Source organism: Pezoporus flaviventris, unplaced genomic scaffold (genome assembly GCF_033815535.1).
Source record: "Pezoporus flaviventris isolate CSIRO_AGI_PZ_B2104156 unplaced genomic scaffold, CSIRO_AGI_Pfla_v1 ptg000096l, whole genome shotgun sequence".
Classification (NCBI taxonomy): domain Eukaryota; kingdom Metazoa; phylum Chordata; class Aves; order Psittaciformes; family Psittacidae; genus Pezoporus; species Pezoporus flaviventris.
The window spans coordinates 3,956,666-4,080,816 of record NW_026892644.1 but is presented as its reverse complement, the minus strand read 5'-3'; the positions used below and the strand labels follow the sequence as shown (position 1 = coordinate 4,080,816).

Sequence of the window (124,151 nt, the reverse complement as noted above, 5' to 3'; positions counted from 1 at the left end):
ATATTCATTGAATAAGGCAAAATGCCTGAAGGCAGATGCTGCACTGGGAGATAGGTTTATTAAAAATCTTCAGTTTGCATGGTTGAGACGGAAGTCTTTAAAAAACCTAAATCAGCGATTTGTAAATTTTTCAATTAAAAAATAAGTGCCCAGAATGAAGACAAGCAAGCAGAAGGGATGTTTGTACATGCACGTATATGGAGCTAAGGAACAAATACTTGTATCTGAGAAGTACCCCATATCTGAAGCCAATTTACCACCCCGTGTCCCTGTAGTAATCAGGTCTCCTCAGAAATTCCCTCCTGTATTATCTTTAAGATAAAAGATTCCACTACAACTATACACTCATTTTTACTGCCCATGGTTTCCCCTCTTGAACTTTATTAAAACAATATTTCATGGTTGCAAAACCATGTCCAATGAACTAAACCCATGGGAAACTGTCAAAATAACTCTCTTTGCTTCTCTAGATTTTCCCTATAATGGGGTGGCAGAGGGGACAATATAAAGAGAGCAGTAGTCCTGGGCTTAGAGTGAATTAGCAAAGCAGCTATAAGAAAAAAGAACAGGCAAACCAGAGAAACAGTTTCACAAGGATTAGCCAGAAGAGGAAAGAGAAAAAGAAATTAAAAAGGGGGAGGGAGGGAAGAGTTTGTCCTGACAAGAACAGCTCCTGTCAGAGTTCCATAGATTAATCCATTATGATTAGTTTAGCCAAATTTGTTTAGTCAAAGGGACCCTGTTTCTTTGAGATTTCTCTTTTCCTGGTCTTAGCCATGAACCAGAACAGACCTGTTCTATGATTCTATTGCACTGAAAATGATAGACTGTGAATTATTTATTTTATTCTAGGAAAGGAAAAGTGCCAGGCAAGAGGTGAAAACAGAAAATGAATGTAGTTATTCCACAGGCAGCTGAACTGAAGCAGCCTCAGCACCTGTATATAGCATTCCTGTATCTTCTCCCGGGTATCCATTACTGTGAAGCCAGAGCTCTGCTTCCAGACTGCCCACATGCCACCCCACGACCATGAAAGAGAGGCAGGTATCATGATAAATTTGGAGAAACATGTGCTGGTCACCTGGCCACAGCAAACTTACTGGATAGCTTGAGGTTTTGCTTCAGCCTTTCTAACCACAGGGAGCATATTTTTGATCTTTTTCCTTTATATATGCTCTGAATTTCACAAAGTTTGTGAGGACTTAGATTTTTGAGCCTTTTAGCCCTTGATCAGATTAGGTTGGAATTGGTTCAGGAATTCAAAAGTTACTGAATAATTTTGGCAGACAGAGTGTGATTTCCTAAGCCTTGTTTCCTTAAGAAACAAGACTTTTTTTTTGTTTTTAAAAAAAAGAGAGAAATAAACTAATCAGTTGGGTTTTGTGGTTTTGTTTTTTTTTTTGTTTTTTTTTTTTTAAAAAAAGCCTTTTCCAGGCACTATAAGCTGTCATATTTCTTTTGGCATTCCGATGCAGCCAGATTGAACACACTTCTTTTTTTTCAATCTCTGTTGGAGGAAAAAAATCCTTTCAAACCACTGCAGATTTAATATTTTAAATTTCCAGATAATTCACTCTTCTCCTTGCCAGTTGGCCAATGATGTTTTTCCTTCACATGGCAACATGAAGGAAAATCACCACCTTGAAAAGAGTGGATGGCATGGGGTAAAGTCATTGGGCAGGTGAACTTCACAGGAAAAATACCACATTTAGCTCCAGCTGCACAGCATTTATTATACTGTTTCTTTGTTGGCAGTGTAATATTTTAATGCAAAATAGTTGTGACAGTACAGCTCCTAGTATGGATTAAGTAAGAGAGGTGTCTAGATACACCATGCCATACATTCTGCACATATTTATATTGGCATAACTGCATCCATCCATGCTTTGATGAGTAGGCAAGTCCATGAATAGTAATTCTTTGCTTATTCTAAGTTTATTTGCTGTCCTTTAATTTAGGATCTTACTGTTTACCTGGGATTGCTGTTTGATTTGGTAGACTATTTTTGCCAAGTCACTACAGGGAAAGAATACCTCATTTCCTCCTTCTAACAGCTCTCAGCGAGTTCTCCAGTACAGCTGGGTTCAAGTGAGGGACACTATCTTCTTTCATCCTTAATTACTAGACAGAATTCTCAGAAGTATCAAAGGTAAGCTGACATTAAATACCTGGGATGGATATTAGTTCCTCTGGATTCCAGGGAAAGGAGGTCCCAGATTGCCTATGGGGTAGTGAATTCTGCTTGTGCATTGAGAGACCTTCATTTAAGAGATGTTATTTTATACATGCGGAAATAACTACTAGTAGTAATTAAAATGAGCTGCACAATGGGAACCTGCTCTTTAATTGCAACTTGTAGGTGGTTTGTGATGTACAATGTTACATCTATATAATAGTAAATTCAGTCACTGTGGTACATAGCCAGATCACACATCAAGATATGAAGATAATGATGATATAATTAATTTTTATTTACATTTTGTTATGATCAGAAGAATAATTATTAGCAAAAAAGAAGTATTATTTAAATGGCCGAGAGGCCATGCTTAATTTCCTACCTTTGATCTTGAGTGTCATTGTGATCACATCCTGCATAATGGAGTAAAATGAAAATTAAAAGGCTTTTCTGCATCACAGCTGAAAAAGATGCCTTCTAGAAGTGCATTTACATAAATAGACCACTATTAACATTATGAAATATGCCTCTTTTCCAAAAAAGTCTAAAGCATTTTTGGTTACTTGTTAAAACATAAAACTTCCTTGAGCTCTTATTTTGACTGACACTAGGTTTGTACATTTCAACTTGCTGGACTGTAAAAATGGGTAGAACATTTCGCTGTAGGCCTGGAATGCCGATTGACTGGATCTTTAGCCTGGCCCCATCTGAACAGAGAAAAAGACTGTGTTTTTGGGTTACATTAAATTGGCAGAATAAAAATTCCTGGATTCTCTTACTATACTGGCTAATTTTCCTGAAAACTTCTTAGCTAGTTATGATCCTGTCTTTGTTGAAAAAAAATGTGTTTTATACATTGAGATAGTTAGCTTGGCATCAAATCTTAGAAGAAAGTCTAAAATCTTTCCCTGCAGCAATTCCCAACAAAATAACTTTGTAATTTGTCTTCCATCCTAGATATTTCTACTGTCACCATGGTATCTAAGCTCAGCAGAGAAACTGCATGAGGTAAGTGGTTAATCTAGTCCAAGGCAACAAAGAGCTAATGTTCTCAAAGTTATACGAATACCTTCCTCAGGGTCTGGGGGCAGGAGAAGAGGACCTGAACATGGGCGAGTGTTGCCTTTCCTGTATAGGTGAGGACAATCATTGATTGTAAGCATCTCACCAGAAATGAATACCCTGATAAAGCATTATCAATACTTTTCCTGCTTGACAACTGAGCCTTTAGGATTCCTGTTCAGGCTTCAGAAGTAAAATGAAAAAAGTGTTCTTGGCCATGTGATGTGTTGTGAATTAATTTTTTTCTAATTCCTGCTTTGTGACCCTTTTTGCTATCTGTCTTGTTATTCTTTTTTCCTCTATCCTAGAATTAAAATCAGCTTTTCTTTTTTTTTGGTAATAATTTCTCCATTCCACTTCTGAAGGGGATGAGGCCATGACTAGCAAGGGAGATAATCTGATTATTGTACTGATGTAGCTGCTGGTAATTGACAACAAGGTGGGGAGAAACAACAGGGGAAATGATGGGAAGAAAAAACAGGAGTAAAGTGGAGATACTTGATACAGTAAGTAGAAGTGTTAGCACATAAACTGCCTTATTGATACTCATTCTGTTCAGTGATTTCCATATCAGATTTATGGATGGTTGATGTTTTTGCTATTTGCCAGTCCCACAAATTCAGGCTTTGTCCTGAAATTCATGCTGAGCTATTTCTCAAGCATGTCATACATATTCTGAAGGCTGAATTATACACTTACTGCATCCTTTTGGGTTCCCATCAGAGAACAGGTGTGTTTGAATAAGTGTAAAGCTACAGAAATGTAATGAGGTCATTTGGGCAACCCTGAAGGTGTATAAAGTTGCATACAGTAAAAATCTGTGTGCTAATCAAGTAAAGCACAGGCTTTCTGTAAGTGGGTATAACACAGGAAATAGGAGAGGAAGTATCTTGACGGTCAATCAGAGCCAAATCGGAAGAAATCATTACTTTATTTTTACAAATTGAGTGAATTTGATATGGGAACCTGTGACATGCAGGGAAAAAGGGCATGTCACAATGCCATCTCTACTGCAATGTAAAATTGTTTCACAAATTATACTACCATTCTGTTAATTATCTTCCCAGCACTGCCCACTTCTTTGGAGTTCTCTGTGTTCAAGATAAAAAGCTCCTGTACACCAGAGAGGCGTGCAGAATTTCCCTAGCCTTATGCTCTGAGGTATCTTATTTGAAGGAAAGCCCTGTTTGAATAGGTAGCATAAGAAAGGATTTGCTTTCTGCTCCAGTCCGTTTTTGTTTTGTTGACGCTTCCTGAGGGTTGGGGAGAATTATCTTCAAGAGCAAGAATCTGAAGACTATGGACTGAACAAATCCAGTTTCTGGAATAGACAACTGTATTAATTGGCTCTGCTGTCACAATATTTCACTGGAAGTCACATGTCTATTAAATTCTCCTCCTGCCTTATTTGGTTATGACTGTGCTGCAGAAGGATAATGGGAAGCAATATTAGCTGTTCACAATTAATGGTGCAATTGTTAAGAGCACAGGTTCAGTAACTCCTGCCAAGGTGACACCTTAGGCATTGGAGCACTGAACTACATTATGTGCTTGAGTGATCAAGGCTGGAGTTTATTGCTTGTGCTCATTCAGTTGCTTAAGTGCTTAAGAATAGAGCAATATAAAACCTTTATCTTATATACAGGTTTCTGAGGTGCTTATACCTTTCTTCTAGATGGTGTCAGATGGTCAAAATTAACTTTCCTCATCACTCAAAAGCATTGTTATCCTAAATCAGACAAACCTAAACCTCTGCCTTTGAAATACAGTGCTCAGAAACACCTGGTCAGCTAATCTGAACTCTCTTTACGATGAGACCTAACCAATGGAGAAGAAATGGAGAGTTAATTGTGTGTGTCTGTAGATGTCCAGCATGGTGGAATGGTAATCCTTTAGGTCCTTCTACAAGCCAAAGCTACTATTATTGTATATTAACTTTAGCAGAATTATAATGAAGCTACTTTGGAGAATAGTTCACTCCAAAGTTAACAACCTATTGAAAGCATGCATACAAGAAATACTGATTTGAAGAACAGAAATTCGAAAGTCAGGACCTACATTCATACCAGTTCTCTTAAGCAGACAGCATAGAATCATGATTAGGATCTCAGGATAGCTTTACATCTTGTGCTATCTCTTTATAAACTACAATCAATGTTTGCTTGGAAAGAACACTCAGAATGTGTCAGCTGCATTCCTAGGCACCTACCTATTAACAATATAATTTTGTTTTTCTTATGCATCACTCTCAGTCTTGTTTAAGTACAGTCTCTGTGCAGAAACAAGTAGTTGTAGTAAGGTCCAGCCCAGGAGAAGCTTGAGGTACTGACTCATTCTGAGACACCGAGGGAAAGGTTTGCTTGCAGGTATATTTAGACTATAACTACACAAGGATACTGAGCTATGAGAAACCCCTAAACATTAGGTGGCCTTATTTTTAATGAAGATTTTATTGTGCCTTTTGGGTGGTTTGGTTTCACATTGGTTTATACTGGCAGATAAGCATGTTGCAGAGTGTGATATACCAGAATTTCTAGTATCAATTTTGAGGAGAGATCCAGACAGCACTATAGGAAAGATTAATGCCTCCTTTTCACTGGAGGAGTTCAGATCACTTCTCCAGGTTGTGAGAGGCTTGCTAAGTTCTGCCCTCCCCAGCCTAATATACATCTACTTCACATCAAGGTGGGAGGGGACTTCGGCATTGTGTGCTCTCAATGTCTCATTAGTGCCACTTCATTTGCAAAAGTAATTAAACTTTCGCAAGATATGGAACTAGAATCTGTCAGGGAATGGGGTATTGATAATCCTACCATCCAGAAAATTAACCTGACCACAAGATAGAGAATATTTCTCCTCCAGTTTCTCCTGATGATTAAGTCTTTTGGGCAAAAGAATCACCGTCAACCAAAAGACTTGAGAAGCACGACCCAAGGCCCTCAGCTGCCTAGAGCTCTTGCTCAAGTAATGTGAGACTCAAATACTGAATTACTTTCTGCCTAAATCACAACAAAATGCAACTTAAAGTGTCAACTACATTGGAATGGTCTTGAAAGCCTGATCTGTATGTAAAAGTGACACCACTTCCACCAGCTCTGTCAACCTGACCAGCTGTAGCCTTTTTTTTTTCTTTACAGGTATTCCAAACTGAGGCAATCTGTAGTCTAAGGGCAGATTTTTAGGTTTTTTTCTCTGATCCCTGCAAGAACCAAAACATATTTTTATTTTTATTGTTCAGAGCCATTCTTTTAATAATTCCTAGTTTGTTTGTCTACTCAGATAGATCAGTGAGTCATATAGCCCGAGCGCTCTCAATAAACTGGATTTCTTGTCTGAAAGCTCTGTGCCTCTTCTCTTTAATCATGGTTCCATAAGTCAAGTCTCAAAATAAGACTCAAGTCTTACCTCACACCGACTTTCCTGCATAACACCAGAAAAAGGACTTTTTGAGGAGTTTGTCTCCCTCTAGAATTAACAGCCTTTTGCATTGCTAAGGCCTCCTGCTCATAAACAACTTACCTCCTCTAAGTTTGTGCAGACACAAACTTAGCAAAAGTTAAGGGGATAATAATAATAATAATAATTGATGGTATTTAAAGTTAAGGGGAAAAAATAGGAGGACAATAAGTACACACACAGCTAGTATCACCTAAGATAGCATATGTTCTCATTCACATTATGCTCCTCTGCCCACATCCTTCTCTCATCCAAATCATGGCTGCTGTCAGCCAATCATAGTAAGTTCTTCAATGGAAGCCTAGCTGCCATTGCTAAAGCCAGTTGACACAAGCACTGCTGTGGTAGGACAAGAGTAATTTACTTTCTAGCAACCTTTTGTCACATGCTGTGACATGAACAAACTTCCCAAGCTCAGCCTTTTCCCAGTGGGGCACACCTCACAGGTAATTGTGCTGTCAGTCTGCTCCACAGCAGACTAAGCTGCCAGAGCTCACTTTTAAAACTTTTATTTAAAACAACTGCCTGAATTTTGCAGGTGGAAAAGCTTACACACTTCCTAGAAAGAGGGCTTAAAACCACCATCTTTTTGAACATTCATATGCTGAAACTTTTGGAGACTTCTTTCATTAAGTGGTTGCTTCATGACGTGCAGGGCTGTTCTATCCATGTGTAAGGCAGATGTGACATGGTACTATGCTTTAAAGGTCTGTACAAGCTGTAGATGAGCCATGAAAACCTAAGGTGGCTCTGTTTATCCTCTTAATTCCTCAGTTATCTGAGATGAAAGGTACCAATTAAAGGTGAATACTGTATCATATCTAAATTTTCTTAAGGGAGCACACTGCTCAAAATATTAGCCAAGCACCTTTTACAGTTTTGATTGTTCAGTCACATCACCAATTAGAAAGCAATGCCTAATAAAACTCAATTAGGCCATCATGTTCTGCTTTGCATAGAAGTACAACAGAACTATTGTTATTCTTTCAGCAGTTTTACTTCACAATTTGAGACCTGTGCTCTTTGTTTCTGCTCTTTTACTCTTCATTAAAATAGTCATACCTCAATAAATAGATATTGTGCCTACTTAACTATTTTTAAATAAAATCCACAGAGGTATTTTCACTTACATTACGAAATTGAGGTAAGCTTGAATTTTAACTAGATCTCGAAGATGAAAAAATAACTCCCTTGTTTTTAATTGAGATCTCAGCTGAGGCAACTTACTGCTTACCTGTCTCACCTGAGGTGAGAACATAAGACTTCATTCTAGTGAGAAAAGGTCTAAGTGTTTCCTCTGATTCCTGTGCCTTTGAAGTAGGCCTGCAATGAGTCAAGGTATATACTGCTCAGAAGAATGAGGAAAGGTATATATTACTCAGAGGGAAGAAAGTCCAGTGTCTAGATTCCTATCTGCAAAGAGGAGGAGCAAACACACAAGCAACCAGCAACTTGCTTCCCTCTCATCCCTGATTTTGGCAAAGGCTTTTTACCCAAGTGGGAAGTAGCTTGCTGTCCACCTAGTCTTTATGCTCCTACTCTGCTGCTTCTGTGCTTGCAAGTGAAGAAAATGATGGCCCATCACGTTGGCTGAATGAATGACTTGCCTTTGAAGGACAGTGAAGCTGTCCACATGCTTATGGTTGAACCTGCTGTTAGGCATCACCCTGTGCATCTTACTCCATGGTACATTCCTTACTCTCTTCTCTCAGGAGATTCTTTACTACCTGCTATTCTCCTTAGTCACAGCTTTACCCTGAAGTCTTTTCCAAATTTATTCTGACATAATACACCCAAGAGATGAAATGTGGAAGATTCTGGATACAGCCAGTAGAATATGCTGGGTCCCCACTTTTTTCATAGACTCATAGAATAGTTAGGGTTGGAAAGGACCTTAAGATCACCTAGTTCCAAATCCCCTGCCATGGGCAGGGACACCTCACACTAAACCAAGTCACCCAAAGCTCTGTCCAACCTGGCCTTGAACACTGCCAGGGATAGAGCATTCACAACTTCCCTGGGCAACCCATTTTTGTTTTGGTTTTGGTTTGTTTTTTTTGTATCATAAGACTATACCCAGTGTTTTCAAGAGTGAAGGTCTAATATTTAACATGGAAATCCTGTGTGGAAAACTTGCAGAATGGAACTGTCTTACAAAGAAGATGAGTTTTCATTGACCTCAGGAGAAGTTGCAAATGCTCACCTGTTTTGGAAATCAGGCTTCTTTAATAGGATCTCATGTAAATATAAACACCTAAAAATATAAACACCTAAAAGTTTTGAAAGTTGGGGCTTTTAGACATCGCACTGTTTTATTTACTAGCTAGGAGAAATACTGCTAGGCATGGAATAAAACCATGAAAAAACTCAGCATGTCCTTCCTTCTCCCCATGTCAATCCAACAACTGTGCAGTACATTTTAAGGTCCAGCATACAGTGATTTTGCATAAAACAAATTATAAGCACTTCAGGCAAGCATGACACAATACACTATCAGCGGAAGTGCTGACGGCACATCTGTTCTGAAGTTTTCCATGTAAAAATTCATTTTGGTTTCCAATGTATGATACCAATACAAAGAGAGTAAGGAGAAGAAAACCAAGTGAAAGTAAGTTAAACACAGCCCATGGTTTACATTGTTTAGCAAAATATGGCTGCTATCAGAGGAAGAGTTTAAAATAACCTGTTTTAGAATCAGAGGCAATTTATAACTCCTTAAAGAAAGAAAGTGCTAGATTACTGGAGGTAAAATAAACTAGGTCTGCCCAGGGATTTAATTCTACTCCTGCCCTGCCAGCTGGAAATTCTGCTATTCATGCAGTAATGTGTCAATGATTTCAAAATGTTGCAGGGGAAAACACAGCAAAATTTTAAAATGCAGATGAAAGAATAAAAAAATATATATTAAAATATCTACCATCCTTTAGGTGTCTTGGTTAACCTATAGAATATGGTTGGGATACCAGCCAGGTCTCTCTTCCCCCTGGATATGATCTCTGCTCTCGGTGGCTCTGAGCCCAGCCCTGTCATGGTGGAGGGTACTGGAGGGAAGATGGAGCAGAAGGGGGAAGAACAACACAAGGCACACAGCAGAACCTTCACACTGTAAGCGTGTCAAGCACAGGCTTTTAAGAAGAGGAAATGTTCTCTATCAGAATATAAGGGCCCAATTTCTCTGTACAACAGCACATCTATGTCATATAGAGTCTCAGTTATGGTGCTGCCTGTATGCGAGACTGATCTTATTATTCTGCAATCTCTCATTTGTCATCATTACAGTTGGGTTCCTGCAGCTTCTTGAGGAACATACTCATATTTCTGATTAACAAATGCTTTGACTTTCCTAGTTAACCTATTATTTTGCCTATCTAACCTATAATTTCAAGTTTGTTTCTCTATCAGCATTATTTACAGAGCATAAAATTAGCTGTGGTAGCTCACATTCCTTTGCAAAAGGAAGTACATCTGCCTGGAAATCTGCAAGATTGCAGCTGGAGCTTGTCTGGTGCAATATATCTACAAACATCAAAGTTCACCCCAGCACTTAAATGCAGTGTCATACTTTCTTGACAGGTGAGCTCATGTCACACCTGGCCTATGCAGAACACAAGCTCCAATGCCAATAGTCAGTGGAAATTCTTGTAACAGTTCCTGTTTATACGGCAGCCATGGAATCAATACGCAGGATGAAGTATTGCATTTTCTCAAGCCGTGCACTTTTTATTTTGTCTCAGCAAATCCCATATGGCTGAGGCGTTTTTATAAGAATGCGAGCAATTTTGAGCTCTGCGGAAAATGCTGAGTGCTGTCAGATGCAGGCAGAGAAGGGCAGAAGAGGAAAAATACATTCCTTTGAACACACTAATATAGACGGCAATTAAGGGACACAACAACAATGAGCAATCATTCTCTCACATAATGTAGGTTGTGCTTTAAAGAGCAGGTGAGGACTCTGAAAACAATAACAAGTAACCTAATGAAGTCCTGTCTACACAGGGATTGTTAGTTCAAATATTTTAGGTAAGTTGACTTGAGTGTGTTCACAAAGATTGTTTTAAAGTGGCTGGGCTTTCTTTTTGCATGAATGAAACTCAGGTTTAGCAGCCCACAGCTGTAAGCTACATCAAGCTCATGAGAGGATTCTCTCAATTTTTCAGTGATTTTCCCTCACTGTATAATGTGATAAGGTTTATTTGCTGTCTGGCCCCTGAGTGCCCTCTTCTGTTACAAGATCATCCAGATTAGATATGTTATCACTCTCATTGAATGCTGATGGCTTCCTTTGCAATTCCAGTGTGTGTGTGTTTCCAGATTCATACATCTCTTTTCCTCCCCTGATATTGTCTCATGGGTTCTGTGTAACACGTCAAGCCCCAACTCTATGACACTGCCTCAAATATTAGGATTTGTGAGTGTTGGCCAAACTGAATTCAACAGAGAGACATTCCTGAGAAATGAACCACTGCCACCATAAAGCAAAATAACGTTGGCTGGTCTACAAGAGGACAAGGGACATGAATAGGCTCTCCAACATTTCTAAATGTCCAGAATAGGATGTGCTGTGAAAGATTTATCCATGAGAAGTCACTGCTGAACACCATTGTTGTAATGTAGCCAGGTGATTTACCACAGCTGTCAAATGATGTCACTTCAAATAGGGAATTGTAGAGCTGTTTTTTTATAAACCACTAAACTGAAATGCAAACACTAAGGTTACAAAAATGCTGTTTGAAATCCAGAGAGACAGTCAGCTTGAAAATGCTGCAAGGGGAAATATTCCTGTATAATATATGTACTGTAGCTCTGCATCTCTAAACCAGGTAGTATCTGGTTGCCATCTCTGGTGGTGGACACAAGCTATATGAACCATAAGCCTCTTTCCATCTGTTTGGCACTGCCTTCCCTAGTGTGGTCATTGTGGTGCTCCACAAACAAGAACTCAAATCTTTTGTCCCCACCTCGCCCTACTTGACTATGTATCTGGGCTCACTGCTACTCTTCCTGCCACTGAAATAATGTGGCAGCACTGCATGCGTTAAAAGAGAATACAGACTGCAGGGCAGGCATATTTATTGCAAAAGCAGATGCAGAAAAAAAGCAATAGCAAATGTACTTTGGCTCATAGTTTGTTCAGCACTCTTTAGCTCCTTTCACATTTTATGAGATGTATTACCAAAATTAAACATTTCAAAATGCTGAGATTATATGACACTTATAATAAAATCTTCAGCAGTACAAAATTCTTGGATTCAGGCCAATTGCTTTAAAGTCCTGGTGCACGTGATGCTGACCTGTGTGTGTTACAGGAGATCTTAAGGCTAGGACTGTGCTCTATTTTACTATGCAGAGAGCAAAGCAACGCAGCCTTCTTGGTTGCTTATCTGCATGGTGCCTCTTTCACTTCTGCAACTGAATATATTTCAATACCCTTCTAAGCAATGCTGCGTATCATTCTGATTTATCCATTGCCTTTCTTTGGTAAGACTTTTTCGCATCTTGTGGAAACATACTTCAAGGTTAACATTACTATAGAGGCACACATAGACGTGCAAACTTGAATCCTGTTACTGTTCACCTTTCATAAGCCCAGGATCTTCTTCCCTCCTTTCCATTCCAGTACCAGCACAGGATTTCTATGGAGAGGAGATGTAGAATAGGACGCATCTTATTTTGTTACACACTACTGGGTTCCCTGGGAATATCCATTGCTTAGGGGAGCCCAGACTAGAAAAACATATGGGAATGACATTTTGAAATTGAGGAAAAAAAAACCCAACCTATTATCATTGGTGCTGAATTCAGTGTAGAAATGACAAGTACTTGCAAGTTGTCTCTGGCAACCGAGGCACCATTATGATGAGGAGCATGAGTCTTGCAAACTTCTTGATGCATAAAAGATGTTTCAAAAAAAAAAAAAAGAAAAGGAGGATAAGAAGCCCAAGGATTCTATGAATGGATTTCAGCACAGGAGCCAGAAGGCAAAAAAAGAGCTGAAAGAATGCTTGTGACAACTTGTGTTAACTTTCACTCGAGTGTCTAGATTCAGAGGAGTTTGGAACAAGGAAAACAATGTACGGGAAAATTTGCTGTAAATTGCGCATAAGGAAACAGACCTCTGAAGAACATTAGAAGTAGTGGTGGCTTCCTGGAGGTCCCCACTGCACCCTTCCCAGAAAACAGGACTGATCTTCTGTCTTCATTTGCAAAGATAGGTGCATTTAGCAGATAAGTTGCGCTGTGACAGAGTTATGCTGAATAAGTAAAAATTGGCAGAGGCATCCCACTAAAGTTTTTGTTTTCCCTTAATAATAGAAACGCATTAACAAAGATGCAGCTCTTTCATATCTTTGACTATAATACATGAATTTCTCAGCACTGTATTCTCTCATTTAAGAAAGAGCAGGACAAATCCCTCCTCCTGTTTTTCTGAGCAGTATAGACACCTTCTCCTTATAATGGATTTTGAACAAGACATGATGAACATCTGCCACTTGCAGCAAATATTGATCAGAGTGTTTGTAAGGCTCCTCCACCTGCCGTTCAATTTCCTAACAAAGCCTTTCATTATTATTCTACATTTACTCAGAACAGTCATGTAGTTCCTTTCTCCAACACATTTGCCCAGCAAAAGGCATCATTAGCAAAAAGATGTCTGGATCTCCCAGAGTGACAAAAGGAATGGATGCATCATTAACATCCATTGCAGTCTGGGGAGCAATTCTTGTTTTTGTTGCAGTAAATAAGGCTGAATTTCTAAAAAACATGTCATCAACTATTATATATCATTCTGCATTAATATCTGTGAACTTTCCATAGTAATCAATGAGGCTTTGCAGAAGCTTGAAAAAATACCTTATTTTCCTATTTATGAAACCTGACTTTGAGACTGAAATATAGGCACATGTGTCCAGCCACTGCTTCCAGCACAAATCAGGGTCAAGAAGTTTCCAAATCTTTAAGTATTTTCAAAGTGCTGCTGTACTGGTTGTTTGTTGCTGAATATTCAAACTGCAGTCTGTACAGATGCTTTGCAAAAGTTACCATGCTAAAAGTCTCAGCATAATTAATCTTCATCCCAACCAGCCATGGGAATTACTCAATCTCCACCTCCTCCTTTTCTGCCAGTATTGGTACACCACCACTGTGTCTCTTTCTAATCCCTTCTCAGGACACTCCACTGTTGATCTCTGTTGTGTTTCCTCCATACAGCTTGGCAGTTGTTTGAGATAGTGGTAGCTTAACACCAGTGGAGTCCTGAAAATAGCTACAGAATAATAGCAGAATCACAGTAGGTTCCTATATCCTGCACCTTGGTTGGGGCAATCCCAAACGCAGGAGAATGGATTCAAAGCAGCCCTGAGGAGAAGGACTTGGGGGTGTTGGCTGGTGAAAAGCTCAACATGAGTGGGCAGTATGTGCTTGCAGCCCAGAAAGCAAACTATATACTGGGCTGCATCAATAGAAGCATGGCCAGCAGATTGAGGGAGTTGATTCTCCCCCTCTACTCTGTTCTCATAAGACCCCACCTGGAGTACTGTGTGCAGTTCTGGTATCTTCAACACAAGAGGGATGTGGACTTCTTAGAGTGAGTCCAGAGGAAGGTCACAAAGATGGCCACAGGGTTGGACGACCTCTCTCATGAAGACAGGCTAAGAGCGTTGGGATTGTTCAGCCTGGAGAAGAGAAGGCTGTGCGGAACCTTTAAGCAGCCTTCCAGTACCTAAAGGGGGTCAATAAGAAAACTGGAGAGGGACATTTACAAGGGAATGTAGTGACAGGACAAGGGGAAATGGATTTAAACTGAAAGAGGGTAAAATTAGATTACATATTTGGAAGAAGGGTGGTGAGACACTGGCACAGGAGCAACCTGGTCTAGTGGAAGTTGTCGCTGCCTATGGCAGGGGGGTTGGAACTAGATGATCTTTGTGGACCCTTCCAACTCAAGCCATTCTGTGATTTGTTCCACGAGACAGTGGCCATGGAGCACTGCCAGGAAGAACACCTTCCCAGCACATGGTGGTAATGCACAACAGTGAGTATGCCACAGGTCACAGGGAAACAACAATGAATAGATTGTACAGATACACATTTTTAGTCTAGCTAGCACACATTGGTTATTCCCAAGAAAACGTATTCTAAAAGCTTTTCCTTGTAGATATGGAAACAATTTCTTAGAAACAGTCCTTAGTTATCAGACTTGTTCAAAACAAATAAAAAGCACACATTTCCAGAAGCAAATAAGGTGACAAAATGTGGCTATGTAAGACTAATTTAATGAAAACAATTACAATTACTTAAAGGCAAGAAAATAATTAATTTAAAGACATCTTGAATCTTACGATGTCCAAATGATGGCCTAGTGAATTATTCCTACCAGATTAAAGCAAAGGTGGTAGCAGGGCTATGAGTAACCTTCAGTAACATCATCCGAAGAAATCTTCAGCCATGTAGATTTTTTTCTACATTATTATTGGATGCTGCTGAGATTTGTGTTCATGCAGGACTCAGCAAAGGGATATGGACAGACTCTTACTAAGGGAAAGACTCCTCAGTACTGGATTAAAAGAAATCACAGAATTCACTTAACATACAGATTCAACTCTGTCTAAGAAATGCACCTTTTAGATTTATTAATTTTAATCTTTCATTCCAAGTCAGACTACTTGCTTTTATTCAACAGGAAACATTCCTAGGTATTAGGTGTGCCAGCAATTACATTACATATATAAGTTACTAACATAATGGGTACTGCTGAAACCTAATGCTTCATACACAGGTTGATGTGAAAATGTGAAAGGTATTAACTTTTGGAGAAATACATTATTTTATATGTATATATAGTCACCTGAATTTGATTAATATGTAGCTATATATATGAAGTATATGTTACAGTCGAATATATAGGGAATTTCTCACATTTATAGGTGTTTATATTCCCTTGTACGTTTTGTTTTCAAAAGAACATTGCATTTGTGTTCGTATGTCAAGACTATTGCTGAAAACAGAACTTATGTTTATGCAGACCTGGGTCTTGCCTACAGTCAGAAGTGGTAAAGTTAATTCACAGAGCTTTCCTGTTGTGGATATATGTATATCAATATAAAATTTAATCTGCATAAGGCAGTGTTAACTTGTTTTAGGAAGAAGAATGAACTATGCCAAGACAAGGCACTTTACTGTTAGTAGGATGAGCGTATTGCACTTGGCTGTACTAGTATTACACTTCAATCTAAGACGCATAAGTGAAGAAAAAAAACATCATGCCACTAAACAAAGTAATTATGCCAGTGCATTCTGTGATGAAAACCTCTCTTTCCTATCCATTGCTGAAATAAGTAAAATTCTCAGGTGGTTAATTTCATGGCAAAAGTAGGAATAGCTTGTGCACTGGAGATAAGTGATAATGAAACACCAAGGCTGCCTGTTTGGAGAGCTGAGGATGCCAGTGCAAGGAGAGATATTGGATAGCAGTAAAGGCAGTGAGTAAAAGTGCTCTTTTTGTCTGTTAGCTGAGATGATGAGGTCTTTTGTGTGGCACTGGGATTAAAGGAAAAAGGAAGGGAAAGTTATGGGTTCAGTTTTAACAGGCCCCTGTCCCAGGCTGTCTGCGGTAGAAACAGAAGACAGAAACAATGTGGTTTCGGCAAGTTTCTGACAACACAAAGACAAAAGAAGAACAAAAGAATAAAAAAAAAATGTTTTTTGGGCAGGTGAAAGATCTCTACTTCTCTACTTGACAAGGACATCAAGAAGTTGCTTCTGTCAAAATTACTTACAACCCCTATGCATGAAAACAGAATTTTCCTGGATTTTGCAAATGAAGAGAGAAAAAACAGGGAAACACCTCTTTCTGTACCGTTGGGCTCTGTTCCAAATGGGTCACAGACTTGGAAAATCTCAATAATAGTAACAACAACTTCCTCATCGAAGGAGAAGCACCTCCATGGGAAAGCCATACCTGGGCGCAAGGAAGTGCTGGCCAGGTCAGGGGACGTTTTGGCCACCCGAAGCTAGGTCTGGCAGGACAGCAGCACAGTGTCCCAGGAACCAGGGGGACACGGAAGTGGTTTCCAAACTTTGCACCTTCAGAAACAGATGTCCTCATTAGAGAAGCGATCCTGTCACTTCGAGTTCTCCTGTTTGCAGCCTGTGAGGGTGGAAAAAAATAGAGGGGGAAAAAAGGGAAGGATAAGTGGGGAGATAGCGCGGGGGTGCCTTCTCGGGGAGCGAGGCTGGCAAAGTTGGGGCCCTGCTAGGAGCGTGACAGCAGACGGCGACCGGGGCAGGGCAGGGCGCAGTCCCGCTCTCCCGGCGCGTGAGGGGAAGGAGGCGCTGTGAGAAACGGCTGCCTGTGTTGAGTTTTGTGGGAGCCGAATCCAGCCCTGAGCTAAACGCCGAGGCAGCTGTCCCGGCTGACTGACAGCCGCTTTGCAGGAGGACATTCCCTCCCCGGACGTTATAGCTCACAGCCAAAACGGGCTGAGGGTGGCGTGGGGGAAGGCAGACGGGATCGCTTCGAGCTGGCGGGGGAAAAGAACCCAAAGGAGCATCAATGAGAGTGGAACATAATAACAAAAAAATCAGCCCAGTACTTCTGACCTGCGGAGGTTTAATAGCCAGCAACAGGTGGCTGGAAGTGCGGCAGCTTTACGGCGCGCTGGGCAGTGGGGCGGCTCTGCCTGGAGAGAGGGCCTGGAGTCAGTGGCCGCATCCGGGCGACGGCGGCGGGTGGAGATCGGACCCCGGCTCGGGACCGCACACAGCAGACACCGCCTCCCCCAGCGCAAGCCGTGCCGGCGCCTACAAGTTCCGTCATGCCGAGCGCCGTCGCGGTCGTTACTGTCGCGGCTCGCGCTCTCTCCGGCTGTTGCTGCCCGCCCACTGTCGGCGGCGCAAGCGCAAGGGGAGGCGGCGTCCGGGGCAAGTCTCCCTAATGTAAGATGGTGGCCGGGCTGGCAGCAGAGCGCCCCGAGCTCGGAGATTACTCGTCTCTCGCGTAAAGGTCGTTGGAGCAGCCACCCAAGCGCCCGGCCGGTCGCCGCCGCAGGTCCCGCCCCGAGAGCGTCGCTTCGGTTCTCTTCCCCCCCGCTTCTCTCTTTTCTCGCCGCGTCTCTCCTTCCCTCCCCACCCTTCTCCTTTCCCCTCGCCTCCTTTCCCGCACGCTCACCCACCCACCCACCCGCCCGCCCCCGCCGTGCCGGGCAGCGTGAGGGAGAGCCGCGCACACGCACCGCGGGCCCGGCAGGGAGGAGGAAGGCGGGTGAGTGCGAGCTGAAGGCTGGGCTGGGGAAGGAAGGAGGGAGGGAAGGAGAGGCGAGGGGGGGGAGCCGGGCCGCTGTGACTACGAGAGCGCCGAGGCTTCCCTGGGACGGCGAAGGCCTCAGCCCACTCCCCGGTGCCAGCTCCGGCTGCGGGGGAGACGCGCCGGTCCGCTGCCGTGCGCGGAGGACACCGGGCCGTGTGGGGAGGGCGAGCAGGCGGGTCCTCCCCGGGGGCCGCCGGGGCCGGGAGCTCTCTCCATGCAGCTTCCTGGGGGAGGCTGTGTTTATTTCCTCCCTGTGAGGCGCGGGGAGCCGCTGGGCCTGGCCAGGCCGGGGGCGCGGGGGGTCGGTGTCCCCGAAGCCTCTCGCTTGTGCCGGGAGAGGCCGGAGCGACTGAGAGCGGGGATCGCGGCGTGATTCACTTAGGATTTGCGTGGAAATTTCCTCTCTCCACTTCTTCCTTCTCCCCGGAGCCAGGCTCCATTTGTTCTTGTGATTTGCACTTTTTTTTTCTTTTACTGAGAGAGGCAAACAGATGGTAAATGGCAGCTTCTTATATTTGGTGTTATTTTGGACAGTCCATGTAACCTCCCGAGATTTGTGTGTCAGTAAAATAACCGGTACGTAACTTTCCATCTCCTACTTGCAAAATCCTAGAAGCTCTTTACATTTTGTGCGTTAGCAGAAGCAAATGATAAGGCTGCATTCAGGCTCTCATCCTATTTCCAGCGACGGTCGTACAGCTCTACCTGCCAGTCTGAAAGTGAGCTGCTGATGCCTTCATCTGTACAGTAAAAGGGGAGGGTAAATATACTAGATAGTGATCTTAAAATGCTTCATTGCTGTACCTGAAAGGCTTTAATTGTCCATGGCTTATGTATTTGTGTCAGTATGCTGATACCAAGTATGTAGTTCATAGGAGAAGCAATTCTCTTTAGAGCATATGTTAATGCAAGCAATGCCCATCAGCTAGTTAAAGCTGTGGAAACTCAAGGCCTGCAGATGTTAGCTTACTTCTGCCCAAAAGTTCTAGAAGTTAATGTTGGCCAATCACATGTTTACTGAGCCTGTACAGATTTTTAACTTGCTGTGTTTTATTTGTGTGTATTTTGTTTTGGCTTTAAAATGCCTTGACTCCAGCATCCTTTTATTTTGACTCCATGTTCTTGTAAACATGGTGACTGGCACTAACAGAAGAGAAGCTCACACCAAAATACAAATATGTAGAAGAATAAAATTCCTTCTAGGCCTTTTTGCTCCTTAAAAAAAAAAAAGGAAAAAGAAGAAAATAAAGTACATATTTATGAAGAGCAGAGAATAAAATAGCAGTTTGTCTTGAGAGTGTGAATTAGTTTCAGATGGCCCACAAATACTCAAATATACTTCTAGTTTCTTAGCATCTAATAATGTGGCAACCTAGTGCATGATCTAAGATCTGTTACACCTTAGGCTTTTGGGATTCTGTGATAGAGTTTCCATTTCATAAGCAAGACGAACACATGCAAGCATTTAGAAATGCTTAGCAGTTGAACTTGCCTGAATTGAAACAAAGTTCATTCTAGGGCAAGGGATTGTTTTGGAAAGGGGGAGTGCAATGATAAAATCATCTCGGCTTTTAACTTGCATGTGTCTTCAGTTGCCTCTTAATTAGCTTTTCAAATGGATGAGTCTTGGAGGATCCTAGCAGTTTGTCCCTTTATAGAGAAAAGGTGGTTAGTGCCTATCAGGAACAGTGCTCTATTAATTTCTTGGTACCTTTTCTTCAGAAAGTTTAAGCACAGCTATACGGTTCTCACTAAAAAAAAATGCTTGGGTTAGTGAAGCTGATGAGAGAATATACACGTGTGGCTTTTTTGTTTAGTCAAAAATATTCATTATAAACAGGTACATGACATCCTTCATGGCTGTTGTTCAGGAAAGTTAGGATATTCTTTGTGAATGAAATGTTTTGAAATCACTGACCATGATCTTAAGTGTGGGCCCTGAAGGCTTAACTCTGACAACTATTTCTCAAAATTTTGCTTAACTCTGAAATGAATGAGATTGTTTCAAACAGTGTTTTGTAAGCACAGGTAACTGCTAAGTGAATGATTGTAGATCGCATCTTAGGCATTGGATGAGTAAATTTGTTGTTCTGTTGAGGCTGATCTATAGGCCTTACCACATGTTGGAAGGAAATTAATTGCTCAGCAAGACTGCTAGGATCAAGAGTTCTTCAACTTCCACATGGTGAATGGTGTCTCAGGTTGTACAAACCGCCTTTTGTCCTTGCTTGCAGCTATGTAGTATTGCTGAGAACTTGAGTAAGTGCATGTGAAAGACTGCATAACTTACCTTTCTTTAATGTCCTGAGTGTTTCAGCTCTTTAAAGATGTTGATGCTTTCTTTTCTTTCCATTGTCTTAACTTTCTTCCTTCCTTGTCCTATTTCTGTTGGATAGAAACAGGGTGAGGAGTCAGAGATCTGTGAATCTGTCTGTGCCCCCCTCTTCTGGTTCTTGGAGAATAGTCCAGGAATTTCTTCATTTCAGGAGACTGGTTAACATTTGTTAACATTTCAGCAACTGTAAACACTTGACAGGCTTGGAAAATGCAGTATAGCGGCAAACAGTGTGGCATGGCATGAGATGCCCATGGCAGGGGGATTGGAGCTGGATGATCTTGAGGTCCTTTCCAACCCTAACTATTCTATGATTCTATTCTATGATTTTATGCTGCTCAGACCTTGTGGGTCTTCCTGTAAGCAAATCGGGAGGGCAGTATAAGTGTCTATCAGGAAATATTAATATAATGTCTGTAAGTAAAAACATGTATGTATTTTTGCATAAACTATTTAGGTCAGTTAGGTGCATGTTTGTATCAAAATGGGTTTTGTTATGTCATGCCATAAACTTTGTGCTTGGTTTTGTCAGGTGCTGTTTTTCTTGTGCGAGTCTGAAAAGGGAATCCTTATAGTTTTCTTAAGAATTGTATCAAAGATTCTACTAATTTAGTGAACATTCAGAATACATATTTTTGACTGACTTACTAGACTGGCTACACCAGCTTAATGGAAATAATTATTTTTTAAACTAGTGATTTTCACATAATATTAAGATCAAGTAGCTTTGGTGGTGGTGTGTGTGGTTTTGGTTTGGTTCTTTTTTTTCCTTCCCCTTCACTCTTCTGTGAACATGACAACTCCAAGGTATTTCTTGTAGGAATCTATCATTTTAATGGGGCTTACAAGTGTTTCCTAAACACATATGTACAAAATAACACATTCATAAGCTCTCATGCAAGTGCTTTGACAAATTGAGAAAGCCTGCGTCCAAAGCCATCAGGAGAATGCAGGCAGAGAGAGTGTCTCTCCTCATCATCACTTTTTGTGTATCCTGAAAGCTATGTACTGTGGTTTTATTCTGGAGCCGAACATGTTAGTGTTAATTTCATAATGATTAATCAATTGGTTTTGTATTTTATTAGGAATTTCAACTGTTGCTGGTTTTCAAACTGGAGAAAGGCGTGTTGGGGTCAGCATAAGGGTTTGTTCTGTTTTTTTTTTTTTTTTTAGTCACCAAGTTAAAAATCAAGGTGGATGTAGAGATCAAGCAAATGTGCTACTGAACTTGGTGGAAATGGAGCTTGGGTCTTGGCTGAGGCTTGTGCCCTGAGCAGTGCCGTCTGCTTTTGATCAGGTTCTAGTTTTTTTTTTCTGTTTTTTTGTTTGTTTGTTTTGCAAGGGAAGAAGGAAAAACTTCAGCTGTCTGTGAGTGGTCTTACAACATGCTATGGTCCCAGCATCAGTTTATTCTGTCTTGCAGCTATCTCAAGAACAGATGCATAATAGGAAATGGGCTCCATTTGACTGCAATACCTGATACAAAGTAACTGTACTTCTAGTGTCTTGATTATGGGACTGAGGGTCCTCTACTTCAGCACGGTTCCTTGAACTGTCCCTTCTGGGCTATGGGTGTTTTGCTTGTCACAGATTAGCAGTCCTTGATTGCTGGAAGGTAGCATTGCAATATCTTCTATTTGGTTGTGAGCATTTATTATTAGCACTAGGAGTTTGGGGTGGTGATTTTGTTTTTTTTTTTTCAGAAGAGATGAAGTGGATAGAGAGAAACTGAAAATGACAGCACGCTTCCCTTTCTTGACATTAAATTTCTTCTAATGAATTTTTAAAATTTTGAACAGAATCTCAGGAGCTTTGTAGGAATGACTTAAAAATGTGGTGGGAGTGAGTGTTCTCTGTGGTCTTCAAGCAGTGTTTCATCCCTGGTTTTACTTTGGCACATTTTTAGGCCTTGTTTGTGGTGGACTGCAACTTAATCTTCTGTTTTGGACTACTGAGCTCTAATCTGTTCCTTGCTTCACAGAAGGTGCATTTAGTTTTCCCAATGTGTGTTCTTAAATGGTTTCTTCCATGCAAGATTTGATACAGAGAAGTAATGACTTAAAGGGTAGCAATCTCTCTCATTGTAGGACAAAATACACTACATAGGAAGACTCGCTACCAGTTTCCCAATTTAATGCAGTGGAGAAGTGAGAAGCTGGGCAATTTGTTTCAGCAATACTGAATTCAACAGATGATCTTTATTTGAAAGGAGGCTACCTGTTGTGTTTTGGTTTCAAGTTTCTATGACCAATGTAGATTTGATGTGAATCCTGTTTGAACCATGTATGTTAATTTTAAATTGCAAGATCCTCAAGATCTTTCTAATTTTTAATCACAAGATAGGTGTGTGTTAATTTTAAACTGCAAGTGTGAAATATTGCACTTGAAGGTGGAGTAATATTGTTACTTCTAAGCCCATCTCCTATTACATGTTACAATGATACCATCTTTTTAAAAAAATGAACAAAATTTGTGTGCAAGAGCGGGAGTAAGTAATAGTTATGTGTGCTTCGGAGCTGCCTACGTGAGGGAGTTATAGAAGTTTTGATGAAGGTGATGTCACAGAGAGGGAAGCATGTGATAGCTCTGTTGTTCAGAGTTTCCATTTTGCAATACAGCCTAGAAATTTAGAAAAATAGTATGAGGAAAGAAGTACACAAATCATTAGATGTGTGAAGAAAGTGTTCACCTATCTTTTTCTTCTTTCTCTCCAAATATAATGAGTGATGATAGGTATATGTAGCTACAGCTGTGCCTGTCAAAGACCTAAAACTTCTACACGATCTGTAGAAGTTACCTTGGACTGTTGGATGTTGCAAAAATAGAAGCTACTGTCTTTGAATAGCTACTGCTCCATTACGTATGACTTCTTCCTTTTTCTTTTTTTTATTATTATTATTGAATGAAATCTATAATTAGTCTTCAGTATCTCATTCATAAAAAAATAGTGTCCTCTGAGATCTCCTAAATGAGCATACAGTGAAAAGCCTGAGCTTGGTAGGTCAAAATTAGTGTTTATAGGTCAACTTGAGTGACAGTTAATTTGAATGCATTTCTCCCAATCAGTGTGCACTGTAGGGGCCCCTAAACTGTTGGAGTTATGTTAAAAGCACTGGTCTGAATGAGAGAGGCCCAGCAGCATTAATCCAATTTGTCTTAGTGACTTAATCTTACTGCCATTTATCATGTAACTGCTGCTTGTCTGAAGGAGTTGCTTGCATGCACTTCTGTTGGTTGTTTAGTAAGTTGAATCCCTTTGCCTAAGAAGGTAAGCTTTCGTTTTACGAAACTTCATCCTAGGTTAAGGGTCAAGGAAGTTGTAAGTGAGGAACCACATTTGATAAATTAATTATAGCTTCTTCCCATCTTTGAAAGTTTCTTTGCGAATACTTTCATTTAATAAAACATGTGTTTAACATTAATATTGTGGTTTTAGAGTTAGTGACAGACTGGTTCTGGAACATCAGGGGATAAGTCTGAAACAAGGATGATCACTGGTTTTCTTAACTGTTAGTGTATGTTGAAAATATGGAGGAACAGCTGGAGAGTTTAAGGAAATACCAGCTTTTATACTCATCAGGCTGTCTTCTGCACAAGGGTAGTGTCACCTTCTGGCTGGATTGCAATTTCATTTTTGTCTTGAATAGTAGTTATACGTGTAAGCATGCTTCAAGGTAGGTCTGTTCTCATGTTGTCACTAGTGTAGTGGCTTTCTACCCTAATTGAGCCCTTTCAGAGCCATTAATTTCTCAATTATTTTGCTCATGGTCTCATTCTGATTTAACCTTGAGGCTCGTGATTCCCTGGGGGTGGAGCAGTGTCATACCTTGTATGAGAACTATTGCTTTGGTTACTACTATATAAATACATAGCACAGTGAAACTTGGTAAGAACCAGCTGCGTTGTGTGACCATATGACTTTCTGACAGTGTTAAGAGAATACCATACCTTAGGCAGAAACTGCTTAGAATTGGTTCTGTAGACAAGAGTATCTTTTTTTTGGAAACCAGTTAACTGCTTTTGAGTTTGGGGATCAAAAAGAGAACTCCATGCAGCCATCTTTCTAAGGAGGCTTTTATTTTTTTGAGCTTAGTTATACGGAGTATAATTAAAGAAAAAAATCAGGAAAAATCAGAAAACAGGCTCTTAGAAGTAAAAAGCTTATTCTGTCTCTAGTTATCATTAATACCACTTACCATGAGTCTTTTAAAATTCTTTGCACATATGTATATTCAACTAATGAGTAGAGTCAAAGCAAAATCTGTTTTCAAACAAATGTAATTTGGTAGGATAAGGTGAGACAGGCAGGTTCCATTTGGCACTTGCACTGCTGTAGTCATCCATGCTTAATAAATAAGCCACTTGCTGGTTGAGAGGAGCAACCAGCTGCTGTTTCTGCTGTGTCCAGTGTGTGCCAACTCTGAAAGTGTGGTGAAGGTAACTTCCATAGAGGCACTGTGCAGCATCTTTTGACAGTACCATTTTTTTTCTGAGACTTACAGGATCAGGAAAGACCCTAGTGTATGAAAGTACAAGAAAGGAGAAGGATTTGGTGTCACTGGTTTGGTGGTGGTGTTTATATTTGGTTGTTGGGGTTCTTTACTAGCTATAAAGCCAGATATTAGAGCATCCCCTCAAACAGAGCTGACATCAGGTAGAGCAACTTTAAATCTAATAGCCAGTTCTTCATTGTCTTAAGGCAGTTATTTGAATTTCATGTGAGTTCTGGTTAGTTTGCCTCTCATGTGGGCTTATGCTCCTGTAAAGGACCTGTATTCAGCTGCTCTTGATCAACAGAAACTTGGAACTGTCCCTGTTAGTATTGAAAAGTCACAGCATTTAAAGAATATTCTGGGCAAGTGCATTTGTCGTCAACTTGAATTTCTGTGCTTTTTATAGCATATATTTGTCATAGTGTGACATTATTTGTTTGGGATTTAATTCAGCGCTCTGCACATATCAAATGTCTTCATAACATCACCTGCCTGAGTTAATGCAGCTCCATATAGTTGAGGTAGCAGTAGAAGGAATTTGTATAAAGCCAGTACTACACATCCTACTTAAATTTAAAAACTGATGCTCTGCTTTTGAGTATTTTACTAGATCGTTTCTTTTAGAATACTAAATTAGTTTTCCATTTCTGCCCAGCCTTTTTAGAAAATGACCTGGAAAGCTGTTTCCCCAGGATAATGTTCTCCCTTTCCTTTTCTTGGCTTTTATCTTGTAAGGCAATTGTTTTGTATGTGACTGTCTCTAGAACTTGTTTATGACAGCATATATGTTATCTTCAAGTAGTCATACATTCTATTCCCCACTGGAATACAGGTGTGTCCCTGAACGTGGGTCCTGATCTTTCTCAGCTTTTGTTGTTTTGTAACAGATATATATTTTCCTGAAAAATAGAAGCAGAAGATTGTAGCCTGCGTACAAGATATGTTGGAATGGGAACTTATAGTGTGAGTGAATATTGCATACAACAGCTACTTTTCTGGATTTCTAGCAGGTGTGTGGAGGGAATGATAGATCAATTCTCACATCCTCTGAAGTGTTTCTAGGTTAAATGTTTGAACTCTGGTTTACTTTTCAAATAAAACTCCATTTTTGTAAATACAAAATGGATATCTGCTGTAATACTGCAACATGTTTTGACCAGTTTTAGACTGGACTATGTGTAAGTGGTTATATCTTCTTGTTTAATCTGTGAGTTCTTAAATTTCATGTGTTTTATCCCATTGCGGGACACAACCTTCATTTGAAAGCAGTGATGCAATATTCTTATCTGGAGTCCTTACGCTTCTGTTTTTAGTTACAATAAACATAAACTTTTGAATAATCTAAGGTCATCTCTCATTTCTGCCCCAAGGCAATAGACTTCAGTTCCTTCTAATGTAACTTTTACCCTTGGGACAGTCTTGTGATTGTAGTTTCCACATTCATCTTCATTTGTGCAGATTTCAGAATTTCTTATCTTTTTTTGTCTAATAAAAGTGAACCGTAATCAATACTTTCTGAAAGTTGTTGCGTAAAATATTTAGGCTTGTAATTCTTAGCTCTGCTTTGTACTGATTTTTTTAATGATTATGATCTTAATGGCTAAACAATGCAGAATTAAGTGTAATCTTCTGCCTTATCAGAGGTATATTTTATAGAAAACTACACTGTATGCTGAAGTAGTAGAAAGGTTGGGAATGGAGTGACTACTTCAGAATTGAATTTCACCCCGTGATTCCTAATATTTCTCCTTTTTTTCCCAGCAGTGTCTTCAGGAAAAAAAGTACGCATGCGAGAGAGATTGTGTTCTGCTATTTTGTTTTCCAGTTCTACATTTATGGGGTGGTGTTTCTCTCTGGTTGGTGGTGTCCCCCCCCACTCCAAAGTAAAAATCTTAAGTATTCTCTTTAGAAGCCAACAGTGATCCCATAGTGTGATTGAATGTGGCTGTGACATGATAGACATTTGTACTATTTTCTGGTGATACAGATGTCTGTGAATCTTCTTGAAGCAGCATCCTGTTCTTCTCTGTCACAAGCAGATGATGTCCTAAGCACAGTATTCTTATTTTCTGTACTTGCACTGAACTTTTAAGTCAGTGTTTTTCTTCAGCCGATAGAAGTGGTAGATTGTAGGATTTATCTGGTAGTGCATTTTAATTAGATATACTTTGTGGTTTATCCAGCAGTTTTCTGTTAAAAATATAAATTGCTAAAAGAGATACTTTTATTGTCTTGAATTATGTTACAAAATTCCAGATTTTAGAGAAGGTTCAGCATTTGCCTTTTTCAGCATAAAACAAGAAATAAACCAGAAGCCCAACTTCCATCTAATTCCTGATAGTGCCACAAATCTGAACGCAGGATGTGTGCGGTATTTGCAATCAACTTTACCTTCCAGGTTTACATCAAGAAAAATGAAATGCTTCAGCCGTGCATTTTTTTTTTTTTTTCCTGTCAGGCTTTGCAGTTACTAGCTACAGGGATAATGCTTTAGTTGCTTGTGCACTCTTGAAAAATTCTAAGTGTAAGTACCTCATGTAGGTCTTATGTCCCTTTAAAGTAGAAATGTATTAGATTTCTATTGTAACTTTACAGTTCCACTATACCGTGTGGATTTACACACAATACAGCACACTTGTATTGTGCAATGGCAGTCTTTAAATTTTAATAAAACTTAATCTTTTTGCACCTAATATTTCAAATGTAGGTTTTTTTCTGAGGGGAAAAAAGGCTGGCACACATCTTGATTACTGCTACAAGGTCTAAATTAAATCTTTGGATACATCTCTTCTTCAGTCCTTCCCCTCTTGTCTCTGGGATTCATTGACTGACAAGTCATGGCATGGATTTTCCAGTAGTTAGTGATTCCTAATGTTACTTGATTCATCAAAGTGTGCGTGTCTCTATCTGAAGAGCTGATGCTGTCCTGAAGTGTCTTGCCATTAGGCTGATAAATAACTTTGCAGGACTGGATGGAGGATTGGGAAAACTGATGTAGGAACTTTTGCTGTAATTATCAGTAAGGCACTATACCTTACCTGAAATGTACTTCAGATGCTGGAGTTCTTGTGGCTTCTTTGTTAATGTCTTTCACTTTTTAATGGCAACTTAATGATTTAGGCAGCAGCCTTAGTAATGTACTGTTATTCTCCTTCCAGATATATTTCTGATCTAAGTATATGCCCTTCCGTTCTGGGCATCTTTCTCCTATGTATCCGAGTGTATGTGTGTTTATATAAGCCTGTAAAACTTCCGCTCTTTTGCACAGGAGATGCTGTCTCTTCAGGGCTGAGGAACTGTAGTGAGCCTAGAAAGGTGATGTAGAACTCATTCAGCCTGTACTAGAACAGGCTTTAGTATGAGATCTTAGCTCCTGCAGTTGAATCTGCGGAAGTGCAGGGATGCAGATCAAAAGACACTCTGAATCAAAACTTAACAGTATAATAGAAGACCTAAGTCTAGCATATGTGTATGATAAGTGTTTGCTAAAATTGTACTGGTTGTTAGGAAAATGAGTTTTCATCCTCCAGAAGAGAAGGCTTTGGGAAGCAGAGGGAACTAATAATAACCTTGCGGCACCTATGGACAGGCTATTGAGAGTACTGAGCCAGGATCTTTATAGCAGTGTGTGTGGAAGGCAGGCAAGAGACAGCAGGAATACATTAAAATAACTGCATTTAAGGTGAGTATGTTTCACCTTGGAGTGGAACAGTCACTGGGACAAGTGAAAAGTTTGTCAGTCTCCATCCTTGGATGTTTTGATGCCCCGCTGGATACAGCCTTGAGTAATTTAGACTGATCTTGCTAACCTTGCTTTGAGTAGAAGGTTGACTAGAGAATCCTGGAGATCTTTTCCAACTGGAATTATTCTGTGATTCTGTAGCACACACAAAAAAAATCTTTATAAAGTTTTCCGTGTTGGGGCTTGAAAGTAAGCATCAGTAATGAGTCTGTATTAAAAGCCTTAATGTAGATAATATGCCTTTAGTGCAAATGCAAGAAAGCTTTTGAACTTAAAGGTGTGCCAATGACACCAAGCTGTGTGTTGATATCAGTTGATATGCTGGATGGAGGGAATGCCATCCAGAGGGACCGTGACGCACTTGTGAGGTGGGCTGATGCCAGCCTCATGAAGTTTAACCATGCCAAGTGCAAGGTCCTACACCTGGGTTGGAGCAATCCCAGGCACAGCTACAGGTTGGGCAGAGATTCAGAGCAGCCCTGTGGAGAAGGAATTGAGGGTGTTGGTCGATGAGAAAATTAACATGAGCTGGCAGTGTGCGCTTGCAGCCCAGAAAGCCAACTGTATCCTGGCCTGCATCAAAAGGAGCATGACCAGCAGGTCAAAGAAGGTGATCCTGACCCTTTACTCTGCTCTTGTGAGAACTCACCTGGAGTATTGTGTGCAGTTCTGGTGTCCTCAACATAAAAAGGACATGAAACTGTTGGAACAAGTCCAGAGAAGGGCCACGAGGATGATCAGGGGACTGGAGCACCTCCTGTATGAAGATAGGCTGAGAAAGCTGGGGCTGTTCAGCCTGGAGAAGAGAAGGCTTCTTGGAGACCTCATAGCAGCCTTCCAGTATCTGCAGGGGGCCAATAGGGATGCTGGGGAGGGACTCTGCATTAGGGAGTGTAGTGATAGGACAAGGGGTAACAGGTTAAAACTTAAACAGGGGAAGTTTAGATTGGATCTGAGGAGGAAGTTCTTTCCTGTTAGGGTGGTGAGGCACTGGAATGGTTTGCCCAGGGAGGTTGTGAATGCCCCATCCCTGGCGGTGTTCACGACTATGTTGGATGAAGCCTTGTGTGAGATGGTTTAGTGTGAGGTGTCCCTGCCTATGGCAGGGGGGTTGGAACTTGATGATCTTAAGGTCCTTTCCAACCCTAACTGTTCTATGATTCTATATAAACGCTAAAGCTTATGGGTGCAATACAGAAGATCACGGAATCTCTTGCACTGTCAGAGGATGTTTGTTGTATTCCTGCAGCAGCAGGAATAAAGTTGGGTAAAATTTTCAAAGTGGCAACTTTCCTGTACACTGTCCATGGTACTGCAGGTGCAGGCATTGCCCTTCTGCAGTGGTACTCAGTCTGAGAATATGCTGGAATGAAAGCAGTTCAGTATTGATGTTGGGGTCGGTTGTGCGTGTAGTGGGGTTTTATGGGTGTTTTTCTTCCTTGCTTTCCTGTAAGGTTTTACTTTTTGTTTCTACTTTGGGCAAGATACTTCTATTCAAAGGCTCAGGAATGGGGACAGCAGTGTATGTGACTAAATGCTTGTTCCTGTAGTTGTGTGTCTGCAAAAAGTAGGGAAACAGACTTTACATTTGTTGGCTAAAAAGCACAATTTTACAGGAGGTAATCCAAAATAATTTCTGCAACTTGTAACTGCAACTGTGCTATAATTTGTCTTATGGCAGAACTTGGTCTCAATTGTCTGCTTAAGCTAAGACTTTTAGGTAGCTTCCTAGTGGCAGGATTATGAATAGTCACAAATGAAAGATAAATTTAGATGTTGAACACTGTTACAGTGGTTCACAGCTTCTGCAATCTCCCCTGGGAGAATGCAGGCAGTGGAAGAAATCCAGTCCTAGCATCCTAAACTTATTTTCTTCATCTCTGCACTGTACCTATGGATAGTGTCTTTTGTGCTAGTTATTCTAGATTTTGCACATATTCTTTCTCAAGATTGTGATTTTTGTTTTGGTAACTAGAAAAGTGTGTTTAAACCCTTTATGTTGATATTGCTGTTAGAGGAAAGCTGAAGTACGCTAAGTTTTCAGTACCTTTAAAAGCAAGGTACTGATCAGTAATTCTTATTCTTTTGACTCTTTTATACTGGCTTGTGATGGTTTAATGGCACTTTCAAATTAAAATTAATTGGGGATTCATGACCTAGTATAGGTGTTTGTAATCTATCCGATAACTTTATAGAATGCTCTAAAGAAAGTGAGTGTGTTTGAGAGAGCTTTTGGTGTGTCCAGTAGTAGTCTTCAGCTCTTAGTCAGTCAAACAAGTTCAGCGGGCGTAATATAAATAATGAAAGTGTACCTTAAATTTGGCATGTAGGAATATGAAGGTAGCTCATTCTTCAGGACTTTTTTTGGCTTTTCCCCACAGCTGGTAAGTTAGTGTGGTACAGTGAGGTACTGTGGGTACTGGAGACCTGGACTCTGGCACTGAACTAGATCTAAGTGTCAGCCAAAAGGTCAGAGTTCTAAAATATTCAGTGACTACTGGAGAAGGAGTGTTCTGCAAACAACATAATTTTGGCATTGTTTTTGAAGAAGAACAGAGATGATGGACAGGCTCTTCACCTAAATGTGTCAGGTTTTTTCTTTTGTTCTTCAAAATGTTTAAGAAAACAATATCTTTTTTTTTGTTGTGAGTTGTTGCAGTTTACTTTCTATATCATTTATCAATGAATTGCATTTGGTACTTTGGCTGTTGCTAGATCAATTGAAAATAAAATTTAAATAATAATGCCTTTCTCCACCTAGAAAAGCAAGTGTAAAGTTTATCTGGAGTAAGGTTTTAGAGGAGGAAATCTACTTACACCATAAACAGTTCTGCATCATAGTCCTTTTATAGACAATTAGTATGAGAGCCATTCTGGAAGCTAAAATACCTTTTAAAGGTTGAAAAATGTGCAGAAACAGACCCTGTCTGTTTTGTGGAGAGTAGTAAATTCCCAAGCATTCTTCAGTTCAAGCATGTCAGATTTTTTTTTATTTTTTTATTTTTTTTCTGTGGAAAGTGTGGTATGATAACAAATTCTAGCAATACATGACTGTAGCTTCACCTAAATATTCGGCATTATTTACATACCTGTGTAATGGATTTTGCCACCTACAACCCAAATTTGTGCTGAACTGTGAGAAAAGACTAAATGCAAGACTTGTAAACGCCTTTAAATAGGAAGCAAATCCTAAAGTTGGAATGTTCAGCAACCATAATGCTGCCTGTTATGGATACCATGTGATGACTTATAATAGATAGTTTGGGGATTTTTTTTTGATCCCTTTCAAACTGATGCAAGATTCTTATTTTACTGCTCAGATACAGTATGCTAAATGCTTTCTTTTTCTCCTACTTGTCTGAAAAGACTCGGATAGTAGGTAACTTATGATGTGTTTTGTTCTAAGAGTACCTTAAAGACCTCTTCTACCCCTCCTGCCCCCCAGGTGTAGCTATTGGTTTCCTCTGTTATGCCATAGTTATCTTAATTTACTTTCAAAATGACTACACTTATTCTCTTGCTGGTCACTGAGAAAGCAAGGGAAATGACCATTAATTTTAATACTTATGCATACCATGAGGACAATTTTTATATTAATTTCACAAACTTCTCTAATTCTGGTGAAAGTTTGGAACACCAGAATGTGGGATTGATTGCTGAGTATACTGAAGAGCTTATTTATAACTTACATCAATCAATAATTACTGAATTTTGGAAGTGTCAGATTTTATCATCCTGTCCCCCCTGTGGGGGGATGCAGAGGTAGTATCTTCTTGGCTGCAGAGATAGCATCTTGTGTTAAACCAGTATGCCAGTTTGTTATATGTGTTGGTCTAATAAAAGATACAATCTCAGCCTACAAACCTTGTGGCTGCTTTGGAGTGGGATGAATGCAGGAGTGTATGTGAGGCACAAGGATGTGTGTGGCTTTTTCATCACTGGCAGCCTCAGGACTCCGCAGAGGTGTCCAGTGCTAGCAGGAAGACGAGTTTGCTTTCCCTTCATGTTCACTCTAATCTTCTTTTGTGGTTGTTCTTGATCTATGTCCTGCTGTGTAAGAAAAGCTGCTGTGGGCACATGCTTTGTCTTTGATATCAACACCTCTGTGTTCAGGTATAACAAAGGACTTGTGACTTCATGTCACAAACCTTAATTCTGCTTAAATATCACTTAAATAGTGATATTTTACGCTGTTTTGTATGCTGTCTTTGAATGCTAGTCTGGGGAGAATATTCTATGTGCTCTAGCATTCTTAGTCTTATGCGTAGCTGTGTGTGTCGGGGAATTAAAAGCCCCTGTGGCTATAAATGTCCCTTTAAAAGTATTTAGAACAGTTTTCATGGAAACTGTTTCATATGAAAGTTATAAAACCAACATGAATTGAAAGGTGCAGGGGAGGAGAAACAATGTGGATTTTGCATGTGGTCAGTTTGGAGCTCTTGCCTTGCAGAGAAGGCAGCTAACCTGGCAGCTGCTGTACTCTCTAACCCTATGGAACGGGGCAGCGGAAAACACGTCAGGCTTTCTTCCTCCTGGGAGAGGATGTTTCTTTTCTGTTATTCTGACTTTGGATTTCTTCTCTGCAGTACTTACTCCACCCAATGAGCATTTCCTTCCAGAGGGTCTGGGAATTGAGTTGCTGACGTTCCAGCAGCAGCAGGAATACTTCATCCTTTTCCAAAGTTTTGTTGTTTGTATGAGAGCAGGGAATTTATCCGACTGATGTTGTAGCGTAAATTTGGGAACAGTGACAGTGCATAGGTAACGAAGTTTTAGTAAGCAGAATGGAAGAAAAACAAGGGTGTGTGTGTGTGCGGGTAGTGACCCACAAAACCAAATGTGCCATTTGTTCACCCTAACTATTAATTTTTAGCTATTTCTGTTAATGCCTTATGGGCAATCTGAACTACCTGTGCTTTCCTACGTCCGTTATGTTATGAACTAAAACTCTTGATAACGATTTGCCTATCTGATGCACATTACTGATCGCAAGCCTTCTCTATTACAGAAGCTAACAAAAAACACTAACCTGCTTTATGAAGACAAATGTCCCTTCTTACAAAGCAGATAAAATCTTCTCTTTTGTCTGTTGAGTCAGAATAGCAAAGGTATTTACTGTATGTTCTGTCTGTACGCTGCTGTGTGGCTCTGACCCTTGTGCAGATGGGGATTGAAAGAGCTTGGAATGTGTAGCCCATTCCCTGTGAGGTGGGTACAGTGCTTGTTGGGAAGCAGATAACCTGGGTGCCATGTCCCTGAATAATATGATACGCTACTCCCTCTCCAAGTCTCCAGGAAAGATGCTTCTCTAATTATGCTGTTTACCAGATAAATCTTGAGATTTTTTTTTTTTTTAGACCCAGGGAGTAAGTGTGGTGACTTAGCATTATTTTGAAAGTGGACATTTCTATTAGAGGCAGCAAAACCACTCCACTCTTATGTAGGAACACTAACAGGGGTTTTCTGGTTGCTCTTTAAAACACTTAATTACTATTCAACACCTTGCATATGAAGACTAAACCACACTGTAAAGTTTCTATTATAGGTTTGTAATCATGCACAAGCCCACGCAAAAGTAGCAGTGCAATATGACCCATTGTTTTATTTCTGTACACACATTTCAGATGGAACTGCTGTGGTTTTAAGGCTAATTTTGGAAGATTCTTTTTCTCATCAAAGTAAGCTTTGTCCTCAACTGTTCTCCCAAATATATGACATTGGATTCCAGCTAGTGCTGGTCTGTCCTGTAGTTAATACACACAGTAGCATAAATGTAGAGAGCACTCATTTGTATTTCACTCTGATTCATTACATGACCTCCTGATGCCAAGACCCTAGAATTATTATTATTGTTGAATGCAGCTGCTGAACTGATTCAGCTTTACTTGCATATTAATATTACAGTTACCTTTATTAGTGGGGGTATGTGGCTATTTAGAATAGCCATGTATTTAGCCATTTTCGTGTGTACAGTTGGATTTGAGTGATTTCTCTCTAAACTAGAGGTGTCAGGTTTTTTGAGAATCAGTTTTAGAATACGTGTGAGTAACACTATAGTTATGTCCACGACTCAAATATCACAAAGTATATGAAGTGGAAAGTCCTAATAAAAAAAGAATGATGCTGTCAGAAGATAGTCATAAATGGTTGCACTTTGAAAACCGAAGGGCAAGAGTCAATAACAACACATCTTAAATACTTGATCATTGCAGGGGGAAATTATGTTCTGATGCTTGCTGGATTCTGGTATCAGGTGTCTCGTATGCAAGTCTGGATATGTTGAACAGCTCTGTCCAAGGAGCTGCTGTACTTGGCTCGGGCCACTAAAAGAATAAGGAGAAGTAGGGGTGCAGTTGCCTCTTGGTTCTCTCACCTGAATTTGGTTACAGTTCATATGTGTGCGATAGATATGCCTCTTTTAATGTGAGGCTTGTTTGGAATATTTTGCTTATTCAGTTTGCTGTTAGGTGCTAATGACTTCCAGAATAAAATACATGATACTTTTTTAATAATAAATCCCTGCACCTTGTAATTTTACTTCTTGATGGCCTGCTTTGATACATTTCTGTATGGGTTCAGCTTCTCTGGAAGGAATGCTAGGAGAGCCTCCCTGAGCCAGTGTTTTGAAAGGGAAAGGACTGTTCTACTCAAAGGCCTATGCTGGATTGCCATATTAAGAAACTAAGATGTTCTTTCTGCATTTAGTCTTTTAGACCTACTACTTTGAGACTTCTTTTGAATCTCTGTTCCTGACTTTTTATCAAGAGAGGGCCATGATGCTTCTGGCACTGTTTTGTACTTAGGACCTTGGTGATTATCACTGTGCTGGCCGTGAAGGGTCTGGCACTGGAACACATCACAATAAACAAAGCACTTTAGTTGTCTCTGAGAGTGGAGAAACTTGAAGAGAATGTAAGGGTGCAGTAAAAAAATTGTTTCCTAATTTGTGACATTAACATCTCTGGCCCCAAATAAAAAACCCTTGCGCTGTGACTAGTAGAAGACAGCTTATGCTTCTTCCCAGAGAGTGAGAAAGGGAGGTGATAATCAAGGCAGAGAGAGAGCTCTCTTCAGAGAGAGCTATAGCTTTTCAGAGAAGTCAGGATGGTATACTAGGTTTTTTGTTTGTGTGTTTTGTTTTTATTTTGTTTTGTTTGTTTTTTGTTTGTTTGTTTGTTTTGTTTTTGTTTTCCCTACTTGGTGTTTTGATGCTTCCACAATCTTTAATCATCCTAGCTTGAATGGTATGAAACCTTAATGCAGTAAGCTACCTTTGCAAATGCAGGGACCTTAACTTTTAGGGAAGGCCGCAAGACTTAACTCATTCAGCTTAATTTATAGAAAGGTAAGAAATATTTTACAAGTGCACTCAGATTTTACTGAGATTTAAACATTCATCCTCTTAAGTCTGTTTGTGTCACTCTAATACAATTAAGGGATGAGTTACAAAATTTCGAGGAATGGAACATTCTTGCTAGTGTACTCTGAGAGTTGACTTTGGATATAAGGGCTGTGGCACCTGACATTGGTCTGAGATTTCTAATGTAGTTTCAAACATTAGTAGCTTCAACAGCAGCCTAGTCATTCAGTGACCACAGACAATATGTTCTCATTACAGGCACATATTTTTCCTCCTTTTCTCTTGAAACCTTAGTTCTATCTTGGGGAGAACCCATGGTGTTTTCATGTGAGATTGGGTGTTAACTAGTCATTGCAGTCTTGTTAACACCAGCCCTCTGAATTCCCCTTCTGCAAGACAGGCTGTGTAGACATAGTGTATGATGCCTGCTTTATGTCTAATGCAGTGGTTGAGCACAATGAACCTTGTTTAGAAGCAAGTGATTCTTCTGTAAAACAAACTGTACGAACAGCCTACAGTTGAGGATTGCCTGACTTGCAAGGTTTAATGTTGCTATTTCACAGTATGTGTGCATTGTGGGAAGGCAAGGAAAAGACCTCACCTTGATGCAAGATGCCATTTAGCTGGTGGGGCTAACTGCAGCTTCTTAAATATTAAACCAAAATTCTTGTGTAGTGACTTCCCGTGTTGGAGAAATTCTGTGATAGTTTTCTGCAAGATTTTCTTGTAAATGAAAAGTTTTGAAACACATTAAATTAGTTCTTAGTCATGGTTCTGGTCTGTGATTGGTGGTTTTTCTTCCTAAGGAACTGATTTAGGCTTTTCTCAAATTCCTGTGATTTGACTAGGTTTGTAAAAATGATCAGATGCTTGTGTGCTGGCTGCATTGATGTCATTCTGGAGACTTACTTCTAGCTCCTGGTTGTTACTGTTATGCGTGTGATCATTACCAGAAGAAATGAAGAATTTCTTCATGTGTCTTTATTGTGATACCGATCTCTCTGGGTGCTTGCGCTTGCTGAGGAAAAAAGGGTTTTCCCTGGACCTGCTCAGTCTGAACATAATGACTTTTTATGCCTACTGATGGAGGTTGGAGGATGTACTGTGGCTTTTTGGTCCATTGTGGAGTCTTCCCTGTGCCTTGGTTCCTAAAGGTCTGGGTAGTGTAATTTAATCCGTGGCAGCCTGGTTCTTCTCTTCTACCCACCTATGAGGACAGAATACAGTGAAGACAAGCTTATTCTAGCAGTTAACCATAGGCATCACTGAGATACTTGGCTGTGATTCACTTCAGTTTAAGTATAGCATTACTGTGAAGTCCAGCCCTAAATTATTGGCAGAAGTGGGTTTGAACTTTTAATCTGGGCAGATACAGGATTAACTGATTTCCTTCCCAGAAACCTTATCCAAGGCAAAGTGAAAATGTGTGGATTTGAACTCATTATATTGTCCAGCTAAGAGGATACAAGCAGAAAATGTTTGAGGATGATCTTTCTCCACCTAGTGGGAGTCTTGATGTGTTAAGGCTTGCTATGAGGTAATAAACAGGGACCCTTGTGGAGGCTGCTCAGACTGGGTTTATGTAGCCTCCCTTGGTTGTCCCTTTTCATTTCCCACATAGATGCACAGAGTTACAGGTACTGCTATGAGCTCTTGTGTATTTTGATGCTACTGTTTTTCAGGATTTACTTCAGTCTTTCTTTAGATCAAAACTGTACTCTCGGCTATTGAAAGCCATTTGCTAATGAGAAGGAACAGGATCAGTGTGAAAAACTGTGGAATAGAGTCCTTCTAACCAGACAATATAAGGCCATGAAATTTACTGACCCTACATGTTTCGCTGTTTTTTTCTTCAGATGGTTAAGATTTCAGTTGTTGCTGCAGATTGCTGTATGCAGATTACATATTAAGTTGTAGTACTTTAGGAGGTCTGAGCTGCTGGATGTGGTTATTTGAGAGATTGCTGTGTCAAGAAACAGCTTTGTTTATAATATCAAGTAAGCAAAAAAAAAAAATAGTATGGTTGCAAACAGCTTGCTCCAAGTAATATTAGCAGTAGGTAAGTTAGTCTCTTGTGTGAATGCTGAAGCTTTGGAGCTGGGTTATAGTTTTTGTGTAGTACTGTTCAAATAATGCTACAGAAGCAGCTTTGTACTCCCAGTTTTCTTCCTCTAATTTTTATCACTTGTGAGAGTCTAGAAAAGCCTTATGGACAGTATCTCAGTGCTATGATTAAATATTTCTCCATCATAATATCTGTTATGGTGGACACAGAAATGATTTTCACCATAGATTTGCTCATTGCGCTTTTTAAAGGCTTGTAATTGACAGTGTCACTACACAGCAGTGAGTTCTGGGAACTTTGGGTAGTACCAATGGTGTGAAAATCAGAGTGGTGCAGCTGTGATTCTTCTCATGCAGTCTATGCAGATGCAGATTTGTAACATTAAATTAGCTGCTGACAGCTTTTGTTGATCAAAAGTGGGAATATTTTTCAACAGTTCAACATAACTTCTTGATATACTTCTGCAAAGAGCTGTGACATTTCTTGGTGTAGGTATCTGTTGCCTGGCTAACTGCTGATAACCAGCTTGAGGGCTTCTAATGAAGCCACTTCCTTGGCAGTGTATTTTCTGCTTAGTGGTGTTTGAGCTACTCACTTTACACTGTGTCTTCCACCCTGGTCAACTTGGCTGATAATTTTTAAGGTGTTTAAATTCTGTCCTCTGCAACTTTAGATAGCAAGGAGTTGCACAGTTTGACCTAGCACAGTATTTATTTTTGTATGTGTGTGTATATATATATATAAATAAATAATGTAACATATATAAAAGAGTGATTATGTTCATATTCTTTGTTTCTTCCATTCTTGTGTACCCACAGTACCTTTTTCCCAGTGGGTTAGTTTTGTTCCTTATGATACATTTGGTAAGTCTTGTTATTCCTTCTGTACTTGCTAGTTCTTTCTCCATGTGGGAGAGGGAAACAGAGCTGTTCTGGGTACAGGATGCACATGCATTGTAGGCTTCTGCAGTGATGGGTTTTGGTGCTTTTCCTCCTAATGTAGTTTGCGTTTAGTTTGGCTAATTACTGAACTGATGTATCAGGAGATACAATGGCTCGGATGTTTAAGATTGCTAGATATATTGGGGCATCACTGTGCTCACTTAGAAGTCATTTTTTCCTGGCTTGCATCATTTGGTGTTTAGAAACAATATATTTCGTACTATTTTATTTCTCTTTAGTCTCATGAGATTTAGATTTTTGTGCCAGTCTTAAATGGCAAGTCCTTTGGTGTAGTAATTTTTATCCACTTCATCCTCACTTTCTTTTTGGGAGCACGAATAAGTAGAATGGCTTATGTCTGTGATACTAGAGAATTGCGTGGAGCTACCATAGTTGACTTCCCTTTTTTCTTGGTTTCCAAATTTTTAAAATCGATTCTTAACATCTCAACATAGAAGCATAGAATGGTTTGGGCTGGAAGGAACCTTAAAGATGATAAAGTCGCAACCCTCTGCTATGGGTAGGAACACCTTCTGCTGGACCAGGTTGCTCAAAGCTCTCTCCAACCTGGCCTTGAACACTGCCAGGATTGGGGCACTCACAGCTTCTTTGTGCAGCCTGTTCCAATGTCTTACCACCCTCGTAGAGAAGAATTTCTTCCTAATATCTTACCTAAATCTACCTGCTATGTTTCTATGATCTGTGAGAGGATAGATGCTTCTTGATGACACCTTAGTTTTTAGAGCTCAGCAGAGCCCTATTGAAAGTCTTTTTGAAATTTAAGGAGAAAACAAGATGGTTCTAGTCCTCATGATCTGAGAGTTTCCTCAAAAATTATTTGGGGAATGGGGGAAAGGGATATAACTGTCTCTCCATGGACATGCTTTCACTGCATGCTAACTCTGGCTCTAACTAGTGTGGTCATTGTATATCATTATGGGCTAAATCTTTAAAGTTACAGGCTTTGCAATATTTGTTCACACCTGGAGAATCTGATGTGTTTGTATTTATGAATGGATCCTCCTTTGGATGGTTAATATCTGGCTGGAAGCCGTTACTTTTGGTATGGCACATTATATCAATGTACCTCTGATTCTGTAACCCCAGTGGGAGGTGAGGCAAAGAAATTCAATCTACTTATTTTCAGTGAAATATCCTAATGCTTTTCTTAGCAAAACATTTCCTTCCAGTAAAGGACAAGTATGCTAAGTCCCTTTAAAAATATTTTTGTTATCAATTCCCATTCTTAAAAATCTGGTACTGCAGCTACCTGTTATAGAGCAACTCTGTAAACTCGTGAGCAGAAGTTTTGAAGTACGGGCTCAGTAGGCAGGAACTGTGCTCCTCCCCAGCTGCTTGATCAATGTGTATGACTGACCAGACTCTCTAAAAGTAAACCTGCAGATAACTTCTAAACTAATCTTGTAGACATAAGCCCAGTCAACTTCTTAGACAAAATAGCTTTAAAAAGAAATATGCTTTGGAATGTATAGCTCTTTTGTATAAAATGTTGAAGAGATCCTGTATCCCACTGAAACTTGGTTAAAAATTGTCTGATCGAGCATTAATGACACTTTATTTTTATAAATCTGAACTTCTCATTTGTAGCAAGTAAAGCTTGTATTGACGGAAGTTGTCATATAACAAATGTGCAGGTATTGAGGGGAAAACTCTTTTTGCCAGTTTTTAAGGCTGTGTATTTTAACACATTGGGGCTTTTACAATTCTTATAAATGGAGGCAGGAAATCCTAGTTCTAGACTAGTGCTTAATATATTCAAGATTTTTGTAATATTTGACTGGGAATGGCAATTCATGTGTCAGCATTCCGTGACTGCTGGTTGTCGCTGTCTTTCCTAAACTGTGTTTTTTTCTTGAAAATGTAACTTCATAAACTTTGGCTTGATGCTCCTAAAGAAAACTCTGGCTGTGTTCTTCCTGTGTTGAGTCAGGAACACTTAAAACCAGGGGATTTGTTTGATTCCCACCAGCTCCTCTGCTCCAAGCTCCATTTCAAGAAATGACAAAATGTAGTGGCTTATTTTCACATCAGACCTGCACCTGGAAATTCATGTTGTCATGTATTGCAGTTGTCTGCATTGCGTCTGCTCTCTGTACAAGTGACCTCTAGACCACAGCATATTCAAAAAATGTGATGTACATGAAGAAAAACTACTGCTGAGATACCTTATTTAAAAAAAAAAAAGAAAAAAGGCTCTTCATCTTGATTTGACCATATGCAACCAGAGACATTAAAAGGCAAAGTACTTGATTCAGATGTGGGAGTATTTTAAATGGTATAGTGCAAGAAAAGCTGATAAACCACAAACTCTGTTGCAAGCTGTTACTGCTCCAGCAGTTTTCCCTGCAATCTCTGCTGTAGAGGTATGGCAGCGGCTGTGCTACTGCTCCTACAATGCATCCCTGGGTCCAGAAATACAAAGTGATTTATAAGTTTTAAATTTTAACTTTTACTGTCTCTGTTCCATCCTGACCTTTACAAGAATGTCTTGTGTGGTGATCAGCAGTTGGGTTTTGATCATGTAATCATTTCTTTCTTACTCTGTTGCTGTTGTCTTTAGTTAAAGTGAAGTCTAGTTTAGTAGCCACTGCTGGGGGCCCTGCTTATAGGGCCGACCTTGGTGTGGAAACTTCTGTTTCAAGAAGGGAGAGGTAAAGTGTGGTTTCTGCTAGCTTTCCGAGGAAGCAGTTTCAGCTCTGGAGAAGAGGTACCTCTGGAATTCTCTCTATCATTTTCTGACTCTCTTAAATACACAGTGGGCTGCTTTTCCCTTACTAGGTGGGGGTTTTTTGTTTTTTATTTTGTTTGTTTTGTTTGTTTGTCTTTTGAGAACTATATAAACTTTCAGGAGGTAGGCATGCTTCCTGCTGATACTGAATCTGTACCATTCAGACTATTTCAGTTATCACAGTTCAATTTAAATAAGTCCTGTGAAGGCTTCATTGCTTCATGGCATCTGGTAGGACACTTAGAATTGTTGGGAATAAAGCTACAACCAGGAAAATCAGACGATGATGTGAGACTTTTATAAAGCATCCACATAATTCCAGAGTGAAATGAAGATCAGGAATTACTGTGTCGTTTTTGTTTTTTTTTTTTTTTCCCCCATAAGGTTAGACTTAAAGTACAAGCTACTACTAGAACCAAGGGGAGGCATTAACATAGGTGCTTCACAGTTTCTGAGCAGGGAAGGGATAAAGTAGTAGCTTGTGTTTTACTTGAACAACAATAAGCAGGCATGTTCAGTCTAGTGCTGTATGTGGCTGTTGATTTGTAAATCAGTGTGTCATGCTGCATGCTTCATGCCAGTCCTCTAATCTCTGGCATCAGCTGGCAGTGAGATTCAAGATAGAGTTGTGAGCACTGAGGAGCGTGTGGACTTTGACAAAGCATTTCTGTTCTTCTGAACTCAATGCTTTGCATTATCACTCGATTAGCAGAAGCACTCGGGCTGGAATTGCTGCTCATCCAGAACCTATAGATGAGCTGTATAAGGCGTTCTCTGTGCAGATATCTCAGGCTTATTTTGGTGCTTCTCTCCCCTCCAGTCCAACTCAAAAGTCTTTATTCTTTTATGGATTGTGGAAGAACCTAGAAGACCTAATACCATTGTTGCTAAGAAAACAATAATTAGGCTGGTATTATGTTCATGTTTGTTTTTAAAATTACTTGAAAAGTGTATAATAGGCCTGTCGCTCCGTAATACTTGAAGGTCAAGTTATTCTTTTGGGTTTTTTTGGAAATGTTGAACAACTGCAGGAGTTGAAGACTAGAATAAATACACCTTAATTGAGAAGGTGGGGAGAAAACAAATCACTATTTAATTTATCATCCATTTTTATGAAGGCTGTTTTAAACATAAACACCTATGTAAAGAGCTTTGAGAATTACGTAAAATGTGTTCTCTCTCAGATATTCTGGTGTCTTAGTTTTATGCTTTCCTAATTTCAAGGATGGAAGTGAAGGGTTGTTGCTAACATTTAGCTGGATCTCCCATTCCCTAGCTCTGAAGTATATTCAGCTGTGTTATTAAGCTTCAGAATGAATCATTCTTGATTTTATTCATGTGCTGGTAACACAGAAAAAGGGTTACCTCATACTCACTTATACTCTTTCTGTTAAAGAAAAGCATCTGAAGCAGTTTGTGGAATTAAGAACTGTTTGGGGGGGGGCGCCTCTTGGCCTGAGACAAGGCAGATACAGTGTTCAATCCCCCCTACTTATAGAATCATAGAACAGTTAAGGTTGGAAAGGACCTTAAGATCATCAAGTTCCAGCCTCCCTGCCATGGGCAGGGACACCTCACACTAAACCATATCAGCCAAGGCTCTGTCCAACCCAGCCTTGAACACTGCCAGGGATGGAGCATTTACAACTTCCCTGGGCAACCCATTCCAGTGCCTCACCACCCTCACAGTAAAGAACTTCCTCCTTATATCCAATCTAAACTTCCCCTGTTTTAAGTTTTAACCCGTTACCCCTTGTCTTATCACTACAGTCCCTAATGAAGAGTCCCTCCCCAGCATCCTTATAGCCCCCCTTCAGACACTGGAAGGCTGCTATGAGGTCTCCATGCAGCCTTTTCTTCTTCAAGCTGAAGAGTCCCAACTTTCTCAGCCTGTCTTCATACAGGAGGTGCTCCAGTCCCGATACTCCTTGTGGCCCTCCTCTGCACTTGTTCCAACAGTTCCATGTCTTTTTTTATGTTGAGGACACCAGAACTGTACACAAGACTCCAAGTGAGGTCTCACTCTCACAAGTGAGGTCTCCATTTATACATAAATGGAAAATGTACTACTTGCCATGTGTGTGGTTTTGATACTAATACGTGGGTAAGATGCTTTTCTGGTTTATCACTGCTGTGACAACTCAGCAATTCATAAGGAAGAGTTAAGGAATTTGAAATGTTCCTGAGATACTTTGCAGGTAGAGACAAGAAGCCCTGACCTGTGATCATCCAGTTTTCCATTTTATACCTAGTTTTCTACAAATCACTTTGAGAACTGTTATGGGCTAAAGAAATACGTTCCCTTAAAAACAAAAGCTAATGATGAATTTTTAACAATCAGAGATCCTTGAATTAAAAAATCTGAAGAGAAAAATTTCATCTGGAATGTGCCTTAGCTCCACTGGCATTTTCCTTAGTTATGGTTTCTGTGGAAGATACAGTTTCTTTAACTACTTCTTTAGGGGCAGATAACCGATCATCCTTTTGCTCTAGAGGAAGTTGTTTATCTAGTGGATAATAATTAAATCTCTAGAGATCTGTTTGCAGAAGGTTTAACTGATGATTCTTTTTCCTTCATTTTGGTAACAGAAATATCTAGCAATTAATAGGAAAACTGGTTACAGGGTTTATGCACTGGATAGTGCAGCCTGTGATTACTGAGTACAGCTGGACAGGTAGGCTAGGACTTCTAAAGATGCTGCAGTGGTTTTGTTTGTGCTGTGTCATGAAAATGCAATTGAGAGGTCTTTTTAATGCAAAAGCTGAGCTGTCTTTTAATGCAAGTTTAAAAAAAAAAGTATATTCCTCTTTCTGAGCATACTGCATTGATGATGCTCTGTGCTAGACTGTTTCATTGGTGTTAAGACTCCTGTTCTTCAAGCATCTTTTCAGATCAGATCAGTTGTAATATTAAGTGTTTGTGAGCTAATGCAGCTGGAGCAGCAGGTCAAAAATAAGTCCTTCTGGCCAGTTATCCAAGAGGCCATGGCTGCCAGCAGTATGTTGCAAACTGGGTTATATTCACATATTCAAACACAGTCTTTCAACCTCAGTGAGGTGGCTTTCATGTGTGAGAATTTCTGAGTTGTCTATGGAGCTCTTCAGAGTTGAGCTTTTCTTCCTAATTGGATCTGGAAATACTGGCCATTATTAATAAGTATGTAGTCTAACACAAGTTAGAACAAGAATTTTTCGTTATAGAATGGCATGTTCTTACCTTTCTTTAGTGAAGAAACGGCCTGATAAAAATTCCAGTAGCCAGAATGGGTAATGCTGGAGTAAATGCCGGTTTTCACCTCTTTTGGATGAAGGCATCCTAGGAAAATGTAAATAGTTTGAATGGTACTGGGGAGACTGATGAAAAGTGGGAGATGGTGAGAGGGCTGCCTAGGAAAGAGGCAGACAGCTGAGCTGTGTCGTGGGAGAGGGAGGACAGCACCCCAACTGCTGTGCAAAGGGAAAGGGTACCACTGGTGTGGTGATGAGCAGCATGTTGTGGGTTTTGGGTTGTGGTTTGGTTGAGGATTTTTAAATTTGTTTGTAGATCATGTCTCTTAAAATAAGTTTTTGTTCAACTCCCACATCAAAGTCAGTAACAAGTGTTACAATGTTATTCTTCTACTTAGTAATCTTTGTCACTTAAATTAGCATTTCCTCTAGTAGTTGTCATATTCAAGCTATGAATAAATGATACTACGTACGACTTCTAGCATTCATTATACTAGTAGAGCTCACTACCTAAAAAACTGAAATCTGTTTACTTGCTGAACCAACTTTTAAAGGCACAGTCAGGTCATGTCACTTTAATTTGCTAAATGATGTCTTCACTTTCACTAGAGGAACCAATTCTTTTAAGGCGAAAAAGCTTTTTTCTCTTTTTACCCTTGGGAAAGGAAAACGAGAATGTGCCATACTAGTTCTGAAATCTCGAAGGATTTGGAAATACAACCTACCATTGACATTGCTACTTTTAGATAATTGGTTTCAAGTTTTGTGAATGTACTGTCTTATGTTACAAGCACATCAAAGAGTTTGTATGACTTCTGTATGTTATGCGGGTTTAAAATTCCCTGTAGATTTTTTTAAAAAGATGTTATTAAATACACCATTGATACTAGATTAAGAAACCTACCCTCAGAAATTGGAGGAACATACTACATACTGAAACACCAACGGCTCAAGTGTGGGTAATACAGACTTTCTGCTGGGTTACTTGGTTTTGGCTTTTTTAAAGCTTTGTTTAGTTGTAAATGAACATATTTAGTAGTTACTGATAGGAAAAAATGGTAGTTGAAAAGTTAAAATCAGTTGAGGGGAGGGTTAACTTGCAGTTTGTTTTAGAATTGGTGATTTTAAGTCACTGTGAGTAAAAGGCAGCAGAAGATAAATGCATAGATAAGATGCTCCAGTGACACAAAGTCATTGTTCAGGGGGTTGCAACATGGGATAAGCTGAAGCCTAGAGGTGTTCTAACCAGTGTCTCCACACTTATTCAGGATAGCACCAATGGAACACCTGTGTCTAGGATTTTTAATCTGCAGAGGTAAAAACAGTAGGTGTTAGAAACATCTGTGAAATACACAAAGGACAGGTGGGTGAGGTCAAGATGCTATTACTCACTCAGCCTCTGTGGCTTGTTATAGGGAGCTTGAGTAGCTGAACAGTGTTAGTCTGTTATGTTATCATTAAAAAAACTGCTGGGGGACTCTGCACTGGTCCTGAATTGTTTTATTATGTTAGTGACTGCCTTTACGATTAAATATTGTCATATCAAAAAATACTGCAAGTATATGGATTAACAAAGCTTTTAATCTCTTAAATCATGTGTCTTTTACAAAACACTGTTTTTCCAAAGTACTGTTCCAGCTGTCTGATAGTGCTGCTGTGCTAGAATGTGAGTCTTCTACAATGAAATCAATACGCTAGTCTTCAAATGCAGAGATAACTGGTGTGCCAGGATGTGGAAAGGAGTTTTTCAGTGCTAGTAGTGATTTACAGATTCACCAGGAAGACAAGTGTGTGTTTTGAGTATGTATCACCTTACTAAGGACTAAACAGAACACAGCATTATGGAAAAATTGAACTCTAGTATGCTAATGTGTAGGTAGCCTAACTGCAGAATCAGTGTTTTGTACTGGTTTGCTGCGTGAACTGAATAAAGACTCTCCATTCCCCAAATAGGCTATTTAAAAGATGCCGGTTGTTGCTGCATGATTGGCAAGCTGATCTATCTAGATCATCTTTCTGACAGTGACTGGTAACAGATGCTTTCAAGAAAAAGTACAAGGAATGGAATAGTACCCTTTTTCCTAGGAGAGAGAGATTTAGGGAATTCAGGATAGTTCAGATGGAATGTATTTCATGTTAAACAGGAGCTGTTCTGTTCTCTGCAATATTCTTTGACAACAATTAGTGATATAATTTGCTGTATGCAGGTCTGTATAGGTGTGGCTATTTTGTTTCACCTGTTGCTTGAGCATCTCATGTTTGTGTCCTGAGGAGTGGGAATTAATCATGCTGGAATATGTGTATCAGTACTAGACAGTCACTGTCTGTGACTTAGGCTTTTAAAATATTTAAGCTAATAATTGTATAGCCTACTTCTAATTCATTATCCACATGCCTTTGGCATATCATGTCTATATATAGTGGTGCTATATGCACAAAAATGAAATGAGGGCATGCAGGAAGAAAATAAGGAATACTAGCATTCAAGTTCTAACATTAATTAATGTGGGAAATTAATTTGGACAGTTACAGAGCAGTATTATGCTTTTAATGTCATTGAATGACTTGACCTAGATGCTAGGTTAGTGTCATTGTCTTGGATAATTGCATCCACAGTTTTATGTGCTTGAGGATGAATCTTACTCGGCCTATTTTGTTTGTAAATAAACTTTACCACCTTGATCCTGTTCATGATTTGTAAGAAAGTAATTTGAGTAAATAATCTCTTACTTGGCATTTATGTGTCACTGATAGTATGTAGCCCTTTATGCATAAAAGCCGAGTGCTGTAACAATAAGCCTACAGTGACCAATTCCTCATTCAGTTTAAATGAGAAAAAAGCATCTTTTTGTGGTACATAACTTTTTTTCTGCCACGTAACTGTCTTGAAATAGTTTGTGTTCACAGTGAGTTTATAAAGAATTAGTAGCTCCCTTTTCAGTTAGCTGGTGGCATCTCACTTTTCTGTTTTTGTTACTAAGGTACCTTCAGGGCATTAGGCTGAAACTTAGTAAATCCTTTAGATGATTTTTGCACTGTTGCTGAATCTGCTGCCTGAGCAGACACTACTACTAGGTGCTCATTTCTATATCTTTACCATGCTGGTGCAAGCTTCTGCTTGGCTGTGTGATGAACTGGATAGAGGATTGATTTAAGCTAAATATGACCCAGTAAAAATAGTTATGTTTTGGTCTTGTTGGTTCAAGTGTTAGTACAGCTGCTTATGCTGGCAGAATTCAAAGTCTGCTACCATGGGAGCAAGCCTAAGTACCTGCAGGGAGGCTTAAAACAGAGGAATCTCTAGAGACTTCAGTTTTGATGTCTTTCAGCTAAATAACTTGGGGATAATCCTAGTTAGTGTAACACTATTTTTAGGAATATTGAGATGGCTAATTGATTCTTCCTCCTATTTCTAAACATTCAGGACTTTGTCTACCTCTTTTGCATTGTTTGTACTGTGATCAAAATGTAGCTGCAGAACACAGAGTAATAAACATTATTTCAGAGAGAAGACATGAGAGAAAACAGACTGTGCAGTTACTGGGCATGATTTTTCAATGAGTGCAGTTTGCTTTAAATGTTTAGCACAGTCAGGAAAAAGAAGTACGAAGTGACCTTTCCCTCTGTCTCAAATGAAAATCAACTTGGATGAATTCAAGAGCCTGCTTGCTTGCCACTGAAGTGTCTTTGTTCTCAGTAATAGCACCATAAAACTTAAAAAAGCATAGCCTGTTTTCAGTACTCCTGCTGTCTCCTGTGTCAGTGTTGCTAGGTGGTTGTAAAATAGCACTGTATTTTGATGTGAGTGAAGGGCTGGTGGGAGAAAGGGATGACCTTCCTTGGTAGTGGTCTGAAAAATGACGGGCAAGTAGACAGGCAAGCAAACAGGTGGCCTGGGGATGTTCCCTGGGTTTCTAATTTGTGTGGATGACTTAATTAAGACACATCATGCTTTAATGACTAGAACATCCATGATGAGACCTGCGTATCTGAATGCCCTTCTGTATGGGTTGTCTGTGGGGCCTTGAATGGCAAATATGCTGGATCCCCCTCACTTCTGCATGCTTAAAGTAAAAATGAGCTTTCCTCTTGTCCTGGGTTCAGCAGTAGCAGTCATTTTTCTCCTTCTTGGCAGCTGGTGCAGTGCAGTGTTTTGACTTTCAGCTCGGGAACAGAACTGATAACACTGATGTTTTGGTTTGGTCAAGGACTTTGGTGAGCCTCATGCTCTGCCAGGGAGGAGGGGAAGCTGGGAGGAATCAGAGACAGGACACCTGACCCAAGCTAGCCAAAGAAATATTCCATACCACAGCACGTCATGCCCAGGATGTAACTGGGAGTTAGCCAGAAGGGCTGGGAGACTGCAGGGTTGGAGGAGGTATTGGTCAGAGCTTGGTTGAGCTGGGGGGGGGGGGGGGGGGGCGGGGGGGGGCAAGTTATCGGTCAGCTGTGGTGAGATGTTGTATTCTCTTCCCTTGTTATTTCCTTTATCATTGTTACTATTGGTGGTAGCAGTAGTGATTTATGTTATACCTTAGTTACTAAACTGTTCTTATCTCAACCCATGGGAGTTGCATTCTTTTGATTCTCCTCTCCATCCCTCCAGGAGTAGGAGGAGGGAAAGAAAGGGGGGGGAGGGAGTGAGTGAAGGAGCTGCCTGACCGGGTTTAAACTACGACACCTCTGCAGCCTACCTGAGAAGGGTTTTGATATAAACCTTCCAGTGGTCACTACAGTGCAGTGAAGTGAATCAATCCCCTTTCTAACAAACAGAGGCTGAAGGGGATCAAGGTTGCTTTCCTTTCAGCAGCCACTAGCAGGAGGTAATGCAGCTGTAAGCCTCGGGCTGCTGTGCCTGCCTGGAGGATAGTGCTGTGCTGACGCACCTGCTGCTTGCTCCCCTGATTCAAGGAAGTGATAACCTGTTATAGCTGCTGCTTATAGTCTGCTTGTCTTTCTGCTTCCAGCTTGTATGTGGTATCACCACAGTGGTGAAGTAGGGAAAGAGAAGTGATCCTTCTGCAGGGTGGGAGCAGATGTTTCAGGCATGGGAGGAGGTGTGGTGTAGCTGCCTCCCCTGTGGCATTAGGGGCAGCATCCTCAGTGTGCTTTTGAGACTTTTTAGGGCTGATGAGTTTCAAAGATACAAGGCCACAAAAAAAAAGTAGGAGTTTCTGTTTGTATAAGTTTAATGAGCCTTTGCTAAAGGTCTGGTGCATAGACTCTGACCTGTTTCACTTCAAGTGTCAGGTATGCTTGAACTCTAAGGGAAACGTTAGCTAATGTATGTCTGCATTTTTTTCCTCCAAGGGGCCATAAATATCCAAATATTTTCTGGGATGAAAGTCCTTTAATTTTCATGGCTAGATTTTTCACAACTTTTGGGGGAGAACTTAAAGGGACGTGTTTACTGAAATGAACTGCTACCAAGTGGAGATGTTCCGGTGTCTGCTCTGGGGAGATGAAGTGGAGTGTGTGTTGAATCTCAAATTGGTGCACTTGAAAATGAATGGATAGCAAGCTTGTGTTTCCCCTGACCCAACCCCCCCCCCCCCCCCCCCTATTTTTATGGCATCTTTTAAAATTAAATGGGGAAGATAAATTACTGGAAGCTAAACTTGCTCACCTTAATGAAAAAGGGAAAGACAACGTCTCCATCTTCAGTGGACTGAAATCACTAGCTATATTAAAAGTAAAATTGTGTTTAGTAGAAAAAGAGAGATCGTACTATTTGAGTACCCTTAAATAGTAGGCTCTCTTTCCCAACTGCAAAATTTGGAGGATTTCATCAAGAGAAACAATTGTACAGTGAAGCTGATTAGACACAGCTGTGAAATCCACCAAGTAAGCACTTTTAAAAGTTAATGAAAAATTATCTTTTCATTCTGTGTATGTGTTTGGAAATGAACTTCTTAGTTGGTATGGTAGAAAGGATAAGACACAAAACTTTATTTCTGTATTTTAGTTATTACGTATTACAAATACACCACATCTAAAAGATGCTGCTGGACTTTGTCCACCTCTGCTCCATCCCTTTGTGCATGAATGTTTTGGCAGAGTCTCCTGTAAACAGGATGTGGAGTTGTCAGGGCCCTGTTTGACTGCAGTTGTCAGTGTCTTGGAAAGTATATGGACACAGCCTGGCTGCTTGTATTGTGTATGTACATGTGCACAACCTTCTTCCTGTTCCTCTTCTGAGATGCTATTAATTTCATCTCTTTGAACTTGATCCCAAAGACTAAATGCTCTGGATTAAACACAGCATGTAATGCCTTTTGTTTTTTGCCATTGCTGTGTTACTTTTCTGATGTTACTATTGAATTGTTTGGAATAGCTTTAGAGCTAAGTAATTACTCTGTGTTTCTTGGTAGTGCTGTATAGGCAGTGCATTAATGATGCCTTACTATGTATGTTATTCTGGGTTTGTAAAAAAAAAAAAAAAAAGTGTTGTTCTGATGCAGAGTTGAGACACGAACCCTGGTGTATAAACCCTCCTGAAATGGAGACACACTTCAGTGAAGAATCTCTAAATGGGATGCTTGAATGGTCTTTTCCCAAGTAAATAAATACTGCCTCTTACTTAGTTTCAAGAAACATGGCACACAGCTGCTCTTTTCTCCTTGTTATAAAATAACGGGCCATTTGCTGACTGAAGCAAGCTATTGGCATTATTTGTAGCAGCTGCTGTACTCCTAGCGTTAACTTATACAACTCATAAATGTTAATCATGCTGCAGTTTGTCTGCACATCCCAGAGGCGCTAGCTAATATGTCGCACTATTTAAGAAATTCCAAATAGTGACTTCATAATTCAGTAGTTTTACTGTGGTGGCTGAAGTTTCTTCAAAACCATGCTTTTAATTACAGCTTCACTAGTAGTAGTGTGGCTTTATTTATATGTGTTTCAGTAGGCCTAGCTGCTGAGCATACAGTGGAGTACACAGTCAAAGGGGATATGCTGTCTGCTAACTGATCCATTTGGAGATGTGTGACAAAGTCAAATCCAAATCTAAATGGAACGAAATCTATTCAGTTTATCCTTGCTTCAGCTTAAAGTCACTTTCGTGTTGTAGCGGTTTTGCTACTATACAAGTGTGTAAAGTTTACAGGAAATATAAGGGTTGCTGTAGAAATGTGTTCTCTGCATAATAAGTCATTAAACAATGTGCTGTGGCCTTTTAACAGTCCCTCCCACTCTTCAGCCAGTGGGAATGTGTTCTTTAAAACAAGTCAAAGCTCCCAAACGAATCCTTTCCTTCCTTCAGGTCATATTCTGCTAGTTTTCTCTGAAAAAACACTGTTAAGGTCCCAGGACCAGGTTTTGAGCCTGTCAAAATGATTGTAAATACGGCACTGTAAAGAAAGCACAGATAATGGAGTAAAAGCTGCTGTGTTACTGTAGATACTTTTTTTTATTATTGCAGTAATTGTGAAGGTCAGGAGGAGGGCAGTGTCATTGCTACTGCATACCATACAGAGAAATTATGCTTACTGCATCTAAAATCCATTCTCTCATCCTTTTATAAGAACATCAAGTGGAACGTTTTTTCCTCTAGAGCAGTGGTGGTACATGTTTACCAGAACTGTACTTCCTGCTTAGAGGCTACACTCCCTACCAAACTAGTGAAAATTGCAGTTGGTCCAGGCTTCTGGTATCAGCCTGTGAACACAGGTTAACCTACCTACAATGTGACCATTTCTGGACAAAGCTATATACTTGGCTTGTGTGGGTGCATGCTCTTCCTCTTCAGAGTTCTCTCCTGGCTGCTGTACCTGAAGAGATGTGCAGGTGAGGGATAAGTATTGCAGGCTGATGCTAAACAGATCTTATCCTTGTAAAGTAGGAGCTCCCAACTTGAGCTGGAATCCCTTAGGCTTTACAAGATAGACTTCATGTAAGTAAGTATGGTTTAGAGTGTGAAAGACTGTGAACAGGTTTGTGGTTTGTTTGTGGTTGCTAAAGTATCAAACCAGAGCTATGTAAGGCTAACCCTACAATATACAGAAACCTCTGAGTAAGGATTTAATCTCAAAACGTTGTCAACTTCAAGTGCAAGAGTAAATGTCACTCTTCTTCAAGTGGGTGGATGTGAGAATTTGTTTCTGGACTTGCTCCTGAAAGCCTGGAGAAAGATTGGATAGTATACGATCTAGTAGTTTTTGGTTAGAATGGAAAACTCACTGGGAAAGTAGCGGGGATGCCAGATTGTGTGTGTAGTTAAATTGTGATTGTGTCACTGATGTTGTGGGGAAGGCATAATTGTAAAACGAATTTTGGATTTTTAAAAAAAAAACTTACTGTAAAGAAGTGTTGTAGTTCATTACAGATAATGACCCTCCAACTGTCCGTTCTAGTCCCACCTTTCTCAGTGGGTTTCTTTCTCCTCCTCTCCCCATTTCCCCCCCCCCCCCTCCAAGGTCCACCACTGTTGCCCTTGAGTTCTGTCCCATCTATATACATGTTCTCACAAAAAAAAAGAAAACCCCTTAAGTGATTGAATAGCTTGGTGACAGCCATATGTCCCTTACTTTGAGTGTGAATGTAACTTTCTTGTGCTGCATTCTTAAACTGACAGAATAGAAGCATACTCAAATGACTGAGTTTGAGAAATAAGTGAAGAAAATGGTGACCTGAATTTTGGTTCTCTTCAAAATTCTGATCCAGAAATACCTTGTTGTGGCTACACCCTCAAGTTAAAACCAAAGGATTTTGGGGGTTTTGTTTTTTTGTTTGGTTTGTTTTTTTTTTGAGCCACATGCATGTATTTGGGCTTTGGTGTGAATTGGATGCTGATGAAAAGCATGAATGTGATGAAAGCTTTCTGACACACAGAAAGCTGTGTACCTGACAAATCTAGGCTAATGCTATAGTCCTAAGGCTGATCTTTTAAATCAGTTTCTGAACCAAATAATAAGATGGACAAAGAAACGAATCCTGAGTAAGAAGCCTTCCTTGTTTTTGTTTGGCAGTTCAGTAATCCTACTGAAAAGTCTGAATGTATGACTGAAATGTTAGTCCAGATCTCGCATTGTTCCAAGTCTCTGCTCAAAGGAATAAATTGATCTTAATCATCAAGTCCTGCATTCAAGGATTTGACTTTGGATTTGTAGAAGATTTCAAGAAAGCAATAGTTAAAGGACTTGGCAGAACTTAGAAGCAATGCATGGTGTACACTGTTCAGCATTTCTCTGCAACTATACAGTTTGTGATCTAAATAGGCTAGTGATCTGCTGAAGTGCTTGCCTATCCAGGCAGGGTGATACATCATCAGTACCATCTTTCATGTTACTTGTGTGACTCATAAGTAGGAAGATGCGCATGAATTTCTTGGGGAGTAACTTGCGTGTTAGTAGATAATTTGCATAGGTAGAAGGAAAGCAATGAAGAACTGAAATATATGAAAGGTACAAGAGAAAGATTGTCAGAAGCACTAATCATTCTTTTCTCTTTTTTTTTTCTCTTCTCCCCTCTTGCAGACCTTCAAGTGCTGACCTTCACGGTCTATTAAGTTATTATAAACTTTTGCTGCTCTGCGAACATATAAAGATGTCTCGCAGCCCTGATGCTAAGGAAGACCCTGTGGAATGCCCCCTTTGCATGGAGCCTCTGGAAATTGATGACATCAACTTCTTCCCTTGTACCTGTGGCTACCAAATCTGTCGTTTCTGTTGGCATCGTATCCGCACTGATGAGAATGGACTTTGTCCTGCTTGCAGAAAGGTAAATATCCTGGAACAGTGGCTTGTCTTGCACATACCACAAGGCTCTTGCTTTGTGTTGGTACCACAGACATCCTTTTCCTTCAGGAAAACATTCATCTAGTGATGGCCTAGATCAAGGGTGAGGTGTTGGATCTTTCAGATTCTGTCTGCATATGTGTTGGAGCTGTTGCACAACGGCTAGTTTTGGTTTGTTAAATTCAGAACTGGATTAATAGGGGAAGATGTGGATCAGAACCAAGGCATGCTGATACTGGGAGAACTGCAAAAAAAACCCAAAACCTGCGAGTTGAAATGCTCATGCATTGACAGTCTCTTTTCAGGAAGGACAGTGGGGATTCCAGCACTTGGGTTTGCTGGAGACCAAGATTCAGCTAAATTATCAGAGCTGTCTGAGGCAAGCTTATAAAGCACCTGCTTGTTTTGTTTGTGGCACTGGAGCTTTTAGTCCGTATTTTTCTGGACACTAAACATGTAAAACCTTTAGAAAATATATCCAGTGGTGTTAAACTTTTAGCCTAGATTTTTAAATGCTTTAGTCTGTATAGTATTCTGATGTTGTTGCCAAATGCTTAAAGGTAGTACTTTGAGTCACACTTAATTCCTCCCTCTCTCTTAATTCATGTCTGGCTGGTACTTTGGTTGGCCACAACTGTGAAGTTCAGCTTCACTAAGTTGCCTCCTTTTTTTCGTTTGAATTATTTTCCTCCTCATTTTAGTGTTTTGCTTAAACTAATTTTCTCCTTGTCTTCAGTGTTTAATAAAATTCTTTTTCAATATCTTCTTCTCTTTAGCTCTTATGACTTTCCTTGATTATAACTTTCTTGCCTGGCCTTCCTCGTTTCGTAATCGCAGCTACTTATGTCCCCTCTTTCTTCCGTTACTTAATTGTGATCCTATCCTTAGTTGATGCCTTTGTTGGCTTCCTGTCTCATATTACAGCTCCCTTTTCAGACTCCAGAGTGATCTTACTTGGTCTCACTATATTTATTCAGTGCCATAGTATTCTATAAGCACTTCCAGTCATATTTCTCACTGCTCTTTTGGGCTTTGGCTACCAGAAAGCTGATCTGTGTTTGGAATCCTCTGCAAGCCTAAAGGCATTCCCATAGCAACATATGTTTGTTAACAAATTGTGCAAATTTGCTGCAGTATTTGAGCTGTATGTCTTGCAAAGAAGATCCACCTATCATCAGCCAGATTAGTCTTCACATGGGATACCTGCTGCAGATGACACATGCTATATAGCACTTTTCCTAGTACAAGCAAACTTTTCTGATGCAACGTGAGATTTCTGGAGTTTCCTTGACTAAGTCATTTCATTTACCTGGATTTATTGCACTAGTTTTTTTGCTAACAACTATTTGATTCATCTCTGCCTGTTCTTACTGGAAGTTTGTGGAATATATCTAGAAAATCACAGAATCAGCATACCGTTCTCTGCCTTTGGGTATTTGAACTCTGAAATATGGATACTGCCACAGCTGGACTTTTTAATGTGGAATAATCTGGAGTATGATTGGATATGCAGATACTTTGCTGAATTGGATACAGTTTGCTCAGAAAAATGGTTTTGGGAGGGAAGTTAAAATGAGTGCTACAGTTGGATCAGAGGAGACCTCTTTCACAATGGACAAAGATATTTCATCTGTGGACTACAAGATGCTCTTGGGTAGAGTTGAAGCTGAATTGTAGGAGATTTGCATGGAGGAGATGGAGGAGTACACTCCTCTTGTGGCATAGACGAAGACATTGTGGCGCAGAGACCCTTTCAGGATCTTGGGAATAAATCATTTTGAGCTGCACAGTTGATGGCAGCATCAAATAAGTCTGAAGAAGCCACCTTTTGAAGTGTGCGAGACCTGAACCAGGTATGTGCTTTTATGTGCAGTGTGTCTAAATAGTTCCTAGCTCTGTGTAGTGAGGCTTCTGGGGAAAAGATCTAAGTAGTTTTCTAATTCATATCTACTATGGTGTATATTGGTTCTGACCACTTAAAGTACTGAAGTGCAGAAAATAGCAAAGCACCAAAATTTTTGCAGGAGAGTTTATAGTAGGTACTATGGATTCAACATACATCATGGTATATAACAGGTACATCATGTTTATAATGTGTATATTAGTGCAGGATAATTACTGCAAAATGGACTGTGAATAAATATATGTTAAAGCAAAGCTGAGTGTTATACACCATTGCATAATAGAAAACTGCTATTTGTGCCAGTGGGATTGAATCCAGTGCGAGTTTTCTAGTGGTTTGATCACTTGTCTGTGGAAAGGAGCAATGAAGTTCCCTATCCAGGGATTTTGGTTGAAAGGTTTGGAGGAGATTTTAGAAGAGTCTGATAAAATTGTTTGGCTATAAATTATAGTGGTGCTGGTGCCATTAGTTTGATAGATCTTAAATGTGCATCATATATATACCACTAGTTTCCTATGCTTCTCTAGTTTACTTGTAACTGTAATTTTTCTGTAACTTTACAGTTATTCTGTAAACTTTATATCTATAAATAAAATAAATTTGAAGTAAACTGTATCTATAAACCTAAAACAGTTATTCTGTAACTTTACAGTATTTTTTCTGTAACTTTACAATTTAACTCTGTAATTGTAACAAGTTACAATTAACTGTAACTTGTAGTTTGTCTACCAAGGAGAAAATACTTGCGTGTGCTTAAACTGTTACGTAGCTTAACATTCACATGTGCAGAATATGTTCAGGGGATGGCAGTCAATTGAGTTAGTGTGTTTAAGTTTCTTCCTGTTAGTAACAGTAGTACACAAACATTTGTTTTGTTTCAATTTTTGAAAGTAAGATGCTAGTATAATTTAAATTGAGTGCTGATTGGAAGCTAGCTTTTAACACATTAAAACACATTAAAAGCTTCCTAAACTTTGTCCGAATTTTCTGAAATAGACTTGGAAATTGTTTCTGTTTAATTCATTAACTACAGAAAGTACTTCCTAAAAACCAGAACTGACCTGCTTTGAGTTCCTGATGCCCTTCAGAACTGTAGGTGTAGTCAATTGTAAGATGCTAAGCAAGCCTTCCTGTTTTTTCCAGTCAATTGATTTCTTAACTGTGAGTGAAATAGCTGCTAACTAGTCAAATTAAGATGAAAGTAATGCTGTTCTCAGTAGAGACTTATGTAGCCAAAAGCTGGTTTACAGGTCACCAGACTGATTTAAAACCAGTGACTTTAATCGTTGCTGTATTATTTTTTTTTCCTTTAAAATTCAGCAGGCTAGGTACTGTTTGTCACTCTCAGTTGCTTGTGTTGCTTTAATATAGCATAGCTCTCTGATCTTGGTGTCAGTTTTTGCAATTTTTAAATCCAACAATAAAAAAACCCTAGCTTTTTCACATTTCTTTATTGCTTTGCCCAATTGCTTTGCCCAAATAATACAACTTGATATACGGCTGTTCCTGTGGTAGGGCTTTGCCTTGTTCTCCAGTTGCTTTATTTATTGAGCTTTATACCTCCTAGCACCTTGTGTTAGACATGGAGAGAAATAAACTGCTATATTTGTGATCAAGAAATGAACATGCTATAAGCATGTTCTTGTCTATGTTTCTCCTACTCCTGCTTCTGGTCTTAATGCACAGTCTCCAAATATCAGTTGTTTCTTCTAGTTGTTACACAACTGAGTATTTTGGTGATACAATTGATACTTAGGAGTATGTAGGAAATCACTGTTATTCTTGATATAAGTAGTGTGGTGTATACTGTGCATAAACCTTATTGACTTTCTGTGTATTTTTCATTTCAGAACCTATTCGGTAGCAAGGCAACAACTGGGAAATGTTGGTACATCCATTGTGTGGAAGGAATGTGACCCATCTAGGAATGACAAAAGCAAAATGCTTGATAAATCCCAGCTCAGCTTTCAACAATTGGGAAAATGTGGGGGAAAAAGTCTGAAAGAAAACAAAACTTAAATGCCAAGACAAACTTAGTCAGGAAGACTGAGAAATCATCTCTGATTAAAGAAACAAGACTATGGAAGAGACATTCAGACTTTTGATGAAGTTCTTGTAGGACTACCAGCAACTTGCAGTTAGTGTAAACAAAATCTGGTCATGTTCCACGTAGGCACACCTTGTTCAGGTGACTTCCGTGGTTTATGCTGAAGAGGATTTGTGTAACTTGAGTGGAGGGTGTCAGCTAAACTTAGTCATTGAATCTCTGATGTTGACATCTCTTAATGTCTTGCATCTGACATAATGCTGATAACACTTGATGTAGCAATTTCAGCTGTTGCAAGACCTAAGAGCTTCTGGCGCCTGTGGTGGTCTATCCATATTTTGCAGGGTTGCACAGAGACTAAACAACAGATGAAATGGTACTGTGAGATAAAATATCAGTCAATTCACCTTGCTTGGCTTTCAGAGCCAGGTTCTGCCAGCCTTCTCTGCATGCTTTCTGTCTATAGTTGAATGATCATCTGAGTTCATGAGCTTCAGCACCGTGGGAATCAATGACTGAAGATGGAAATCATTTATTGTCCTGTTTGTAGGCTGACTGTATGTCCTTATTTGAAAAGAACAGGATTTCTAATACAGTCTTTTCGAATTAGCTTCTGGTGGTGCTGTGCTTACTTGCCTTCCTCCTTCAAATGCGCAGCATCTCTTTATTTGTCATCATGCCACACATTAGAGATACATATATGAAAATCTGTCAGTTCATAGGATTGGGTTTCTGATTTATTCTTGGAAATCAAGAGGTGCATGTAGATTCATTTGCAGGTCCTGCAATTTAGGATATCCAGTCACAAGAGTGATAAACATATATTCGAAACATTTCATATATAATACAACTCTACAGTATTTAGCAAGAACTTCTTGTTATTCTGTTGCTCAAGCAAGTGCTGTTATCCCTGATGGCAAATTAACTGCTCCTATTTCTTAATTGATTGAAATCCTTATTGAGGCAGTCTTGTACTTTCTGCTGAGATGAGGATGTTTCTGTTCCTTGATTCTGAAGTTGCTGTGTAGTCATGTGCTTCTCATCAGTCCTTGTGCTCTCCTGTACAAGTACAAACCACTAGTTTTACTGTGAGCAAATAAACATTATGCTTGAGCTACATGGGATGTTTCCTGACTGATCTTCAGGACCTGCAGTAGCAAATAGCTGGACAGAGAAGGAGCATACTATCTGACTTGCTTCTCATTTGAGAATATGCTTTGAATGTGGCTATACTTGGCAAGAAAGAAGCTATTTGGCAATGTCTGCTGTAGTTTTCTTGGACCTTCAGGAGCCTTGCTGTGAACCTGCTGAAAACCATGAATTCATTTCTTGTGCTGTACCAGAGAGCAGCACACTTGCAAACCTTGGCTTGTGTAGTACGGGATGTGAGGAAGGAATTAATCTGTGAAAGGCTGTGCATATACCACATCCCTTGATGTAGGGTGAGCCATTTTGGTTTTGGAATTATATCCACCTTATACTGGTGCACTTGTTTTCTTCCCATTCCTACCTGAACTCAGCTTGACTGTGATAACTGAATTAGGCCTTTGCCAAGCAGTCCGTCTTCCCTAAAAAATAAGTCTATTCTTTATTGTACATGATTTACTAACAGATTTTGAGAAACTCTTTAAGTGAAATGACTTGCAGAAGTATTCTGCATCTCTGAAGTCCTCATGTCTACGTGTTTTAAAACTCAAGGTAATCATTTGCTATAGCCAATCTCAAATGACTCCACTAACAGGTCATTGCTGTTCATCAAGTACATTGTGAAATCTGTATGAGGTACTCGGTGTTACTTGTGAACAACATAACTTTTTAAGAATGGTGTGGTTTTAACTGTCCTTCAAGGGTAACATGAGTCTTTGCTGTGTTTTCATGTTAGGGGCTTAACGTACCTCTGGTTACTGCCAAAGTATTTTAAAACTTAAATTCCTTTGTGATACCATGTTTCAGAGTAGTTGGTGTTTAACGATGAGATGCCATCTACTGAAGTCAGCTGCAGCATATTTTCAGAAAATGTCTCAAGTATAGCATAATGATGCTGAACTTTAAACTCTTTGAACTGTAAAATGGGTCTTCTTTTGTTTGGGGGATGTACTCAGAAGACTGTTGGGTCTGAGCACTTAGTGGATCTTTCAGTAGCATTGTGGCAAGCATGAGGAATATATGCTTTTAACTTTCAATATACCGGTGAGCTTTAACTTTTTTATCTTAAGTCTTCATCTTAATGCGCATCTCCTGTACTCTTATTTTTTACTTCCTGTCGGTGTTTAGAAACACTGCTTTTTATTTTATATGTATTTTTGCATACTTGCTTCTGTGCTTTAGCATTACTTTGTATATAAAGTGTGAAATCCAATTTTTCAGTCTGAGAAAGCATGTACAGGTAAGGAATAGGGAATTGCTCTGAGGAGTAATCTGAGGCAGAGGACAGTGCATTGTAGGCTACAAGACCAGGCTAAAATAGTGCCTTTGTAGCAGTGCTCTGTATGAGTAGAGCAATCTTTTGAGGTAACTCTGAGGACATTTATACTTCTGGTAGATATTTTTGAGATTCAAATCTACAGTGTTTGTCTGCATTTGAGGAGTTATCTGTAGATGATAATCATGAGGTTAAAAATTCACCCTTGTCAAGGGAAGAAAAAGCCCAGATTTCAAACTGGTACACAAGCATGGCAAGAATACTATTAAATCAATATGTAGTAAGTGTATTGAGATGTGTCTCTTCACTAGAAGGTAACCATGTAAAGACTGAGCTGTGTAATGGTGTTACTGTCTTGAACTTGGGTCGCTGAAATTGCATTTATATTTTGCTTTCTTTTCCTGTAGTCTAATACACTTAATTATCCAAATCTGTATCGGACAACTAAATATAAAATGAATATGCAGGATATGTCTTCACCCTGCTTACTATGCTATGTTAGTGAAATCTTAACAAGATGTGTTGGCTGTCATGTTGCAGCTGCTTGTAGTGCTAGCAAAGTGACAGGCAGCTGGGTTAGAATGTGGCTATTGCCCAAATCATTTATCAATAGGAGTATTCCATAAAAATGTGCAAGATGTTCACCTTTTCCAAAGGGCTGAAAATGCTACTTCTGTAATGTGTCCGGCCATAACAATCAGAACAGTATAATGGAAGGAAAAAATCAGCATGTTAAAAGATTGGGATTAATGATTTTGAAATGTGTTGTTTTGTATGTGGTTTGTTTTTAACGGTGTTTGTTATATTTAGCCATATCCAGAAGATCCAGCAGTGTACAAACCACTCTCCCAGGAAGAGCTGCAAAGGATAAAAAATGAAAAGAAACAGAAACAAAATGAGAGGAAACAGAAGATATCAGAGAATCGCAAACATTTGGCCAGCGTACGGGTTGTACAAAAGAACCTTGTCTTCGTGGTAGGGCTATCTCAGCGTTTAGCAGATCCAGAGGTGAGTGGTTCGCACTGGCAGATCTTCCTCCTAACTTACTGTCAAAGAGCCATTGCAATACCGTTGTGCCTGCTCTTGTCTGTGTTCTGATGGGTATAAAATGAAGCAACACTGGAAAGGTTCACTGCTTCTGAGGCTCCCTCTCATAAGGGAACTTACTCAGCTTCCTATTCCAAAATAGACTTAGTAAGTGTTTGTGTTTGCTTTTGAGAGTACAGATGCTCTATTTTATTTTTTTTTTTTAAGGAAATTGTTCTTTGTTTAAAAATGGCTTCTTGTTAACCTAAAAATAAGTTTAAGAACTTTTCAGGTACTCCTTTTCCTAGGCAGAATCTGCTGGCAGAATACAGCTGTGTTATGTGCCACATATTCTAAAATGGGAGCTTGGTTGAATTATAAAGTGTAGCACAGACCTGTAGGGACATAAGAAAAAAGCCAGCGCCTGAAATGTAGCTAGGAAAGAGCATAAGGGTGGTGTCAATTGAAGGAAGAGTGTTAGTAAGAGGAAGATCCAGGATAGAGTTGGCTTGCTACTCTGCATCATCAAAAAGAAACTTTTGGTTTGGAAGACTGTTTAAAATGTTTTATTTACTTCCATCATCAGTCATCTGCATGTGGCTAATGGAATTAGGGCTAATGAGTAAAAGTACTTTGAATTAGAAGTTAAATTCACTTTGAGATTGGACTAAATTGTCTGGAGAAATCTCAGCTAGAAGTAGCAGTTTCTGAGGACTTGCAGCATATGGTCTGCGTTTCGGTAGACTGGGAAGGAACAAAAGTAAAAAGCTGCTTTCAGTTGAAGGGGGGGGGGGGGAAGGGATATGAAGGGAAGAGAAAAATAGAAGTTAAACTCATCTGGTGTATAACATTTCAGTTTCTACAAGAATACAGCAAAAAGTATTTGCAAGCAATTGTCAACACTGGCTTGTTGCTGTTACTGAAAACTATGTTCTGTTTTTTGTCCAAATAGAGGATTTCTGAGAGAAATAATAATATATATAGTTAATTTTTTATTTAGCTGCAGGTAATTCCTCACTGGATACATGAAGCTATTAGAAGTGGGTTTGCTGGTGTAGTAAGGTGTGGCAGTCTGGAGTTGTACTAGGTTTGTTGGTAGCAGTATTCTCACTGACATAACCAGAAGATAATGTATCCTTATTGAATATTGCCTATTGCAGCAAGTTGACTTGATTTCCAAGAAACCTAGCTTGAAAGAGAGAGATGGGCTAAGAAAAAAAAAAAGTATTCAATATGTTCAGTTTATGTTTTCCACTTAAGCAGGCAAAAAAATTCTCCACAAATAAAAATGACCTGGGAGATATGCTGCTCTTTGCTCATTCTGAATCATTGTGATCTGTGGATCGTAATGGAGTACACGTAGATCCGCTTCTGCTGGCATGCTTTTGTAAAAACTGTGAAGGCCACACTGCCATCTCTTAAGATGGCAAGATACTTGAAGAAACTCTATGTTACTCAGCATTATCGGTCTCATCTGCAATGATGCATGAGGGTGGGTGTAGGATCTGTCAAGAAGGATTTAGGTCAGGTGAAGCCAGAAGAAATCAGTGGGTGACTGGTTGTAGTTCTACAGGATGTTCCAAATGTGATTAATTTTGTTAAATCTTGAGGATGTTGATGCTCCCTTGAGAAGGGAGACGAGCTGGTTCAGTAAAGAAGTTCTTGGTTCAGTACAGTTTAACTGTACTCTCCAGTGTTAATATGGAAGACAGAGCTGGGGAAACCAGTCTTCCTTTCTAACCTTTCAGGTTATTGTCTACAGCTAGAAACACCCATAGTTTCTCTAGCTTCATTTTAGTTCAGTACTTCTGCACCTCCTTACCTCATGGGGGTAGCAAAAGTCTTTTGGTAGAGAATGTGTCAGATATATTGCCAATTCCATTGACCCACAGGTAATCATTATTCAGCAGAGTTGCATAACATGCTGGAGATGTTCCTGTTTTGCGCAGGATCCCTAGATGGTGTGTTAGTAATAACTGATGCAGTGAAGGGCAAGACAGGAGTATTTTTTTTCTTCAGGGATGTGATATTCACTCATTTATTTCAGCATGATGTTGATTCTGAAATGTTTTTTTCTTGCCCCTGGGAAGTGTCATATATTGTCTTCCTGTACTGAGTCTGGTCATCTGAAAAATTGAGGCTATCTTGAGCTGTTTGGTATATTTCTCTACAGAGTGGGGCAAGTGAGCCAAGATTTAGCATCTTTTTCCTAGCTGTTAATATATCTGAATTAAAGTTCAGGGTGGTTATTTATTTTAAAACTGGAATTAATATGATTCTTATTTTTTCCCTGAAATTATAAAATACATGTATTTCTTGCTGATTGGATTTATTATGCGAGGGCAGGGTTTGGGTAATCTAAATACCCAAAGAAATTTAAAAAATACAACATAAAATGTTGAATATTATTTCAGTTCTTTACTGCAGTTGCAGGTTATTCTGTATTGCAAGTAACTGTTTCACATTAGAAGACAAAACTACATGCTCTCCTCTTTGTAGAAGAGACCTGTTTTTATTAGTTAAAGGCTTTAGTTGAACATTTAGAGAAGAATAAGTACAGCCCTGTATGAATTAATTTCCCAACATACCACTTTGATTTTCTTTCCTTGTAGGTTTTGAAACGACCAGAATATTTTGGGAAGTTTGGTAAAATACATAAAGTTGTCATTAATAACAGCACATCATATGCAGGCTCACAGGTAAGCCAGAGGCCCTTGTGATTTTATTTATTCCTTTAGAGAAAATACATGTGTGCAGAGTGAATCGGGGGATCCCTATTTCTGATTAAGCAATAGGTTAAAGAAGTAAAAACAAAACAAAAAAACAGTATTGCAAAAATCAAATTATTGTGAAGTTACTGAGGCACTGTCCAACCAAATTCTCAAAGTTGGATATAAGATGCAGTGTAAAAAGATGGAAAAACTGGGAGACAGGATGAGAACCTTCAAAGAGGCAGCAATGTGGCATTTATGTACTAATCTGCTTTCCAGAGATAAAATACCTTTATTTTTAGAACTTTCAGGCAGTGTGTTGTTGCGATTTATTTTTTTTTCTTTTCCCCATTCTTTATGCATCAGATCTAAATTTTTATGAATTCTACCATTTTTGTCAGTTTTTCTGTAAAAACATTTAGCCTTGAGTATACTAGTTTAAGTGAGCTGCTAAAAGGTAACTTTATTTTCATAACTTTTGGGGGGAAGGAATAAAATAAATATAATATGGTTTGTTTTCTTTCTAGGGTCCAAGTGCCAGTGCATATGTAACCTACATCCGGTCAGAAGATGCTCTCAGAGCCATACAGTGCGTCAATAATGTGGTGGTAGATGGCAGAACACTTAAGGTGGGAATATTTTACATTATTACGTGTATGTGCTAGGCCACTAATATCAGTGCATAGTATAAAATTTTATGTGTATGGATACGCTTGTGTTGATGAACAGAAATGTCCAGTTTATTGGGATTGTGTTTTGACCTATTTTCTTAGCATTAATCACAATATAGAAGCTTAGTGAGCTTCCAGCAGGCAGTGTTTTAGGGGGTTAGCAGGTAACATCTTAAAACAAAAGTTTGAAACAAAGGAGAAAAAGCACCACCATCTCCTTTCCACAGTGACTTTTTTGCTTTATAGCTTAATAGCACAGTATGAAAACCTATTTGCTTTTACAGAGCTTTTCTGTAGTGCAAACATTGCACCTCTCAAGCTCCATAGGAAATGCGAGTTTTTTCCTTTTGGTATCACACAGTATGCTAGAGATTGGAAGGGACCTCAAAAGATCATCTAGTCCAATCCCCCTGCCGGAGCAGGAACACCTAGATAAGGTTACACAGGAATGTGTTCAGGCGGGTTTTGAATGTCTCCAGAGAAGGAGACTCCATGACCTCCCTGGGCACCCTCTTCCAGTGTTCTGTCACCCTCACTGAGAAGTTTCTTCTCAAGTTTAAGTGGAACCTCTTGTGTTCCAGTCTGTACCCATTACAAGCTATCATTGTTTGCCACTGAGTAGAGCCTGGCTCCACCCTCGTGACACTCCTGCTTTATATATCTATATACACTAATAAGGTCACCCCTCAGTCTCCTCCAAACTATAGAAACCCAGCTCCCTCAGTCTTTCCTCATAAGGGAGATGCTCCACTCCCTTAATCATCTTAGTTGCCCTGCGCTGGACTCTCTCCAGCAGCTCCCTGTCCTTCTTGAACTGAGGGGCCCAGAACTGGACACAATATTCCAGATGCGGTCTCACCAGGGCAGAGTAGAGGGGAAGGAGGACCTCTCTCAACCTACTAATCACCCCCCTTCTAATACACCCCAGGATGCCATTGGCCTTCTTGGCCACAAGGGCACAGTGTTGGCTCAGGGTCATCCTGTCGTCCACTATGACCCCCAGGTCCCTCTCCCCTACACTGCTCTCTAACAGGTCGTTCCCCAACCTATACTGGAACCTGGGGTTGTTCCTGCCCAGATGCAGGACTCTACACTTTCCCTTGTTATATTTCATCAAGTTGCTCCCTGCCCAACTCTCCAGCCTGTCCAGGTCTCGCTGGATGGCAGCACAGCCTTCTGGCGTGTCAGCCACTCCTCCCAGCTTAGTGTCATCAGCAAACTTGCTGATAGTACACTCAATTCCCTCATCTAAATCGCTGATGAATATATTAAATAATACTGGTCCCAGTACTGACCCTTGAGGCACTCCACTAGATACAGGTGTCTGTGTAAACAGGTATTCAAGCTGACTGGGCGAAATCAATGACTGTAGAAAATCATCTAGTTAATATTAATTTCCTGATCCCGCTACAAAACATTAACCAGTTTCATGTAATGCAAATTCATGACTACTTATTTGTCTTCTTAGCATTATGAATGCAAATATTTACAGAGGCTCTTCATTTGATGTTTATTTAGATAGGATGAAAATAGAAATACATCCTAATTATCTAATCCTCAAGTATATAGATTTCTCACAAATGGACTTCCTAGTCCATCTGCATAAAAAAAAATGCGCTATGGTGGAACTCCAAATCTTGTGAAGGAATTTTTTTTTATTTCCTGAAATACAGCTGTTTCGGGGTTTGTTTTTCGTGCACTGTGAAAGGCAACCGTAACTTCAAGTACCTAAGTAATGATTTTTTTTTTTTCAGGCATCATTAGGTACAACAAAATATTGCAGTTATTTTCTAAAAAATATGCAGTGTCCAAAACCAGACTGTATGTATCTACATGAGCTGGGAGATGAAGCAGCCAGTTTCACAAAAGAAGAAATGCAGGTATGTGTAATGAGTGGGAATGGCATTAAATGTGGCATGTATGTGTATTACTATATATGATTTATTCAAATATGTGTATAACATAGCCTTCTGCTGAATGTTATGGCAGAGATGAACTTTGAAATCCAGAAAGTGATTAACCAGTTGGATATTGCAAGTTATATTTTTTCATTGTGTGCTGCTTTTAAAGGCTGTAAAGCCTACCTAGGGTTGAAAAGATGGAGTTTATTCTTGGCAGAGAATTCAGATAACATCAAGTTAGCTACTTGCATTTTGTCCATACCAGTGCAAGGCAGCACACTCTTTTAAGTCTCTGTGAAAAAAAATTAAGGCAGATCTGGGTTTTCCTATAGGTTTCGTGTGTGTGGCCAGTTACCATGGCTGTGATTTGATCATGCTGTCTTAATTCACATAGCCCTTTTAGCTTGTGAAGAATGTAGAAACTGTGTGCAAATAAAAGACTGAGGTTATATGGTATGTGGGTTGTTCTGTTCTTTAAGTCCCCATCCAAATGATGACCAGCACATATTTTGTGTTTGATTGCCAGTGCATGATCAACTAACAGCTTCAGAAATTTGTTGGCAGTAACTTCATTATCTCTTCTCAGAGCTGTAACAACTAGTCCACAGATTGTTAGTATGAGTTTTAGGCTGTGTTTTGTTACCTGACATGACTCTGGTAACCTTCTTGACAAGTTTTTTGAGGCTCTTTTGGAATTCCTCATTCTCAGCAAAGCAGTTTCCTACCCAGAGAGCTTGATAGTGTCAGCAAAGAACTTGCTCTTCACTCCTTTCTTATGTGTACTTATGATGTTGCGTAAAATTGATACCGTTCATAGTCGTCAGTTGCTTCTGCACCCTGAAAGAGCAGCCAGTCATACCTTTGCCTTTCTATCCTTGAACCAGCTTCAATCCACACAGGAACCTTTTCTTCATCCCAGGGCAGCTTCGTGAATAACTTCCAGTGGGAAACATCATCAAACAAAAGCTTTTTTTGAAATTTTGTGAATCCTCTTTATTTATGCTTATGGACGCTATCATAAAATCCCATCATGCTAGTCAAGTAGAATTCCCCTTTACAGAAGATGTACAGCCTGATTCCTGGCAGATGGTGTTTATCAATGAACTTCTAATAGTCTCAGCGATGGAGGTTGAACTTAAGCCCGTAGTTAACAGGATCTTTTCTACAGCACTTTATAGAAGGCAGTGGCAATCTGTCAAGTCCTCTGGCCTAACTGCCAGTTAAAATTGATAGGCTGCATACCTTGACCAGGAATTCAATCTCACATAATCATAGAATCACAGAATAGTTAGGGTTGGAAAGGACCTTAAGATCATCAAGTTCCAACCCCCCCTGCTGTGGGCAGGGACACCTCACACTAAACTGTCACCCAAGGCTCTGTCCATCCTGGCCTTGAACACCACCAGGGATGGGGCATTCACAACTTCCCTGGGCAAACCATTCCAGTGCCTCACCACCCTAACAGGAAAGAACTTCCTCCTTATATCCAATCTAAACTTCCCCTGTTTAAGTTTTAACCCGTTACCCCTTGTCCTGTCACTACAGTCCCTAATGAAGAGTCCTCCAAAGTATCGCTATAGGCCCCCTGCAGATACTGGAAGGCTGCTGTGAGGTCTCCATGCAGCCTTTTCTTCTCCAGGCTGAACAGCCCCAACTTTCTCAGCCTGTCTTCATACAGGAGGTGCTCCAGTCCCCTGATCATCCTCGTGGCCCTTCTCTGGACTTGTTCCAACAGTTCCATGTTTTTTTTTATGTTGAGGATACCAGAACTGCGCACAGTACTCCAAGTGAAGTCTCATGAGAGCGGAGTAGAGGGCAGGATCACCTCCTTCGACCTGCTGGTCACGCTCCTTTTGATGCAGGCCAGGATACGCTTGGCTTTCTGGGCTGTGAGCACACACTGCCAGCTCATGTTCGTTTTCTTATCGACCAGCACACCCAAGTACTTCTCCACAGGGCTTCTCTGAATCTCTTCCCAACCTGTAGCTGTGCCTGGGATCGCTCTGACCCAGGTATAGAGCTTGCACTTGGCCCTGTAGCCTATCAACCGAACCACACAGTTTGGTGTCATCAGCAAACTTGCTGAGGGTGCACTCAATCCCACTGTCCGTGTCAGCGACAAAGATGTTGAACAACACCGGTCCCAACACCGATCCCTGAGGGACACTACTCATTACTGGTCTCCAGCCGGACATTGAGCCATTGACCACAACTCTTTGTGTGCAGCCATCCAGCCAGTTCTTTATCCACCGAGTGGTCCATGCATCAAATTGATGTCTCTCCAATTTAGAGACAAGGATGTTGTGTGGGACAGTGTTGAACGCTTTACACAAGTCCAGGTAGATGATGTCAGCTGGTCTACCCCTGTCCATCAGTTCTGTAGCCCCATCATAGAAGGCCACTGAACTGGTCAGGCAGGATTTCCCCTTAGTGAAGCCATGCTGGCTGTCACCAAGCACCTTGTTGTTTTTCATGTGCCTTATCATGTCTTCCAGGAGAATCTGCTCCAAGATTTTGCCAGGTACAGAGGTGAGACTGACTGATCTGTAATTCCCTGGGTCATCCATTTTCCCCTTCTTGAAAATGGGGGTTATATTTCCCTTTTTCCAGTCATCGGGAACTTCACCTGACTGCCATGATTTTTCAAATATGATGGCCAGTTGCTTAGCAACTTCATTCGCCAGCTCCTTCAGGACCCACGGATGGATTTCATCAGGACCCATGGACTTGTGCACATTCAGGTTCTTACGATGGTCTCGAAACAGACCCTCTCCTACAGTGGGCCTAAGGTTTTCATTCTCACAGTCCTTGTGTCTGCCTTCCAAGACTTGGGTGGTGTAGTCAGAGTCTTTGCCAGTGAAGACCGAGGCAAAGTCATTCAGAACCTCAGCCTTCTCCAAATCCTGTGTAGCCAGTTCTCCTGATAGCTTCCTGAGGGGGCCTGCATTCTCCCTAGTCTGTTTTTTATTTGCTATGTACCTGTAGAATCCCTTCCTGTTACCTTTCACATCCCCAGCCAAGTTTAATTCTAACTGGGCCTTAGCTTTCCTAACCTGGTCCCTAGCTTCCCGGACAACATCACTGTGTAAGAGTTTCTTTAGAAATCTTGAGTGGATCCTAGTTGATCATGGTGACTTAAATGAATTTTCCTTTCTTGTTCCTTGTTATATTTCTTAAACTTTCTTTTTGATTTCTTACTGCTTTTTTTTTGAAATTGTTGGAAATGACTGGAGTGTGTGGTGCTTTGTGGAGTTTGCGTTAGTGTCAGTGAATGACACATTTATTTAATGAGATTGAATGTTCGTTGTCACAAACTTTGATTATTTAGAAAAAAATAGAATTCTTAATGGATTAACTTATGTTCTGGGCTCAATAATTGCTAATAGAACTAAACATTGTGACAAACTGAAAACGGTGAAAAGTACTGGTAGAACTTCAGGAAGTCTCTGAAAGTCAGGTTGGGAGTTTAGGGTTAGTGTAAGTTGGAGATGCTAAGTTTGGGCCCTGGGTTGCTTGTCGTAAATAAAGTACAATTATTGTAAGCTCCTATATAGGTTTTTAATCTTGTGTCTTTCTTACATTTATGTGGCAGCTGAGTGAGCTTAGGAGTAGGCTGATGTTCAGTCTTTTGCCACTGAAGTCTTAAGCAAGATGAGATATCTAGGAAAGCGTTGCCTTACTTGGCTGTTTAATGTTTGCAGTGCAGATCTGTCCATCTGAGCTAGTTGCTTATATTCCATTCATAGTGGATGGTAAAAGAAGCATTTCCAGGGTGCAGTATATATCGTAAAGTTTGCATTTAGGTGAACTACACTCTAGAACCATACTTTTTTCTACTGTAAGTAGTAACTTGGTTGTACTGACAGAGTTGATAAAAATGATGCATACACTAGATGTTTCAGTGTCTTTTTTGAGGGTTGTGTAGGCTGACTACCTAGAGACATGTTCAGAACCAGTCAGTATCAGAGAAATGGAGAATGAAGTAGCGAAAAATTTGAGATATTTGTAGTGTTTGACTGACTTGGAGTATTCGAACGGGTTATGCACCTGCCTTTCTAAAGGAGCCCATAAGGGAATCTAGTTTCTCATCCTTACTGTTTTTTGAATTTTGTCAGCTATTCCTATTATTCTATATTTTTTAAAGCAAGTAATGCTTTTCAAGAAAAGTTTTTACTATACTGTTTTGTATCTTGATTCAGCTCATTACAATACTTGCAAGTAGTAGTTCTTATGTTGGAGTAGTGTAACAGCCTACAAAAATGGGAATGTCCATCTTGAATGTATTTTAGATACCACTTTAAATGTTGGGGGTGTGGATCTTGCTGGTGTTGTTTTAGCTATTTAGCCACAGAATGTTACAGATAAACTAGACTGAAAAATACTCTTCAATATCTGAAAGCAAGAAATTGTTCTCATGAATTAATTGAAGGAGTTAAGACTTTCAATTTTTAAGTTATTAAAAAATAATGATTTATCAGTTATTGCTCAGAATATACTGATTGTCATGTGATAGTTCACACTCGGACCACCTCAGCGGGTTTTATTAAACTAGTATAAAATTGCCTCCATTTTGGAACTTCTGGTTTGAGACTCTTTGCTCCTTCCCATCTTTTGAAAAGCTTCGTATGCTTGACATATCAAATGCAGACTGCCTGGGAGATTTAGCTGTTCATGATTTAGAAAGTATATTGTGAAGCTCTTGATTAGAACTGAAGAGCAAATTCTAATAAGGTTGTAACTATTTTTCTGCTTTAAAACTCTCAAAAGAAATTTATAGACTTGTCTAGAAATCACTTGGATGTATTTACAAGCTGTAAATTTGTTGAGATTACACCTGCTGAAATTGAGAATCACTGCTTTGCATTTGTCAGGGTTTACCTGTTCAGTTGTTAAAGCTCAGTTACTTAGCTTTGGGATTTAGATACCTAAGTTATATGATTTTGGGATTTTAAATCTTGAGAAAAATATTATACAAGTACTTGTTCACTGTCTTTTTATCTTAGGCGGGTAAGCACCAGGAATATGAACAGAAACTACTGCAAGAATTATACAAACTAAACCCTAACTTTCTCCAATTATCTACGGGTACAGTTGACAAGAACAAGAACAAAGTGACAGCACTGCAGAGGTATGATGCGTAAGTACTAATGCTGAACTGCCTGGCTGTTTTCTTTCTGGTTATTCCCAAAGAAACCTTTTTTATTCCTATTGTATCCACTAAGTTGCCCACTGCTTTTTACACGATAAACTGAGACTGGTTTTGCCTGTGCAGACACACATGCATCACTTTATTTTAATACAAAGCGAGTGTGAATCTTACTTAATAAAGAACTGATTTTCTGCCAAGTGCATTTGGATCACTAGTTGGGAACAAGGTATTCTTACTCTGAAAGATGGCCTTGTAGTTTAGAAGAATATTATGTGTTTATATTAATATAAAGACCAGGTGCTAGTTTTCCTGGTATTGTGTCCTGATGTCAGTTTGTGCACTGACAACTGAGATACCTTTGAGTCTTGATACATGTGTTTTATTGGTTTTTACATCATAATTTATAGTGCAGTCCTTACATTAGATATAAAGATCTTGGAAATTGAAAGTAAAATCAGTTTCTTTTGTATGAGTAAGAATTGTGAATAAAAAATATCATTGCTTTCATCTAGCAAACTTCAGTTACGTATTTCTCTGTTGTAATTGCATATCACTCATTACTGCTTCTTAATATTCTGTTGAAGTAGCTTGTTCAGTATGTTATGAAAAGATTTCTGTCCATATGAGTACATAGTCATACAAAAATAAATGAAAGCCTGTGGTCATCAGTCCTTATGTGAATTATCCACTCAAATATTACGTTTAAGATAAAGTAATAAAGTGTTAACAATTTCCTATGCTCCTTTTTGTAGGATTTTCAAAATGAGATGGGCACAGTGGAATGTAAAAATTAGATTGCATTTTGCACTCACCTTGGCCTTGTGATCAGGGTTTGTATTGTGTGCCAGTTTATCCACTGCTGATTTTTTTTTCAGACGATAATTTGCCACTTAGCAGTGTCACTGTGCTTTAAGCAATAAAGAGGGGACTGTATCTAAAGTATTGTCAATGGATCTTGAATGAGCAGAATATAATTCTGAGAACTGATATCCCGATTGTCATATTGGGATTATTTTCTGAAACTTCTGGAGGGAAGTATCAAATGCTCTTTGACCGCAAGTGGTTGGGACCTCCAGTTGGATCTTTCTTAAGGACTGTGCCACTTCTTATTTCTTGGGTCACTGGTTCAATATTGACTTGAAAAGTAGTGGGCAGTTAGTAGAGCCAGTACACTACTTTCTGCATTTGGGTATTGATTATTTAATGTTAAAAAGTCTGAACTAATGTTCATTTGAAATTTAATTACATCCCAGCAAAACAAATTATAGCAATGAGGAAATAATGCTTTATCTGAATGGACAGCAAACTTTTAAGCCTTCAGAAAGGAATTAAGAATTGGAGCTTGGCCAGTCCGTGGTGCTGACACTTTGGCACTTGTGGGAAAAATGGCAACAAGTGGTCTGGAGTTAATTTCTCTTCAGCTGAACAGCATCATCAGAACACAGACTCTGTTTTTTGCTAATGGCTAGGCACCACCTTTTGGGTTGCAAAGTGAATTTCTTCTTGCAGCTGGGATTTTGGAATGTTTCTTGAAGTCCTGTCTCATCAGTACAAAATGTAGCTTATGAGCTGGTGAATGCATGTTGTTCGCCTTCACAGCTTTCTACACAGTCGCGATCTTGGTTTTGTCTGATTTATTGATATAGTATTAATATTTCTGGCAGTTTGTCAGAGCCTCTGACAGTTTTCTGGTTGTTCTTGTGTTTCTGGGGTACATTAACTTTGGAATTGAACAGAAGTTGATGTCTAAATAGTAGACGTTTAGTTATAAATATCCAGTTATAGAAAACAGATTTTTAAACTGTGCATAAATGCTTTTTCAAAATTGTTCTAATTTGAAAGGTCCTCACACCTTTTTTTTTCTTGCTGGTGAAAGCAGAGGTAAAAATCCCCTAGTGCCACTTTGTGTATGTGGGTATTCATCTCTTTGTCACTTGATAGTCATACTGACTGACTGCCCTCTCATACAATTAAACGTATATTCCACAATTAAAACAGATCAAGCTATTTTTTCCTCCTTTTATTTTCTTCTTTTTTCTTTTTTCTCCCCCCCCTTTCCTTCTCCTGGCCTTTTCCTAAAGAACTGAAATGAATGCTTTCTTATGCCACAAGTGTAAAACACTTGTTAAACGCTGGCTGGTCTTCTAGAAAATAGCATGCAGCTTTGAACATAACCAAATCAAAAAAGCCTATATGCACAAAAAAACACCCCAAAGCATAAAACAGTTTATTTACCTTTCTTCTTGGGTGCAAAGCTGACATATAACTGGCATTTTAAAGTTATTTTTAGTATAGAGGTGGCTTTGCACTGCAGTGGACATAAATCTTGATATTTAAAATAAATCTGTTAATGGATTGAAAGTCTTGTTATATCTGGATTACAGCTCATTTTTTATAAGGGTGACAATGTTAGATGACTGGCTCATGATATGTTTTTATTCTTTAGTGTTCAATATCTGATAGCCTTCCTATCTCTAACTTATTTCAAATGTGTACAAAGCAAAGACGGGATCTGTAAATCAGGTTAAGGCTCTCATCTGTGTACATATATGAGAAAAGATGGAGGTAGAATAACACATTTTATAAATACTGAGATTTGAGCGTAACTGGTAATATCAATTTTATCTGAATAGGAGTAAGGAACATGTTGCTATAATCAGCATTCTGACGATGAGCTTACTAAATTGTCCTAAAGATGTAGAGTAAATGTTGAAACATATAATGAACATATGAATGAAGGGGAGCATCAGGAGGAACACGTGTGTTAAAAGCTATTTTTGAAGGCTTCTTCCTTATGCAGAAAGCACTTGGACACTAAAAACAGCATCCTTAAGAAAACTGAAGGCAAAAATTAATATAAAAGAAGTGGAGAACACAAAAGCAAACCTGCTGTAGTAAGATTGTAGGGTTAGGTGACACTGACTTTGAATGCATTCAGTTATAGATGATATTCCAGCTCATTTCAATTTGTATAAAATGTAACTGTTTTCAGAAAAAACTTGGGCTTTGAGCTCATTCTTGAGCTTCCTTCAGATCTAATGTGGACTCTGAAATTAAATTTCATTTTGCTTTATAAAAGGGAAGTAATTATGGCTTTAAACTGTCAGTTAAGTGAACAGTAACTTAAATGAACAGTGTGTTGGTCTGACTGGTCTCATGGTCTGTAAATAAAGCTGTGGACTCTTGTGTAGTTATAAAACACAAACTTCATCTGTTGTGGCCAGGCTTTATAGTGCCTGGAATATAAAATGTTTTCTTGAAAAGTGATTTAGTTCATGATTTGCACAACTTTAATACATATGGGATAAAGCAGATAATTCTGAATGAGGTGTGAGTAGGTCTGGATACTTGAAGCTGATGGAGTTTTTTGGGTTTTGTTTTGTTCTCCCTCCCCCACCTCCCCCCCAAAATGGACAAGTTTGGACTTCAGCATTGGCAGAGCAGCTGTCTGTTCAGTGAAGAAAACAGAATTCCCCCAGTTTTCTCTCTCCCCTCCCTACCCCAGTAATTCTTTTTTTTAAGTCATCAACATTTAAAATCTGAGAAATGATACCCAGATAAATCTATTCTTATGGATTTTCTGGCACAAGGATTCCTTTCCCCAGTACTTATAATTTTTAGAAACACTTTCTTCATAACTTGAACTCTTCTTTTTTTTTTTTCTTTTTTTTTCTTTTTTTTTACTCTTGCCTTTTTCCAGACCCAACAGTAATAACAAAGATGCCTGGCCATCATTACAGAGTTCAAGTAAATCAGCCAACGGTTTAACAATGGAACACAGGAAAACGCCTCCTATATTAGAAAATGGCACAGACCCAGAACACATGACTCCAGATGGTGCATACTCAGATTTCGGGTAATTGTGCTGCCTTTTATACTTCAGATAGCTTGCTTTCTCTCTCACTGGTTGGTGTGGAGGGAATGATTCTCCAGTCTCTCTCTGATTGGAGAACTGGATTCAAATCCCGATCAGGTCATAACAAGTTGGGCTTAGCCTAGCCCATGTCAAAAAGACTGATTGGCAGATTGTACAGGAGAACCCTAACAGGAAGTTAATAAGGGGTGGTACAGGTAAAGGCTGAGGGGGACTGAATAACTGTGGAATCAACAGCTTATATAGCTTCATGGTCCCAGCCAGAGCTAAACCCTTAATTTCTGTGCAGAAGCTTCCACAAAAGTAACACACTAGTTGCTATACATCAGGAGGCTTGTAGTTTGGAAAAGCTTCAACAGAAGGAAGCTAAATGTTAGGGCTGAGGTCCATCACCTCTTTACAGAGGTGTGTTGCAGAAACAACTGCAGAGTAAAGGGTTCCCTGATTATTACTGTGTAACAGGAGCCAACAGGGCAGAAGATTCATCTGAGGCTTTTGTGCAGAGGAAGTAATTCATCTGCTTTCAACAACTTCCTTATTGCTAACCAATATTTTTTCCTCTTTGGTGCCCTCCTTGAATGGAACTGATGTCCTCTTCCATCATAACCATCACTTGTGGGTCCCGTGATCGTCTGTAGTCATGCTGTTAGTTTATATATATTCATGGACCCCCTTAGGTAGTAGCGATTGGGCTCATTCATAGGTGGGATGGGAAAACAACAAGGTAAACCTTAGTATTTCAAGCAGTGGGTGTTACCAATTAAGTAGCCAATATTGAACCAATGCATTAACCCTGAGTACTGTTCAAAGTGGTATCTTATTCTTAGGCTTAATAGCGGCCTCACTGAGGTGTGATCAGAGATCCTGTAGTTGCATCTCAGTAATAACATACAACTTCCATATCTTTTTTGAAAAGAATGTACTAAATTTAAGTAAAATTTTTGTAGTTGATAATGAATTGTGTTCATTTCTGAGGAGTGGAGGCCTGCCTTACAATTAAAGGCTCCTTGCTCAGGTTCGAATATAGTAAACCTTTTCAGCACTTAGATTGTCATTAAAAGTTGTCTAACACATAGCTTTTTAAACTGCAGCATTGTGACTTTCTATCAGCGGCTTTGAGAAAAGAATTTGGCTGGAATATCAGCTCGGCAATCAGAATGATTATGTAGTGAAGAGTCTACAGCAAATACTTGTGTTATAGGTATTAAGAAATTACTAACCCAGGGCAGTTTCTTCTAAGTGGAAGAACTGTATTCATGCTGCTCAACCATTGAGCATGCTGCTCTAAATCCGTACTGGAGTGATGTTTGTTTACAAGTACATTCATCTGATTTTTATAATCGTAAATACTTCAGCTTCAGTTATCTCTTTTGCTACTCTGACTCAAATGGTGTTCTTTTGCACAAAAATGGGTTTTATTGACAGGTTACTCTTATACAGTTTCTTTAGAATGGAGAAGAATTAATTCTGCTGGGTTTGACTAGTTATTCTGGGATGGAGAGAACACTTACAGAGAGAAGCAACCTTTATGAATTTTTGACCTTGATATGTGGCTCTATACATATTTGAACCTTGCAGCAGCAAGGGGTGTTTGAAAACAAGGTTTAGCTAGAATCTGAAGTCTGCACCCACTTAAAATAGTAACTATATGTATAATTTGTGCTGATACATTATGCCTGTAATTTTACTTGTATTGCGTTCTGGCTTTTAAATGGAACTGGAATTCACGTTCTTCTGGTCCTTGTTGGTAGGACTAGTGTTTTGGGCTGTGCAGCCTGATGCTTGTGCATCTTCTCTTATGGGTAGATAAAAATGAAAGTATCCTGAAGTTGTAAAGCAGATATTTTAATCTGAACTGAAATTAATACTTCTCATTATTGTGGTATTTAGCATAATTAAGGCAACGCACAGATGCCTGTCAAAATCTTGAATCCTGAGATGTGCCATTTCAGCCAAGTCATGTTAATTTCTAGTTAATAGTTTTCTCAGGTGGTTTTCTGCTGTGTTTTACCTTTTATTCTCTTTAAGTTTGTTGGGAATTTTTTATGCTGTATCTTTCCTCCATTTTTCGCCCTTTGTCATCTCAAAACTCAGTTTTCTTACCTTGGAACTAATTTCTGCTAGTAAAAGCTCAAAGGCTGGTGGGAAGATTAACTTGCCATCAGAACTAAGTAGTTAATTTAATCTTTTACCTCTCCCCAGAGTTATTTAAGACTTGTATGGGAACTGACAAGTATTTGGAAAACAAATTTGTTCCCAAGTTTCTTTCCCATAGTAGCATAAATGGAACAGAATGCTATGGAATAGCGCCATAGTACAAGAGTTTTGGTTTTTTTGAATGGCATAGCAATACTATGAGCATGTTTAAAACTTTCCTTTTGTTCCTTAACAGGACAGTCAACAAGCAGAGTGGAGAGTGGTGGGAAGAAGTGTGCCAGTATATGGCAAATGTTTGAAATGTTTATTATATTAAAAAAAGTCTCAAGTGGGCATTTTCCCTTCTTTATTCCTCCTGTTTAATTTCACTTCATTTTTGTTTCAAGGCTTTTTTACCACTATAAAAGCAAATACTGATTTTTAAAATTAAATGCTTGAGTGTCTTACTGTCTCTTTTCCCTTCCCACTTTTGCAGCCCTATCGACAAACCTTCAGATTCACTCAGTATAGGAAATGGTGACAGCTCCCAGCAGGTGAGACATTAAGATAAATGCTGTAAAAGTAAGGATTAAGTTTGAGGCCTTAGTGCAGCTTGTAGTTGGAGAAGCCAGTACTTTCTGAAGTATATCATAATTTTAAACAGAAGTAAAAAATGCTACTGCTAAGTTGATTTTAATGTTTGATCGTGTAGTGAGTTATAGATTAACTCTTAACTGAGTTACAGATTGAGGAAATATTTCAATTGTATTAGTGAAGAATATTTTATATATAAACACTCATATCCTAATTGTTTCTCTTCTCTCTTGCCTGTAGATAACAAATAGTGATACACCTTCACCACCTCCTGGTTTAACAAAACCCAATCCAGTCATACCCATCAGTTCATCTAATCACAGTGCACGGTCTCCTTTTGAAGGGGCTGTAACAGAATCACAGTCACTCTTCTCTGACAACTTTCGGCACCCTAACCCTATCCCTAGTGGGCTTCCTCCATTCCCCAGCTCTCCACAGACTTCAAATGACTGGCCCACAGCACCAGAACCACAGAGCCTCTTCACATCAGGTTTGTACACAGGTTACATGGCTGGGTATTGCTTGCTTTTGCAACTGATTTCTAAAACTATGTAGAACCAAAAACTCCAGGACTTCCTCCATACTTTTTTTCACCTTCATGAATGATTAAAATTTGTCTCTCAACTACAAATGAATCGCACTGGCTTATGGGTTACTTCTAAAAGAAACTTTACAGAGTTTTCCAGCTGCATGGCTAAGTATTCAGAATGCTTATTTTAGTTTCCTTCAGTCATGTGCCTGTCTAAATAATAGGAAGTGATATGTATGCTTAATATTTAATGTTACAGGGTTTTATTGCGAGTTAGGAAAATGTGGTGTCATGATATGTTGGTTTAATAATTTGTTATAATCTGTAATTCTGACATCAGAAGCTGTGCAGTAGAATTCAGAATTTTCTTTACTATTCTGCATAGTTGTCTGAAGGTGCCTAATCTTCCACTTTCTGAAGCGAGATTATATATGTTCAGAAAATACAAAAATATGATTAATAACATCAACTGAAAGGTAGTTTCCTATGAAATATCACTTCATATGAATGAAACATATCTTTAGTTGTATTTATATAGTCTTGGTAATTAAGTGCTCAAATTATAAATCTGAGGGAATTGTTAGAAAATTAAATGAAACAATATTAGTAGTGGAATGTACATCAGTAATAAATAGAATGTAAATGGTACTTTAGGACACGGTTGGTTTACTTAGTGATTGGTTTTAATGTTTCTCTGACTTCCGGATGTTGTAGTCCTGTTTGTAAACAATATTTATTACAAGGAAATTAGCTACTGTTACGGTAATGTACACACAAATTTTATGAGGATTAAGTAGCAGTGAGAGATAATTTCCAGGTAGTAGAGATATTGTTTGTTTCATAATTAATATAAAGCATATAGCTGCTGTTTAAAAAGAATACAAAGGACAAGTTTTTGTCTGTCTGGAAACTATTTATTGTCATGATGTTTAGAGTGAAAATAGAAGCATAGATTTCTTAGAGCATACTGAGCTTAATTTGAAGTACTTGAGGCAGCAGACCAGATTCCCTACCAGCAGAGGGAGATAATGTTGTGAGTGATAATATTTTGTATTCATCAGCTTGCTTTACCACGGTTTTGAGGAAAAATACTATGAAACTAGACCAAGCCTTCCCTAAACATGAATAAGAGACTTAAACAGTATAATAAAACAAAGTAGTAATTGAAAATGCAGGGAAATTCTGGTAACCCTTTATTGCAACACTGCCTCAAAATATTTAATAATATCTTGTGATATAGTGATATAGTTCCTTCTGTTTTGTCAGTTCTTACCTGCTCAAGAATTTGGTTGGTTTTCATTGGGAGACAGTGGGGAGGGGGGTTGGGTGGTTTTTTGTTGTTTTTCTTAACCACTGCTCAGATGTTACCCTTTTGAGAGGAAGCATCATTCTACCTTTCTTGCAGAGCAGAGGTGAAGTACAGCATTAATACTGAAAGCAAAATACTGAACTGAATAACTACCTTATTTAAACTTCACTTGGTCACATTTCCATTAAGTAATATATGTGTAAAGAATGTTCTAAGCAAGTGACGTCTCTTCCTAATTGGTGCTATTACTGAAAATACTTACTGGGTAAGGCTTTTCTGTAGTTTAGGAACAGAGCAATTCTGCAGTAAAAATACTATTTTCTAGTTCTACCATTTCACCCTAAGTAGAAATCTGACAGTTTGATGTGAAAATGGCATTCTAAGCTGATGAATAAGGTGTCTTTGGGGAATATGTAAAGAAGTATTATATAAAGGTAACTGGCAACATAGATTCAGATTTCAGTGAGGCTGAAATTTTTGCATCGGTAGTTACTAATTCTCGTTCTAACTCCTGTTCCTCTTTTCTCTGACAGAAACTATACCAGTATCATCCTCCACAGACTGGCAAGCAGCTTTTGGGTTTGGTTCTTCCAAACAGCAAGAGGACGACTTAGGGTTTGATCCCTTTGACATCACCCGCAAAGCCTTAGCAGACCTAATTGAGAAGGAACTGTCAGTCCAAGACCAACCTTCCCTCTCGCCCACATCTCTTCAGAACCCTACCCCACACACTACAACTGCCAAAGGGCCAGGCTCTGGATTTCTGCATCCTGCTGCACCCACAAATGCCAACTCTCTCAGTAGCACCTTTCCAGTCATGCCACAGAGGTTCCCACAGTTTCAACAGCATCGAGCAGTTTACAACTCCTTCAGTTTTCCAGGCCAAGCAGCTCGCTATCCTTGGATGGCCTTCCCACGCAATAGCATCATGCACTTGAACCACACAGCAAATCCCACCTCAAATAGTAATTTCTTGGACTTGAGTCTCCCACCACAACACAGCACAGGTCTGGGAGGGATCCCTATATCAGGTAGGTGAATCGGGACAGCCATGAAAATGACTTAATGCTTTCAGCTTCTTTGAGCTAGGACAGGTAAAGGGAACAGTCAGCTGCAAGTGGTAGAGTGGTATCTCTTGACTGTCATGCTAGGTTTATGAACTGAGGGAGGAATATTATTTTAAACAGGCCCTTTCCTTTAAAAAAAAAATATATATATAAAAAAAAATCTGGATGTTTAGCCTTGTAATACTGAGCTTTATAAGGAAGGTGGAGTATTGTGTGCCCTCTTAATTTTGTGCCAAAGCAGACTGGTATTTTGGTTCTTGCCAGACTGGCTTTCTTTAAGAGTAGGCCCTGGAAGTGCATTGTGACTTCTGTGTTATGCAGGTGCTGACCAGAGTTCTTAAAACTGTGTAAAAAAGCTGTAATGCTGGTACTTTGTACCAGATACCTTGGCTGGGTTGTTCCCTCTTGTGCATAACCAAATGGCTGCACGATAAAATATTCAATGCTCTTCATTTCTGTACTTCAGATGGTCTTAATATTATGCTAATCTTTCACTGAATGGATGCTTGCTATGTGTGTACGAGGATTCATCCTGATTGTGAGGACTGTGATGCTGGAGGACGATAAATGTGCAGTCAGGCCAGTTCAGGCTGCTCTGAATGGATTGATGGCTCTTGTGGCAAACATTACAACTTAGAGCTAATTGTAACAATAATTGTTGTGATTAAAAATTCACTTCTGGAGTTTGAAGTCCTTCCATGCTTCTAATTTAGCCTGGCACAAACAGGTTCTTAACAGGTGGGAAAAAAGAATGCATTAAATGTATAATGAACTGCAGGTAGAAAGTCTCTGCAAACTCTTGGTAGCCTTGAGATGGAAAAAACTGCTTCTTGAGATGTTACCAGTGTAGTTTTCCTTCAATGGGTTTTGAGAAGTACTAGCTATACTATAAGAAAATGACCTAGAAAAAGTCACTGTGTTCTTCTGATGCTCTAGTACAAGAGCTAATTTTGGCTGTTACTTTCCTGTACTTGTCCTCTTTGAAGGCTTGTTGCAGGTACAGTACTGCTGTAGGATCCTTAGGCTTATGCATAGCATAAACATTTGGTCCAGACTACAAATGCATGTAGCTCAAAATTCTTTATACTGGCAGTGGCAAAGTTTTTTAGGCTAAAATGACTGATAATGATTACACTGGAGGAAAAGGAAACAAAATTAAAGGAAAATTAATTATTTATGATGTGGATTCAAAAATGCACCATCTGTAACACTGCAAGTTGTTGCTTGCTTAGCACTAAACCGTACAGAACTTCCAAGAACATTGCAAGACATCAAGTTTCAGCTTTCCAACTCAGTTCTAAAAATTGCTAGTTTGAGGGGCCAGTAACAAAATTCTGGGCTATGGGGAGCAGAAAAATCCTTTTGTGTTGAAAAAGATCAACAAAAGATAGTGTTTGTAGTAAAGGTTGATTCTAGTTTTGCAAAATATGCTTTAAGTTACATTAATTGTCTTTGGCAGTTTGAAAGCCAGTCTCTGTGTTTATGGAAGACTCATAGATCCTTGGTGTATGGCTTCTCCCATGTTTTAAGGCAACAGAGTTCATATTTAAGTATATTCTTTTTTTGTATGCAACTGCTCGAACCAATTAATCTCAGAATATTTTTGGCAGATACAGTGCTAAAACCACAAAATAAACATCGGCTGTAGTCTCTATGGAAAGTTCCTTTGAGTTGGTCTTAATCTCTTGTTATAGAAAACATTGCTAGTTGCCTGGTTGACAATCAGATAGTAGCAGTTGCTGCAGTGCAAACACTTCTCAGCTGATCTACATGTCAGCTTGATATATCTTCTTGTCAGAAATCGGTTCTGGTTTTATTTGCTGGACTATGGATTTGTATTACTCGCATGGTATTTAGTGCCTAGGGTTTTCTTTAGTGATCTAAGTGCTTCAGAAGTACGGCTAATTTCAAAGTCAGGAGATGTTCTCAAAAATCTTGTTTGTGTGCTGACTTAAATAGCTTCCAATTTATTGATTATTCTGTCTTTTCAAATCCGTATCTAGTGTACAAGTGTCTCAATGAATTCCTTTTATGTTGTTTTTTTTTCTTTTTAAGAATATTTCCTGTTCTTTGTGCTTGCTTCTAATCTGTCAGTAGCTGGTATATAATTACAGAATTTTCCTGGTTTTGTCACTTGATTTACAGATTCAGTTGTCTGGTGAGGTTGGGGGAGGAGGGTAGTGTACAAGTACAGAAAAATCATGTTGATAGGACTTTATTACTAGCTAACCTGCTAGGAAGGTGGTGCGTATCACAATAGCCGTTTAGCAATAGAGATTAGCTGTAGTATACCTGAAGCTCCTTTTTGTTAGTCTGTATTAGGGCATTTAAAAAAATGTCATCAACTCGGTTGTTCCAGATGTAGCAGCGAAAGAAACCTAGTGCAGGTGAAGCTTCACATTCTGTCTTCTAGCAGAGACCCTCAACTGCTATTGAAGTTGAATGTTTAAGGCCTTTGGTCACAATTTTTTTCAGGACTATAAATTCCTAAATTGGATAATAGTGGACTATTTATTAAAAACAAAACATTAATTTATTCTGTGCATTTTCCCGCTCTACTTAAGCAGTCGTTGTAAACTCCTCTATTTCATTTATGTGAAATTAAGCAGACCTATATACTTCATATGAAGCTAATATACTACTTTTTAGGCTTTCTAAATCCAGTTTTAGTTGATTTCATGAAGTGTATTTGTGGCTTGGTAGCTTGTATGAAGAAAATCATGTCTTTTAAACTGCTGCATTGGCTTTAGGTAGGCATTAATATTCACATGAATTTGAAATGCTCATGTGTGACATGTTAAATATAATGTTCTAAAGCTACCTTTTAGTTGAGAATCAAAGCTGTGTGATATTCATAACCCCACAGTTTGAGGTAGGGTTGTTTTGTGGCGTGTACCAGATTTAAATGGACACATGCTCTACCTACATATTTTTTTAATTTTTTAAAGCTGTCATTTAAGAATAATTTTTATGTGGAATTTGGTATCCTATTTCTCAGAGTAAGTAGTACTTATTAAACTCATTCAGCAGTTACCAGTGAAATAACACAATGACACATGATTGACTTAATAATTTTATTATGCATATACTTGAAATGTGTCACATTCATCAGGCATACATTTGTCCCCAGCCCATATTTAAATGAACTTTTTGATTGACTGATTCTCAAACTAGCATTTTGCAAACTATAGCAGATGTTACATGTTCTCATTGTAAGGGACAATTTAGGCTTGTTGTTGTTCTCTGGTGTGGGATGGGTTAGATGATTTGCTGTGTAATTGTAGCTGTGTAACTGTGCTTTAGGAGAAGAGTTCAGTGGCTTCTTATTCATGGACAACATGAGTGTTGCTAAAAGCAGTCTTACCCTAGCCTGTGTGCAAGCTATCCTAAGAACAAAGGACATTGCCTATCCTTTATTCTGCAGATAGGAAAGATCCACTGACAGAAGTGTCGGTGGGTACATGCCTTTATTTTTATGTTACTTTAGGATAACGGTTAACTCTTTGTAACTTGATAGCTAACATGCTGTCATCTTTGCTACCCTACTGCCCAGTGGTGTGTTCTAAAATAATAGGTATAGCATTGGATCATAGAGTAAAGTAGGTCTCAAATTTAACAGTGTGTTTTGAGATATAAGCTTATTAAATTATATACATGCATATTAATAATGGAAAAATAGAAATATATAGTTTGATTTATTAAGAACAAATTCACAGTTAAAGGTATGAGAAGAAGCTGTAAATGGTTAATTTGCCTTTCTCATCAGTTCTATGCAAGGTGAAGTACTTGACATTTTGAAACTGGCTCTTACTTCATTTATTAATTTCCTAAATATCCTGAACATAATTCCAAATGAGAAAAAAAAATTAATTGTAAGAGCTTAGTTCAATAATGGGATAGTTTAAAATTTGAACTTTTACAAGAGTAATGTTATACAATATTGTGTGTCTGTTTTACCCACGTAAGTCATTGAAACCACTTGAACTGGAAGAGATCCAAAAAGATTGAGCCCGACTTGTGACTTCACACAGGGCAGCCTAAAAGTTAAACCATACCTCTCAGAGCATTGTCCAAATGCTTCTTGAACATGGGCAATTTACGTGTACCATGCATATGTTAGAAATATGAAAGGATATAGTCAAATGGACACAGAGACAGATAGGAAGTACAAAGAATTAAACCCTGTTCAGATTGGGACTGTTCTTGAAATTTCAAAACAGGAGGCTTGAATGTCCTAAGTCTTCATAGCCAAATATAGTTGACAAATCAAAATTCTGTTCTCTTGGCCTTTTGTTTTGATATTGTGGCTTATATCTCTTGAATATGCACAGCCTAATTGATGGAATTATGTGTACCTATTTATTGTCTCAGTCTCATCTTTAAGTTTACAATTGTATTAACTTTGAGTGCCATCCAACAGTCTTTGTGATAGTGGTGTTGCATTCCTTATCAAGACTCCTATTAGCGTGCACATTTTCAAGTCTTGCCTGCATTTAGGTTGTGAAGCAATAGCGAGTAGCAGGGAGGGCAAAGCAGTGGAGATTATATTAAGAAGGTCCACAGCCTTACTGCTTATTTTATGTCCTGAGCTCTTCCATATCTGAACAGCTGATGGTGTTATATCTTGTCTGGCTTTTTACTTTCTGGCCTCTGTGCCCCCACCTAATAAATTTGTCTTGAACATAAAATCTTTTCTTGCTTAATGCTACCTTTTGGGTAACTTCTTAGTAAAAGAAGGGAAGGTCCCTCTATGTTGGCTCTGATTGTATTGTTTAAAAGACTTTATTCAGACCACAGAGAAGGGTGGGATATCAGAATTAGTGGTTGTTTTGAGAACAGAGCATGTCAACACATTTCCATTTGGGGTGCACACTTCTTATTTGACCTTTGTCCTTTTGACTTTGTCTCCTCTCTCTAGGTTGATTCTTAATAGATGATTCTGTCTCCTGAACAAAGGAAAACATGGCTGGTTTTATATAGTCATGGACAAAAAAAATTGAATTTGCAGCTGACACTCTTCTGTGGTCTCAAGATTAAAATTTGGTATGGGGTTTGGAGAGGGGTTCTGTTTCTTTTTTGCCTTTTTGAAAGAGCCCATGTGGTATGGCTGTTTGAATTCAGCATGTTGTAAAATGTAAAACTCTTCAGATGCTGTGTACAAAACACATTTAATCCTATGCCCTAGCAACTGGCAATGTGACTTAAACGGTGTTGCCTCACATCCCTTTATATGGATGCAGTGGTTGAAAGAAGGTTTTGCTACACTTTTTCTCTTGACCTAACAGTATTACTTGTAGGTGCTGTGTGTGTCGCCTCCAAAGGCTTGTGTCTTTACACAGTGCAGAGCAGCTCCTCTCAGAAGTGGATGTGTTACCCTGATTATCAGGGTCACTCCTCATTTGAAAATAAAGGCCTGAACACTGATTTGAAATGGTAAAATAAAAAGAATTGTTTGTAAACAACCCTCAGCTGTTACCAGTATTGCTTTTACTGACCCTTGCATAGACCCTGCGTATCCCATTTTCCTCAGCAAAAATAACTGTTCCTAGTGCAGTTTTTGCCACTGAACATTTTGTTCTTAGCAGTCCTTTCACCCAGTCCATCCCATTTCTTTCCATAGAGGTTTTTGGGCCTCCACAGCCCTTCTTTAGGAGGTGCTTTGTGTCTGTGTGTATCCCCCACGCACAAAATGAATTCTTCATTTATTTCCCATCATAACTAATTTTGTTTCACTGGAGATGAAGTGTTTAGCACAGTATGGAACAAATTTGATTTGAAAATGAACTATTGGCTTGCTTGCTTCCGTTGCTCTGGGGGTGTTTTTTTTTTAATGTACCTAGGTGCTGCCAGGTTTCAAATGAAGTAAATGGCATTTTGGATTAATCTCAAATACTAAATCAGTGTCAAGATTGAAGTCACACTGTTTGAAATCTCCTATGGATGTTCCTTGTCCTACCTCTGGTGTCTTATCCCTTAACTCCCCTATACTTGTTACATTTCCTACTAAGGCCTCCCTTCCTTAGCATAATCTTGTCACAGTCTCTGGGAGAACTTCATCCAGAGCACCTGTCCTTTAAGTCCTGCTGCTTCTTCATCTGTTCCAACATCTCACCTCACATACCCACCCTTCCCTCCTAGTGCCTTTTCAGTGTTAATGTTGCAATTGCTTGTAAAAGCTGTCAGTTTTTTTCATATTATTATATAGGAGATACTGTTTCAAATGAAGCCTGACATATAAGTATCTGTGCCTCATCTCCAGGAGCTTGGTTTTAAGGTCTTAAATATTTCTTAATCCTTGATTGTAAAGATTAGGGATGGCAGTGAAAAATAGGCATCCTTTTTGAGTAGTAAGATGCTTGTTTTTAAATGTGTAATTTTATTTCGGAAGATGAAAATGTGATAAAAATGCAAAGAAAAAGGTGGGGGGAAGATCCGCTTTTTTGGCTGCAGTACATCAGAGGAATGACTAATCACTTTAACACTGCTAGACTTGAAATAAACGCATTATTCACTGAAATACGTGGCCTGAGTGGCTGACCTAATTTGCATTCTAGACCATCAATCCTGACAGCTTTTGGGGTAACTCTTTCCCAGAAATGGGGGAAGCAAGTATACAGGAGGTATTTCACATCAAATTCCTTGACTGTGTGTGTCTGTAGTACTGTCATCAAATGAGCTTCAGCTGCATTAGATACTGGACCTTTGTGTTTTAGGGATGGAAGACTGCATTTATTCCTTTCAGAACAAGAACTTTTCCTTCCTCTTTAGGCCTGCTTCACCAAAAGTTAGAAAAAGCTGTTTCCTTTCACAGGTAACCTGTAAGATCTTGGGACTGCTCTGCAGTGGTGTTAAAAGGCAGATCTGTTGGCTGATGTAGCATGTGTCTCCTCCAGCAGGCAGATGCTCAGTTTAGGGGTGCTGTGTTCTATTCAGTGCTTTTCTAAACTACAGACTGGCACTTCAAAATACACAATAAACCACCAGCATGAGTTAAGAGATGTAATTGTCTTAGTGATGTTAAAAACCTGGCATTTTTCCTTGTAAGCCTGGGAATTAGTATACTTGGCAGTGCCACCTGTTAGTGGCAGTGTTTGACAAGAGGCTGTGCCTTGGGCACGGATCTGAAACCTCAGTTCCTTCTAAGTCAAGTCCATCTCACAGAATACCAATTATGACTGATGAACTTTAGGAGAAAGCACAGACAGTTCATCTGCTTTATGCAGAAACATATTTTGAAATGCACCAACTTGAAGAATCATTGAGAAAGAGCAAACACAATCTTTTTAGAAATTGTACTGGGGAGGAGTGTAAATGAAATATCCTGAAGGGATAACAGCAATTGAAAAAGCAGCTTTACAAGAAGTGTGTCTCCTTCAGCAATACCAAATCACATTTCGGGGGGGGGGGGGATATAAAGAAAAAAAATCTGATCTTTTCTATGCTTTGCTGTCTCTTGGTTCCTTCTACGTCACAACCTCATTTGAACTTCAGCTTGTTCCCAAAGGAATTACTTTAAAAAACCCATGTGTTTAAAAAGTAGGTCACCTCTACTGGAAGACAGTATTTAGTAATCAGGATTAATTTCATATCATGGAAGGTTTTTTTTCTTCTCAGCTTTATCTGATCTTCCCACAGAATGATTGAAGTATCTATAAATGTACATTAGCCTTAATTGTTTGTTACAGCTCTGGAAAAAATAATTTATCATTTCTCAGAGTATGCATTTGCTGTGCTAATGCTGGTCTCACAGCTTTGGTTAGAATTGGTTTTGGGGACTCCTGGAATCTAGAATCTCCATAACTAGAAAAGCTCTTGCTAATTATCTATACAGCTTGAGGATCTGATTCCCCCCCGTTCTAGTTATTGCATTTGCCATAGGGCAAATTCCATGTATTCTTATTTATGCGTATATCTATAAGTACACTTGTATACCCAGGATTTTCACGTAAGGTCAAAGTACTGGTTTTTGTTGACAGACAGAGTATCCTGGGTTCAGCAGTAGCAGTCATTTTTCTCTTACTACTACTAGGGAACCCAGGACACAGGGCATCCTGGTGATGTTAAAGCATGGTACAGGATCTGAGAGTAAGCAGCATGTATATACATGGATTAAATGAACGTTTTTTTCTCAGATTAATAGAAATGCATGGTTTTTCTAAGCTTTTTAATCGAACTGTTCTATATGTAGGTTTCAGTATCTTAAGTCTTTGTATGTTCAGCTTAGGTTTCTGTTAATATTGAAGATTATCAGTGGTAAGAGCTGGCTTTTTTCTTATGGGGTGCTTTTTTTTTTTTTGTTTGGATGAGAAGCATCTTGCTAGCTCACATGGAAAAGAGGCTATTGACTAAGGTGGAATCATTACAGAATATATTGTCTTTTTTGTATGCAGGACAGTGGGCCCCAACTAGATTGAAGTCCTGCAATTGACCACTATGTGGTTTTAGCAATATATGATTAAAAAGTCAATAATAAAAAGTGGGATACCGTGGAAACACTGAATATGAAGTCAAGCATGTTTTTCAAAGCAAGTTGGAGTCTCAATTTTAAGTTTATTTAGAGCTTAAAATTGGGTGGCTGGCTGCTATAACTATGTATTAGATTTGGTCTCTTGAGTCATGGTAAGTATGAGTAAATCACAAGAGCTCTCTGGAATACTTAATGTAAAATTGCTTTTTTCAAGCCTACTAAAATCCTGATACTGTACATATAAGCAAATATGAATCTTCCTGTTGAATATCTAAGATGAGATGTCCCCTCACTGATGTTATAGAAGGGATTTCCCCTGGAAAGAAATTGTCTGACTCTTTATACTAACTTAGTCACAGACAGCTTAAAACTTGTGCTGTCAGATCTTCAACAAAAAGGAAAATTATTGAGAAAAAATTACTTTCCCTTTGAAGTGTATACTTTCAAATTCAGTATATTCCTCTTCTACTTGATAATTTGGCTTACTGGCATGTTACGTTGCACTTGATTTATTTTGAATTAAAAAATAGTGCTTTTTTGTTTACATGGCTGTCTTTCAAACTGAGCAATCTGACAACGGAAATCAATATGGAATCAAAATAAAAGCTGCTTTACGTGCACTGTTTAAAGCTGAGGGGGGACGTGTGTCTCTTGACTAACAAAGACAATTTTGTAGGTGTGTGGATGTACATATACATGTGCATGTATATATGTACACTTCTTGTTGCACCAGCTCTTAGAGCTCAAGACTGTAAGTCTTCCATGTGAAATCCACATTGTGGTATGACACTTAGAAAGCTGTTTTCATGGATTGGCAAGTTGCTTCCTGTGTGTCAGAAATGTTGGTGAGGCTTTTAAATGTTCCCTGCAAGCAGCTTTATCTGCCAGTGCTTCTGTCACTTGATACCTCCCTAATATAAAATGGTTATTTGTATTCCTGATGGGCAGCCCTGCTATTTACGCTGGTTAAATGAAGATAGATTCAGTTTTCTTTAATCTGCCAGTGACATTCTCAGGCCTATGTGAATGTGTGAAACTCCATCATTTGGCTTAAGCATTGTGGGGTTCCTCGAAATCACAAGCACACAAAATCAGTGAAGTCTCAAGAGATGTCACTGCAAAGGATATGTTTTTCTGGTGGCCCCTTTATTTCTAACTGTGTTGAAAGACTCCTGGTGAACTCCTTCTAGTAGTCTGTCTCCACCACCCCCCCCCCCCCTTCCTCCCCCCTCCTCTTCCTCCCCCCCCTTCCCACAGCTGAAATTCAGCATTCTGATTGTCTTGCCATGGCCTCAAAACTGTTACTGTACAGTGCCTTTGAAGATTTCACACAGGCCTTCTTACAAGCTGGTCATTGCAATAGCCAGCCTGTTACACAATACACCTTGGTAGCCTCTTCAGTCTGTGCAGTTAGGTACAAGATGCTGATAACTGAGTTTATTTCACATGTTGATTTTCCGAATTTCTTTTGCTTATTTGCTGCTTTTCTGTAGTGCTGTTTTGTGCCTTTGTCACGCACATGGTATACTGATAGGTTCTTAAAGAATAGAATCATAGAATAGTTAGGGTTGGAAAGGAACTTAAGATCATCAAGTTCCAGCCCCCCTGCCATGGGCAGGGACACCTCACACTAGACCATATCACACAAGGCTCTCTCCAACCTGGCCTTGAACACCAACAGGGATGGAGCATTCACAACCTCCCTGGGCAAACCATTCCAGTGCCTCACCACCCTAACAGGAAAGAATTTCCTCCTTAGATCCAATCTAAACTTCCCCTGTTTAAGTTTCAACCCATTACCCCTTTTCCTATTGCTACAGTCTCTAATGAAGAGCCCCTCCCCAGCATCCCTATAGGCTCCCTTCAGATACTGGAAGGCTGCTATGAGGTCTCCATGCAGCCTTCTCTTCTCCAAGCTGAACAGCCCCAACTTTCTCAGCCCGTCCTCATACGGGAGGTGCTCCAGTCCCCTGATCATCCTCGTGGCCCTTCTCTGGACTTGTTCCAACAGTTCCATGTCCTTTTTATGGTGAGGACACCAGAACTGCACAAACTACTCCAAGTGAGGTCTCACGAGAGCAGAGTAGAGCGGCAGGATCACCTCCTTTGACCTGCTGGTCACGCTCCTTTTGATGCAGGCCAGGATACGCTTGGCTTTCTGGGCTGCAAGTGCACACTGCCGGCTCATGTTCATTTTCTCATCAACCAGCACCCCCAAGTCCTTCTCCACAGGGCTGCTCTGAATCTATTCTTTTCCCAACCTGTAGCTGTGCCTGGGGTTGCTCTGATCCAGCTGTAGTACCTTGCACTTGGCATGGTTAAACTTCATGAGGTTGGCATCAGCCCACCTCACAAGTGTGTCTAGGTCCCTCTGGATGGCATTCCTTCTGTCCAGCGTATCAACTGAACCACACAGCTTGGTGTCATTGGCAAACTTGCTGAGGGTGCACTCAATCCCACTGTCCATGTCAGCAACGAAGATGTTGAACAAGACCGGTCCCAACACCGATCCCTGAGGGACACTACTCCTTACTGGTCTCCAGCCGGACATTGAGCCATTGACCACAACTCTTTGTGTGCAGCCATCCAGCCAGTTCTTTATCCACTGAGTGGTCCACCCATCAAATTGATGTCTCTCCAATTTAGAGACAAGGATGTTGTGTGGGACAGTGTCGAACGCTTTGCACAAGTCCACGTAGATGACATCAACTGCTCTACCCCGTCCATCAGTTCTGTAGCCCCATCATAGAAGGCCCCCAGATTGGTCAGGCAGGATTTCCCCTTAGTGAAGCCATGCTGGCTGTCACCAAGCACCTTGTTGTTTTTCATGTGCCTTAGCATGCCTTCCAGGAGAATCTGCTCCAAGATTTTGCCAGGCACAGAGGTGAGACTGACTGGTCTGTAATTCCCTGGGTCATCCATTTTCCCCTTGAAAATGGGGGTTATATTTCCCTTTTTCCAGTCATCGGGAACTTCACCTGACTGCCATGATTTCTCATCAAATATGATGGCCAGCAGCTTCGCAACTTCATTTGCCAGCTCCTTCAGGACCCGTGGATGGATTTCATCAGGACCCATGGACTTCTGCATGTTCAGATTTTTAAGATGGTCTCAAACCAGATCCTCTCCTACAGTGGGGCTAAGGTCTTCATTCTCACAGTCCCTGCGTCTGCCTTCCAAGACTTGGGTGGTTTGGTCAGAGCCTTTGGCAGTGAAGACCGAGGCAAAGAAGTCATTCGGAGCCTCAGCCTTCTCCAAATCCTGTGTAGCCAGTTCTCCCAAGAGCTTCCTGAGGGGGCCTGCGTTCTCCCTAGTCTGTTTTTTATTTGCTATGTACCTGCAGAATCCCTTCCTGTTATCCTTTATATCCCTAGCCAAGTTTAATTCTAACTGGGCCTTAGCTTTCCTAACCTGGTCCCTAGCTTCCCGAACAGCATCCCTGTACTCTTCCCAGGCTGCCTGTCCTTGCTTCCACTTATTATAAGCCTCTTTTTTCATTTGAATTTTCCTCAGGAGCTCCTTATCCATCCAAGGAGGTCTCCTGGCCCTCCTGCTGCACTTCCTTCTGGTTGGGATGCAACACTCCTGAGCTTGTAGCAGGTGATCCTTGAATATCAACCAACAGTCTTGGGCCCCCCTGCCCTCTAGGGCTGTATCCCATGGAACCTTGCTAAGCAGGTTCCTGAAGAGGCCAAAGTCTGCTCTTTTGAAGTCCAGGGCAGTGAGCTTGCTGCACGCTCTTCTCACTGTCCTGAGGATCTCAAATTAGAGCATCTCGTGATCGCTGCATCCAAGGCTGCCCTGGAGCATCACATTTCCAACGAGCCCTTCCCTGTTGGTGAGCACAAGGTCAAGCATGGCACCTCTCCTTGTCAGCTCTTCTATTACTTGCAGAAGGAAGTTGTCTTCCACACAATCGAGGAACCTCCTGGATTGCTTGTGCCTGGCCGTACCGTCCTTCCAACAGATGTCAGGGTGGTTGAAGTCACCCATGAGAACAAGGGCCTGCGAGTGTGAGGCTTTTCCTATCTGTCTATGGAGTGCTTCATCTGCAGGTTCTCCTTGATCAGGCGTTCTGTAACAGATCCCCACAGTAATGTCTCCCACAGCTGTTTTCCCTTTAACCCTGACCCACAAACTCTCTGTGGACTGCTCACCTGTCCCCAGACAGAGTTCCATACTCTCCAGCCTATCCCTAACATAAAGGGCAACTCCCCCTCCCTGCCTGCCAGGCCTGTCTTTTCTAAAGAGCCTGTAACCTTCCATTCCAACACTCCAGTCATAGCAGCCCATGTTGAAGGCGTCCTCTCTCGAGCTACTCACCTCAGCAAATGACCCGCTGTTCCTCCTGGCTCTGCCCCGTGTGAGTCAGCTGCTCGCTCTTGTCAGCTGAGCTGCTGGCTCCTGGGCAGGTCCTGTCAAGGACTTGAGGCTCCCTCGGTGGCTCTTGTCGCTCTGAGTTGAGGCTCCTGGACGCTGATCTCTGCCCCCTGCCCCGCTCTGGTGTTGAAAGCATCCTCTCTCGAGCTACTCGCCTCAGCCATTTTTTTTTTTTTTAAATTGCAACCTACATTTGCAGGACTGCTTGTTTTTCTGTGGAACTAGGATATTTAGGACTCTTGGCATAAAGGTATTTAATGGTCTTACACAATTAGTACAAAAACAGGCTCATGTAATAGCTTGGAATATAATTTTGGCAGAGCAAAAAAATACACTTGCTTTACGCTTAATGTGGTGGTCTTGCAATCTTTGCTATTAGTTGTATTTATTTGTGTACTGTATGAATTTTAATATGGATTTGACCGTAGATTTGTATCAGAATTGGAGCAATAATTTGAAATGGTCTAGTCTTTGTAGGACATTTGTTTTACTGTGCTTGTCTTCCATCAAGTGAACTGTGAGACATGCTGTCCCATTACCCTCAATGTAAAAGGTCAAGTGCATCAAAATCACAAATGTAGTGCAGCCTAGTCTAAAACGCTTCTGGGTTTGCATTTGTCAGAATTTATGAAGTCAGGGAACACCCTGTGTCAATGCAGCTGACACTAGTGCAGACATCTTCTAGGGTATTTACTGTGTACAGCAGAACAGTGTTTCTTGCTTGGCCATCATCTTCTCTGCTGTCTCTCCACCAGAAAAGAAAACCACTCTTTCCTGATTTGAAGGAGTGATGTTAAGGTGTTACAGGTACTGACGTAACACTACCAGACTGGTAGGATGTCATGACTGGATGATGATTTTATTTAAAAATTCACTAATAACCAGGTTTTATACATTTGAATGTTCAGGCTTCTCAATCATATTCCATTTTGAGCTGACTTTAAGTAATATTTTTTAATTTAAATTGGGTGGGCAAGTTTGTTATAAAGTTTTTTTCCCTTCCTTTTGCTCACTTTAAGATAGTGGTTGGCTTTGAAAATTTTACATACAAGTATTTCATACTGGCATACTGCCTCAGACACATGAAAAAGTTCAGTGCTAGAACTGTGGGATCTGTTCACCTCTGTAAACACAAATTTCTGCTAGACCAGAGAGGATTATGAAATGCACAGCAAGGATAGACGGGAGTTCGGGATGTGTATTCAAGCATATTTTTCATGTGCGTAGTGGTGCTTTCAGTGATGCTTCATCAGATTATTCTCTCAGAGACAAAGCTGGGGCATGGGGGAAGAAATCTCCAATTTATCTTGGTGTGTAAAATCTTCTCACTGAAGTCAACTGGGTTTTAACTTGTTTTCTTCTACATTTTCCTACTGTCTGTGGACATACTGCTTTAAAGTAGGATGAGTTCGTGGAAGGCGGCAGTATTTCCACTCCTTGAGAGAGGGAGACAGTGATGTATTGGTTCTCACGCCCCTGTGTTATGACGTCCAACTGAGAAGTCTTTTAGCTACTCTAAAAATTACTCCCTTTAACCTGTTAAATTTAGAATTAGGGAAAGATAATAAGCAAATGCCCTTTTAATAGATCTTTTTTAACTACAGGGCTGGCTTCATGGGGGAGTATAAATCTAAGTAACAGAACAGCTAGCTGAGGGGAGGAGAAGGTGGTGTGTGCATGAGTTTGGGTTTGGTTCTCCTTGTCCTGGCCTTGGAAGTGTTCAGGGCCAGATGGGATAGGGTTCTGAACATCCTGATCTAGTGAAAGATGTCTCTAAAGGTGGCAGGGGGGCTGGATAAGATGACCTTTAGAGGTCTTGTCTAACCCAGACCTTTCTGTGGTCTTCCGAATATACTTGTTTTCTTTAGATGGTGGAAGTAACTCCTGACTCTGGGGTGGACTTGTATTTTCACTTAGGCTCTTGTTTAAAACTTGTCAGACTCCAGCAAAGACATGCTCATTTAATTGTTTGGTTTGGGTACAGGTGCATGGTGCCTGGAGATGGCTCACGTACTTGGGGTTGCCATCAGGAGTTTTTCTAATTGGGTGTTTTACCTATCACAGACAGTAACTGAGGCCTCAGAGGGCAATGCAGGGAGTGTCATAAAGCCTTGCATTCTCCACTGATCCCATCTACTTTAACGCCTTAATGCATTTTAATCCCTTACCAGATCCCATATTACAAGAATAATTTAATTGCAGCTTAAGGGCTGGGAGTATGACAGAGCTGTGAACTTTGGTCATGTTTGGGGCTTCTTTTTCCTTTACCATGTGCACTTGTTAGCCAAGATGGAAAACCCTGTTAGAGACACCTGAGTAATATTTTTCTTGCTTTTCCTTTTGTGTTAGAGGGCAATGTTTTTATCAGAGCTTGCCTTTCAGCCCTGCAAGCCCAGCTGCTGGGAAAGATGATAAATCTTTGGGAATTTTCTGGTTTGTCACTTTTGCACCCAGGAGCACAAGACTTTAATAAGTAACTTCCTTATTGCTAGCAAATAAAACATGGATGTCTGTGGCTCTAACTGAATTTTGTACTGACAGTTGAGATAAAGACATTCTTCCTCAGTTTCTTCTAACTTTCTTCTGTTCTGTGTGAGGGTACACAGCAGTGGTGCACCATGCCTGTCACACAGATTGTCTCCTCACCAAACAATGCCAGCCTTTTCTGTTCCATGAAAATCTTGTATCAAAACTGCTTGTTATCTTTCTGGACTCTTACGTATGCCGTGTTATGTCTATTTTTAGATGGAGAATAACATAACAAAAATACATGTATTTTCTTAGCCCCAGGTGGCCTAATGTCCTACTAGATTTTTTTCATGTCCCATTCCTTGGGAAATGTTGCTGGCTTTGTCTTCATTAGACTTCCTCAATGACATTTTGCAGGTGTGTAGTTTACCACGTTTATTTACTTGCCCATGAACTTTGAGGAGGGCATATTAGTGGTTAGTAATGTCCATGATTAAGATCACTATGTTCTTGCAGGGCTCACAGGCATTGCAGTGAGTATGCTCAGTAATGCGTGCTTCTAGTAAGCATCTTGTGTATGCATTTTGCAGAAGCAAGTAATTAAACTGAAATGTATTTATTTGCCCAAGCTGTTGGAAGCAGCTGTGAGAAAATAAAGTAGAAACTGCAGAATCTGTTGCAGTTATTTCTGTGATCATGAGCTGGCTACTTCTGTTCCAGAAAATGAATTAAGAAATGTCTCAAATAGGCTTATGGATGTTCAAGAGGGCTGTGAGCGAATAACTGTTGAGGATAATTCTGGCTAATACTTTTTGAAATCTCGATTATTTTTTTTTTAACCCTAGGAGCATAGGTTTGAATGAAAAATATACTGCACCAAGCTCTAAAATTGTTTATTGTGTGCATTAGTATCGCAAAGAAAACAGGAAGGGAACAGGAAGTATACTTGATTCACAGTGGGAGAAATGAATGTAGTTGTATGCACTATGGCTAACTGCTGAATGAATGCAGAAAAATTGCTGATAAGCCTGTTTTGGTGGGGTTTTTTTTTTTCACCCTAAGTGCCTTGTATGCCCCATGAGCACATTGCTGCACACAGTGTGTGGATGGTCACACTTAAGTCTGGCCACTTGATTGTGTGTGTGCTAAAGTGCTACTAAAAAGCTGTTCCTAAGTTACTTGCTTGAGGCAGAGCTGCAGTTCTGTCACTGCTACTTTTTCTCCTGTAGCACTTCAAAATTTTATCTTTAGATACATCATGGTGCATGTTGTAATAGGCAGGCTTTGGGGTTTATTTCCACTACCTGAATTTTGATCCGTCTCTTGTTTGTTTATGGGAATGCTTAGGAATTGTCCGTTTCCCCCATGAAGGTACTTCATGCTGTAACCTCTGATGAAGAGTGATTCCCCAGCTTCAGTCAGTGCATGGCGATGACAGCAGTCAGCTGTAAACTTTGCAAAGTCTGTGGGCAGATGTATGCTGCAATCTTGCCCAGGCACAGAGGATGATTTTAGTATGCTGTTAGCATCTGTGCTGTTATCCTTGTCCAGGCTCCCTGCACAGTATCAGTCTGGCCACAGGAGTTCTAGATGTTAGCTTCTGTCCTGCTTGCTATGTGGGGACATTTATGCTTGAAGGTTGGATGCTTGCACTAAAACAATTGCATTAGGTATGCATAGGGTTAGAAATGAATGTTTTGCTCCAACAGTCATCGTAGGCAAAGTGGATATAGCAGATTTGCATAGTAATTTGTTTTGAAGTTTAGTTGGTTACATGGACTGAGGTATGACTGAGCTGTGATGTGTGATTGAAGTTGCTTGCTGCAATTCTGTACAGAAGCAGAATCTTATATAAATCTTACTCTAAAAATTATTTGGCCTGGGGAAGGAGAGTTCTACATGAAAGCACAGGCTTTCAAGAACTTGCTTCTCTTCCCACCCCCTCTAGTTACAAAATGATAATTGCTCAAAATATCAGTTCTTTCTGAGCATTCAGCTTTACAAAAATTGCCAAGGCAGGTTTTCATAGCAAGTGAAACTTTCTTCACCCCCTAACATAGAGTTGCAAGTTAGTGATACCCTCTTGTTTTCCGTGAAGGCTTAAGTCTCTTCTGTTGTTGATGAAGTTAACAATATTGTGTAAGTAACTCACTGTAAGACTTCTGATTGCCATCAAGGTCATTTCTTCTATTTGGACAGGCAGAAATAGTTAAAATTATATTATAGGATTTTGTTAAGGAGAGTGTGCTGCCAGTGTACTACCCAGCACTTTCTTTTAAAATGTATTTGACCACAAGTTAATTGTTACTTTTTGTATTGGCTGATAAATACTGGGATGCTCCTGCCTGATTTGTTTTGCTTTAATATACCTAAAGGAGATGGATCTTAGAACCTGGTAGTCTGTTCTAGATAGAATGGTTTAACATCTGTGTTTAGGGATCATTTGCTGTAGTGCTAATAGCCATGTTCTCCTGTTGTCCTATTTTACTACGTGCCCTGAAACATCCAGGCAAATAGTTGAGACTTGTCTGTTTTGGTGTCCAGCTGGTTTGCCTCCCAAAGTTTTGAGGCTGTTGCTGTGTCGGGACTTATTCTTAAAGGTCTCTAAAGAATTTTCACTACTGTTCTTCAACTGCAAGAGGAAATTGCACTCCCTCCGACTTCATGAGAACCTAATTACCATTTCCTTCGGAAGAACATCTGTAGGGCTGTGAATGAGCAAGCTGTAACAAAACAAAAAGCTTCTGTGATATTCCTCCACCTCCCTGGTTCCTCATGTTCGGTTTCTATTGCAAAGCCCTACCTAGCCTTTCTTCATTTTGATACACTTCAAAGAAAACAAACCTTTCAAGCCTGCTGCCTGTTTAATAAAGCAGCCAAATTGGGTTGTCTAGCTTGCAACAAGAAGTATTCACATAAAGGATCTGGTAGATTTTCCCCTATTAGTAATAGAGGGAGAACCACTGCGGCCTTGATAATTTGAGTCTCTGAACTGAAAAAAAAAAGGGGGGGGAAGTACAAACTGGGGGAGGAGTTAAATCTTTCTCCCATTCCCTTATACCTGGTTTAAAACCTGCCAGCCCCTCTGAATAATTCATCAATCCCACAAACACTGACCCTAGTTTTTGGACAGGGGAAGTATTACATGCTTAGCATAAAAAGAAAATCCCATACCCCACCAAAGAAGGACATCTGTTTCTAACTTCAGCTTTTTATTTTTTTATCTTTCATTTTTTTTTTTGTTGGTAAATCTCCCAGACAACAGCAGTTCTGTAGAGAGTTTAAATATGAAGGAATGGCAGGACGGGCTAAGGGCACTTCTACCGAACATTAACATCAACTTTGGTGGACTGCCCAATGCTTCTTCCCCCTCCAACGCCAACCACAGTGTACCAACGTCCAACACTGCCACCACCGACAGCCTGAATTGGGACAGCCCTGGCAGCTGGATGGACCCCGCAATCATCACAGGTAACCGTTTCTCACTCCTTCAGCTCCGCTGGCAAACCATCAAATGGGTATTTGGCACAAACTGATTTGACATCTGGAAAAAAGAAAAAGTCAGTATGCGGTGGTCTCTTCCAGCTTCCATCCACAAAACCTCAAGGGTCCAGGAATTTTTGTGGAACTGCTAGGTATAACAAAGTGTCACTTAGGCCTTTGCAATGCATGCCCAGGACCTTTGCAGGCAGTCAGGTGGATCAGCACTTATCTATAGGGTCAATCTGTAGGTGTCCCTTCTGTTGAGTGGCATGTCCGGTATGTGCGCCGCTGGTCCTGAGGCACTGAAGGCATTCACTGGACTTTGTTATTTAAAAAGGGGACATACTCCACTTGTTTATAAAGCTCTCTTTTATAAGGCTGTCTGGTTGTGTTTCCCTATTAGAGAGGCTGAAGCATGATTCAGGCAGGCAGAGTAGGAGGTGAAGCATGCAGCGTACTGATAGTTTGGTGTGGTAAGGTCACGTCAACAGGGATGCAGTTCTTGCAAAGGTTGTTTGATAGAAAAATGTGTGGTTATGAAGTGCTCTGAGGGGGAACTTTTTCCTGTCTGGATTTAATGTTAAATGTTTTGCGGGCAGGGTAATTATATATAATAATGTAAAATGCATTTGCTGTACAAACTAATCATGTTTTCTCACTGTTGCTGTTTGTTAGGTTAAATTGACCTCCTTCATGCTCAGCTTATTGCTTCTGCTCTGACTTGCTTGTATCCCTGTTTTTTTCTTCTTTTCATAGGTATCCCAGCTTCCACAGGAAACAGTTTAGACACCCTTCAAGATGACAATCCTCCACATTGGCTAAAATCTCTTCAGGCCCTCACAGAGGTGGACGGCCCCAGTGCAGCACCATCACAGACGCACCACAGTAACCCCTTCGGCACACAGATCCCTCTGCACAGAGCCAGTTGGAATCCCTACTCTCCTCCGTCAAACCCCACCAGCTTCCATTCCCCACCTCCAGGCTTTCAGACAGCCTTCAGACCCCCCAGTAAAACCCCCACAGATCTACTACAGAGCTCAGCGCTGGATCGTCATTAGGAAAGGAGGAAGAATTAAAAAAAGAAAAAGAAAACCCAAAACGTTAGAAATGCAGGAAGTGTCCCTCCCTGACTCCTCCCTATGCCCACCTACTGTTTCCTGTCATATCTTTCTTTCTGAAGAATCCAGTTCCTGATCAAACTTCCCCCCCCAAATGCAATGCCATCACAGGGTCATGACTGTATCTTTTTGTTAAGTTTCTGCTGAGCCGGTGTTTGAAATACACTGTTTGAAATATTTCTAACCATTCTAAGGAAAAAAAAAAAAAGAGAGAGAGCAATCAAAATGCAGTCTCAGTGCTTAAGGAGAATAGTACTGTCTTACGTCTTTTGCATATGAGTATTTCTGCCTAGTGGAAAAGTGTCAATCTGCAGTAGGGAAAAATGCAATGCAGAATCAAATGCAGAGACATGAAAAGGGTATTTCATTTAAATGACATTACTGAACATGTGGGGCAAGCAGTGGCCTAGCATTTATTTTGCATTCAGTGTGGCACTACACAGGGAAATTGCTGTGTTGGGGTTTGGTTTGGTTTTTTATTTTTTATTTCTTTGAGAAAGGGACTTTATTGTGTCAGTCAGTTTGACATGAAGTGTGTTGAAAGACAGAACACTTATAGCTATGAGTAACTGGCATGTTGCTAAAGAGTGGCTTAAAGAGGGGAGAATAAGATTTTTCTTTAATTTTGGCTTTAGATTTAAAGTAAACCTTAATGTTTTAAAAGTATTCACAGATTTAATACCTAGCATATACATAATATAAGCAGCTGAAACACGAGTGATATTTACTTCAGTCTTTCTGTCTCCTCTGTTTAGTCTCTCTTTCTTTTTTTTTTTTTTTTTAATTTTATTTTTAGGGTTTTTTTGTATTAAAAAAAATCCACCTGATTAGGGCACTCTGGGATAGCACTGCATTGGGGCCACATGATCACCATCAGGAGCAACCTCTGACCTCCTCTGCCTGCAGCTTTTACTTAACCCTGTAGTTTCTGGACGTTTGTGCAGTATTGAAAAGACAGGAAAAAAAGAAACAGATAAATAAACATGGTTATAACCTGACGCTAAAACTAAAACCAAGGAAATGTACCTCTTTCTTCAGAATTAAAACTAAAATCTTAAATAAAACAGAAAACTTGATGATGACTTTGTGTTTGCTTTTCATTTCTTTGAGTTTTTAATTACTGCATCTGGTTTAACTGTATGTCATTGCATGGCGTGTTATTTCCTGTTCATCTAGACTGGAGATACTTTTTTCATGGGAATACTGCTTTGCATGATGACTTCTGTACTGGAGGGTGGAAAAAGCGTACAGTGTTTACATTTTTAAAGGGATTGTTGTCTTCACTCATGGCAGTAGCTAGAGGCTGTGTTTCTAACCTTTATTGGTGGTATCTGTTTAGATCTGAAGCGTGAAACCTTGTTTGTATGTTCTGATTTAAATGCCATGGCACTTGGGACAGATAGCATGCAGTAATGTGTTTGAAGGTGTGGCAGAGAATTCTAGCTACAACTTCAGTTTCTGTCAGCAACCTCGCTTAAAGGTGTAAAATACTGTCACTGCACAACAGGAAATGACAAAATCTTAACATACAGAAGGCCTCCAACAAGCTCTTGTGCTTCCAGCCAGATATGTTTAAAACCAGCAACCTTGTGATTGGGGTGCTGCATTGATGGAGCTCGTAAGGATGGCTGAGAGCCTGAAATCCTAGAGATACCTGTGCAGAAGGATTTCTCACTTGGTGTTACCTATAGTTCTGCCTGGCTCCCCTCCTAAGTATTTACTGCTGGCAGGGGAAAGGATGGGAATTCCCACTGTGGAACTTTGGGCACCTAATGAGTGTGGGGGGCGCTGGCCTTTCACAGTCCAGGGAGTGGGAGCAAGTCCTGAATCAATCACTGGAGAGGGGTACCAGGCATTGAATCTGCATAAAATTACTCTAAATGTCCTGCTTTGTAAAACATTACTTGTTGGCAGTTACCTGCTGTTGCTCTTCTCTTACTTGTGTTGATGTTTAGTACTCTATTTGCTGTCTATTTAAGGAACTGCATGTACTGTTTCTGGACAGGCATGGTTGCTGCAGATCAGCGGTCTGTGTGCTCTGGTTACCTGGGGCAACGCACACACCCATTGATGCCGGCATTCCCCTGCAAAGCAGACAACAGTTTTGCCACTCAGTCCTTGCTCAATCCTCCACTCTTAACTGTTGGTGGTGGAAGGAGAAGCGCTGCAGACTTGGGACATCCTCTCTAGTGGCAGTGCCTGCTGCTACCTCTGCAACTGGGGATGCAACCCAGCAGGAACAGTCTGCTGGAGGTGCTGGTGAAGCTGTAAGGGGCTTTTCTTTTTTTCTCTCCTTCCTCACTTGTTAGACATGAGCATTTTTGACCTTTTGGATTTCCATTTTAGAAGGGTCCCCTTCCTGACCCTGAAAATAAGCCAGCCTCCCAAAGCAGCTGTAATTGTTTCCTATGTGTCACAGCAATTCCTGAAGCTTACTGGGTTTTGATTTGTCTCTGTCACAGTTTAGGATGTGTTGAGGGAAACCTGTGTCCATGGCTTGCTACCACTAGAGAATAGGCTTCGTCTCCTCGAGAGAACCACACAAGAGCTTGTGTGGTTGTCCTGCTTACAAACTCTTAGCCTTCAGCCCAAGGTTTACAACGAGTGATTTTTCTCTTTATGGTGCTGCCCTCCCCAAGAGACTTCTCTGGGGGTAACATTGGTGTTACTAAAATGCATCAGTTCATGTTGTGTGGGGGTGCAGCTTCTGCCTCCCTTACCTTAATTTTATCTACTGTTTGATGATAATTCCTGCATGTCCCCCTACCCCAATGGCAAAGCAACCTGGTAATTCACTGTTTGACCATGTGGAGCTCAGTTAGTTTCTCTTGAGATTTCTGTTGATGGACTTTTGCTGTGACAAAAGATATGTACAGGAACAGCTACTGAAAGGAGAGCATACTTGTGTCTGCTTTGTCCATGCTATTGTCTCAGTGTATGGTCTGTTGCTATTTTACATATTAGACTCTTGCAGCTCTTAAGCAAAGAGCAGTCCTTGACTAAAAGGCTGGTGTCCTAGCACTAGCAACACATTTGGTAGATGGTGTCTGGTACAGATGAAATTGGAGAAGGAGAATGGACCAGACTCCTCCAAAACAGACATGAATATGTATTGAGCCATGATTTATTATTATTTATTATTCATTGTTAGCCATGAACATGTTGGTACAACAAGTTGTGTTGCATTTTCAAAGAATTGTTAATTCAAATGTAGTAATTTGGGGGGCAGCAGTGCTGGATTGCTCCGAAGGGTTCCTGGCTGCTGCCGTTTTTGTTATTTTTTATTTTTTATTTTCTTTTTAGTATGTAATAAAGGAACAATCTTTTTCTGAATTACAGCTTCCAGGTAAGGTGAAGAGCCCTGCATAAATTCCTTTTTCTTCCTTTTATAACTCTCCTTTCCTCCTTGCGAGTAAAACATGAGCAGGTATGTGCCCTTATAAATGCAGTGTCTAGACAGGACTGCTTTAACCGTACTCAAAACACCATTGCCAATTTCCATGACAGTTTTTAACTATGAAGTTGAGTTTGTATTCTAGTTCCTGAACTTCAAACTGTTGTTTTCCTTCCCCTTCCTTGTAGACTCTGTTGTCTGAAAGTTTTGTTTTGCTTTTATTTTTCTAAGATGCTCGTTTAGTGACAGGCATTCAAGATGTTGGATTGTAAGAAGAATGCAGTGCGTTTAGTTTGTCTTGTGGGATGTGGTTTGCTTTTGGTTTGGGTTTTTTGGTGGTGGTTTGGGGGGATTTGGTTTTTTGCTTTGTGATTTGGGTTGGTTTGGTTTTTACAGTTTGTAGAGCTGGCTATCCTGCTGTGGAGATTTTTTTACTTGAGCAAAGAAGTCAAAGGAAGGGAGAAGGGGGTCATGCACCAATTTCCTCCCTCACCCGTGCAAGGGAGCTTGGAAAAATACACTTCATTGTAGAACAGTTACCTAGGTGCTTCTTGTCCATCCCTCTTCTCAGGATGTATGGAAGTTGCCTTAGGTTGTAAAGGAGCTTAGACTTGGTGTTGGTCTCCAGCATGCCTAAATCCACTGCACAGCAGGTGCTGTATTGCCTGGGACTGATTCCTTCTGGTGAAAACTATAGTGCTGGAATAAAAACTTACTGCTCATAACTGAGGTGTGTTGAGAAACACTGAGAGGCAGCACGATGCTTGAAGTGTTAGGGGACCAGCCCTGCTTGAAGGGATTGTAGGTACTTGCAACATCTTTAGGGGAGTGAACTCTTCTCCAGTCCAGCTACCAGTGGTGTGTATTTTTAGCAGAGACAAAGCAAATAATGTGAAGTGCTTGTTGACTTGAATCCATGCATTAAGAATACTTGTTGCTTTACATATTGTAGCAGCATGTGCCTATATGGCTAGCTACAGGAGTGCCTTCCACTTCACTGATTATCATTTGTTCTAGCTACATGTGTATGTACTAACTGTAAGAGCTTGTGTGCCTTTCTCTTCACCCAAACCCCAGCATCTTTCACCCTACTCTGGGACGTTCCACTGATGGGAAACAGCTCTCAGGTCTTCCTCTGTTTATGGTTGTGACTGTAAACAAAGCTCCTAAAGAGGAAGAAGGTGTAGTATCATTGTAGCATTGGCTTACAGTTATAAGAAATGGTGTAGCCTCATTATGCTCTGGTCTATGTGAAAGATCACTGTATATGAGCAGGATCTTCATCTCCCTATCCTTCTGGGGTTTGCCTTTGCCCTTAGCTTACTGCTTTATGTGGTAAAGTGAAGGCTCCTGAGGTAGAAATGGTCAAATGCAGTTCCTGCCACATAAGTACAGGGAGCTAGGGTGACTTGCAGGGATGCAGGAGCCTGAACTGCTGCACTGTGAAGGTCTGAGGTGAGTTGGGTGATTGTGGCAGCAACAGATGTGTTACCAGCTTTGTTGATGAAAACCACGTGTTTAGGGTGGTCTGATGCACTGAGACTAGGTGTGGAAGTAATTTGAACAGAGGTTGGTTGTATCAGAAAATCAGTATAGAAAGATTGTTGTTAATCTAAAGCTGATGGAATAGTGATCTGCCTGACCTGTGGCAGTCATGAGGAGCCCATCTACTGCAGCTCATTTGAGGTGGAGTGTTTCAGTGGGATACAATCATGGCACATTTACTGTTGCTTTCTCCTGTGGATCCTGCTAGACTGCTCTTTATCTCCCCCAGTCCTCAGACTTACAAATTTGCCAAATACCTCCTCCATTCCAGAGATACCTGGGGAGAGACTGGAACTTGCTTGCTCTCTTCTTTCTACCAGCACAGCGGCACTCAAAATGGTAGTCTAGAAAGCCATGGTGGGTGGCTGTTCTTTTCAAGTTTGCAGTTAATATCTTTTTGGAGTTTCATGGCTTTAGCATTTGAATGTTACAAGTCTTGGCCTTAACCTTGTCCATATCTGTAGAGTGGGTCTGAAACCTCTTCTGTTAGTGCGCACAGTCCTAGGAGGGTGCTATGTTAAACTTCAGTGAAGAATGTAAAGCTGTCACCAGAACTTGCTCAGCTCTTTCTGGTTGAGTTTGCGGGGCTCAGTGAGGTTTCCTGTGTGGAGTCTGAAGTTTAAAATCCCCAAATCCTGTTTTTTTTTTTATGAAGAACTGAGAGTGCTTTCTCTTTGCTCAGATGCTGAGCAGAAAGTGACTGATTGTAAGGCTTGCCTGGAACAGAATCTGCAATGAGCTGACCTTGCAGCTATCTCTGTCCCTCTTTAAATGGTTTCCTCTGGTTTTAGAGCCTACCTTTCTGTTGGGTTGTCCTGGGTTCAGCAGTAGCAGTCATGTTTTTTCCTTTGTGTTAACTGGTGCAGTGCTGTGTTTTGACTTCTAGCTTGAGAACAGTGTTGGTGAAGCCGATGTTTTCGGTTGTTGCTAAGTGATGTTTACCCTGACCAAGGACTCTGTGAGGCTCATGCTCTGCCAGGGAGGAGGGGAAGCTGTGAGGAGGCAGAGACGGGGCGCCTGACCCGGGCTGGCCGGGGAGGTATTCCATACCACAGCACGTCATGCCCGGGGTGGGGGGTAACTGGGAGTTACCCGGAAGGACACGGGCTTCCGGGTGGAACTCGTTTTCTTGGCCGGTGGTATCGTATTCTCTTCCCTTGTTATTTTCCCTTATCATTGTTATAGCTGATAGTAGCGGTGGTGATTTGTTGCTGGACTGTTCTTGTCTCAACCCGTAGGAGTTGCACTCTCTCGATCCTCCTCCCCGTTCCTCCGGGAGTGGGGAAGGGGAGAGCCCCGGTGCGGGGTGGGAGGGGGAGACGGACACAGACCTCGATTGTTGTCAGCTCGGCACCACTCACTGGGAGTGAGTGAACAAGTTACCTGACTGGTATACAATTTAAATAAGTAGAAATGCGATATGTGATGTGTTGCATAATTGGATATTGCATTTGGTTTTGTATAAAACATTACAACTAAACTTCTTGGAGCTTCAGCTTCCCTCTAGGGAAGCCAGCCTCTGAGACAGCTGGAAACCCCCTTCCCTATCCTAGAGAAGGTGAGTTTCTCTGGTGGTCTGCAGGGGGGGAACCGGTGGCGAGAGCAGCACCTCATGTACTGCTCTGATGAAAAACAGTTGAGTAGATGGTGGCTCTTAACAGGAATCGCTGAGTAACATAGAATATGTGGGATATAAGCTTGTGAGGTTGTTTTCTTCCTGTTTACAGATTACTTGCAGCTTCTACATGGTTACCTTCCTTCTCCTTCCTCTTTGGCAGATAAACAGTGCTGCTTGGTGCTTTCCTAATGGTGCCTTCCCAGGCTGAAGCTGAGTGTGGCTCTTCAAAACCTTCACTCTGCTCTTTGACAGGCTGGTCCAAGAGGAGAAGGAACTAAGGGTGACATAGGGAAACTGTGGTAGAGTTGGGCTTCCTGCCCTTAACCCACATTTCTGCTGTTGGTTTCAGCCTCCTGCAAGCTTGAGATGACTTTCGAGGAAGACCTGGCTGTGCTTCTCCCTGCTGAAGAACGTGGCTATGTCTGACAAGGTTTTGGCATCAGGTTTTTGTGGTAGGAAGCTAAAGTTTGCATCCAAAAATAATCCCCAAGAAGTCAGGAGAATGTTGCAGCAAGGAAACTTCTCAAATTTGTCAAGTAAATATTTTTTTTAAGTATCGGTTGTATGAAATGCTTGTTTCGAGTTGACAGCTGACACTGTGTGTAAAGCTGTGGTATCAGGTGTTTTATGGAACATGGTCACTTTTTGTTATGGTATTTCAAAATCAGCACCTTTCTGGACATGTTTGGCAAAGATTTTTGTGTTTAAAGTGTGTGTTGTTTCAGTTTGCAGTGAGAGCAGGTGTCAGCCTCATCTCATGTAGCAAAAACAAAAAATCCCACTTTTGGTTCTAAAGCGTCACTCTAATTCTGTGTCCCAGATGTGTTGTGTTGTTTTTTGTTTTTTTTTTCAATAAAAAATCTCCTTGGAAAGAGGGGAAATCATAGCGAGGTTTTATTTATTCCTTAAAGCATGACAAGGGAGAGAAACAGAGAAGGAAAAGTGTCATTCCTGTCTTCATCACTTTCCCTTTGTTTTTTCCCTGATTTTGTCTCTTGGACAAAAGACAGCTTCTTCCTACGTGAACAAGACATTGGGCAGTGCTATTCCCAGGGCCAATCCTGGGCTGAATTCCTGGCCATGAAACCTGTTTTGGTGAGACAGAAGTGGTACAGTGGTCTGTGGGTATGGTACTCGTGAGAGCACAGAACGCCCATAGGGCTTGTGTCCGAATCCATGGCTGGCATCTCTGCATGCAGAGCACCATTCCCACAGGTTGTCTGGGCAGATGGGAGGGGACCAAAGAACATCTTACCTTGAAGCAGGATTATTCCCCTCCCTGTGTGTTAGACTTGGCTGGAAAAAGAGGGAGGACAGAAAGGTAAGGTTAGGACGTGAGCTGAAGGGAAGTGCAGAGCAGGTCCTGGTTTTCCTGTCCTTTCTACGACTTCAGTTGTCTTAGGAGAATGGCAAGGTTTTTCCTTCTCGTGGTGCTGTTGCTGGTAAATGGCTGCTGTGGGCATCGCTGTCTTTTGCTAGGAATCTGTAAAAGCTTTGCCATCTGCTCCCTCCCCTTGAAACCCAGCCCCCAGACCAGACTTCCCATAGATTGCTGATGTGAAAAAAAGGCATAGGAGGTGGAATGGGGGAAAGCTTCCTTTATTATTATTAGAAATAGAAAAAACAATGTCTCTAGCCTTTTTTCCAGGGAGAAGTGGCAGTGGTTACCACATGTCCACTAGTAAGTTTTGCCTTATCACAAGAATGTACTACCTTGTGTCTTCTAAGTTTTTTTTTCCTTGAAACATGATTCAAATGTGGATAGAAATGTAGTTGGCAGACAAACTCCTCGCCTCTGTAGCAGGTTTGAGTATCGCAGTTTGCATTCTTGAGCAGCGGATGGCAGGTGATGCTGGGGTTCACATCCTGGGTGCTCGTTCTCATTCGCTGCCCCATATACGCAGCAGCTCCTGGGGATGCTGGCACCTCTTCTAACAGTGTAATACCTGCACAGCATCTCTGTGCACACATGATGCTGTGTTACTCGACAAGTCCCATGTGCCCACACTGTGTCAGTTGTGGTACACAGGCAGAGGTCTGTCCTGTGGTGCAAATGGCAGCCGAGCTGTCCTGAAGCTCCTTGGCCAGGCTCTGCATGTGCTGCCTGGAGCGTGCTCCTCTATTTCCACCCAGGAAATCCTGGACAGAAATGAGTGTCATTGCTTTCTAAATGCAATGATGGCATTTAGGCTAGCACTTTGGGTGCTGCTGTAGGTCTAATACACCTGATGTGAATTTCTGTTGCAGGGGAGAAGGGATGAAAACCTTCAAGTTTTGGTGCTTGTTTTTTTGTTTGGTTGGGTTTTGGTTGTTTTGGGGCTTTTGTCTTTGTTTTGGTTTTAATTTTTTTTTTTCCCCCTTCAGATGTGCTGGGTCATAGAAATCGCAGAACGGTTTGGGTTGGAATGGACCTTAAAGCTCATCCAGTTCTAACCCCCTGCCATGGACAGGCAGGGACAGCTTGCACTAGACCAGGTTGCTCAAAGCCCTGTCCAGCCTGGCCTTGAACACTGCCAGGGATGGGGCAGCCACAGCTTCCAGATAAATTTGTTTTTTCATCTTGACTGGCTCTCTTTGCACACTTGTCACTGCCTCCTGCAAGTCTAAGACTGTCTCTGTAGAAATAGGAGGATATGGTGAGTTCTGAACAGCAAAAATTCCCCACTTTTAAATCTCAGCCTACATTCAAGTGCAGTGAATTGTAAATGCTTCCAATTATGCAATGACATAGATTCCTTGTTGCTGGTAACTGGCTGTCTTCACTTCCAGCCTTTGAAAGAGCAGGAAACAGAAAATCAGGCCCTTGTGTTTAAAACCTGAAAGTCCGCACATGCTCAGCCTGGTTAAGCTGGAGCTGCTCAGGCTTGGCTTTATACATCTCACATCTTAATGATGAATTAAGAAGCTTGTCCCAGGCACTCTTGTTTGAGATGTGCATTTCTGGACAGGTGGGATTATATCAAAAAAGCCTTTCAACATAACACATCAAATTTTGTCCATTTGAAAATCCAGGTGCAGGAACTGGCTCTTACGAGATTTTTCCCTGAGCTCTGCAGAGTTCCAAGGAATCTATGGTGTTAAAAGAAAAAAGGAAACCGAAAAAAAGGTCAAACAGCAGTTTAAATTTTTAAACCGGCCTCCCGAACTTGTTGAAGAGCTGGTGTTCCTCAAGGCTTCTGTGGTAGAGGGGCAGCAGGTCCCTGGGCCCGTGGGACTGGCTGGGCAGGATGTGCGGCAGGATGCTGTGGTGCGGCTGGCTGGGCAGGGCGCTGCTGGGTGACACCAGCCGGGGCAGGACCTGCGCTGTGGGGTGCCAGCTCTGCAGGGGCAGCTTCAACAGGCTTTCAGGGCTGCTGGCAAAGGCAAGAGGGAGAGGTGAAAGGGGGCTGCAGCATTGCAGGGAGCCCGCAGCCCACCCAGGCGATGCTGAGGCAGGGCAAAGGGGAACTGTGGTCCTCTGGTTCAACTGCCCCCTTGAAAAGAGCATATGCAAGGGTTTCATTGCTGTTAGGCGCTAGGTGGGGAGCACATAAGAGGGTAAGGCAGGGGAGTGAGTGACTGCCCAAGCGATGTGGGCTTTTACATCTGGCCTCTCCTGCCTCCAGGGAGACTGGGAGCAGCCCTTGGCCCCTGTGTGAGGAACTGGGGGGCAGTACCAGCACCAGGGTCTGAGCGGTACCTTTGGAAAGCCAGGTTATTGCAGCCTGCCAGCGCCCCTGGGAACACAGAGCTGGAAAGGGCTGAAAGGTGGTAATCGCACCGGTGATAGTGTTTCAGTCTCCCAAAAGCCTTCCTTGTCCTGTCAGGAGTGGAGTGGTCATGTCTCCATCCTCCTCTGGCTTTCCTCCTTTGCTGCTGCTGCCTGCAAGGTAGAGAGAGAGAGATGCAGATGCTTTCTTTGCTCACTGGGGGCCGGTTGTTTTCATTTACACCTCCAGACAGATTTGGCATGTTTGCATCCTAAACCCAAGTTGTTATCCCATGATTTTGACCTCTTTCCTCTGCTCCCAGAGGAAAGCACCAAAACTGTTTCAGCCCTGCAAAAAAGGGGTACTGGTGCAGACTGGGGAAGAGCAGGACAGTGGGGGGAGGTCTGGCTGGTGCTTGCTGGGAGATTGAGACATCGTCTCTTGCAGGGTTTTTTACTCATTGTTCTTTTGCACTTATAGTAAGGAGCTAGGCTCTCAGTTAAAGCCACATCCCCAGGTAGGCTCCTGCATGGTAACTTTTGCTGCCATCACTTGTTCAGGACACCATCATTGGCAAAAACAAGGGGTCCCCCTGGACCTTAGGATGGGAAAGCAGGGCAGTGCTGCTGCTCTGTAAGAATGGTCCTGACTGGTGGCCCTGCTCCCCACCTGCTTCTCTCCCAGTGCTTACCAGGGGAGGATGCTCCTTTTTTAGAATCATAGAATAGTTAGGGTTGGAAAGGACCTAAAGATCATCAGGTTCCAACCCCTCTGCCATGGGCAGGGACACCTCACACTAAACCATGTCACCCAAGGCTCTGTCCAACCTGGCCTTGAACACCACCAGGGATGGAGCATTCACAACTTCCCTGGGCAACCCTTTCCCGTGCCTCACCACCCTCACAGTAAAGAACTTCCTCCTTATATCCAATCTAAACTTCCCCTGTTTAAGTTTGAACCCGTTACCCCTTGTCCTATCACTACAGTCCCTAATGAAGAGTCCCTCCCTAGCATCCCTATAGGCCCCCTTTGGATACTGGAAGGCTGCTATGAGGTCTCCACGCAGCCTTCTCTTCTCCAGGCTGAACAGCCCCAACTTCCTCAGCCTGTCTTCATACAGGAGGTGCTCCAGTCCCTTGATCATCCTCGTGGCCCTTCTCTGGACTTGTTCCAACAGTTCCATGTGCTTTTTATGGTGAGGACACCAGAACTGTACACAGCATCTGCCTACCTTGGGTTGTACACACAACGTGGCAGGGCTGTTCCCACTCACTATCCTTTCTGTCTGTTCCCTTCCTCTGTTCTGGAGAGCTTTTTGTCAACCACCAAGCTAACGGCATCCCTTGCAGGACGCCTCTCTGCAATCACCCACCACATCCCTCATCCCTGGGGCCACTATCCCTCCCAAGACCCATCTTCCCCATCAGCGCCAAACGCGCCATTGCTTTGGAGCCATGACTGTGCCAAACTGCGTCTGGTTTTGGATGTGACCCCCCCCCGTTGCCCTGCCTCCGTACTCACCCCGCACACCTCCTCCTCGCCCTGTCGCGCCAGCAGCAGACGGCGAAGGAGATGGACAGCACCAGGATAACAGCTCCACTGAGCAGCGATGCGGCCACCGCAGCGCGGGAGCCAGTGCCTGGGGGCTTCGGGGTGGCTGCGGGGAGAGATCAGGATGGGCCCATGGGAGCAGGGCCGAAGCAGGCATTGTGCATCCAACCGCACCGGCCCTGCTCCCCCTTATAATTACACTTCAGGGCATTGTTTTTAGGAAGAAGCATGTAAAGACAGCTCCATAAACACAGAAGTGAGTGTGTGTGTGGGGACGGGGATCCCCAAAATCACATTAAGAGTTAATATTTTCTTCGGGTAATTGAGGTGAAATAGTCACATCGGAGGGAAAATGTGAAATGCTGGATGCAGCTTGGGTGAAGCGCAAACGGAGGAGGAATGAAGCACGATGAAAAGGAAATGGTGGTAGCCTTGCTGTTGGTTGTTTTTTTTAATGGAATGTGTATTTTTGGATGTCTGTTGCATGGGGATTGGGATAGGGAAAAAGTTGAAAAAGAGAAATAAAATGGAGAAGGGGAAGAGTGTGGGAAAGGGGAAAAAAGGGGAGAAGTGGAAAAGGGGGAAAAGGAGAAAAAGGGGAATAACAGTGGGAAAGGGGGAAAAGTGGGGAAAAGAGTAAAAAGAGTGGAAAAGGGGGGGGAGTGGAAAAGTGAAGAAAAGTGAAAAAAAAAAAGAAGCAAAAAGTTAAAAGGGAACAAAAGTGGAAAGAGGGGGAAAAAGGGGGAAAAGTATTAAGGAAACATGAGTATTTAAGAGAAAAATGGGCTTGTGAAGTTTAAAAAAAAATGATAAATTGGAAACTTTGGTGAGTGTAATCATAGAATCATAGAAATGTTTGGGTTGGAAGGGATCTAGAAGTTCATCCAGTTCCCACTCCCTGCCACAGGGGAAACCTTCCACTAGACCAGGTTGCCCCAAGCCCCGTCCAACCTGGCCTTGAACACTTCCAGGGATGAGGCAGCCACAGCTTCTCTGGGCAGCCTGTGCCAGAATTTTCTTGGATGGTGTATGGGCCATCCAAGTGTGTGACCCGTAGCTGCCGTAAGACCAGTGTTGGAAGGAGCAGATGAATTACATCCTGATCAAACCATAAAGGAAGCCTAAATGGTGTTTGCATTGCCAATGTCTAAACTAAGAAAGTGGCTCCCATCCCAAGAGCAAAATAATATGAAACAGTTCACTAATGTCTGCAAAAATTGCATGTTTTGGTTTTCAAAGTAAAAAAAATCCATGAACAATCCCCAGCCTTACAATCCTTGCAAAATAACCAAACTAAGACATCTGAAACTACGGAGATTTGCTTTTTGTTTTAAGGAGAAAAAGCATATAGGGATTTTCCCCTTAAAGCTGTCTTAAAAGCCTTCTATTCTGGGGAACCCAGGGTGTGATTTAACGTTTGGAGGGTTTTTTGGTTCCCCCAAGTTGTTTCTGCATTCAGTAGTGCACAAACTGCAGCCTCTGTTTAGGGCTGAGAAGGCAAATACTGCTGCTGAGCATTAGCAGTGTTTTACTGCAGAAGCATCTGTAACTCATTGCAACAAAGTTCATTGCTTTTATTTTGCAATGCTTACTTTTATGAGCGACAGACAGTGACTGATAGCATATCAGCAAGTTTTACAGCTCTGAATTGAGATGAATTGCTTTATTTCTGTTCTCATCTTTAAAGGGGGAGCTGCCTGGAGTGCTTCTGAGCTGAAGCACCTGTGTGGATGTCCTATGGTTGAAGCACTTTGGCTTCTAATTTTGAGATGCTACCTGTTTAAAATGGATTTGCATGTTTTGAGCAAATGATAGAGATGACATTTCTTGAGCAAGTGAGAGAGAAGCAGCAAAAGGCAGACTTTTTCCATTTCCAACTCTTTTTAGCCAGCTCTTGCACCACAGGTTTGCCTGTCAGCTGTTCCTGAAAGAGTCCCAGGTCTGATTCCCAGCATGAGCAATACAATTCACGCATAAACTATGTAGCATTTACAACTGAGGTGTTTTTGCTTGTGCTGCAAAAATATATACCTTTCTTGGGGGCAGTTTTCCTGAAGTTATTTAATGTGTACACACAGTACGTGGTGTGTGAGAGAAAGCTTTTAAAGCAATAAGCTTTGTTCCATCAATGTTAAGCCGTTTGTTCTCAATGAGCTGGTACCACAACAAATGTGAGGGCCATTTGCAACCGAGATTTGTTCTGCATGTGCTTTCGTAAACAGAATGTGCTGGGTTAATTCAAAGTCCAGCTTTCCTCCTATTGAAAATTGTACCTGTGCCCTGTAGTCCCTATGCCTGGCACCCGGAGTCAGATATCAGCTGGTACCAGGTACCAGCTCAGTGCTGCCTGTACCAGGTACCAGCTCAGTGCTGCCTGTACCAGTTACTGGGAATGAGAGGAAGCCTGATCGTTTGCTGTGCTGTTGTTGCCTGGGGAATTCACCCTTTGGCAACCCCTTAGCTCATGAAGCGCTACTGCAGGGACCCAGCTGAATCACAACACATCACCTGTGCTGACAACCGCTTAACGGGACAAGCTGGACCTCTGCTGTCCCCTTCAGGGTGGCAGGAGCACCCCAGCTTGTCCCCCTGCCCTCACTGGCTTGGCCAGAGCGAGGACACCCTTGTGTGAGGTCCTGTGCCTCCCCTCCAGCGTTAGTGATGGGGTGATGATCACCTGCCCCCCCCCCCGAGACCCTGTGAGCAGCTCCTTACCCTGACAGCGGGGCGGAGGGTGGCTCCAGGAAGAAGCGCTGTCCCGGCGGAGGCAGGACAGCCTCTGGCTGCCCACCAGCTGGTACCCATCCTGGCACCAGTACACGAGCACCGAGCCCAGGGAGACGCCCGAGCCTCTGTCCACGGAGTAGAACCCATAGCGTGGTGGGAGGAGTGCTGTGCATGGTGCTGGGGAGAAGGGAGGACGTTAAGTGCAGGTGATGACAAAGCCCCTGCTGGTGATGCTCCTGAAAATGCTTCCGTACGCTGTGTCACTCCTGCAGGTCCTGCAAGTCTCTAATTTATTTATTATGTGTGTGTGTAATCCTAAAGGAAAGATGTAGGGAAGTCTGGTGGCTTTATCTGAAAAACAAGTCTTCTAGTTGCAAACTCTGCAATGTGAGCAGCTACTGAACAGAAGTGGGACTGGAAAGGTACAGGATGGGGAGAGTGTGCAGAGAGCAACTCTTAGGAGGGAAAGGAAGAGGACAGGCAATTTCTAAATACCCCAGTATTCTGGGAGAATATTGTTGGCTGGAACTCAAAGCAATGAAATACTGTTCTATGCTGTAGGAAGATACTTTTTCCATCCCAGCCTTTATTTTTTTCCTAATTTGTTGCCCACAGCTATTCAGAGCTACTCAGTTATCCTGCTTAGATCATCCTTTTTGTATTGCACCCTTTGTATCTTTAGTGCTGTTTGTTTCTCCTAGTATCTGTCAAGAGCCAGGGGTGAGACAGACTCCAAAAGGGATGCCAATCTGACTGTGTGCGTGCAGAAAATCCCTGGATATACTAACAGATACCAAGAAAATGTGGGTGAGTACATTCTCGTGTAACAGGTATCACAGTGCCAATAACCTGAATTAAAGGAAAATACTCTGATTAGCTCTAGTTAAGATAAGCTTAGAACTTGCAGGCAGAAATGTGCTTTATCTAGCATAGAGGGAACTTCTGAGGGAAATTCTGAGTGCAACAGTAAAGCTAATGTGTGAGAGAGGTTTGGTCTGCCTCTGTGTTTGTTGAGTCAATGTAGGCTTCTCTTCCAGAGGGGCTGACAAGAAACAGACCAGGTTGAGCAAGATCAGACTTTCTCTAGGTTAGCAATGCTGTTAACAGGTAGTGGAGATGTCTATATGAGTAAATTCAGCAGTGCCAGGGAGGCTGCCCAGATGCCTGGACTGGATTTGTTGCACAGTTAAACTGTCTGACACTGGATAGCACCTTGCCCAACAATTCCTTGCTGTTGTTTAGACATAGGGTGGTCCAGGGACTGTTCCCAACAAGCATTTTGGAAATTACATGTAGTTCATAAAGATTTAGGAAGGTGAAGGGTTCAGTAGTATGGCATGGGCTGCTCTGTGCCTCTGCCTGCACTGGGCAGGTGCTCATTCCACAGCAGCCCCAGTGCCATGTCCCACTTGCTGGGAAGCAGTGTGGGCTCTGCTCTAGCAAGTGGATTAAGAAAAAATAATCACCCCAAGCACTTGGAGATCATCTGTGCTTCTAAAGAATGTCCATCCTCATTTCTACCCAGGGGTCCCAGCTCATCTTTTGGGGACAAGGATGTGTTCAGTGTGCCCATGCCCTGGGCAGGGAGCTGGTCCATCATGATATTGTATAGAGGTTAACATGGAGGAGGAATTTACTCTCCAAGGAAGACAGTCGAGTTAAATTTTCTCCCTGTGCCCAGCGACTTTTCCTCTGACATGATACACCTCTCACAGACTACAGAAGCTGCTGTGGCCATGGGGACCACACAAAGCCCTGCAGCCCCTTCAGTGTGCCTCCCTCCATGCCCACCAGGAGAAGCACCACAATGCCATCATCAATGCATCCCCCGCCTTTCACCCTGTCTGCCTGCACAGTGAGGCAGCCTGGCAGAGGGAGAGATGGGTAATCACTCACTCGAGTACCTGAGATGTTGCTGTGCAAGTAGGTCCCATTGGCAGTGTCTCGGGGCAGCCCCTTGCTGACGTGTCCTTCCCTGGGTGAGGCAGTCCCGGGCCCAGCAGCATCACTCCAGGCAAAGCCCAGGCAGCTCCAGGGCAGCAGGCAAAGGGCGATGCATTTTCTGAGCCTTTGTCCCATCATGATTTGAGGAAATGCAGCATCATCGGGTGCCCGGCCGTCCAGAGTGCCTGCAGTTTCCCCTTTGATTCTGAGCAGGAGTCAGCAGGGCTCTTAGGGCATTAAGCCTTGAGTGGCAAAGCTAGCAGCTGCCTTTCCCCCAGGGCTTGCTTCTTCTCTGTGTCGGCACAAACCCCACATCCCTTCTCCTGGCACTGCCAGCCCTGCTCTGGCTGCTTGGCTGAGAAGCTCTGCAGGGAAACCAGGCATGGGAAGGCGAGTGAGAAGCAGCAAGTGCTTGGAATTCACCTTTTACAGATCCCTCCTGCAGGGACTGGCTTTCACCATCTCCCCGGCTGCTGCAGCTTCAAACTAGGCACCCTCCTCCTCCCTTATCTGCCAAAATACACATTCATGCTCGCTGCTGAGACCCTCTCATGCTCGTCTTCCCTCCTGCCAGAGCCTAGGACTGGTTTTCTGTAAACAGCAGTGGAGTGGGATAAAAGCCATAGGAATCAAAAAGGTTTCATAGCAGCAACTCTGCCAGCTTTGCCACCGTGGGAACCGCAATCTGTTTTCTTTTTCCTTGGGGGTTCCCTCTGTCCAGCATCTCTCTGCTTGTCTCTTCAGGCCCTGATGTTTTATAATGTCTTATAGATAGAGGTGCTGTGGTAGCGACCACCTCTTGCCTCCTGGGCTGTAGATTGCTCTTACCTGCACCTATCTGCCTAGTCCCTGTGTGCACCCAGGAAGAGGCAAGGTGCCCTACGTTGCCCAAGCCCTTGAGACCAAGATGCTTTGGAGCAGGCAGTGCCTCTGTGCTGAAGCCAATGGCCAGTCCACTGCCTGCATAATGAGCAGTGCTTTGTGGTGGTTCTTGGAGCATCCCCTCCTAAGGCTATCCTCTCCCCTCCTTGCACCCCCGGGAGCTCCCTTTACCCCTCTTGAAAAGCCAGAGGCAGCTCAGCAGTGCTTCAGCCCTCCTTGCACTTGCAGAGACGTTTTTTGTCGCCTTCATGGGCCTTTGGACCTGAGAATGCCTTAATTCTCTCTCTCTGTCTGTCTGCCTCTCAGACACTCCCTTTCGGTTTTGGCTGTGCTGGTACCTCTCTGGGCTTCTCTCCAGGGGATTTACTTGTTTTCCCAGGAAAATCTGTTTCAACCTCCCATAACTCAGAACAATCTTGCTCAGAAATTACTTTAATTTCTTCTCTTCTCTGGGTAATCCTTAAACAGTGAGATTTCCTTGGCTTCCCTTGGAGAGTGGGCCAAGAAGGGAGGGTCCTCCCCAGCTCTGTGAATATTGCTGTTGTTTTCCCTTCCCCTTCTGACTGCAGGGATTTTGCTGTTTGTGCAATGAAGGTAAGCTCTGAGGCAGGCTGAGCTGTGTGCGAGTGTGACCCTGACAGCCAAGGAGCTGGCCTTGGGGCATGCCCTGGCTGCAAATACAGCCATCTCCTGGCAGTGAGGAGCTGGGGTGCAGACAACCCTATGGGCACTGAGGATGCACCCATATGGTCACATGGGACCAACCCTGAACTGGCTCCTCTGCTGAGATGAGACTGGTGCCCATATAACTCCTGCTGGGTTTAAGAGCTGGCCTTACCACTGCTGGTGGCTGGAGGACACCTCCACCATGGTGGCTGGAGGACAGTGGGAAGAGCCAAAGGCAGTGCCCTGTCCCCCTCCCCACTGCTGCATGTGTCCCGATGCTAAATAGCTGTGGACCGAGCACATGCTGCAAGCATGGCCTTCAGCACAGGGCCAGTGGTGGTTAAGTCTTGTCATATGTGCCGGGAAATGAATGGGATCAGCAAAACCCTGGGGACACAATAACTGTGCTTGAGCTTGTGCTCAAAATGCTGAGTAGATGACATGGATTATTCATTTGCTAATGCTCTTAAGAGATTTTCCTGGGGCTGAAGGAGACAAAGGGGCTTATTATTGCATAATCAATATCCTGCTAGGGTGGGATTTCAGCTCTGTTTCCCGCTCCCTGCCTTCTGGTGGTGGCTGTCTGTGCAGACCTGGGGAGCCAGGCACCGAGCTGTGTGTGCAAGGAGTGACCGTGGGCTCAGGAAAGAAGCAGTCCATATCCCAGCTCAACAAGCCCTTTCCTTGCAGGGAAGGCAAGGAGGAAGGGGTAGCTAGCAGGGGAGTTGGTGTGGCCAAGGGGCTGGAGCTATCCCAGCTCCAGGATCTTGGCTGGCAGTTTCCACTTTCCCAGCACATCACCTGTGGGTACCTTGTCCAGACCCCTGTGCCCTGCTTCCCCTCATGATGGTGTGCCTGGCCAGAGAAGGCAGTATCCCCCTTCCTCTGGCACAGGCAGCCAAACAGAGGTGTATGGACATAAACATGGGACCATGGCACCATCAAGATCCCTCCTTAAACCCCTTGTAGGTGTTTTTTTCCATCCTGGCCAGGCCTACACCCTCATACCATTCTCCTGGTTTTGGCACAGCCCTTGTCAGATCTGCAGTTTTGTGCAGCTTTGACACCAAAAGCACAAGCCCCAGAAAAACAAGCACTTGCATCGTGTGATGTGAGGTTGTCTTCAGGAGAGTCCCTGGAGGAGCACAGATAGATGAAATGCAAGGGTAATCAGAGAAGGCTACATGGCGTCCTGCCTTGTGGGATTTTGATCACAGTGTGCCCCATGGTGTGGCCTGTGGAGGGGCTGGGCATCGTGGGCAGGTTCAGCCCTGCATGGAGAAGCACTCATTCCCTGGGGCTGACATGCTCACCTGGCAGCAGTGGGATCCTGGACCTGTACTCCGGGGGGGGGGGATGTGGTGAAATTGGATGATCAGACAAGAGGAAAGAAGAAGGGACTGGGTCAGGGGACACTTGCTGGGAGAGCTGGGTGACTGCAGGAGTCTTGCCAGAAAAGAGCTGGGGAAGCTTGTGCTGCAGCCAGCTGAGTGGGTGTTGATGTCTGACTGCAGCCTATGCAATTTCCCTGGGACACTTGCTGTTGCATACGTGGGGAACTGCCAACCAGAATGTAGATGTATGCCTCAGTGCCTCATCTGCCTTTTATATCTCAGGTCCTTTGGAGGAGAAAAGGCAACCGAGAGATGTGGGAGGGGTAGGTGAAGTACATTGGTAATTCTCCATCCAGAACTCTCTACTCAGTTTCTTTCTGTGCCGTAGAGATCCTGGTAAAAAAAAAAAACAACAGAAAGCAAACATCCCTGACTGTTTAAGGGGATTTACTTTGGTCATGTTTATTCCTGTGTTGCATTTTAATCACACATTCTTGCAGGTAGACTTTGTTGTATGCCTCAAGTCCATTGTAGTGTGTTGCATTGGTTGCACTTAAATAAGGAGATCCTGTTTCTCATGGGAAGTAGTGTTTGCACAGGCCAAGACTAAAAGCACTGGGCTCACCTAGGTCAGCTTGTGAACAGTGCAGAACTCTGCAGAAGCCAAATCTCCACTACTGAATGTGTAAGTCCTAATTTCAAGTCAGTGACAATGGATGATCCTCTCTACTTGCAGAAGGTTCTGCAGACAGAAGAACATAGAGTTACAGAAGAACAATGAGTACAAATTACTCATTGCGAGTCACTTGCTTAGCTCTCTTGCTAGTCCATCCTTCATGCAACGCAACCAGGGCTAGCTCTGTGGAAACAAATAGCTCTCCAGAAAGCTGATTCCAGGGTGTTTAGGTGCAAGGTCTTCGTGTCATGCTGTTTCTATACCACATACGTACACGCTACATAGCCCTGGGTTCCCTCTAAACCCACCTTTCCGCAGCTCCAGTAACTGGGGCTCGGTGCCACAGGTTTGCAAGAGCACTGCGGATGGACCTGACCTCCCAGCAAGTGACTCACCAAGTCTGCACCTCCCTGGGTTATGTGTGTACAGCCCCCCATGAAAGGACTCCTCTCACTCGACTTTAGAAATCTTCATCTGTGCCAGTCACTTTTGGTTGTTTCATCGTTCGGGTAAGAATAAGGACTTGCTTTATCCAGCCCATGTGGGACTCCTATTTCAAGATGCGCTGGAATTTTTAAGAGGTGCCCCCTGACTGCAAAGGCAGCTCATGTAGCAGTGCCTGCACTGCAGATGGGTAAAGTTGCTGGGAGGACCCTCAGACACCGACCTTGCCTGTATCCACTGGCAGCGGATGAATCTGCCAGCATGTGCAGATTTGTCACTACGCAGATTTCTGGGGGATTGCGCTTGGCAAGCCCTTGCCACACTTACATCAACCCAGTAGGGCCTTGGAAGTTGGCGTGCTGGTGTCATTCCAACCGTGATTAGGTGGGGACACCTAAGGAGTGCAAGAAGCTCTGTGGTCCTGAAGGCATGACCAGGGACAGTTCAGGTTTGCATGTCAGGGTGGCATTATAAGTTGATCCATTGTGAAAGACGCCCTTGGAAAGGCTTTGAGTTTCAGCGTAAGAGAGAAAATGACCCCAAAAGGAGAGGCAGCATACAGATGGACCAAGCTCCCCTTGCGGTTACAGGAGCCTTAGGATCGAGTCTGAAGATTTTAATTTGGTCACCCATGTCCCCAGCCTTTTCTGTGATAGCTGCTATTCACACTTAGTTGGTTGCTTCTGCCCCCAGGGGCATAAACTGAGACAGCCTCTACTGACATGAGCTGGCTACATAGCTTGACTGATAGCAGGAGATATGCCAGACACAGGAGTCTAAAGAGAATCTGTACTGGGTATATGTGTGTGTATGTTTTCTTTCCTAACACATCATGAATGACTTGGACAGGTGGATACCTGCCCATTTATTCCTAAAAGCCATTCATGCAATGATTAAGCTGTCATAAATAACCAGTAAATGACAATATTGCCACTTAAGCATGCATTTTGCTAACTGAATAATTCCTTCCCCTGAAAAATCTCATAGTTTAGTTATTTATTGCTAATCCTCTTATATATGCACAAATATATGCATGTACATATGCATATGATGTACACATGCATATCATGTACACAGACATTTGCATGCACGCAGAGACTTCCTACTTGCTTTGCTTATTTCCAAAGGCAGGGTATTCCAGACAGGGGCATTTCATGTGGACTCCATAAACTTCTACTTTGACATGTACATTGTGCTATTTCATAACCTCCTTCTAGATTCCAGATTACAGCATTAACCTTTTGTTGGCCAGAGGCTGGTGCTGTTAAACTCTTCATTCCTAACAGGCGTACTCTGATGCCCAGGCTTTTGGATACGTAGGACTTATTTCCTGTGTTTTTCATGAAAACCCGCAGTGTCTTGGTACTCTTAAAGTGGATTTTTTGCACCACAGACTTTCCCAGAATGGAAAAATTACTTTTACCCAGCTTTTTTTTGAGGAAAGGAATTATCGTTATTACTGGCTTCTTTTTGGTTTGGGTTTTGGTATTTTTTTTTAGTTTTTGATTTGGTTTGTCTTCTTATCTTCCTGTTCACTTAATGCTCTGGGCAATTGCACATGCTTTTCTAGATGACACAGGCACTGTTATGCCCCTTCACCTTTGGGTTACACAAGTTTATACAACCAAAGAGAAGAGACCCTCATGTGAAAATAAGGGCATGGCAGGTCTGAGGTGTCATTGAATGGGTGCTGGCCTGAAGTTAGGAGGTGCAGGACTTTTTTGAAGTGTGGTCTCATAAAAGTCTACTGGGAAGACAGACTAGCCCCAGAGGAAT

At 41.1% G+C, this 124,151-nt stretch overlaps 2 protein-coding genes across 10 annotated transcripts; one reads left to right on the top strand and one right to left on the bottom strand.

Moving 5' to 3' along the window:
• Positions 1-17,549: 17,549 nt before the first annotated feature.
• On the top strand, positions 17,550-102,987 carry CNOT4 (CCR4-NOT transcription complex subunit 4). 9 transcript variants are annotated; one of them, XM_061476409.1, is made up of 14 exons: positions 17,550-17,954; positions 18,638-18,718; positions 54,389-54,632; positions 61,832-62,029; positions 64,660-64,746; positions 65,286-65,387; positions 67,184-67,309; positions 72,334-72,467; positions 76,180-76,335; positions 78,986-79,043; positions 79,324-79,573; positions 81,455-81,952; positions 100,563-100,775; positions 101,544-102,987. In XM_061476409.1, the coding sequence occupies exons 3-14, from the start codon at positions 54,459-54,461 to the stop codon at positions 101,843-101,845; spliced, it is 2,298 nt and encodes a 765-aa protein (XP_061332393.1). In that variant the 5' UTR covers positions 17,550-17,954; positions 18,638-18,718; positions 54,389-54,458; the 3' UTR covers positions 101,846-102,987. The 9 variants fall into 9 exon arrangements, with proteins under 9 accessions (XP_061332393.1, XP_061332392.1, XP_061332395.1 ...); XM_061476408.1 differs by lacking the exon at positions 18,638-18,718; XM_061476411.1 differs by lacking the exon at positions 18,638-18,718 and having other exon boundaries at positions 17,551-17,954; positions 72,334-72,458.
• Positions 102,988-111,570: 8,583 nt separating this feature from the next.
• LOC133281190 (uncharacterized) lies at positions 111,571-118,511 on the bottom strand. The gene is given in 5 exon segments (XM_061476458.1): positions 111,571-111,966; positions 112,119-112,317; positions 113,669-113,808; positions 116,418-116,606; positions 118,334-118,511. Coding segments are annotated over 5 exon segments (1,083 nt in total). The 3' UTR covers positions 111,571-111,589.
• Between the last annotated feature and the right edge of the window lie 5,640 nt (positions 118,512-124,151).

Bases quoted from the DNA above. Each gene is read 5' to 3' on its own strand.
- CNOT4 (XM_061476408.1), top strand. From the start codon at position 54,459: ATGTCTCGCAGCCCTGATGCTAAGGAAGACCCTGTGGAATGCCCCCTT. The intron at 54,633-61,831 runs GTAAATATCCTG...TGTTATATTTAG, and splicing joins TTTGTCCTGCTTGCAGAAAG to CCATATCCAGAAGATCCAGC. The intron at 81,953-100,562 runs GTAGGTGAATCG...TAAATCTCCCAG, and splicing joins GGGAGGGATCCCTATATCAG to ACAACAGCAGTTCTGTAGAG.